Source organism: Mesocricetus auratus, unplaced genomic scaffold, assembly GCF_017639785.1.
Source record: "Mesocricetus auratus isolate SY011 unplaced genomic scaffold, BCM_Maur_2.0 Super-Scaffold_100013, whole genome shotgun sequence".
In the NCBI taxonomy this organism is placed as follows: Eukaryota; Metazoa; Chordata; class Mammalia; order Rodentia; family Cricetidae; genus Mesocricetus; species Mesocricetus auratus.
The window spans coordinates 74404777-74524157 of NW_024429196.1; the positions used below are offsets into that span (position 1 = coordinate 74404777).

General features: G+C 46.1%; 3 protein-coding genes, 1 long non-coding RNA gene and 1 other non-coding gene across 13 annotated transcripts; 1 reads left to right on the forward strand and 4 right to left on the reverse strand.

Moving 5' to 3' along the window:
- Positions 1–28872: 28872 nt before the first annotated feature.
- Thoc3 (THO complex 3) lies at positions 28873–36446 on the reverse strand. Its single transcript, XM_005078334.4, has 6 exons — positions 36113–36446; positions 35346–35502; positions 33834–34038; positions 32401–32562; positions 32211–32311; positions 28873–29983 (listed from the first exon to the last, which is right to left on the reverse strand). The coding sequence occupies exons 1-6, from the start codon at positions 36377–36379 to the stop codon at positions 29820–29822; spliced, it is 1056 nt and encodes a 351-aa protein (XP_005078391.1). The 5' UTR covers positions 36380–36446; the 3' UTR covers positions 28873–29819.
- A 2493-nt stretch (positions 36447–38939) lies between these two features.
- LOC121143665 lies at positions 38940–59264 on the reverse strand. 2 transcript variants are annotated; one of them, XR_005880967.1, is made up of 3 exons: positions 59176–59264; positions 55165–55244; positions 38940–39489 (listed from the first exon to the last, which is right to left on the reverse strand). It is a non-coding gene; the product is annotated as an uncharacterized LOC121143665 (long non-coding RNA). The 2 variants fall into 2 exon arrangements; XR_005880966.1 differs by lacking the exon at positions 38940–39489 and adding an exon at positions 45466–47565.
- Simc1 (SUMO interacting motifs containing 1) lies at positions 59184–87871 on the forward strand. Of its 3 annotated transcripts, XM_040755995.1 has the most exons (11): positions 59184–59414; positions 65809–66880; positions 67106–67731; positions 69583–69815; positions 70655–70724; positions 77234–77388; positions 80090–80242; positions 81908–82036; positions 84049–84205; positions 84309–84393; positions 86967–87871. In XM_040755995.1, the coding sequence occupies exons 1-11, from the start codon at positions 59286–59288 to the stop codon at positions 87215–87217; spliced, it is 3060 nt and encodes a 1019-aa protein (XP_040611929.1). In that variant the 5' UTR covers positions 59184–59285; the 3' UTR covers positions 87218–87871. The 3 variants fall into 3 exon arrangements, with proteins under 3 accessions (XP_040611929.1, XP_040611928.1, XP_040611930.1); XM_040755994.1 differs by having other exon boundaries at positions 65809–67731; XM_040755996.1 differs by lacking the exons at positions 84049–84205; positions 84309–84393; positions 86967–87871 and adding an exon at positions 82957–83232 and having other exon boundaries at positions 65809–67731.
- Kiaa1191 (KIAA1191 ortholog) lies at positions 87804–101825 on the reverse strand. 6 transcript variants are annotated; one of them, XM_013119302.3, is made up of 9 exons: positions 101647–101786; positions 101029–101135; positions 100716–100802; positions 97933–98111; positions 94887–95013; positions 92694–92818; positions 89448–89551; positions 89226–89365; positions 87804–89141 (listed from the first exon to the last, which is right to left on the reverse strand). In XM_013119302.3, the coding sequence occupies exons 3-9, from the start codon at positions 100741–100743 to the stop codon at positions 88936–88938; spliced, it is 909 nt and encodes a 302-aa protein (XP_012974756.1). In that variant the 5' UTR covers positions 100744–100802; positions 101029–101135; positions 101647–101786; the 3' UTR covers positions 87804–88935. The 6 variants fall into 6 exon arrangements, with proteins under 6 accessions (XP_012974756.1, XP_005078392.1, XP_012974758.1 ...); XM_005078335.4 differs by having other exon boundaries at positions 100978–101135; XM_013119304.3 differs by lacking the exon at positions 100716–100802.
- On the reverse strand, positions 92013–92119 carry LOC121143830. The gene has a single exon (XR_005881146.1). It is a non-coding gene; the product is annotated as a U6 spliceosomal RNA (small nuclear RNA).
- Positions 101826–119381: the final 17556 nt, after the last annotated feature.

Below are 119381 nucleotides of genomic sequence, written 5' to 3' on the forward strand. Positions count from 1 at the left end.
TTGGGGGGCGGGTGTTTTGAGACAGGGTTCCTCTGTATTGCTTTGGAGGCTGTCCTGGCACTCACTCTGTAGCCCAGGTTGGCCTCAAACTCCCAGAGATCCGCCTGCCTCTGCCTTCCGAGTGCTGGAATTAAAGGCGTGTGCCACCAAGGCCCAGCTGCATACCTGATTTTATAGATCAAAAATGACCAAATATTTATTGTATTACAAACTAATATGTAAAAACCGAGGATTTATACACATTTCACTTGCAAAAAAAAAAACCTAAATTTTGGTGTCTCTGTTTTTTACCATTTATTTATTATGTATATAGTGTTCTGCCTGCATGTCATAAGAGCACCAGATCTCATTATAGACGGTTGTGAGCCACCATGTGGTTTCTGGGAATTGAACTCAGGACCTCTCTGGAAGAATAGACAGTGCTCTTAACCTCTGAATCATTTCTCCAGCCCCTGGTGTCTCCTTAAAAAGAGATTCTTTGAAAGTAAAAGTAAAAAGGAAGAGAAACCTTTATTGTGGTCCACTGGCTACCACCACAGCCGGAAAGTCTCTGACGGACAATGAGTTCGTTCATCCTTTGGACCAAAGTAAAATCAAGAAGTAACCAGGGCCCTGCCTGCAGTGTGAGGCAGCAAGCTGGCCGTGCAGGGTCCATCCTGGTAAAGGATTTGTCCAGTTATAGTAATTTTGTGTACCATTTCCTGGCATGTAATTGTCAAAGTGTGGATGTGGGCGGTCCACACTGGCTGCTGTTCATTCCTGGAGGGTGAGTGTGAGTGCTATGTGTACAATTTCCAGATAGGCAATCCAACCACGCAGCTCAAGGGTGGTCCAGGCTCTTAGTGTTCAGACCTGAATGGAGGCGGGATGCCAGGGGCTTCAGCAGGGTGACAGGGCTGCCGTGGGTGTCAGGTTGCTGCACTCTATGATTCTGGGTTTGCCTGGAGGCAAGGGTTTTCTGCTTGGGATTGCCAGACCTAGCTTGTGAAAATCTCCCCATGGCGGCTTCTTCCATCCTCCTAGTCTATTAATAATGGCCTTCCCTCTGTGTTTGTGATTATAGGTTAGGGCAAAGACTTCTTAATCACAACTCTGAAAGAATGAATCATGAGAGAAAAAAATGATAAGCTATACTTGACCAAAACTCAGAATTCTGCTCTACGGAAAAACACTGGTAAAATGATTTTGAAAAGCCATAGGTTTAAGTAAAATTAATGTAGGAAAGTTCTCTAAGTTTCTGTAGTATGGAAATGAGCAGACGGTGTGTGCATTTCACTAGTTTAAAATAGAAATTTGTTGAATCATTACTTCTAAGGAAGGAGATGCTTTTATCGTTAAACCCTCTCTGGGTTTGGCCTAGGAAGGACCATATAACCAGATACTAACACAAGTCATTGCTTGTATGAAAATCTTAATATGAATTTAAAAAAACAATATTAACTTTGAAGAAACAATCACAGGATTGACAGAACACCCGTAAAACATGCACAGTGTCTGATTTTTAATATGGGTATAATATAGAATATTAACATATAAAGAACCTCCCAGACCCAGAAAGAGTACAGATTATATGATTCCATTTGTAGACAGGACGTAAAGAAAAAACTGCTGGAGAGTTGAAAGCTGATAACAGAAGAGGATGAGGTGACAGCAGCCAGACTGTGGGTTCTTTTCCTCCAACAATCAAAAGGCAGGAAGTGTGTGCAGAGCAAAGCAAAAGCTAAGCTTATTAGCAAGTGGTGCAGACTCCTAGAACATTGGGGGGGGGACACGACACTCTCAGAGTTGGGAGTCCAGTGGGGGGAACTTGACATGGAGGTTTTCACGTCTTTTGAGAGTCCCCTCCCCTTGGTCTTCCCCTCTGTTCTGATAGCATTGTAGGAGCTGTAGGAGTCAAAGACCCGGTCAATTTATTGGCTCCGCCCACTCCCATCCCCACCCCCCACACTATCCACAGTCACAAAAGTTAACCTCTGATTGGATCCTTCCTTCACTGATCCAGTCAAGCCAGAACTAACTGATATGATGTTCCTTCAAGGGAAAAAAAAAGCCATGAGGCCACACAGTCACAGTGTTAGGTGTCCATCGCTTTACATGGCTACCACCTTTCCTTGGTCTAGTGTGTCCAACGAGCTCTTGCTCTGCCTTCACTGACATACTCTTAATGTACCCGTGGGCCCTCACAGTTCCAGTTCGCGCCAACAAGCTTCTGGGGTGGCTCCCTCTCTGTTCTCAGGAATAAGCTATGTATCGTCTGCGCTGCATGGGACTACCTGACAGAGGGAACTTTCTCTGAGTCCACCCAGGGCTACAGTCATCCTTCTCTCTAAAGATGGAGTCAGTCTCCTAGGACAGCGGTATGCAGCCTGGAAGACTACTGTTTTACTCAGTGTGGAATCAATTAGAGGAGGGCCTAGCCTGATATTAACACTTCCTTTCTGTGGACCACGTATCTTCACTTACCTGTTACGTCACCTTTCCCGTTGGCTGCGCCTTCCTCCTGGATACCATGAGGCTGCCTCCCTCCATTGTGTCCCTGGTTAAAAGACCATCAGAGAAGCCTCTGTGACCACGTGGGATACCACGTCCCCCTTGCTCCTTCCTCCTGCCTGCCATTTGTCAATCCTTTGTACACTATCATCTCTTTATTGCCTTTGTGCCATCACAAAAATAAAAGTTAGTGACAGTGTGGATGTGGTTTAAGTCACTGCAGTGCCTTCAATGCCTGACTGGACCATATGCTAGGAATCCAGAGAATACTTGTCAAATAAATGAATCTCATGTCACAGATGAGGGAATGAGCTAGCTAGCAATAGAGCCATGATCCCTATGAAGACCTTATATGGGACTGGCTCTTCCTCTCATCCAGGAGCCTGTGTAGGGGACCCAACGACAGGGGCTTTGGAACCAGACAGGACTCTGCTTAGATCAGTAGTGCCTTGCCAAGTCGGAATCATTGACCCTTTGAGAATCTGCTGAGAGTTCACGGCACGCTTCAAAATGGAGTGGAGTGCAAGCCTGATGTGTTCATCTTCAAGGGCTTTAAAGTGCTAAGGACTCTCTGGGACCTTCCCTGGACTCCCAGGATGTTGCTTTGGATGAGTCTTTTTCCCAACCCTCTGCTTCTCTCTGAAGAAGGGTTGATCAGTCCAACCACAGTGTTGACGGCAGGATCCTCTAAGGCTAACGCAACCCTTGGTGTTCAAGTGTCCTCCAGACATATTTGCCCTCCCTACCTGAGCACTGTGTGGCCATATGGGAAACAGGTACTGGAGACCTGGGGCCCCAGCTTGCCCTTCCTCACCCTACTTGTGGGACTTCTCAGACTCTTACTGTCTGAGTCTTAAAGGGTCTTCGAGGACAATGGGATTGTCGCTCGTCAGAGGAACAAATCAAATGCTAGAGAAAGCCCTTCTCTTCTAAGAAGACATTCACCTCCAGGAGCCACAAAAGTACTTTACTGTTTGTTTCAGTTTGAGCATTTCAGCAAAAGGAAGGAAGGAAAGGATGTATGAAGGAAGGAAGGAAGGAAGGAAGGAAGGAAGGAAGGAAGGAAGGACCCGTTCTGCAGATGTAAACTAAGGAGGCTAAGGATCAGGAAGGTCCAGCCCCATGACGCCCAGTCCTCCTCCCTGTGTAAGGCTTCTCCTCCCCCTGCACTGCAGCTCCCAGGGAGAGCAAGGTTTGTCTCCTGCCAGCCTTGCCCCAAGGGAGCTCTGTTGCCCAAAACACCTTCACCTGCAGTGAAGAACTGCACGGTTTGGCCCACACAGTTTCTGTTTTAATTATATACCAACATTTAAAACAAAACAAACAAAAAGAGAGAATCCACACAATAAACTGAGATTGACTTATTTTAAAAAACTTGACCTATACCCAAGTTCAAGTTCCCACGTGTTGGAACAGCCCGAATTACAAATGAACACTGTTCCTTTCAATTTACCTGTGACCTCCAACACCACCTTCAGGCCCCACAATACCCACAGGTCCTGTTCTTATGCTGCTCCTCTACCCACCATATAGTCTGGAACCAATAGGCCTTGGAGAGAGCCCCCTATTCACATCACCAAATACTGCATGGAGCGCTTCTACAAGCATCACAATCCTCAGCCCATGAGGGACCTCTGTGACTTAGGTGTCACTATCACCATATTATAGACGTGAACAAGTAAGGCCCCAGGAGAAGGATGGGGAGGGCTGGGGGAGGGGAGGCCCTCATCCAAGACTACAAAGCTAATAAAAGGCAAATTTGAGACTCAGTCATAAATTTCTGTTAACTAGAGATAGGGTTAAATGTCTAACAAATGGTTTCCCCTTATTTAAAGTGACATTCACTGTAGCTATGTTCCGATGTAAACTCTGGGTCAATGGGTCTGTTTCTGAGCCTGCACTCTGCTGTGCACTGATAATTAAACTTCACCTCACCTGATTCTACATCTCTACAATGAAGCCTAAAATTCCTTCTTCAGTGGATTATTTACTAATCCGTTGTTAAATTATGTGGACAATGCTACTCTGACCCAGGAAGGTGGCCTGTCCACAGAGTGTTATTCCCAAAGATTGGACCCAAATCATCATGGCCAAACTAATTAAAGCAAGCTTTTTTATTTGTGTACATGGGCTGCCTCCCCCTAAGGTGGGGTTGAAGAGGTCAGCATTGGACATGGAGAAGATAAGGATTTTATAGCTCAGGGGTAAGGGTTTCCCAAATGGGAGATTTGGTGGGTAAAATAGGTGGGGTTATAGAAGCAGACAATAGAAAGGTGGTCGTAACAAGGTAGCCATAGCAACCTTTTGAAGCAAAAGAAGGGTTTCAGGATGGTCATGACAAAGACACAGCTGCCATTTCCTGGAACAGGCAGTACAGAATCATTTGTAGGTATGGTTACAAGTGGGGCAGAGTCCAATCCTTGAGAAACAGAGACTTAATCATAAACAGGAATGAGCATAGTTTGCCTCTACTATAAGATGCTTTCCAGCCTGAGATGGAAGCACTCTGGTTCATCAGTCCTTAGAAACAGGAAGCAACAGATGTTTTTGTTTGCTTATCTGCACATTAAAAACACCAAAGAAGCAATTAAATACATGAAACAACTGTTTCTAAGACGCTAAACACCAGGCTACAAAGGGCAGTAGTCTCTGAACGATGTGACTATCCCAACAATATTGAGAGAGATTCCAGGTCACAGCCCAGAAAGGGGAACTGACATAGTTCTCCACAGATGCCAGAAGTCAAGTAGCGAGGCCAAGACAGCTAGAATTCCCACGTTAGATAATAGACAACAGAGGCTTCCCAAAACAGCAAGCAGGCCAGATCAGCTGGACAAGAGCAACACTGGGGCTGGAGGCAAGACTCCTCTGAAAAAGCTGAAGGAATTGCTATCTGATGTTCACACTGGGCTAGAAACAGGACTTGGTACCACCAGCCCGTCCGTAGAGGTGAAAACTTCAAGGCTCACACATCAGGTGGAGTACCTCTGAGAGTCTTTCTTGAGTTAAACGGAGTCATTCCCCAGAGAAAAAACACTGTCCCCAAAACATCACAGAAGTAGGACCCAAGGAGATCAAACTGTTTTCAAATAACTTGATTTTATTCCAGAGCAGGGATTAACAGGAACACAGGCATATCCAACAGTAACAAGAAGCATACCATCTGCTATCCAATCAAAGACTATCAAGAAACACAAAGAGTAAGAATAAACCACAATGAGGAGACTAATCCACGAATTGGAACTGAGAACTGACACAGATGCCAGAATTAGTAAATGGGGACATTAAAACAGTGAAGATAACTATATTCCATAAATTCAAAACGTTAAGCAGATATCTGAGCTAAAAAAAAAAAACACGAAAAATAGCCAAAATGAACTTCTAAAGCTAAAAACTTAGGGAGACTTTTACAAAAAGCAGTATTTTCCACATGCACCGCTAATTTGTAGATGAGGGTCAGGCAGTCTGTCATGTACACAAGCCATGTCACAAAGTGATGAGGAGGAGAGAGATAATATTCAAAGAAACAATAAAAGTTTTTCTAAAGACGATAAAATGACCCAGCACAACCGATTTTATTCAAACTAGCACATATCTTTTTTTTTTTTTTTGGGATTTTACGAGACAGGGTTTCTCTGTATTGTTTTGGAGGCTGTCGGTCCAGCCCGGCCTCGAACTCACAGAGATCCGCCTGCCTCTGCCTCCCACGTGCTGGGATTAAAGGCGTGAGCCACCAACGCCTGGCCAAACTAGCACATATCTTAAAGGCAGCCAGAGAAAAAAGGCACATGACACAGCAAGCTAGAGAGATACCAACGGCGTAGACGCCATGTTAGAGTAGAGAAGACGGTGAGTCACCCCGGTCAAACTGCCAAAGTGGAAATGTTACATGGTGAGGCTACTGAAGTCAGAGTGAAGGCGGGCAAGAGCTGAAGAGAGTAATGACTGTCAAACCCACAAGGCGCATAAGAAATGTTAACAAGGGCTGGAGAGACCGCCCAGCGGTTAAGAGCACTGGCGGCTCTTGCAGAGGACCTGGGTTCGGTTCCCACCACCCACATGGCAGTTCACAATCGTCCATAGCTCCAGGATCAGGAGACCCAGCACCCTCTCTGGCCTCTATGAGCACCAGGCGCTCTTGTGGTGCACAGACATACATTCGGGCAAAACACCTGTGTACATAAAATAAGTAAAATATGTGAACATTACAGAAGCTCTTCAGGGCAGAGAAAATCACACATACATAGACATCTGGGACCATACGAGGCAGCAGAAAGCTCCAAGAAACGGAGCCATGTCAGTGGATACGTAAGATTTTCCTCGTTTACCCTCTGGAACTCTCTTTTAAAATGCCAGAGTATTTATATGACATGGTGCCAGCATGGTTGTGTGTACCTGTAATCTAGGCACTTGGCAGGCTGAGGGAGGAGGGGTGTGAGTAGTAGATCAGGTTGTGGGACCTAGTTACAGATACAGGGCAGCCCTGTCTGAAAAACAGGAGCGGGCACTTCCACAGCAAGCAGTGGCCCCGGAGAATCCCCGGCACCGGCTTCTGAGCTGTCTCTGCTTCAAGTGCGTCTGCATCTTTTCCTATCACCATTACAGGTCTTAGCCTTAAGTCTTCCATCCCTTTGCAGCTGCGTTCTTCTACATGTAGATGCTCAGTTCTCCTATACACCCTGCTGGAGAAGCTGTCTTCTCTCAAATGGCTGTTGTTGTCTTTTTCAAAATTCAGTTGGCTGTAACTGTGGGGCTTATGTCTAGGCCTTCCATTCCATTGATCTCTGTGTCTGGTTTTGTATCTATTCATTAATACAGTATAGGCTAGCTTGAAATCAGGTGTGACGATGCCCCCAGCATTATTCTTTTTGCTCAGTATTGCTTTTGCTATCTGGAATGTTTTGTGCTTCTGTGTGAATTTTAGGGTTGGTTTTTGTTTTGTTTTGTTTTTGTTTTTCTATGTCTGTAGGACACTGGGATTTTGATGACGACTGTACTGGATGTGTAGATCGCTTTTGGTAAGTTGGCGATTTTCACAATATTAATTCTCCCAGACTATGACCAGAGGCCTTTCTATCTTCTAGTGTCTTCTTTAGTACTCAAGTGTTTTAAAGGGTTCAGTGTAGAGGTCGTGTACTTCCTTCACAGATTTACTCCAAAGCAGTTTTAAGCAATTGTACATCTCTAGGGCACATCATCACTTGTAAAGGAGGTTTCCTTCCATGACCAGCTGACAGCAGTGACCTGGGGACATAAGGCATAAATTCTTAGGAGGCAGTTTGACAGGCACACTGTGTCCATCTAATAAAACAATAGTAGTTTACCCACTGGGGCCTATGACTTCCCCAGACATAGGTCCCCACACACACACTGACTTACAGTACTAGAAACGAGTTCACGGTCTATGGAGGGGACTTTAAATTCAATCAGAAAGCTGTTGGTTGTTTCCAAGACTGTCTAAGTCACTGCTGCCCACGTAGTCACATCTTGTTTGGCATTTTGGTAGTGCTCTATCCAGAGGCCACAGCCAAGTAGGAGTATTGGAGATTCTTCCCCAGAACCATATTAAGTACCTTCAGCATTAATGAGTCCAGCAGTTCAGTCCCACCCTGATTTCTGTCTTGTAACCGATGTGTACGTCTGAGGCCATAGGATTTTACTACCTAGTTCTAGCATGTAACCAACAGCACTGACAGCGGCCTTATTGTTATGGGGTCCCGGGGCCCTCCTAGACAACAACTCATAGGGAGGTAGCACATCTCCGACACTGGGATTTTACACTTGACAGCCTTAAGGCTTTGGAGAGTGTCCCCCTCCGCCGCCAACACGTGGGATAACCTTTTCTAAAATCGTACTGGGTTTTCAACTGTCTCTTTTTTTTAAAGATGTTTGTATAAATCTGTAAGGCACTCAAAGGTCACCATTATATAAGAAAGCACTTTTTTAACTGAGAGCGGGCCGACTCTCTGAAGGCCATGATCTTCCACTCCAAGTAAGTACCAGTTGTCTTCAACTAAGGGAATAGGGAAGAGCAAACACTAGAGAGGCCCAGCACAGTTTGAAACATTCTCACCACTTTCATCAATCCTTTCGCACAAGGGCCATGCTGGCGTTGGGGGCACATCGGGAGACTCCACTCCGGCTAACCCACAATCTACTGACATTTGCCTCCAGCCGCCCGGCCTCCTCATCCTGGGTGCGGCCGGTGCCACAGGGCTGCTGTGCGCCCCTTGGCCGCTAACCCGTATCAGCAGGGCCAGCCTGTGCTGTTTGATCTGGCTCAGGCCCAAGCGCAGCACTCTGGCCCTCCATGCCCACTGGTGGAGCTGGCTCCTTTGTTCTGGCAACCTTTCCATCGGCCACACCCGGCTGCCAAAAGGGCCACGGCCAGGGTGAACAGTCTCTACCCCCACATACTTTACACCACACACTCTGGGGGAACAATTGCCCATCCCTAGGACCGGCTTAATCTTTTCCTATATAAACCGTTGCTTGGGGGTTTAAAGGCCTCTGGGAAGTTACTAGCACAGCACTTGGCTTTCTGTTTAATTTTTTTTTCACTCGAGATAATCCAGCGCCATACAAACCTCCCACATTTGCCTTTGAAGGCTTGGACAGGCCGACCTCTCCATTTTGTTTTCCTTGAGTCCCTTCTTGATGTCTTTACACTTTATGAGACCTGTTTACACTCAGATCGAAGCCATTCAGCTCTATCAGAGTTTCTCCGAGCTCATAAGGACAATAGCATACCACAAGGGTCAGAAAAGTCACCAAAAGCCCTAGCCATTCCTGAGGTCCCTGCTGAATCAGACTGTTTCAAGTCTCCTGTAAGCCAGGCCCAGTGAACTGAGTAACAAGCTCTTCCTCACTCAGGCCCAAGGCTCTCAGAGCCAACTGTCCTTCCTCTGCTGTCTTCCAGCCCCTGATGTCCACAGGGACCTCAGCTGGGGATAGCCAAGGATCCCCGATGGCTCTCAGGAGCCAATCCATCAGAGCCTGGTTTTCTCCATATTTCTTTGGTGATGTAGTCCTCATCTCAAGGAGAGCTGGGTAGTTACATCACTGCTTCCGCAAGGCACAGTCCTCAGAGCGCTCTCATCCTCCCTTCTCCTTTCGCTTGCCTTCCCATCGGAGGCAAGCATATGGGGTGGTAGCAACTGCATATTCTTTTCCTGTAACAACATGTGTTTCACCCTTTTACTTTGTGTCCTTTTTGAGGGTCTCACCACCCAGCTCCCGAATAACTCACACACAGAGGCTTACTCTTAGTTATGAATGCCCGGCCTAAGGTTGGCTTGTTTCTAGCCAGCTTTTCTTACTTTAAATTAACCCATCTGCCTTTTGCCTCTGGGATTTTCCTGTACTCACTTCTGTAAATTTTACTCTTGCTCCATGGATTGCTGTGTAGATGGGCGGCTGGGTGGCTGGGCGGCTGGGTGGCTGACCCCTGACGTCCTCTCCTTGTTCTCTCGCTCCTCCCCTTGCCTTTCTCGCATTTCTCCTGTTTATCCTCTCTGCCTGCAGCCCTGCCTCGCTATTGGCCATTCAGTTCTTTATTAGACCTTCGGGTGTTTCAGACAGTCAAAGAATCACAGCTTCACAGAATTAAGCAAATGCAGCATAAACAAAAGTCACACACCTTAAAATGATATTCTACCACATTTCCCCACCGTGAGTCCTCCTCTAACCAATCAAGCTCTTTCTGGGAAGACAGCTGAGCCTCAGTTGCATCCCTGCCTGCCCAAAGCAGGGCATGGGCATCAGATACCCTAGCCTGCTTACAGCCTGACTCCTGTGTGCGTGTTTTGGAAACTGTAACACATTCTTTAATGTGTAGCCGATGTTGGCAGGGCATCCCTGTAATCAAGAGGCAGTCTCCACTCCTCAGAGCAGCATGCCACCACAGACCAAGTAGAGGGAGATGGGCACCCTGTGACTCTGCCATATTAGCGCTTCATTCTCAGACTTCTCAGATTTAGGGCATTCCCTATATCACCCATCCCAAGGATCTTGCAACTGCCACTGCAAGGAGGTGCCCCACCTCAGATTAACTTCATTTTCATGTCTCAGCCCCCATTGTAGGAGCCATGCAACCACTACTCCCCAGCCCATTTTTTATTCTGTTGGCCCCTTCCAGGTGCCATTTATGTTGTGTGACACTTTCACAGAATGAAATGAGCAAACATCTTCTCACCTCAGAGAGGAAACTAACAACAGATCAAGGTAACATCATCACTGAAGTCCACCCCAGCAAACCAGTGAGTTTATTGAGGTTGTTGACATGAACATAGGTAACTCAAAGGCTGAGGTGTCACTGAGAGCCCACCCCAGAATAGGCAACAGTCAAGAAAGCTGCAACTCTAGAACCCTCTGTATGATGTGCAGGAGGAGGCTTAAGAAGTCAGAATCTCCTCTCCTCAGCACTCCTGACTACTAATATAACCTTGGGAAAGGGTCTTGTGCGTCTAGTAAACTTCAGGGACTTCCTTCGACTTTTGAGTTGTTTACTTCCTGATCTCAACAAGTATCCCTTCAGGATGAATGTTTCAACTCTTAGGAAATTGATACATAATAGGTAGAACAAAAAAGAGCTTTAGTGGAAATGTTTCTAGGTTAAGAAAACCATTAATCTGTAGATATTTATCTATATTAATCCCATTAGTTGTGTTCCTTTAGAGAACTCTGAATAATACAAATACACTTCACCCAACTCCCTCTAATAGCTATGGTCCAATCATCAAAGCCCTCACTGTTTTACACCTCCTTCTACTCCTTCTCTAGACTGACCACTGCTGACCAGAAAACACTCCCCAGAAACTCCAGGCTCCAGCCTCCATGCCAGCTACCGTTCTGTGTGCAGTGGTACCCTCCGCTGCTCTCCACTCCATCCATCTCACCATCTTCATACACACTGTCCCCCATCGCACAGGAAGTTTCAGGTCTTACAACTGACTCCTAGCTCTCTCCTCTGTGTTTCCAAAGATGCCTAAAACCATGTATGTTAACTGTTCCCACCCATGAAAACCCTTTTCCTCCTGTGGTCTCTAAGCAAAGGGCATTGCCATCAGTCACGTTTCAAGGTCTGTTGACTCTCCCTCCACAGTCTCTGAAATCCCACCTTCAGGCCCCAGCTCTACTGGGAAGGTGTCACAACATCAATTCTCCCAGGGCTCATTAGAGCAGGCTTTAAATACTCTTATGTACTTCCAGTCTCTCCCCCATCCAACCACCAAGAGCAATCTTTCCAAATGCTCACTGACCTATGTCCCAGCCTGCTGAGAGCCCTGCGGTGGCTCCCAGATACCCACAGGGCAGCATTCTGCCTGTGAACTAGACAGGCCACTCCCTGAGTCACCAAATGACATTAATATTAACTAGACAGGCCACTCCCCGAAAGAGTCACCAAATGACATTAATTCCTCCCCTCCCCAGCCCACCAGGCACTACACCTTCTCCCACTGTTCCCTCAACCTAGAAGTTTCTTTCTGGTCATTGCCACTGGGAATTTCCACCCAAGAAGTGACTCTTTTTCTTTTTTCTACCTTCTGAATGAAGTCCTTCTCAGAAATAGGACAGTCCCCTTTCTTGCATAAAGAGCCCTATATACATCCTTAGATGCAGTTTTCTCTATGAATCCCCCCGCCCCCTGTGAAAGGTGAAAACCTAAAGAGGAAAGATTGCCATTTGATGCGCTCATTTCCCCAGCCCAGGGCTTGGAGCTTGGGATGCAGTGATAGCCGGATGGTTGGCTAACACGATAAACACGTGTATTAATGGGGAGGTGGGGAGAGAAGCAGACGGAGAGACCCATGGCAGATACTGCATAGTTAGATAAGCATGACGGAAAAGACACATGGGTCATTGCGTGAGATGAGCGGGTGGACAGAGAGAAGAAGGGAGGTTTTGAGGGAGAGAGGAAGGGACCCAGAAGGAGGGAGGGGGAGGAGCGGGGGAGGCATAAGGAGGGGGATAGTCTCTTCAGCTGTTCTCACAATGCCCCAAATGAAGCCTGAGCTTAGGTTAGGAGATGTTGGAGTGACTAAATGATCAAAACTCCAGGAGACATTAACATTTTACACTAAGAACCGGAAGACCTGATCCCTGTATTCAGGTTTCCTGCAAGGCCCTGGCAGTGCAGCCAAGCATGTTTAATTTTTCTCTGTATAAAATGAGTTAGATAACACACAGCTTCCCCCCCCCAGTCGCCCTGGTTGGCTGGTTTGAAGCTGTCCAACTCTAAGACAATGTGGCGAGAAGGACCACACTGAGTAATGTATGTTTACTTACAACTTGTCCTAATGCAGAGCTGATCCCAGATATCTGCCAGCAGCAGAGAAGAATTAGCACACTCCAGATGACTGGCTGGCTGAAAGCCTTGTGGTGGCTATGAAAGACAAGCTGATGACAGAGCCCGAGGGTACTGAAGAGTGACACATACTGCAAGGCTTTCCAGCCCATGGGAAAGGGAAGGAGCCAAGGAGCAAAGCCCCCGAGGCCCACAGCTGTTGGACGGACAAGTGAATCCTTTACCCAGAAGGGCTGGGTTGTTCCCAGAGCATGTTTCCGTCCTGATAGATTCACACCTGGACTTCTGACACCCTCTGGAGATGTACTAAAAACCCATCCATCACTAGTTACGGTCCAGGACATGAGCTATTAGGCATGCATGCGGATCCCGGGTAGACATCGCCTCATCGCTTACTCCTAACAGCATTGTGAGGCAGGAGTGGCGCTCTTCATTTCACTGAGGAAAACAATGGAACTACCAAGGGCAAGCTTGGGGTTTGCACCAAACACAGCTGGGTTCTGCCTATGACGTCTGGCTGCCATGTCTGCTGGTCCATACTGATCAGATAGTGATTCAGGGATGCCAAGGTTCATGCCACAACAATTGGCAATGATGCCTCCCAGACAATAAGCCCTTTGCAATGTGTTTTCACATTGGGCAATCATTCTTGCTTTGCAACTGGGACACTAAGACTAAGGATGATGGGTGAAAAGACCCAGCTGATAAATAATAAAACTGAGTCCCTATCCAGAGAGCACCACCCACAGTGCTCCTAAATCAATCATTAGTCAAGAAAATGCCCCCACAGACTTACCTATAGGCCAACCTGATGAAGGGATTTCCTCAACTCGCATTTGTTCCTCTTGTATATATATGTCTAGGCTTATGTCAAGTTGACCAAAACTAACCAGCAAAGCACCCAGGATTTCCATGGACACTGATCAGTGCCCATGTTTGGTTTCACATGTTATGGTTCTTCCCCAATAGAGTCATGTGTTGAAGGCTTGGTCCCCCAGTCGGTGCCATTGTGGGAAATAGTGGAAGCCTTAGGAGGCAGAGCCTGGTCAGGATTCAGTCACCAGGGCATGCTTTTGAATGTCATACCTAGTTGTGGGATCATTCCTAGTCACCAGAATGTGAACAGCTCGTCCCACGGCCTCTGCCAATGTGTTCCGTATCACCTCAGGCCCAGAAATAGACTCAACATGACCATGGTCAGAAACCTCTGAAGCCATAAGCCAAATAATCTTTTCGTTAATTAACTTACTTTTTACATTCCAATCCCAGTTCCCCCTCCCTCCTCTTCTCCCACTCCCCCACCCTCCCTCCTCCCATCTGCTCCTCAAAGAGGGTAAGGCCTCCCCCAGGAAGTCTACTATGTCTGTCCCATCATCTCATTGAGGCAGGACTTGCACTGCCCTACCCCACTCCCCTGTGTCTAGGCTGAGCAAGGTATCTCTCCATATAGAATGGGCTCCACTAAGTCAGTTTGTGCATTAGTGTTAGATCTTGGACTCACTGCCAGTGGCCTCATATATTGTCCCAGCCACACCACTGTCACCTATATTAAGGGAGTCTAGTTCAGTCTCATGCAGGTTCCCCATTTGTCAGACCTGAGTCAGTGATCTCTCATTAGCTCGGGTCAGCTGATTCTGTGCATTTCCCCATCATGGTCTTGACTCCTTCATTCATATTACAGAGCCTCCCTCACTTCAGTTGTACTCCAGGAGCCTGGTTCATTGGTTAGTTAATTCCATCTGTTTCTGGAAGAGGGTTCTAGTTTCTCTGGGGTTATGGACTGTAGGCTGGGTATCTTTTCCTTTATGTCTGGTATCTACTATATTTGTCTTTCTGGGTCTGGGTTACCTCACTCAGGATGAGCCAAATAATCTTCCTTCCTGAAAACTGTTCTCGTATTTGACAGATGTGAATGCCTAAGTAATGGACGGGACTCTAAGTCCTGAGGACGGAGTCCAAAGGGAGGTCTCTGTGTGCATCAAGCGTCTGGCTCCTCCCTCCAGAAGGAGCTACAGCTCAGAAGCAGAAGACACCCGCCCTCGTGGAGATGGCCACACAGTCACAGTGGTGGAGTACGAGGTAGCAGGTCATAGTATAGCCACAGACAAGAAGCAGAGTGCTGACACCTACGGGGCTCTCTCTTTCCCTTTTTAGTCAGTCTGTGACCCAGCCCACAGGATTTTGATTTGATTTGCATTGGTGTTTTGCCTGCATGAGGGTGTCAGGTCTCCTGGAACCGGAGTTACAGACAGTTGCGAACCACCATGTGAGTGCTTGGAATTGAACCCAGACCGTCCAAAAGAACAGTCAGTGCTTTAAACACTGAGTCATCTCTCCGGCCCCTTAAAGTTACCTCTTACCTTCTCAGTTAAACCTGTCTGGAAAACCCCTCACACACACAGCCAGAGAGTGTCTCCTTGGTGATTCTAAATGAAGTCAAGGTGACAGTCAAGACTGACAGAATGCTATACTCGGGGCTCAAAGACGTTCCTATCAGATATTCCAACTAGCATGCCTGACTCCAAAGTCCAGGCTCTTTCCCTTTTTAAAGCACTGGGACTAAACCATTCACTCTTATCCGGAGTCAGTATACAGACACTGAGCACTAGGAAGGAGTAAGCCAGGACTGTGACCACACTCACATCCCACAGTGTGGGTGTCAGTCAAAACAATGGATTCAGCATTGGACTGGCTGGATTTGAATCCTCGGTCGCCCACCAGAGACCCCCCCTCATTTTAAAGAGGTTTAATAGAAAGAGAAGACCCACCTTGAATTTGCATCCTCAAGCCACAAGCTAACAATAAACCCATTAAAACCTCTATGACGTGATTTTTCTTTCTTCTTTTTCTGAGCATTTGGTTTCAGCAGTGAGAAAGTTAACGAATGCAACCTCCCTTGAGTCCCTCTTTCTTTGGAATTAAAACACCTCGTGGGCAGCTGGAAGAGGTAATCTGTAAAACTCACAGGACGGTGTGTTGGGGCGCCTTGTGGAGGGGTGCACATCTCTGTGTGAGGCTGAACACTCAGTGTGCCCGTGAGATGGAATCTGGAGGTCAACCCCTGTGTGGTTCCTTGAAAGCCATCCACTTTGTTTTTCCAGACAAGGTCTCTCTCACTGGCCTCAAGTTTGCAAATTGGGCTGGGGGATCCGTGAACCCAGGGATCGACCTGTCTCTGCCTCCAGGGCACCTGGTACAACCACACTGGACTTCCTTACATGTACTCTGGGAAACAAACTGGAGTCTTCACTCTTGCATGGCAAGCACTTTACCCAAGGAGCTACCCACTGCACTTCTTACGGATGTTATGGGATAAGTCAAATTACCAGGCTTGGCGTGAGATATAGCTCCAAAACTTATGAAGTTGCTTCTGTTGTCTTCCTTCCCCTCCTCTTACTTCATGACCTTGGAAGGAAAATCTCTGAAATGTTCCAGCCAGCCAGCGCGTTTAGTGGGCCCCCAGAAACGCTGCTCCGCGCCAGCCTTCAAAACGGATTAAGGATCTGAGGCTCACTTTAATACTCTACACACAAGATCAAAGGGTGCCGGAAAGAGCTGGGAAGCAGGGAGGGTGCAAGATGGAGCAGACCCCAAGGAGCCTGCTGTGCTGCAGGGAGCAGGCCCACTTTCCGTCCAGGCTGCGTCTTCAGAAACTAAAACGCACACTCCACCTGCTACTGGCCCCGGGCGTAAGGCAAGGGGAAGGAACACTGAGTGTTTCCCAAAAGCAACAGCTCGTGTGCAAGGGAAGGAAGGACGGACAGTCCAAGGCAGGCACACAGCCCACACAAGGCTGCACCATGGGGAATGCGGGCTGAAAGCACAGGCAGCCAGCCCTCCGCGCCCTGGAGCGGGTTTCCGCCCTCAGCCTTGCCTCTGCTCCCCTCTAGCGGTCACACGGGGACCCAGCCGACAGGTCTTAACTGCTGCTCTGAGGATCACAGAGCTTAGAACCCGAAAAGCACATCCCCTACTCTCCCTCCTTGGCCCTTTCTCCTTGGACTCTGCTACAGCTTCCCGGGGTGGGGGGGTACCAATAAGATAACAAACAGCCTCCTACTGCTGAATGGTGCCAGCAGGAACTGTGCCGAGCAGTCGCGAGTCACCCAGAATTCTTACAAATTTTCTTTGGAATCAGGTTTACAGAGAAGGAAACTGAGGCTCACAAAGGTTAAGGAGACCAAGGCCGTATGGCTACGTGTGTGGACGATCTGTAGTTTGATCCGCTGGATCTGTGGACATGTGTCCTTGTACGGAAAGAATTCACCAGCAGCAGCCATGTCTTCCTGGACATTTCGGGGGATTTAAACGTGGAGACTTGGTGACTAGCTGATGGCGGGATTACACAGTGGTGAACACTACGAGCCTAATTGGAGCATATTTCACTCTCCGTCCCCCCCCCCTCCTCCCCCTCCCTTCCTCCCTCCCCCCTGAGCTGAAGTAAACATTTCCTTTTAAGTTCCACTATTATGTTACAACAACCAAGAGCTGAAACTCCGGGGCCAGACCTAACAGCAGGGTTCAAGCCTCTCGCACAGCTTTTCTGAGCAGCTCTGCCTTGCTGCAGCCTCCAACATTTCTTCCTTCTGATCTGTAAGTCTCCACGCTGCCCCAGGTGGGATTTCTAAAACAGAACTTCCAGCTGCTTAAAGACAGGCGAGGCACTCAAGCTGACCCCCTTAGCCCCCTCACAGCCAGCCAAAAGTGCCTCTCCGTCACCCCTCCTCCCTTTTCACCAGGGAGAAGCTGGGCTGGAGAGGAGTCTAACGGAAACCCTTCAGTGCTGCGTGGGAGCCCCTCGGTGCTGAGCACACTGGAGGACACTCACTCTTTACCTGCAGAAAAGGCGCTGCTTAGGGATGTTGGAGTTTGCAAAACAAAAGCCTGGGGTGGGGTGATGTTGCAGCCCAGGTGCTTCCAAGCCAAACAGGCCAAACTGATAGAAGCCAGGGGTGCAGTGCTGTGGACACTGAGAGCCAGCGGGCATAGGCTTGGCAGTAAAGGTTTCATCAGAGAACCCCAGTGCACAAATTCCATTCTGGATCTCCTTCCCTGTGACCCACAGAGGGAGACAGGGGCCTGGGAGAGCCGAGAGTCTAAAGATGAACTGATGATAGTCTAGGAACTGCATTTATTGCACTGGGCTTCTTATTGTTTGGACCAGAATTTTTTATATGACCACGGGTGTCTTATTTATGGTTTCTATTGCTATGAAGAGACACCATGACCACGGCAACTCTTATAAAGGAGACATTTAATTGGGACGGCTTGCTCACAGTTTCAGAGGTCCAGTCCATTGTCATCATGGCAGGGAGCATGGCGGTGTGCAGGCAGATGTGGTGCTGGAGTAGTAGCTGAGAGTCCTACATCCTGCAGTCAACAGGGAGGCAGCTGACACAATGTGTGCTATCCTGAGCTCAGGAAACCTCAAAGCCAGCCCTCACAGTGACACTTCCTCCAGTAAGGCCACACCCACCCCAACAAAGCCACACCTCCTAATAGTGCCACTCCCTGTGAGATTATGGGGGCCAATTACATTCAAGTTACCACAGTGGGCATATAAGTATATAAAATAGGAACATAAATAAAAGCACTAAAAATAAAACATAATTTATTTATTAGGAGATAGGCTTTTATTATGTAGCCCTGACTGGACTTGAACTCACAGAGATCTGCCTGACTCTGACTCCCAAACACTGGGATTAAAGGTGTGAATCATAACACCCAACTAAGAAATGTGTGTGTGTGTGTGTGTGTGTGTGTGTGTGTGTGTGTGTGTGTGTGTGTGTGTAGGGAGAGGGGAGGGTTCCCTGATGTCTGTCTATGCGGAGGCCAGAAGATGGCGTTGAATCCCCTGGTACTGTAGTGATAGATGATTGTTAGCCATCATGTAGGTGCTGGGAATTGAACCTGGCTACTCTAGAAGAACAGCCAAGTGCTCTTATCCACTAGGCCATCTCTTCAGGCCCAATAAATTTATCTTTAAACTGTTTGGTATACATATGTTATCTTTTATTAAAAACTAAAGCAAAGTCAGGTGGTGGTGCACACCTTTGATCCTAACACTTGGAGCCAGAGGCAGGTGGATCTCTGTGAGTTTGAGGCCAGCCTGTTCTACAGAGAGAGTTCCAGGATAGCCAGGGCTACACAGAGTAACCCTATCTCAGAAAAAAAAGGAGGAGGAAAGAGAGAGAGAGAGAGAGAGAGAGAGAGAGAGAGAGAGAGAGAGAGAGAGAGAAGGAAAAGAAACCAAACAGAAAAACCTAAAGCAAATTTTCATACCCTTGCACTATGTCTATTTTTGTGTGAAGAATAAAATATTAGCACTATGGCTACTCTTCCCCTGGGGCTACCCCAACTCAGTCTTACCTGTGTAAGTCCTGGCTACTACCATGATGATAACCAGAAACTCTGGAAGGTTGCAAGCCTGTGATTGGCGACATAGAGCAACTTGTTCCACATCTGGCTGTCTGCACTGGTTTCCAGTCTAGCAGTCCCTCCTGCTCGGCTCAGCCCTGAACTTCAGATGATCTGCTTCTGTGAGCCTGGCCTGTCTGTGCCCTGAGCCTTCTCCCTCGCTGGGTACAGCTTTCTTGTCCCCTCTGTGCCTCACAGATGGTCCTTCTAAAAACTCCTCTCTAGGGCTCCCAGTGCAGCGCGCCCCTCAGGTAACTCTGATCTGGAGGCGCCCGTGGAGCAGGTATGGATGGGGACTCCATGCCTTGTGGGTCTCTGAGCTACCGATGCTGGCTGGAAGTTGACCTGGTGCTGGGCGGAGGACTCTGCACTCAGTGGCTTGGAGGCACAATGGGACGTGCACAGGGAGCGTCTGGTCACTTCTCCAACGTGATCAGTTCTTGGTTCTTAGAAGTGATGCTGACCCTAGCCTCCACTCTAAACTTGTTTTTAACTAATTAAACTTTACTGCTTTTACTTTAAAAAAAGAATAAAATATTAGCTGAATATTAAAGTTGCAGGATATTTTCCATTTTTTTAAGAGTTGATATTTTGATTTAAAATGGTCAATACTGCCTGGTAGTGGTGGCGCACGCCTTTAATCCCAGCACTCAGGAGGCAGAGACAGGATGATCTCTGTGAGTTGGAGGCCAGCCTGGTCTACAGAGTGAGTTCTAGGACAGCCTCCAAAACAATAGAGAAACTCTGTTTCAAAACACCAGAAAACAAAACAAAACAAAGGTCAATACTGAGAATGCCATTTCACATACTCCATACAAAATGATCAAAGCCACTTCAGAAGTTGTTGGAAACGCTATTCTACCTCAAAGTCAAAATTCACTGAATGATGTTTTTAGTGAAACAAGTTGGCAAGTCAATAGCAATTTTTAAAATCAAATGTTCCAACATAATATAGTCCAAAGAAAGACTAAGTTGATACTTACATACTGAGAAATGTTGGAAACATTGAAACCTTTGTTCTCCATAATTAAACCACTTTAAGAGCGTAGAAACGCTGCAATTCCTAATGAGCAGAAGTCTCAAGTCTGGGCTGTGGTGTCTGGGGACCATTCGTCAGCATTATGTAACATAATCGTACACAGCACACGGTGCACAGAACTTTGTGTGTTCAGAGCCAGGGTTTCCAACGCTGGACAGATGAAGCCTGCCCCAAACCCCCCAGGTTAACTATCAATTTGATTTTGACTTACTTTTTGGTCCCTGAGCATTCTGAAACCTTCTATTAACAGTTCTTGAGAATCTCACACGTGCATCTGACGTACTTCATTCCTCCCCCTCCAGCCCCTCTCCCATCACCTCCATTACTATCACCTCCAACTTCATGTGCTTCCTGTGCTCATCCAGTCCACTCAGCATGGCCAGTGTGTGTCCGGGTGTAGGGCCATCAACTGGAGCATGAGGAGCCTCTTGGGGCCATCAATTGCCAATTAGCCCTCAGCTAGGCGTAGAACCTCATGACCACCCTACACCTCCCATGCTGGGGTTTTATCTGGCTTGATCTTGCACAAGTCTCATACATGCTGTCACACCAGCTGTGGACTCCTATGTGTGACCACCCTGCTATTTCCTGAAGACACTATTGCTCTGCCGTCATCCATCCCCTCTGGCTCTTACAGTCCTGCCCCCTCCTCTTCCACTAAAATCCCTGAGCCAGGAGAGGGTAGAGATGTCTCGTTTGGGGCTGAACACTTGGCAGCTTCTCATCCTCTGCCTGCCGATGAGCTGTGGGTCTGTTAGTCACCGCCTACTGCTGAGAAGCTTCTTTGGGAAGGCTGAGACATGCACTCATCTATCAGTTTTGCAGTAAGGGGTCAGTGTAACCCTACATCCAGTTAGCAAACTAACAGAGTGAGTTCTCCCCTACAGCCTATGACTTATCTAACCACAGAGTCTTGACAGTGACCAGCATGAATTCCACCTGTGCAGCAGGCCCTAACTCCAATCAGAAAGTGGGGACTGGTTTCTTCTATAACATTCATGCCACTATGACACCAGTGGCACGAATGTCCTCCCAGGCCAGTCATTCTTGCAGATGGCAGGATCCATAACCAGGTGGGGTTGGTAATCCAGGTAAGACTGGTAAACCAGATAAGCCAGTAGTGTACAGAGCACCTTCTAACACTACCAAATTAGATTTGGCCTAATCTGACGAAGTTCCAGGTAGGTTCCACCTTGATTTCTACATGTCCCATGACTCAAGAATGTGGTGTCTTCAGCAATAGGGTCTCACCAGCAAGTTCTGGAGAATGATCAAAAGCAATGGCAATGTAACCTGTGATGATTGGTGCTCTGTGGGACCCTGCTGACCAACAGCTCCAAAAGGAGTAACGCATTTCAGGCACTGAGCTTTTTATTTGGTAGTCTATGGTTTACAGGAAGTGACTTGTCCCCTCTCCATTTCAACACATTGTATAAATATGTTAGGAAATACTAGACTTTCTCAAAGGTCTTTGATGTTGGTTATCTCCCCCCACAATCCCTCCTGTACCTGCTTCCCTCTCCCCCATCCAACTCTTCCTGCTCCAAAATTCATGTAACCAAATTCTTATCGATAACCCTAGTTCAACTGTGCAACCACATGGAGGGTCTCGGGAGTTTAAGAGGCTGTGGGTTAGATCACGGCAGGTAAAATAGAAGTGTCCAGGAATTTGGGTTAGCACTCTCATCAGTACAGGGACTGTAAGAAAACACATGTCTCAAGGCTACCTGTCTCCACGATGAGCCTTTGTTGCTACTCCTGACCAGGCTGGCCTTGAACTCAGAGATCCACTTGCCTCTGCCCCCCAAATGCTGGGATTAAAAGCATGAACCACTATGCCCAACTGTCTTCCACTTTGTTTGAGGCACAGATGCTCCTGTTGTTTTTGCTGCTATTCTGTGCCCTGGTCTGGAAGCTTCAGGCCAGTTCTCCTGTCTCTGCCTCCTGTCTTCCACAGACACTTCACCACCACTTCTAGCTTTTTCATAGGTTCTGGGATCAAACAAGATCACCATCAGGCTTGCCCAACATTGAGACGTCGCCCCATTTCCTGACGTGTTCTTCTATGAACCCACCGTATTAGTCAAAGTTCTCTAAAAGAACAGAACTGATAAGTGGATAGCTCTATATTAAAAGGGGGTTGTTAAACTGGCTAACAGGCTGTGGCCCACATCGTCCAACAATGGCTGTCTCCTGATGACAAAGGCCAAGAATCCGGTAGTTGTTCATGCGAGTGGGTGTTTCCGCAGTCCCAATCTGGTGCTGGAGTCCTGAGGCATTCCTAAAGAGCTGCTGTCTTTGGTCCATTCTGGGAATCACAAAGGAGCAGGTGCTGACACCGCTGAACCACTGAAGGGATGCTCCAGCCACAGGACAGATGAACTTGACAATGAGAGTAAGAACAAGCGGCAGAAGCAAAAACTTCCACCCTCCGTGTGTGGCTGCAACCAGAATGTATAGACCATGCTTAGGGTGGGTCTTCCCAGCTCAGATAATCCGATCAAGAAAACCCCTCCCAGATGTGCCCAGCTGCTCAGGTTTTAGTGGATTCCAGATGTGGTCAGGCTGACAACCAAGATTAGCCATCACAACCACTACCACACTGAACTGTAAGCGTCTCTGCGCCAACCCAGGCGCTCCTGGGACAGAGACAGTTGATCCCCACATCTGAACCCTTAGTGCCAAGCTCAAGCTGGCACAGCGTAGGCACCGAGGCTGACTGGACTCTGCTGCTGTCACCTGTCTTTTGCCTCCCGCTCACCGAGCCGAACTTGATTTTCTCCAGATACGGTGAGCACGATGGCACCTTCCCCACTCAGAACCACGTGGAGCACAAAGTCAACAGAAAAGCCCCCACAGTTCCTGAGCTTTTATGTCTACGCCACTGTTAGGTCTCCTCCTCTTCTTGAAGCTGGATTTGTGGTCTGAGGCAGAGTCACAACACAGTGGAAGGAACATGGGCTTCAAAGCAATGCACTGACCTGGATCCTGGACACGATCCTAACCTTCCTGCCAATGGATACCGCGGACTGCTTCATCACGCTGTCCCTGGGCTAGTCCAGCAGAGGGACCACAGACATCTTCTAGTCGGCCCGACAAAGACAGTGAGAATGTTGAAATGCTGAGCAAAGGCCCCTCAGCTGGAGAAGGAGCACACCACAAACACTCAAGAAGGAGCTGTGGCAAACAGAATCCCAGGCCTCATCACCTGCAACAGGAGCTTCACAGCGGCCTCTCATTCCAGGAGAAACACTTCTCAAGGTGGCTTTAATCCCCACTCTGTGTGAAGTTGAGGACATGGTCTAGTTGCCTGTGCTCAGGGGCTCACAGGGTGATCTGACTCTTGTTCCAACTGCCTCACTCCCGGCCCAGTGTCCCTCCAGTAACACCAACAGCCGAGTGAGAGGAAGCCTGAGTTCACCATTTGTTCTCAGAAGCACTGTGGCAGCCCCTGAGTGGTGACCAAGCATACACAGGTGACTATGTTACGATGGCGTTGTCATGGGTGATTTTTTCACTCAGCCCTCTTCTCCTAACACAAAAGATGAAGATGTTGGATGTCTTTAAATCACAGCTTGGGGTCACCAGTGTAGTTCAGCTGCAGAGAGCTTCCCTAGCATGTGTGAGCTCCTGGATTGAGACCCAATGCCACAAAAAATACAAAAATCAAGCACTATGGGTCCATTTGGCAATAATTTCAAACAATAAAAACCAGAAGTAAATCTTAATTACTAACTAAACAGTTTTCAATTTACAATCCTTTTAAGAAGTCTGTGGAAAATTTAATGCAAATGTCCCCCATAGGCTCGGTCCCCAGTTGGCAGTGCTGTTTGGGGAGGCTAGGGAACCTTTAGAAGGTGCAGAGTTGATGGAGTGTTACTCGGGATGGGCTTTGAGTTTATAGCCTTGCCCCACATCCAGCCTGCTCTGGGTTCTGTGTTTGTTGTTTAAGACTGGATGGCTCAGCCGCCCGCTCTGGCTGCCTGTTGCCATCCCTCCCCCAGCCATTACGGACTCCCCCTGTGGAGCCATCAGCCAAAATAAACTCTTCCAAGAGTTGCTTTTGGTCACGGTATTTTATCACAGCAATAAAAAGTAACTAATATAGTGTTAAGGCTGTGTGAAGAGCTGAGAAACATTAAATGTTCATTTACAAATCCCTTCCACCCCGCTCTGTCCTTATTAAAGCCTACACTAGACTATTTTCCATCTCTCCTTTGTTCAGGAGATGAGCCCAGGCCCTCCCCCTCAGCCCCCTCCCTCTCCTGTGGCCTCTGCTGCACACATGACCCCATTGTACCCAGCAAGACTGGCACTGAGACCTCCTCCTCACACCCACCCCTCCTAAGTGCCCCAGCTACCTGGAGCCTTGCCCTCTCCATACTACCCACTGGCACACAGTTTTGAGTTACACTGTCCTTTTCACCACACACAAACCCATCATGCACCAAAACACTGCAAGCAAAAGTCACCTCTACCATGTCACTGTACCGACTGCTGCGCAGGGTGCGATGGCCGAAGCTTCTCCACAGCACCTGCCCAAGTGATTGACGTGGCCCATTCGGCTGTGGGGTGGAGAGTGGGAGGACCAACACGCTGGGGGACAGAGGGACAAGTGGCAGGTCTCTGCAGCCAGCCCCTGAGCTCTCACTGGGAGCTGCCCCATCTCCCTGCAGGGAAGCATTTGTCAAGCATGCCCTGTGCCAGGTGCTGTGCAAAACACTTTACCTCACTTCCCTGTCCTCACAGCCCGCGGGAAGGGGACGCGTTAGCCCACAGCTGCGTGATCAGAGTGGTTCCAGTCTATCACTACCCGCAGGCTCAGAGTAAGAGGTGTCGCTTGGACCACCGTGCCTGTGTCATGGGAGAACAGGCAAGACTCTCCTGCACACAGGTATGCCGAGTCTGCAGTGCACTCGTGTGGTATCCCGGCTCCCTGATCTTTGAGGCAGGGCAAACCTTTCTACTCTGTGAGGGATTTTTCCTTCCACAGAGGGTCTGCATCCCATGGTTCTTTCTTCCCAGGATTAATGGAATGGAATGGAATCTGCCCTTCAGAGAGTTAAAGGACTCAAGAACACACCTAACACTTGTTATATTCATATATTTACTGTATCTTTATATTTATGTATTTTATGAGTGTTGTATCTGCATGCATGTATGTGCCACAAGTGCAGTGTTTGTGGAAGCCAGAGATGGTGTGAGCCTGCAGGAACTGGAGTTACGGAGAGTTATGAGCTACCACATGGGTGCTTGGAACAGAACCTGAGTCCCCTGCATGGACAGCAAGTGCTCTTAGCTCTGAGCCGTCTCTCCTGCCCCTCCCTATCACTTTAAACCGAGCCCATCCACACATCACACTCTCCAGCCAGCTCCTCACACGCACAGGGCATGTGGGCACACACAGGCCTTTCAGGGCTGCTGCTTCCTTCTTCCCTTGTGACACACCACACTTGTCGTCTGTGGGCAGTGTGGCCTTCACTGGGCTGGGCCTGGTCCTTTGATCCATTTCTCCATCCCTGGGGATACCAGCGTGTGATCAGGACTCCCTGCCCTTCTCCTAATCCTCTGCCAGGACTGTGTCTACCAAGCCTTGTCCTTGTCTGGAGAGGCAGGACAAAGACTCCTCACACACCCACCTCATGCGATCTTACCTTGTGGCAGGGGGAACTCTCCCTGCATCCCAGTACCAGGGCTGCCACAGAAGTACTGGAGTCCCGGCTAGCCTGAAATGCTGTAGACTAGGCTGGCCTCTGCCTCCTGCGTGCTGGAATTGAAGGTGGGAGCCACCATGCCCAGATAAAGCTTCTTCTTACCTTTAGCTTGTTTTTTCCTTCAGACCGACACCGTGATAGGTCAGCGAATAGTAAACCCCAGCTTTACCTCGCCAACTAAAATCCAGTCCTTGGCCAATCTTCAGCCTCCCGCTAGCTCCTACTACAGAATGCACTCAAACGATGGGAAGCATCAGGTCTAAGACACACAATGTCATCCTACTGGATGCCCTTGACTTCCAAAACTTCCTAGGCCGAGACGGGCTCAAGCGCTGTGCACAGACTGCCACTAGGGGGAGCTCTTCCCCAGTGAACAAGGGTAGATGACAGCTAATCTCTAAGTGACAGGTAGCTGCACCACTTTTCCCAAACTGAGGGAGGAAAAACCCCACGCTGATGAGGAGAGAATCAATTGCACACACCCTTAACATCCTTTTCCACAGGATGTTACAGCAGTGACCACAGGAATTACAAAACTTGAATGTGTCCAGGTGTATTCCAGTGACAGGAACAGCCCTGAACTTAATGGTGGCAAGGAAGGTACGTGCCAAGCTCAGGCCACTGGGAAGCTGAAGAAACATTACCAAGCCCAAGACTGAGACCAGAAAATCACCTCACTCAGCTGGGACAGCAGTCAAGGTTTTAGACTCCCTCCTGTGAAACACCAAAAGCCATCTGCAGAAACAAAGTTAAGGTCTATATGGGCCTTCCAGTAAACCTGAATCTGAGCATGACTGGTGATGACTAGCGGTGAGCACCTATAATTCCCAAGATTGTGAAGCTGAAAATAACCCTAAGAAGGCAACAAGAACTGGCAACAGCCAAAATGCTTACCATAGAGACACAGGGGAGGCCATGACTAAAAATGTCTTCAGGACTTAAAGTCAGGCACGTATCTGCAATCCCAGCACTCAGGAGACTGAGGCAGGAGGACTGCTTTGAATTAGAGGCTACCCTGGTGAGTACTAGTTCAGACAGGTTACACTGCAAGACCTTGTCTCAAAACAGTAAGAAATTTAAAACTACAAGAACTTACTAAGTGCTAACAATAATACTGAACATGGTGTGTGGCAGTGCCTAATTTCTCCATGGGAATCGCAACAAGGAGGCCAGAGGACAACGTTCTAGAGCTGATGCGCTCCTTCCTCCACACAGGCCCTAAGGAGTGAACACAGTGTCCTTACTGAGCCATCTCCCCAGCCCTGACAGCATTTCTCTTAAGAAGCTAAGCGTGTGACCTGAGCTAGTGGTGCTATGGACTGACAGCTGGGGAGCCTGCATGGGACTGAACCAGGGCCTCTGAATGTGGGTGACAGTTATGTGCCTTGATCTGCTGGGGGGTTGGGGGCATGGCAGTGGCACCAGGACCTATCCCAGGGGCATGGACTGGCTTTTTGGAGCCCATTCCCTATGGTGGGATACCTTGCTCAGCCTTGATATGAGGGGAGGGGCTTGGTCCTGCCTCAACTTGGTATCCCAGACTTTGTTGACTCCCCAAGGGAGGCTTTACCCCCTCTGAGTGCATGAGGGGTGGAAAGGGAGGGAGGGGGAACTGGGGTTGGTATGTAAAATGAAAACTAAATTGTTTTTAATTAAAAGAAGAAGCTAGGCATGATGAAGTAGAAAAGAGAAATTATTGATGCTGATTTATTGACTTATTCAGTGATTATTAAAGCACTGCTTGTCCTGTTTGCCAAGCATGCCTTCCTTCGCTTACTACCTGGGACAGAATGACCCGGACTAAGACCTGAAACAATGGACCGTTGCCCTAACAACCTGACTGCCAGTATGCCTCTGGAAAGTCGGGAAATCGAGATTGCTTCTTCGCGCCACCTTGTGGCTTTAAAGTATAAATGAGATACAAACTGGACCCAGGCCTGAGGCATTTGGGGAGCTACAGCCCACCAGTGGCATCTCTCTTCCTCACATTGGTGCCAGAGTGCTTATTCTAGAAAGATCCCTACAACAACTGTGATAGCTGCCTGTAACAGCATTCAGGAGGATTGTGAGTTAAAGACAACTCGGCCTACATAGCCAGTCCCAGACTGGCCTGGGCGACATGATGAGAACTTGTGTCAAAAACAAAGGGTTAGCACAGACTTAGCTCCATCTTCTGTAGGCTGTAAGGAAGTTCAAAGTCATGTTAGTTGAGTCATCCGTGTAGGTCCTCACTCTTCACATATTCCGTTTTTTTTAATGACTCCTTTTTATTTATGTGCACTGGTGTTTTGCTTGCATGCGTGTCTATATGAGGGTGTTGGATACCCTGGTGCTGGAAATAGAGTTGTGGGAATTGAACCAGGGTCCTCTGGAAGAGCAGTCAGTGCTCTTAACCTCTGAGCCACCTCTCCACATTTCTATTACATTTTCTCCACCTTGACTTTCTAATTTACATTTGTTTCAATCTGATTTTGTATTTATTTGTTTTAAAATGTTTCTCTATGTTTGCCCTAATTTGTTATATACAAAACCAGGCAGAGCCGGGCGGTGGTGGCCCACGCCTTTAATCCCAGCACTCGGGAGGCAGAGGCAGGCGGATCTCTGTGAGTTCGAGGCTGGGCTGGACCGATAGCCTCCAAAACAAGACAGAGAAACCCTGCCTCGTAAAAACCAAAAAAAAAAAAAAAAAAAAAAAAAAAAAAAAAACAGGCAGAATGAGGCCAGACACACAGCCCATAATCAAATAGCTTTAAAATACTGCAGCAACCCAACACTGTAGTTCAGAGCTCTTGGTTAGGATGTTAAACAGGGTTATAAACTCTACCTCTCAGATTTAAAAACAAAACAAGATTTAAAAACCACAGAATCTTCCTGGGATAAAAAAACAGTAACATAACTTCAGAAGCTTCATAGTAAAAGCCACTTTTATTAAATGCTCAACTCTTAAAATTACTTTTAAAAACGTCATCCCTATGCTGTGCTCCCTCTGAATAAACATGGCCTGTGCAGCGCCAAGCACAACAAGCTCTGCCGCTTACAGAACGCAGAAGACAGGGCCCTCCCGGAGGACGTGCTGTGCCAGGCATGTGATGGCCACCCTTGGGTGTCAACTTAGCTGCATCTGGAAATCACTAAAACCCAGCCAGCTGGGCAAACCTGCCAGAGATTTTTCTTGATCATCTGAGGTGCCAAGACCCACCCTAAATCTGGGCCACACATCTGGTGGCAGCCTATAGAAAGACATGGGAAAAAGGAAGCTTTTGCTTTTTGCCTGCCTGTCCTCACTCTCATTGCCAAGTTCACCGGTCCTGCTGCTGAGACATTCCTTGTCTGGTATCAGAACCTACTTCTTCAGGGTTCCAGCGTAGCAGCTCTCCAGGGATTCCTCAGGACTCCAGTCAGATTAGCACTGCTGAGACATCCGTCCAGTCTTGGTCTTTCCATCAGGAGACATCCGTCATTGCACTACTCGGAAAACAAGCTGTAAGCCACTCTGATGAATCCTGTGTGGTGTGTATGTGTGTGTGTTCCATCAGTTCTGTTCCCTTAAAGAACCATAAAATGGATCATGACCCATACTTATGAACAAAGTCTTCATTAGGTAACTGGCAATAGGGGTAACGATGGAAAACAGCTAACACAAACACCAAAAACAAAAACCAGAAAGGGGAGTGGGGGGATGGAGCCCTATCACAGTAAGGTCACTTCAGGGAGGATTAGGGTTGCACAGTCTGACCAAAGTTTTTTGTAATTTATAACAATTTATAGCATTTAGAGTGCCCACAAAGTCCAAGAGAACAGATCACACTATATACGACTGAAAGTCTGTGCCTCTCCCGCTCAGGTCCTCCTCTCAAGAGTCATTTGGAAGCCCAAACAGCTTCACAGTCCCAGCTTCCCGACTGCTGTCATATTTGCCATCTTTGTCATCACAGGCAAATGCCAGGAGAGGCCTTTTGGGGTGCCACGCCACGGTGAAAGTCGGGGACTCACACTGCACCTCCCACAGCTTGTCTCCTACAGGAACCAACATAAAGAATGCTATTAAGTACTCACAGAGAACACAAAGGCACAGAGATGTCACACGCAAGGACCTCTACTCTATACTCTCTAAGAAATGCCAAAGACAGCCCTCTCCCTGTAAGGCAGTTTTTAAACTATTTTACCACTGAGGGGGGAGCAGTGTCTTAACAAAGTGACACCTAAAGAAACGGCACACACAGTAAATAAAGCAGTTTGTCTTCTAAAGGACCCAGGTTCAATTCCCAGTACCTACACAGCAGCTCACAGCCATCTGTTTAACACCAGTCTAAAGGGATCCAACCCCCTCTGCTGTCCACTGTGAGCAAAAGGCATATATGATATAGATATACATGCAGGAAAAATAGCCATACATGGCAAATAAATAGTTTTCTTCTGTTTTTACAAAAGACTTACACTGTAGTATACATCTAACGGGTCAATACATGACCAAAAAATTATATTGCATACTATAAAAATGTAAGCATATATAGTACATATTTTTATGTTTACATATATATGAAGTATTTAAAGTAATTCTATGTCAGGGACAGCTCTATAACTTGTCTGAATAATTTCTAAGCTATGTGGACACACCCAGTGGTTTGGGGCACTCACTACTCCATGACTCTTACTTTTCTTTAGGTGTTTAATTCTCTATCATTTGTTATGGGTTTGGTTAAGGTAAAAATTTCACACAACCCAAGAAAACCAAAGCAATCATGAAAAAGCCAGAGGGCTGGAGAGATGGCTTAGCAGTTAAGAACACTAGCTGTTCTTCCAGAGGACCTGGGTTCAATTCCCAACAACCACATGGTAGCTCACCACTGGCTATAACTCCAGTTCCAGGGGATCTAACGCCCTGACACAGACATACATACAGACCAAATACGAACATACATTTTTAAAAAAATAAATAAATAAAATCCTGAAATGTTTCCCAGTTAACCATGCAGCCTTACAAATGAGTACTGTAACTGGCTAGTTAATGTCAGCTTGACACAAGCTAGAGTCACTGGAGAGGAGGGAGCTTCAACTGAGAAAATGCCTGCATAAGCTCTGACTGCAGGCAGACCTAGAGGGTACTTTCTTAATTAGTGACTGATGGGGAAGGACCCCACGCACCTCGGGTGGTGCCATCCTGCTCTACACGCCTATATCCTCAAGGTCACATGAAAACTCTCAGGCAACTTTGTAGCTAACCCCTTTGGGCGACTGACTGGAGAAAGTTTAGGAAGCCTGCCCTAATGCTCACCCAGGATTAATAACCAGCTCTTTAACACACAGGTCCATATGGGGTCCTCTCAGAAGTAGCCTACATACTACAGATGTCCCATTAGGGCTATGCTGAACAGTCTGAATGTCAACAACCTTTTCTGTCTGTGAGAGGCTTTAACTGGGTTCCGTGAGGTGGAAAGACCCGCCCACTGGAACGAGAGTTTCAGGGGCTGGCCCTGGACTGAATGAAGGGGAAGGGAAGATGAGCACAGGCATGCATCCATAGCTCTCTGTCTTGCCATGACGGGCTGTAACCTAACTGTGAACCAGACCGTCCTTTCTCCAGCAAGCTGCTTTCCTAAGGGTGTTTTATCACAGCTACAGAAATTCAACAGAAAGATGAATACTCCCCAAGTTTTCTCTCATTTGGGGGCCCTAGATTTTAGAGATGCATAAAATCATGTATTTACAAATTACTTCAAAGTAGAAGTAAAACTGAGGAACACAGAAAAGTGATGGGAGGGGCCAGAAAGGGGGGCAGTAGGGTTTGGGATGGAACACGCACAAATGCCCACCCTCTGTCTCTTATTTAAAAACCTTTTAGCAAGACATGATGGTGTATCACTTTAATCTCAGCGCTCAGGAAGCAGAGACAGATAGATCTCTGTAAGTTCAAGGCCAGCCTCATCTACATCAGAGTTCCAGGCCAGTGAGAGCTACAAAGTGAGACCCTGTCTCAGAAAAAAAAAAAAAAAATACAGTTTTTACAATGAAGAGCTAATGCAAATGCAAAGTATCTCCTGACACCACTTCCTGTCAAACCTGACACGTTTTTCCTGTCCTTCCATCCCATCATTGCACGAGACTGACAGTCATCAACACGCGTGTCTCAACAAGACAAATCCATTTCTGATAGTGCTGGTGAAGCAGAGGTGTGCACAGCTAAAACGTGGCAGGAAAAGGCCTGAGGCCAGACAACAGACACAAAGGGTTCAAACGGAGTCACCTGTCTCTACTTCAGCTATGTCAATGAAATGATCCTCCGAGGCCGATGCCAGCATTTTCCCATCGTGGCTAAAGCTGAGGGTTCTCACAGGCCAGTCCAACCTATCAGAGGATGGACAGAAACGTCAGAAATACCCAGAGGAGGAAGGAACAATGGCTATGTCCCACAGGAAAGGCTGACAGTCACTCACCTGGAGAAGCAGCGCACGCACACTAGCTCATCAACATCCCAGAGGCTAACCAAAGCGTCTGCACTTCCTGTGGCAAAATACTTCCCCATGGGGTCGAACTTGATACAGATGCAATTAGAAGGATGGGCATTGATGGACTGCACAGGCTTTAGCTCGGGGTAGCTGAGAAACAGGACACACGGCCGTCAATATGCAGAAGAGGACTGTGGCACAAAACACCGAAAGAGAAAAACCACAACAAAAACCTTCCCTAAAGTTAAGGGGGGAAAAATTTTGCTCAAGCTACTAAAAGAGCACAGCACAGGCCTAAGTGTATGAACCTACACCATTTAACACCAAGACAAACTAGTGGCATCACAGAACATTACATCCTCTCTGGATTTTCTGAGAGCACCACCTTGCTGCAAAAACAAAAAAGAGTGACAATGGCACACCTAGGACACAGAAGCAAGAAAACAAATCCAGGACAGTTATACCTAGCAAAACTATCCAACACGGGAAATACAAAGAAGCACAGCAAAGTACCTACAAATTTTTAAACATATAACTCCTTCAGTGTCCACAGCCAATATGATGAATTTTGTTTTGTTTAACTCCAACATCTCCACACAGAGTCTATGCCCCCTCTGCCTTGCATTACTCACTGGCACTGCAATGAGCACAGGTTCTTATGGACCTGAGTTCAGTACCACATTTTCATTTACTTATAGAACAAATATTTACTGAGATTCCACTACTAAGACAGGCACTTGGTTACAATTCAGTGGAAAACAAGGCAAGCACAGTCCTTTCCACCATGACATTGGTAGTATAATGATAGAAATAAACAAATACACATTATAATACAGAATTAAGAAACGCTTCCTGGCCACGAAGTGGTGACACACGCCTTTAACCCCAGCCCTCAGGAGGCAGAGGCAGGCAGTTCTCTGTGAGTTTGAGGCCAGCCTGGTCTACAGAGTGAGTTCCAGGACAGTCAGGGCTGCACAGAGAAACCCTGTCTCAAAAACCAAAACAAAATGAAAGGAGCTTCTTACAGGAAATGTGTAAGATACACTAAAACCATCCTCTAATCGTGGAGAGAAAGCAGGATAGAAGGATGAAAGTTTACAGAGTGAGTTCCAGGACAGCCAGAGAAACCCTGTCTCGATGGCAGTGACTGGGCTAGAACATGATACTTAAGCTGGCATTTTTAAGGGCGTGAATTAGCCACGATGCAGGGTGCACTAAGTCCCTGGGCCAGCTATCTGATAATGAAGTGAACATTTACAACCAATATCAGTCAGAACTCAAATGTGCCTAAAGGAAACTAGTATTTTTAAATACTCTTTCTTTCAAGTCTTCTAGGTTAGGCTCACACCTAACTCATCTACATCCCTGACATAGCACCCCGTGCAGAGGTACAACAGTCCCCCAAGCCAGAACCCCCTCACCTGAGAATGTTGATACAACCGTTGCCATTGGTCAGGAAGAACATGTTATTGTCATTATTCCAGGAGATTTCATTGACCTCAAACTTGAACTGCTCTTCTGCTTTGGAACGGTGTGTCTTGGCATCGATAAAGGTCACAACATCATCCTTGTTGCCCACAGCAATGGTCTGCCCGTCAGGACTCCAGCAGATATTAATGTTCTCCCCTGGGAACCCAGATACAAGCCATCAGCAAGATCATCCTTGCCCATCCTCCTCCAGAAGCTTATTCTGCTACCCTAGAAAGAAGATCAGAGCTCTCCTCAGTGCTCAAATCACCAAGACAAAGGAAGGAAGCTGCCACTGGCAGCTAAACCCTTGTCAAAAAGCACCACACTATGTCACTCCCAGGTACCAGTCTTGTCATCAAAGTCCAGGAGACGTCCACACTGTGCACATTAAGTTAAAATGTTCAACCTCATTGAATCAAAAATGCCATTTTCCCACACTTTAGTACATATCGTACATTTTAAAGTCTATCAGAATTTGTTGTGGGAGCTGGGTGGTGGTGGCGCCACAAACCTTTAACTCCAGCACTCAGAAGGCAGAGGCAGAGAGAGGACAGCCAGGTCTACAGAGAGACTTCTAGAACACCCAGAGACACCCTGTCTCAAAAAACAAAACAAAAAGGCATTGTTTAAAAATAAATAAATAAAAAGAATTTTGTTGTGGGGCTAGAAAAATGGTTCAGCACTTAAGAGCACTTGTTGTTTTCCAGGAGACCCAAGTTCGATCCCCAGCACCCACAGTTCACAACCAGATGTAACTGCATCTATAAGGTATAAGGTGCTTTCTTCCGGCACCTGCACACATACTTGAAAATAAAAAAATCTAGGGCTAGGGAGATGGCTCAGTGGTTAAGAGCACTGACTGCTCTTCCAAAAGACTCAGGTTGAATTCCCAGCACCCACGTGGAAGCTAATAACTGTCTAACTCCAAGATCTGACACCCTCACACAGGCATATATGCTGGCAAAATACCAATGCAAATGAAATAAAAGTAAATAAATTATTAAAAAAGAAAACAAAAGATCTAAAAACAAAAAAACTGCTTCTGAAAAAATTGTAAATGACCTCTTAAGAGTCAATTAAGCTAGACACAAGATTTACAGGGTACTATATAACATGAACACAGCGTTTGAATGCAATGCACAACTGTCCAGCCATTTCTTTGAAACCAAGACCATCCAAGTTTCAGCCATTCTAACCTGCCAGAATCTCCCAAATTCTCCACGCCTTCACACATACTATTTATTCCTCTTTGTATTGTTTTCACTGCTCACCCACTCACTCCGACCAGTAACTACTGCAGATGATCAAAAAAGTGCTCACGTTCTACTCTTCCTTGTCTCCTCCAGACGGACATGTAAATCCCATCCTGATAACCCACTTAGCAGCTCTAGCTGCAAAGAACACAGTAAATAGCTTCTGGAAACTACATTAGCTTTTCTGCTCCGTCCTCTCTCTGAGGTTACCTTTAGTGTTCACAGTGGCTATGCACTTTGTAGTCCTCACGTCCCAGATGCGAATTGTTTTATCTCCAGATGCGGTGACAAACAGGTCAGGGTTGCTTGGATGCCAGCAAAGTTGATCCACACTGTCTCCGTGCCCCCTGTAGTTGTTTTCTTTGACCTTAAGAGAACAGAACCCAGATGCCACTTCACACAGATGCTCCTGCTTCCATGTAACTTGACTTTCATCCAACGGTGGCACACTGGAACCAGCAAAGATCTGGACACTTCAAAAGAATCCAGTCCCTTCCAAAACGTCGGCCCCTGTGAAGGGCTCTGAGCTTCGACGCTGGCTCTTCCGCTTGCCCTTCCTGCCCTCCCTTCCTTCTTTTCTCCTCTACCACCACCATCATCCCAATCCACCTGTCCATTTCCAAAGGGTGTGCTGTCATTGTCAAATAAAACCTCGACACCGTGGGGACGCTCCATCAGTCCCTAGCCACTCCCCGCCAGGGACTCCTTCCCAGGGCGCCTCACCATTCCAGGCCGCCGGATTCAACCTCTCCTGTCCCGCAGCCCCTTCGCCACACCTCTTTGCCGCCACTGGATTCGCACTCCGCTCTCCTGCAGGCGGCCTTACCCCACTCTATCTGTCACCCCAACTCTTCCAGCCTCACCACCACCACCACCAAGGACGGCTCCCGCTCCGGCCCGCCCCTCCTCCCGCTCCGGCTCCCTCTTCCTCCAAGTCCTTCCCTCTTCCCGGCCCGGGCTAAGCCCTACAAGCTCACCAGCCGGTCCTTCTCCAGCAGGAACACGCTGGCCGTCTTGTCGAAGGACCCCGAGGCCAAGCGACGGCCGTCGCAGCTCCAGGCCACCGAGTGCACCTTGGCACTGTGCGCCGGGAACTCGCGCGTCTTGCTGTGGCCTCGGAACAGCTCCTGCATCCCGAGCACGTAGCGAGACGGGCCACTGCTCATGGAGCACCAGGGCGCCATCGAGCCGGGGCCGCTCTGGCTGACCGGCGGGGGCCCCAGGATCGACGTGGGCACCGCCATGCCTCTCTCTCTCTCTCAGCAAGGACCGCGTACCGGCAGCTGGAGACAACTGGCCCTGGCGCCGCTGCGGCGCGCATGCGCCCGGAACGGCGCCGCGTCATTTTGCGCAGGCGCGCGCGCGCGCGTGTGTCCCACCTGCCCCAAGGGACTGCAAATCCCGACATGCAACGCGTGTCTACCTTTAGCTTTTGGAGTAGCGTTTTGGAAGAGTTCCAACATTTTTAATGGTCTTCTTACCCCGTTTCTCGCTTATTCGAAGAAGAGAACCAAAATAAAGACTCCCGTTTACTTACCAGTGAATTTTTTTCTTTTTCCTTTTTTTTCTCCTCGAGACAGGATTTCTCTGTGCAGCCCTGGCCGCCCTAGAACTCACTCTGTAGACAAGCTGGCTCGAACTCGAATTCTCCTGCTCCTGCTTACCCAGTGGCGGGATTAAAGGCATGCACCAGCACTGCCAGGCTAAAAATACCCTTTTTGTAGAGATTTTTTTTTCACTACAAGGCCCTCATCCCTCCCTTAAAGCAGAAGGCCACAGCAAGGTCTTGCTTCAGGAGAAAGGTTAGCTGTTTATGGAAATAAGGAGTTGGTTAATGAGAGGTGTGGATTTGTTGGTTTGGGTTGAGCAAGGTTGCTTGGTTGATTTGGCGTTTGCTTTGGGGCTTTTGTCTTTTGATCTTGGTTTTTAGAATATATTGCATATGCAGGATTGTAAATTTTTAAGAAAAAGTGAAAAGTAAAATGGTCATTTGTGTATGCCACACTCACATCTCAGTGCTTCCCACTCCTTACGTCTGTCTTAGAACAAAAGATATCCAGCTGGAAAAGAATCAACGGTGAGCTTCCAGGATGAGCTAAGGCACTGCAGTAGAGCTATGAGCCACCGAAGGAATATGCTCAACATATAATGTATACTTGTGTGAAAATGTCTGTATGAAGTCAGCTGTGGTGTTGCAGGCTTGTAACCCCAGCACTGGGGACGCAGGGGAAAGCAGGCGTTTTTGGAAACTGGGAAGATTTTATACTAAAAGTGTCAATGAAATCACTGAAGTCTTTTGGATAAAAAGCTATTTGCTATCCCATTTTCCCTCCTTACATTTCTTTTCCAAATACTTCAATTGATTACATATTTTTACCACGCACTGAGAACTTATACCTCCTGTGTTAGAGGCAAAGTGGCCTACCCCAAGTCACAAGACTAATGTGACAGAGCAAAGTATTTTTTGTTTGTTTGTTTGTTTGTTTGTTTTGAGAAAGGGTTTTTCTGTTTAGCCCCAGCTGTCTTGGAACTCGCTCTGTAGACCAGGCTGGCCTCAAACTCAGATCTTCATACTTCTGCCTCCCAAATGCTGGGATTAAAGGTGTGAGCCACCACCGGCCTAGCAGGACTTTCTGTAAACAACAGTGGGTACTGTGGGACTTAGAGCAGGAATATAATTATAGGTGTATTGTTCACAAGTGAAAAAAACATCGTTCAGGCAAAGGAATATGGCCATCCCATAGAGGATAGCCTCAGTATGGGAACAATTTATTTGTCCCTTGGGGAAGTACTGCGGGGGCTGTGGTTTTGTATTTTAGCACATGTCATTTGGGTGTACTATAACACAGGGAGTGTGGAGTTCTATTGCATCTCCTGCTTTGTCTTTAAAAGTCCTGCCCCAACTGTAAGAATCTTTATAACTGATAGGCTTAAGGATACCTGTTGAAGGGCTACCCTTTTAGGTTAGCAATGTCCTGGACAGGTTTACAACCAGGAACAAGGCAAGCACCAAACACACTTTCATCATTTAACTCCTCTTTTAACAGAAGTCCGTAGTACTTACAATATGAACTGATTTTACCCGGGTGTTAGAATGTAAACCGTATTCTATTGTAGGAGATTTATTATTTCCGTCCTAGAATTGGGTAGTTATCTTAGTTAGGGTTCCTATTGCTGCAATGAAACACCATGACCAATAAGCAAGTTGAGGAGAAAGGAGTTTATTTGGCTTACACTTCCACATCACTGTTCATCGAAGGAAGTCAGGACAGGAATTCAGACAGCAGGGATCTGGAGGAAGGAGCTGATGCAGAAGCCTTGGAGGGAGTTGTTTACACTGCCTGCTCCCCATGGCTTGTTCCGTCTGCTTTCTTATAGAACCAAGACCACGAGCCCAGGGATGGAAACTCCCACATGGAGCGGGCCCTCCCCAATCAATCACTAATTAAGAAAATAAAATGCCCTACAGGCTTGCCTACAGCCTGATTTCTTTGTTTGTTTTGTTTTTTTGTCAAGAGGTTTTCTACATAGCCATGGCCATCCTGAAACTAGACCAGGCTGGCCTTGAACTCAGAGATCTACCTGCCTCTGCCTCCCAAGTGCTGGGATCAAAGGCATGTACCACCACTGCCATTGTAACCTGATCTTTTTTTAAAGATTTATTCATTATTTATTATGTTTACAACATTCTGCCTCCATGTATGCCTGTATGGCAGAAGAGGGCACCATATCTCATTAGAGATGATTGTGAGCCACCATGTGGTTGCTGGGAATAGACTCAGGTTCTCTGGAAGAGTAGTCAGTGTTCTTAACTTCTGAGCCATCTCTCCAGCCCCATATCCTGATCTTATGGAGGTATTTTCTTAATTGAGGCTCCTTCCTCTCAGATGACTTTAGCTTGTATCAAGTTGACATAAAGCAGTCCAATACAGAATTCCATACAGAGAAGACACATAGAAAGAGAAAACGGCTTTGATAGTACTTGGGAATTTTTATGTTTTATCTGGAAATTGTGGACCCGGATCCACCTCTGGAAACAATGCGGAGTGAATTTAAGCTTTAAAGGATCCTCTGAACAAGTGATGGTCCATAGGTCAAGAGTGTCTGTCGCCCATTTGAGCTGGGTGTGATGAATCCAGGAGGGATCCCAGCGCCTCAACAGTTGTGGGTGTGGTGAGGACCACAAGATACGGTCCAATGAGGCACAAGTGTCTTTGGATGATGTCTCTTAACCCAGATGGAGAAAACATCATTGGCCTGGTAAGGGTAGTTAGTAAGTTCAGAGTCTTTTGGCTGGGTCTCTCTCACAGTTTGGGGGACATGCTGAACAACCCATTTCCAGGGCCTGGAGGGACTGGAGAAAGGAATGGTTAGGAATTTCACCTGAGTGTGCATCTTGTAGTGTAGGTAAGAGAGGAGGATGTCAGCCAGAAAGAATTTCAAATGGGAAAAAAACCTCCAGAAGAAGTCCATGGAGCCTGTAAGAGGTCTGTAGGCAGAGTGTAATTTCCATGTTATCCCTAAGACCTTAGTAATTGAGAGATTCCAGCTATGAAAGCCAGGCCATTGTCTGACTCCATTAACAATGGGGTGCCATCACAGTAACCTGTGCCATTCCAATCTCGTGGGAAAAACCTCTGCTGAACCTGAGATGGTATCTGCAAATACAAGGAGGTACTTATACTCATTTTGACCTGGTTTTATCTCAGGGAAGCCCACCTCCCAATGCTCTCCAGGCATCTCACCTTGGGTCCTAACTCCTGTGGGTACTGTGGATGGTGGCCCAGTGGTTGTCTGAGCACAACCTGTGCACCATCTGATGACGGTGTGTAGGCCTGTGGTTATTAGTGCTGGGTTTATGGATTGGGGGAGGGAAGTATTCCAAGGTGACTGGCAAGGACTCAAATGTTAGCCTCCCTGAGTCTCTGGATGTGAATTGCAAATCCGTTTTTGCTTCTGTCCCCATAGGATATTGTCTCTTTCATTGAGGTTGGGTAGTAGTCAGCTGAACTGCTGCTGGGGCTTGATGCTTTGCTGACCCCGGTGGATTCAATTCTGCCCACACCCCTGGGATCTTTGCTTGTAATTCAGCCAGATATGAGATGGATCTCTGCTGGGCCACAGATGGCCCAGACAGTAACAGGTATTCGTCTACTAGGGTTTTTAGTGGGGAGTTTATAATCTAATTCTGTCTTGTCTTCCTTAAAGGTGATAGTGGCCTGTCATTTGTGTGGCAGGTCTTGGTCCAGTAGGGGGTAGAGGCGTCCTGGCATAACCAGGAACATATGGGTGACACTGCTCCTTCCTAAGTCCACAACCTTATCAGTTGTCCAGGAGTAACCACACGATTACTCCATTATACCTAAGTCCACAACCTGATCAGCTGTCCAGGAGTAATCACATGATTACCCCGTTATACCTTGGACTTTTATTTCATTTCTTTTTGCTGGGGGCCCATCAGGTTCTTTAGGACTGGCAAAGTCACCCCGGTGTCCACCAGGAAGCTGACTAGATTGATTGCCCCTCACTCCCAAGGTAACCCTGGGTCATGGGGGTTACTGGAATCAAGGCCTGGCTGTCAGGCGGTTGCAGTTTCTAACTGGAGCACTTTTGCCTTGGGCGCTCCAACCGTCTGGTCTGGACATCATTTTCCAGTGCCCTCCTCTTTTACAATACGCACACTGATTCTGAACTGGTGGTGGTCTTGGTATATTCCCTGGTCACCTCTGTAGGCTTCATTCATTCTGGCAGATGGTTCCTCCCAGTTTCTCGGCAGTAACGGGGTTGCTTTTGCTAAGCCTTCAGCCTGCCTATCTTCTGTCAAGTCTCTGTTAATAAAGACTTTCTGAGCTGCTCCTGCCAACTCTGACAACACCTCTCCTTCAAATCGCCTGTTGTTCTCGGGGCTTCCAGATCAGTGGGTGTATAGGTCAGAGAGGGATCCAGCAACCTTTACAGAAACTTGGCAGGGGTTTCAGCCTTGCGAAACTTCACTAACTTAGAAAATCTGTGGGTGCCAGGTGGTGGTAGTGCACACCTTTAATCCCAGCACTGGGGAGGCAGAGGCAGGCAGATCTCTGTGAGTTTAAGGCCAGCCTGGTCTTCAAAGAGAGTTCCAGAACAGTCTCCAAATCTACAGAGAAACCCTGTCTCAAAAAAACAAAACATGAATAAATAAATAAAGCCTAATTTAAAGTTCTGTAACCTACATTAAAAGGGGGAAGTTAAAAGCATCAATGAGGTTCAGTTTCCTATGTCTGTCTATAAGATTAATGGGAGCACAGAGACACAGACAAAGGCAGAAACAATGAAAACCAACAAGTCAGGTGGTGGTGCCTGTGCTATGATGCCATACCTGCCCATGCTGTACCTGCATGCCTACAAGAGCTTTTTACCCAACACCAGTAATGTGCCAGGCATTTTAACACACCAGCAGCCCCCACCCCAGCTACTCTGCTATTATTCACACTTTAAAGACCACCATGGGGCTCAGTGGAGGAGCACTCGCTCAGTGCATGGGGGCTCTGGGTTTGATCTCCAGCACTACAAAACAAAATTCAAAAAATGTGCCAGGCGTTGGTGGTGCACGCCTTTAATCCCAGCACTCGGGAGGCAGAGGCAGGCGGATCTCTGTGAGTTCGAGGCCGGGCTGGACCAACAGCTTCCAAAACAATACAGAGAAACCCTGTCTCATAAAAACAAACAAAAAAAAGTTCAAAAGAAAGAAAAATCATGTAGCGCCCTCCTCGTGTGGCCTCTGCTGCACACATGACCCCACTGTACCCAGCAAGACTGGCACTGAGACCTCCTCCTCACACCCACCCCTCCTAAGTGCCCCAGCTACCTGGAGCTTTGCCCTCCCCATACTACCCACTGGCACACAGTTTTGAGTTACACTGTCCTTTTCACCACACACAAACCCATCATGCACCAAAACACTGCAAGCAAAAGTCACCTCTACCATGTCACTGTACCGCCTGCTGTGCCGGGTGTGATGGCCAAGGCTTCTCCACAGCACCTGCCCGAGTGACTGACGTGGCCCATTCGGCTGTGGGGTGGGGAGTGGGAGGACCAACACGCTGGGGGACAGAGGGACAAGTGGCAGGTCTCTGCAGCCAGCCCCTGAGCTCTCACTGGGAGCTGCCCCATCTCCCTGCAGGGAAGCATTTGTCAAGCATGCCCTGTGCCAGGTGCTGTGCAAAACACTTTACCTCACTTCCCTGTCCTCACAGCCCGCGGGAAGGGGACGCGTTAGCCCACAGCTGCGTGATCAGAGTGGTTCCAGTCTATCACTACCCGCAGGCTCAGAGTAAGAGGTGTCGCTTGGACCACCGTGCCTGTGTCATGGGAGAACAGGCAAGACTCTCCTGCACACAGGTATGCCGAGTCTGCAGTGCACTCGTGTGGTATCCCGGCTCCCTGATCTTTGAGGCAGGGCAAACCTTTCTACTCTGTGAGGGATTTTTCCTTCCACAGAGGGTCAGCATTCCTTTACTAGAAGAATATGCCTTTGTAAATAGAAGTTACCTTTCAGGCTGTTAGGCAACTCCAGGACAAACCTACCACTTAGTTTTATTACTATTATTATTTTTTACCAAAAAAAATTGAGGTAGGGTTTCTATGTATATCCCTGCATACTCATTCCTGCTCCTTAGCACGGCGTCCTCAAGTGGGGTCCAGGCTTCACCACTTTATCAGCTCAAAGGTTGGAGAGTGAACGGTCACCACAAGGCACACACACCCACCTCACACAAGCTTACCATTTGATGTGATAAATGGGTTCCCCTACCCCATCTCACATACTCCAAAAGATTAAAGTAATAACAAAAGGAGCCAGTTTATAGCAGAGGCTTGTTCTTTGGAATATATTATAACCTTAGCTGTTATTCAGAATGGTTTGTACTTAATTTAGATATTATTCTCCAATCTATGTGTTGAAAACCAGAGAGAGAGAGAGACTTAATGCCCATGTGGCAATGTTAAGAGATGATGGGTATGTTGACACAGGTCTACAATTCCAGGCAGGAAAGTCAGGAATTCAATATATACAGTATGTTTAAGGCCAACCTGTATGTCTCAATCCTTTTCCCCCAAAAAAGGTAAATAGTGACCCTTTCAAATGTGGGGCTCAAGCTTCCTAGAGTGACCAGTATTGGTAATCCCAGGACTCTGATGCCAAAACAGGAAGACTGTGAGTTGGGGACCTACCCAAGGCTGTGTAGTAAGACCCTGACACAAACACAAAACGAAGTGTGCAGCATGGTAGAAGGTCCGGGGGCAGCAAAATTTTGCTGGAGTCCAGAAGTAAAGAGGCATACCTGAAATCCTAGAGTTAAAAGACTTACTATAATTTTTTTAAAGATTTATTTATTCATTATATATACAGTGTTCTGTCTGCATGTATGCCTGTAGTCCAGAAGAGAGCACCAGATCTCATTACAGACGGTTGTGAGCCTCCATGTGGTTGCTGAGAATTGAACTCAGGAAACCCTGTCTTAAAAAAAATTTAAAAAGCCAGGTCCTCCCACTTAAAAATTACTTAAGAAAAATCTCTCACAGGTGTGACCAGTCATTTGGGTTTTAGTTAATTTCAGATGTAGTCAAGTTGACAACCAAGAACAACCATCACAGTTTCCTATGAAACACTGATAAGAAGGTAAGTGACTCAAGGTAACTTCAGGAAGTCCCTGAAACTGACCAGACTTACCAGGCCCCTCCCTGCTAGAGTAAGCGGAAAATCTGAGTGTCTCTCGAGGGCAGAGCTGAGCTGCATGGAAGACGCTGAGAGCAGACCAGTGGTCTGGAGGAAGTAGAAACCACGTGGAAAGGGCACTCTCCCACTGTTGATGTGCCTGCAGACTGTGAAGTGTGCTCCACATCCCCAGCTTTTGGGAGCTGTCACCATGCTGGAATGGGCCTTGGTGATGCAGCTGTCGTTTCTGCTCCTGTAAATAACCCCTCACCCATACTTGTGTAAGTAACCCCAATAATACTCATTGACTCAAAAAACTGAACTTTGGTGGTACTCCTACTATGGTATGTCACGGGGTCCCCATTTGGGGTGAGTAAATGTGTGTGTTGAGTCTCCCCAGGAAAGTTTTTGTCACATAGCACAAGCTCCTATTTGCATGGTTCTACATCTGCAACAGACTTGATGTAACCCTGGTTTAAGAGCAGTGCCTCGTGGTACAGCAGCCGGGGTGACAACAGGCTCAGATAACACAAAGCACAGGAAAACTGGCATTACCCTTATTGGGGAGCACGCTGGTCTTGATAAATACTGACCAAACATGACTTAGAACAAGTAAGTGGTACACGGGACAAATAAATAGTAGCTCTCAGCAAAGTGGAATTGCTCTGGTAAGACTTGGAAGTGCTCTCTCTGTCTCTGTCTCTCTCTCTCTTTCGTGTGTGTGTGTGTGTGTGTGTGTGTGTGTGTGTGTGACAATTATATAGTTGTATTGAGACAGGGTCTCTCTACTATCCTGGAACTCACTCTACAGACCAGGCTGACCTCAAACTCACAGAGATCTGCCTCCCTCTGCCTCCTGTGTGCTAGGATTAAAAGTGTGCACCACACCTGGCCATACAATTATATACATTTAGCTATTAAAAACTCTACCGTGGGAGCTGGTAAGATGGCTCAGGGATTAAGAGCACTAGTTGCTCTTCCAGAGGTCCTGAGTTCAATTCCCAGCAACCACATGGTAGCTTAAAACCATCTATAATGGGATCTGATGCCCTCTTTGGCATAAAGTCATACATTCAGATAGAGTACTCAGACATAAAAGAAATAAGTCTTTTTTATTTTTTTTATTATTTGGTTTTTCAAGACAGGGTTTCTCTGTGGCTTTGGAGGCTGTCCTGGAACTTGCTTGGTAGTCCAGGCTGGTCTCGAACTCACAGAGATCCACCTGCCTCTGCCTCCCGAATGCTGGGATTAAAGGCGTGCGCCACCAACGCCCGGCCATATTTTAAAAAATCAAATTTTTAAAAAAACTCACCAGGTGGTGGTGGTACATGCCTTTAATCCCAGCACTCAGGAGGCAGAGGCAGGTGAATCTCTGTGAGTTCAAGGGCAGCCTGATCTACAAGAAAGTTCCAAGACAGGCTCCAAAGCTACACAAAACAAAATAAAATAAAACAAATCCTCCACCATCTTGGGTCTGGAGAGATGCCTCAAAGGTTAAGAGCACTGGCTGCTCTTACAGAGGACACAGGCTATAGAGTCCCCAGCACAAGATTGATCCAGTCCTAAAGAGAAACAGCCCACACAAAGATGATCTCAGCACCTGGGATCACTTGCCTCTAATCCTAGCACTAGAGGGTTATAAACGATGAGGCATTCATTCTCCGGCCACACTGAGGATAGAAACACACTGAAGTCTCAGGATTCTCCAGCCATGATGAGGAGAGGGAGGCAGCAGTCTAAGGTTGGGTGGAACCAAGATGGCCTTTCAGTCTGAGGTAGAGATAAAAGCTAGTGACTGGCTGCTTTGCTCTTCTGCTCTTCAGCTTGAAGTTTGAACCCCAATATCTGACCCTGGGTCCTTCATTTTTCATGCAACAACACCCTCTTCTGGCTTCCGGGCTCTAATGCCCTCTTTAGCTTCTGAGAGCACTGCACCGAGGTTGTGCACAAACACGTAGGCAAAGCATGCATGCCATCTCTACCCTTTTTAACTGCTCCACTGCATTTTCATAGTGTATCAGTAGGACCAACAAAGCTTGTCAAAAAGCCCGGAGGAAAAGGCTGTGACTGACATTACCCACACCATGGTATCTATGCTGCCAGGGACTCTTTAGTTGTGATATGAACTCTCTGAGAAGCAGATGGAACCCAGGAGCTTTATATAGATCATAAATTCCTGTGGGAAGAGATTAGAGGAACCAACAAAACCCATCTCACAGAGCCCTGGGGCAGAACCTCAAAGGCCCTCAAGCATCCAGAGAAACAACTGCTAAAGCTGTAATAGATTTACGATGCCATTCCCAAGGGGAGCTGGGGGAACACAGATGAACGGAACTTCCTCAGCCCTGGGGGAATGGAAGAATGATTTCCTACTGTTGGAAATCATGGTCAAACAGTCAGTTTACAAGTCTCCAAGAGGCTTACCAACTGCCAGAAAATAGGCCTCAGTGATCATAAGAAACCGGGCTTCTGCCAGGGCCTCCTCTCCCTGCATTAGGTCAGCCTCCCAACACCTTCACATCACCATCATCAGCTTACGGCCAACTTGGCCAGCAGAAGCCTTCAGATGTGACAACTCATGTTAAGGTCAGGGACTCAACATACATCTCTCCAGGCTGTCTTCACAGAAACCAGTACTGTCATTCATAGCATGATGACACTGCTTTCAGTGGTGGAAGCCTTACACAACTGTGACTACCCCCACAACATGGGGAGGACACTATCACATGTGGGCTCTGTGGTATTTACATGACAGTTTCATTCCAATGGTATGTTTCTCTATCATTATACTGTATAAAAGAATCAATAAATGGTGTTACTAGTAAGAGAAACTATTCATTAACTTTTTGTTGCTCTAATTTTTTTCCTACAGGATCCCATGGAGTCATCGTCATCCCATTTCAATGGGAAGAAAACCTAAGAATACAACACCCCCTTCCCCTACTGTTGGCATTAAGGGATGGTATTCACCTGCTTAGGTGGTTTTTAGTTGTTTAGGGTTGGGTATGGAAGGTGATGCCCAGACTCGGGTATCTCTCTTAGGTAAGTTTAAGGGTGTGGATGGGAAAGGTATGGTTAGGATGGAATATAGGTAGATTAACATTTTCTAGTGAACTAACTTTAGCAACTGTTAGCTATAGATAACTTAAATTGTTAGATTCTTGTATGTTGACTGTTTAGGGTCTTCTTTCTGTTTACAATGTTTTGCACACAAATATAAAACTATCTTGATGTATATACATTTTGTATATTGATATAACTTAGGATATTTTTTCATATTGCACTTTACAGTTATATCTCTAGCCAAGACATTTCAGTTTTATCTCTGTTTTTGAGAATTATATATATGTATATAGTTACAAATTTGAGGTCATTGTCCTTGCTGCATATAGGTTTTAGGATTGTTTAAATTATTTTGGGAAGCTTCAGCCATTGTACAACTATGTTTCTGAGAATTACAGATTATTATCACCCATGTTTCTTATCTATGAGATTAGTCAGACATAGATATTTGAGCTTCAAACACTTCATAGACCAACAGAATATGACATTTAAATGTTTTATTATTAGTACTCCATTGACTTGAGAAACAATTGCTCCTGACAGCACCAAGCTATTTCCGAGTATATGTTGAGTACTGATGACATTCCTTCTGGAGTTCATTCTCTCCTCGGTTAATGACCTCTTGGGCAAAGAACTGCTCCTACCTCGATCGCTGACTTTGGACATGCTGTCCTACTGTGCTTGCAGGAGATAAATTAGAAGACTGTTGAACCTTGCCAAGTCAGGGTTAGACAGCCTTTCTACCTCCCTGCTTCTGTGTTGGTCAATCTGATACTCCAGGCCTTAGCCAATGCTGGTTGCCCCTATGCTGCTGTGAGACTCTGGGTGACTGTCCAGACAGCCTGCTGTCTCTGTCTTCTCTGCACCTTTTAGAAGTTGCTCACCTGTACTTTTTGCCAATCTTAGTGTTGTTATCCTCCTTCTCAGAGTTTTGATGAGGTTGAAGATTAGACTGTCACAATTATTGTTCTATCTCCCTAGATAGAAATATTAGGTACAAGACTTAAACTTTCCAGCATAGGACATTCTATAGTTATCTCTGCTATGCCTTCACCCTAGGACTAGATGTGTAGTTCTTGCCTTTTGCTCTAGTTGCTTCACTGTCGATAGGTCTTAGGTGTGTTTGTTCTTACTTTTCCTTCTCCTAGAGCACACTTGATACTTGCTATCTTTGTGTATAGTTTTGTATCAAACCTAAATGTTTTTCTTTAGACTAAAAGTAGAATTATAATGAGATATCCACCCTGCCCATTTGTTCAGACATGACTAAGAGTGGTTTTAGGTCTGGAGTGGGGGCACAGGTGGCTCTCTCTCTTGCTTCCGGTCAGGTCGCAGAGAGCAGCTTGTGTGGATCCTTGAACAGGAACTTGCAGCGGTCATCTGTTTCCTGTGTAAGTGCCTTCTCCCCAAATAAAATTATAATAACCTACATTGAGCCTAGTCCAGTGAATCTTGATCCATGAGTCTATACTTGCCTAACTTAATCTGCTTAATAACCATAAGGACAAGACAACCATCATTCCGCTTGACAGACAACATTGAAGTGCAGAGCATCACAGGCCAGCATTTGCCCAGCCAGCAGGCCTAAATAATGATCCCTGGAGCCCACACAGTCAGGGGCCAGAACTGACTCCCTTGAGTTGTTCCGTGGTTTCCATATGTGTGAGTACATGTCCCCACACACAAAATAATAACCAAATGTAAAAACTAGAAATAGAGACCCTACAGAACTTAAAGGTGGCTGAAGATAGAGTATCACCATCCCATGACTGATTACCTTTCTCTCTCCTCTCTCTCTCTCTCTCTCTCTCTCTCTCTCTCTCTCTCTCTCTCTCTCTCTCTCTCTCTCTCTCTCTCTCTCTGTCTCTCTCTCTCTGTATATACACTGTTGAGTATTCAACCCAGGACAGATGGCCAACTGAGGTGCCTGTTTGACATATCAGAGCAGACGCTGACCTGCAGGTTCTGTTGCAGAGTCATCCTGCTGCATACCTGGACCTCTCCAGCCCCCGAGCTTCACTTCCCTTGCCCCAGCTTCTCTGATTCCTGTATAACCTCAACCATTTTGGCTACGTGGTCTCTTGGTGCTCTTGGCCTCTAGGTTTCCAGGTGCTCTCTTGACTCCCTCTCTCTTCTCTTCCTTCCTCACAGCCCCCCATCCATGGCCCAGTTCAGTCTGGCTGTGCTTTTCCTCATATCTACAATAAACCTCCTCAACCCATTCCAAAGAGCATCTTGTCCCCATTTTACTTCATTCATATACGCATGGCCTAGCCCAGCCATTCCATTGCTAGGTGTGTACCCAAGAAAAATGGAGTGACAGATCATATGACTTATGAGAAGATGGTTACAGTAACATTATTCATAACTGCTAAAAAGTACACAAGACCAAATACCCATCAGTTTGTAGACAGATAAGATGTACTCTGTCCATAAAATGGGATACCATTAAGCAATAAAAGGAGCCAAGCACTGGTAAATGCTGCAATATGAATGAAACTCAAGAAAGAGGCCTGGGCTGGATGAACACATTTGGGCATCAGCTGCTTATTCCCCAAGAGGATGAGTGAGAATTCTTCAGGAAAGAGAGTAGATTACAAAAGAAAAGAGCCTCTGACTGGACCTGGAGGGATTGGAGCAGGGACCTACAGAGGAATCTAGGAAGGAAGGGTTGGTAAAGAAACGTTGATGCCATACCCAAAAGGCAGAGTGTTTCCAAGAACAAGATGCTGACCAGGCTATTCTCTATATAAAGTGACTGAAGGTTGTATTCATTGTCAGTCATGAGAAACAAATGCTTCTGGGCATGCTCAGTTCAGTGTTATTATGGTTAAGTTTACTCTAACTCATCTAAAAGAATTAGTGGTTTGGTGACTTTGGCTGGTTCTTCATAAGTTTCTTCAGAGAGATTTAGCTGAAGTAACAACAAGAAAAAGACAATTTTGAAGGCATGGTAATGGAGTTTCATCTGGAAGATGCCCAGTAGTTAATACTTTGTCAAATATTAATCTTTTGATAACTTAGAAAAGTTATTGTGTCATGTAATTTTTAAAGTAAGGAATCCAGGAGTTGGGTGGTTTTGGCTCAGAGTCTCCCACAAGAGCCAGTCAAGACTTCAGTCTTCAGAATGGCTGGAGGGGCTGAAGACGCCAACCAAGGCAGTGGTCATCAGGATGGTTGACGGGACTGAAGGTCCCTTCATCATGATGACCCACTCACAGCTGCTTTCTCCCACAGTGAGCAATCCAAGACAGAGGCTGAAGCCATGATGTCTTCCATTATCCAGACTTGGAAGCTGGATGTCATCAGGTTGAAGAAAAATGATTACCCAGAATATTCAGAGGAAAGAGCAAAAATGAAGGGTGAAAGTAATCTTGGGGTTCTCCCAGCTCAGAGCTGTGGACACAGGGACATAAGAGAGCCCAGAAGCAGTGAACAGAGGTGTCACCCCAGCCTTCATCCACAGTACAGCAGCAGAAGTTTCTGCCTCCAGATAAACCTAGAGAGGTAGTCATCGAAGCACCCTGGTAAGGATGAGGCTCATGGTCCCAGCAGACAATACTAGTATACCTCATCCAGCAGTGAATACTGTATGTGACAAACAAATCCAGCACTCACAAATACAGTAACAAAGAGAATTTCAGGGATATCATCGCTAGTGCCAGTCATGATAAACCCAAGCCCCCAAAAGTAAGGAAGCAGCATCTAAGGATAAGGAGCCCCGAGGGCAAACAATGTGGCCGACTCTTCTGTGGCCTGAGCCAAGGAGGAACCTCAGCCTCAGAGCTTGGCTCCATTGTGCTTGGGTTCTGCCACAGCAACCTCAAGGCACAGAATGACTCAGAACTTAATTCTGAATGGAGAAACACCTATACATTGATAAAGACACGCAGGCTTCAGAGTCAGAATTGTTTTCCCAGCACAGCAAACAAAGGATCATTTTACCTGCATTACAATATTAATGTAGCCAACACAATTCAAGATGAAGAGTACTAAAAGTGATAATTTCCTATCAGTAAAATGATGGACAAAGAGTTATTGAAATTTTTTATATTTTACATCAGAGTTGAAATACCAAACTTAGAAAGTACATTAAAGGAATTTCCTCCCTTAGGGTCTAATGGAATGAGCAATAGATGATAAACACACACACACATTCTCAACATCAACAAACTAGATTGGTGGCCAGGAAAGCAGCAGAAAGTTATAAAGCAAATGGGTCCAGCTTAGCTCAGAAACCATGCACCCCACCAGGAGCCTTGGCAGTGTTGGCAAGTTAACAAGTCCCTCTTGCTAATGCCCTCAAAGCTTGTGTGATCCAATGAATGGGAATTCTCAGTCTTGTATCCCTGGCCAGGAAGTGATACATTGGTTTATAAGGACAATGGGGGAGTCAGGTAGTTGTGGTGCACAACTTTAATTTAATCCCAGCACTCAGGAGGTAGAGGCAGGTAGATCTCTGTGAGTTCAAAGACCAATCTGGTCTATATAGTGAGTTGCAGGACAGCCAAGGCAAATAGTGAGATCATGTATCAAAACAATTACAACAACAAACAAAACATAAAACCACCATGTATGTTAAGTGAAATGAACATGAACAGATCAAACATCTAGCCATACTGTTATTGCAAATCTGTAAGACTAATGCACACACAGTGAAGTAGATTTTTGTTTTGGAAGGGAGAAAAAAATCCATTGACACTTATGATGTATCTACATCAAACCAGCTGACAGACAAGTGTTTGTCCACTTCAATTCTTCCAGCAGTACTGTGGATGCAGGACATATCCATTTGGGTAATTATGTTTGCAAGATGACGTTAGCAACGTCAATTCTCAACCTCATGCTGCTCAAAACTTCCCTGGTATTCTTGAAATGTCTAGCTGAATACAGAGTCATCCTAAACAAATCATGTCAAACAAAAAGGTTGGCTTTGTGGTTGTTAGTGCAATTGGCCCTGAGTTGGAATCCTGATTCAATTAGTATTCAGATCAGAAATGCAAAACTATTTCACTCTGTATTCTGTAGTACACTTCTATACAAAGAAATCACTCTGTATTCCGTACTATACTTACATACACAGAAATATGTGTGTAGTCTAACCTTCTCCAAATCAGCCCTGCATTCTTTTAGTTTAATGTGTTGTTCTGTGTACAGGTTCTTTAGAGCTCTGCTGGTGACTTAAGACCAACAGTCCCTGAGTGACTCCGTGCTGGAATTACATGGCCACCAAATGCTCCCCAATTTGGACCATTTCTCTATCATATAGTGCTATTTTAAACATTTTCATAAATAATTCAACTTCAAATTAGCACTTATTTCTATCTCTAAAAATCCAATTTGAAGGATGGCAGGAGAGACCAATATACTTAAATGATTCAGAATGGGTTTATCATTATTTTAATACCATCATCCTCTTGAAATCACCTGCATTGGTCTACAATGTAGACCCTACATAGGGAGTTCCAGGCCAGTCTGGTCTACACAATGAGTTCTGGGACAGTCGGGCCTACATAGTGAGTTCCTATCCAGGACTACATAGTGAAGACCTGTGTCTGTCAGATCTAAAGAAACTCCTTTTCCCAGATTCTGGCAATTAGGCAAAAACCAGCTTTTGCTCAGGGACTTGGAAAGCTAGTATCCACTTGCCAAAAGGAGTCATTCTCCTCATCACTAGCAAAGGGGACATACGGCTCCTGCATTAATTCGTGCCTGCAGTGCCTATTAGCATGTCTAGGTCCAAGCCAGCCTCAGATCTTACTCACAAGTACCTGCTATACACTTTAAAACCCCAATCCCCAACTCACAGGCTCCCTTCCTCCCAAGTACCCATTCCCTTATAATCCTGAGGATTCCCCGCCCACCCCACCCCCACCCCCATCACTACCCTCTGCTCCTCCCTCCCCTCCAAGAGTCAGCCTTGGTTGTTTGGGATGAACTTTCCCCTTTCATCCACAGAATGGCATTTCTGTTTCTTGTCAGACAAATATTTACAGCTTTCAACTGCCAGCCTTTGATAACTTTGTGAAGCAAGACTTCTCTGGTCTCACAGACATTTTTCTTTTAACTTTAAAGACTTCTGCATGACTTTTCTGGGAGAACACACATCACTTCACACCAGGTAGTGACAAACAGACAGAAGAAACAATTCTACAAAGTCCAACTTCGGGTGAGCAATTAGTGTCACTGGAGTCACTTACAGAATATGGGCAACTTAAGAGCAGCTACACCACTGAAGAGTCTCCACACCAGCAATAGTTAAGGGCTTAAGTGTTCTGAGGAGAGACTGGGCTTGTTAGCCCAGGTAGGCCACACCTGCCCATCTTCTGTGTGGGAATGTTAGTGGGCTAGTCTTGTAAGGACTCTGAAGTAAAAAATCAGCAGCCATGCCAGTCATGTCAAAACCAGACAACAGAGTTCTACAACACTGTTCAGTTTCAGATATGGAAGATGGGAGACATGCTCACTGGCGTTTTTTGTGTGACTTATTTCGCTTGCCACCGTGACTTCAAAGTTTATCCATGCTGTTGCACACATCAGAACTTTATTCCTTTTATGGCTGAATTATCTGTTACATGCACATCTGCAATACCACCATTCCTAGGATTGAGACAGGTTGATTGGCTGGAGGTCATTCTGGGCTACATAGCAAGTTCAAGGTCAGCTTGGTCTATGAAGGAGCAATACCTCTCCAAAAAAAAAATCTTAGCTGGGTGGTAATGGCACACAACTTTGATCCCAGCACTGGGGAAGCAGAGGCAGACAGATCTCTGAGTTGGAGGCCAGCCTGGCCTACAGACTGAATTCCAGAATAGCCAGAGCTGTTACACAGGGAAGCCCTGTCTCAAAAAAACAAAATAAACAAAAAACAACAATCTTAAAGGGTATGAAATAGTAAGTAATTGTGGCTTCAGTTTGAATTTTATAGTTTTTCCAAGTGTAATTTTAACTTAGTTAGGATTTATTGTTATTTTTTAAAGTACAGGATTGTGTCGGATCCTCTGGCAGGTAGTCAGGGGAAGGGCTGTCCAGCCCCTCCCCGAATTAGTTAAGGAGAGGGCGGGGGTCTGTCCAAGCAGGATCTCAATTTATTCCAACAGGCACAAACTTACATAGGGCTGAGGTAGGGGATAGGAATCTGAGGATGGGGTAAGGTGACTTGAGAAGTGAGGGCCAATAGTATTCCACCAAGCTGCCTCCTGATGCTACTACTTTCATAAGTTTGTTTTGTTTTGTTTGCTTGCTTGTTTGTTGAGACAGGGTGTCACCGTGTAGCACTGACTGGCTTGGCACCTGCCTTGTAGGCCAGGATGGCTTCAGATTTATAGTGATCTTCCTACCCCAGCCACCTGAGTGCTGGGGTATAATGTGGACATTTCTCTGGCCCAGCTAGGTCCTGTGGCCCTTGAGCCCCAAATGAACACACAGAATGCTATATTCATTATGAAACTGTTGGCTGTTGGCTATGGTTTCTTATTGGCTAGCTCTGTCTTAATCATTAACCCATAACTACTATTGTATTTCCACGTGGTCTTCTCTTACTGGAGCAAAGGTCCGGGCCCCTTACTCCATTGGGGTCTACATAGCATCTCATGCTCAGCGTCTCCACAGAGAAGAGACGAGAAGAGAGCGATTTCCTATTTGTCCCTGCCTATATTCTGACTCTGCCCCACTATGTCACTTCCTGCCTGGTCAATCAGCCAATCAGTGTCTTACTCATTAACCAGTAAGAGAAACATATACATAGAAGGACTTCCCCATCACTGGGGTTACAGTTTACATCACTACACCCAAATTGCTCATTGCCTTGGCCCTGGATTCTTTCATGGTACCTGGCACACAACAGGCACTCAATAAAGAATAAATAAATACAGGCAGGTGGTGGTGGCGCACACTTTAAATCCCAGCATCAGGAGGCAGAGGCAAGTAGATGACCTGAGCTCAAGGCCAGCCTGGTCTACAGAGTGAGTTCAAAGACAGCCAGGGCTACACAAAGAAACACTGTCTTGAAAAACAAAACAGAAAACAATTGACAACAGAAAGAATAAATATTCTTACTAAGTACAATAGAGTACCCTGGCCTCTCAGTTGATACGAGATTATTTTACTATTTAAAGGGAGTAAACCTATATTGAAGTGACACCTTACAAAATACACAGTTCTGAAGAAGACATCATTTTTGAAGTCTTAGTTAAACAAGTTGTTTTGGGACATACCCAGAATGACCAAGAAACCATTAGTGATGCTAAGGAAAGTAGCCGGTATTCATCTCACCTGGGTGGCAAAGTGGCCTTCAGAAATTCTCAGCCAGTGTACTCAGGGACTCTGTGCTTCCCAAGTTTGAGGCAGGATTGCTGAAGAGAAAGATATAGGCAATCAGAACATTGCTGTACCACTACAGTTATATGACCAATTTCATGCTTGCAAGTCATTTATTAATATTAATCATTTTATCATAAACTCTTTAGCAAAACAGTGAGCATTTGAAAATTTCCAGTTAGTTAATATAACTATGGGTTACTGATTCATACCAGATGACAACAAGTCATTGTTTCCTCCCAGCTGAAGGAAACAGGGGCTGTTCTGCCTTTTCCATTCACTTCACAGAGTAAGGTTAAACAAGGCACTCCTCACTTCTTTCCCCAAGCTGAGAACCTGTCTGAACTCACTGACTCATTGGCTTGAATAAGTCTCTGATGCTCACAGGAGGAAAGGGCTGGAAGGAAAGAGGGCACTAAGATGGGAACTTCCTGCATTCCCCTCCTCCTTGAATCATATTAAATTCCCCATGTTTATGAGAAGGTGGCTGGCATTTCTCAAGAAGCTCCTCTGGATCCCTCAACAATGAAAGAGTGTCAGATGCCCTGGAAGACATTGGCGAGCGAGAGAACCCAGGAGAAAGAGGCTGAGCCTACAGTGTCTTAACTGGGAGCCTCGGGAAGCAACCACATGCACAGAGTGCAGTGGAGAGAGCCAGCACTGACACAATGGGGGAACTGTCACTCAAGAAGGCAGAGTGACAACTGCTACTCTGTCAAGGACAGTCTCGCAAAGAACATCCTTTCTTTGTTTTTCTTTTTCTTTTTAGAAAACCGCTCTTTTAAAAAAAAGATTTATTATTAATTATATGGTGTTCTGCCTACACGCCAGAAGAGCACCTTGTGAGCCACCGTGTGGTTGCTGGGAATTGAACTCAGGACCTCTGGAAGAACCTCTGAGTCATCTCTCCAGCCCCCTCTTTGTTTTTCTTAAGAAGAGAAAGGAGAAAGCAAGAGAGGAGACATCATCAGCCCTACCATTGAGAGCAATTGTAATTCAACTGCACTAAATCAGGGAAAGCTGTAAGAGATGAAACATTTAAGGGGCCAGGCTGAAATTTTAATGCCTGGAAGGAGACCACATGAGTGACTCTTTTGAAAGTGGCTACAGCAGACTGTCCTCAGGAAAGTCGATACCCAGAAAACAAAAGGATTTCTAGAGACAGTGGTAGTGGTTATTGGGGGTAAAATAAAACTGATTTATATTTATGATTCTCAGGTTGACATCTCTCACCCTGATGGTAGACTTACCAGGATTTCCTAATCTGTTCCCCTTAAAATATAAGCACTGTGAGGCCAGGACCAAGGTAATCACCTCCATTGGCATAGCCCTTGACTGAGTAAATACATTTGCTCTATATCTAGATTTAGAAGCAACTAAACATTTATATGTTCTAAAAACATCTAGTTAGCTATGTTTGTCTTCATATTTAGTTCACAATGTGTTTGGGGACTGAATGTTTGCATTTTCCCCAAACGCATGTGTTTAACCATTAACCTTTGATGTGATGGTCTTTGAAGATGGAGCACTTGGGAAGTGACCTAGCTTGCTTTCTGCTGCTTTGATAAATACCATAACCCAAAGCAACTTGGGGGAGGAGAGGATTTATTTCATCTCATAACTTCCAGATAACAGTCCATCACGGAGGGAATCCAGGGCAGGGATTCAAGGAAGTTAGAGACTGAAAGCAGAGGCCAGGGAGGGAGGGATGCTGCTTACTGGCTTGCTCTCCACGACTTGCTCAAGCTGCTTTCTTATGCCGCCCAGAACCACCCACCCAGAGTTAGCACTGTCCATTTTAAGGTAGGCCCACCTACAGCAATCACTTAACAAGAAAATGTCCCCACGGATGCGCCTATAGGTAGAGACAATTCCTCTGCAGAGGTTCCCCCTTCCTCAGTGACTCTAGTTTGTGCCAGGCTGCCAAAACTGAGCGGCACAGGAGGTCCAGGGTAACTAACTGATTTAGTGGGACTGGTGGCTTTGCAAGAGAAAGAGGGGGAGCGATAAGTTCACCACATGCATGCAACAAGAGAGAAAATCCTCACCAGGAACCGAAGGGACCAGCACCCCAGCCTCCTTCTAAGACTTGGAGAAATAAATGTTCAAGCAACACAGTCTGAGGTGTTTTATTATGGCAGATAGAATTAAGACAAAATTGACAGGAAGTGGTTGAAGGAAACCTGATGCAATCATACTTTGTTTAAGACAGAGTCTTGCTGTGGAGCCCAAACTGGCTGCAAGCTCTTAATTTTGCTGCCTCCATTTCTCTAGTGCTGGGACTTCAGGCATGTGGCACCAGCTATGACTACACACTCTCTGTGAGTGAGCAAAAAAGGAGTGGAAGACGCGTACTTTGGAGAGGATTGGGCCAGAGATGACAGTAACTTGGCTATTAGCAGAAGCCAAAAAAAGAGAGTGAATACAAAACATGGTTAGGAGGTAAAATGGGACTTGAAGTAGGAATCAGGAAGGTTGTTCATGTGAGCAATTGCTGACTGATAATACCACCATTAACTAATACCAAATGCTAATATTTAGAAAGTACTAAAATACCAGCAAATAGCCAGGCGGTGGTGGTGCACCCCTTTAATCCCAGCACTCGGGAGGCAGAGGCAGGTGGATCTCTGTGAGTTCGAGGCCAGGCTGGTCTACAAAATGAGTTCCAGGACAGCCTCCAAAACAATACAGAGAAACCCTGTCTCGAAAAAAAAAAAAACAACAACAGCAGAGAATACTAAAAGAAAGCAAGTAGGTTTGTTTTTGTTTGTTTGTTTTTTGTTTTTTTTTAAGAGAAAACTGTCTGTGGGGAGAACAGAGGTGAGTTCAGATGCCTAGAAATGTCAATTCCATTTAGAGATTTGCACTGCAGTAGACAATGCTTAGATAGCACCCAACAGCTATTCCTGTAGAAAAAACAAAACAAACAAACAAAACCTCTTTTTGCTAAAGCCACTGTAATTTGAATCCATTACTCTATTATTCAAAGTTATTTGAGCCCAAGCGACAGAATTTTGTCAATATCCCACATTTTTAAAAATAATTATGGGTCTTATTTTTATTTTAATGCCCCTGCCCCACGACAAACCGAAGAATTCACTACTTACCAACATTTCCCCCTGTTGGGGACACAGTCTCATCCTTATAACGTCTGCTGGTTCACAGCATCAGCGTGTACAGGCGCTCTGGGACCTCATAGCTCTATCTGTGTGTCTTTTCGGCATTTCAGTCAACTAGCAACTCAGTACCTCTTACATCTGACAGTTTAAACCCCTGAGACACATGTTGTTGGTGAAACTGCAAATTGGTACAACTTAGGGTAATTTGGCACCGTTTGCCAAAATGACAATGAAAGCATAGATTTGATCCAATAATTCCACTTACGGGAATTTATCCTACGGATGGATCTACCTGCACAATCAAAGCAGTGGGGTCTCTCCCCTACCTCAGTCAGAAGTCCAGTCACCTCGTAACCAACTGACTCTGCCCCAGTCAGTAAGACACCAAGTTCAGGTCACCCTTCTCGGCCACTCGCGGCCTCCTTAGCCTGTCTGTCACCCATTGTCTGTCAGTTGGAGGCCCCACTACCCGGTCAGTGGCCAGGTCAGCCTGCCTAAGGTGGCCCCTCTCCGTGTGAATGAAGCTGGCTAACACACCTCCTCACACCTGCAGCCGGAGGCTAGCCACCAGCCCCGCACACGGCGGTCAGTTGAGAGCTGCGACGGACACCCCCTCGGCATCAACGTTTCTTCCCGCCCGGAACCACACGGCCCAGCCTCTGACTTCTCTCCCTTCCTCCCCTGCCCCCTTCCTCTTCTCCCTCTCTTTCTTTCTCTGAGGAGAAGGGAGAGCCTCCTGGGCTCGGCCCTCACCCCAGCGCCGCTGCCCCACGGTGGGCGGGACTCAGGGCGGGGCGGGGCACCGGGGGGCGGGGTAATGAGGGGGCGGGGCAGGCGGGGTACTAACCCGGGTGTCGGCGACGCGGTCGCTGCAGTCGCTTCAGCAGCTGGACCCCGAGTCGTGGTCGCCAGGGCTGCTGCTGGCCGCTGGCGCGTGGCTCAGCCGGGCCCGTAGCCATGGAGGACTTCATCGTGATCTCCGACGACAGCGGTTCCGAGAGCTCGGCCGGGACCCGCTCGGGCAGAGCGCGGAGGCTGCGCCGGGCCCTGTCCCGGACCCCCGGCGCGCTGCCCCGCCGAACCGTGGTGAGTGAGCCCGCTGCCGCTCGCCACGCCCCACGGGACCCGAGCGTCGCCTCCTCGGGGCCTCGGCGTTGCGACCCAGGTTCCCCGCGGCCGTGTCTTCCCGCCTTTGGCGGCCCGGGGCCTCGAGGAGCGCTGCGGCGCCGCCGGGACGACAGGCCTCGGGGCTGACTAGCGCAGAGCCCTACAGGGCTGCGCCGGCGAGCGGGCCGAGCACATGGGCGACGCACCGAGCACCGGTGCGGGCTGCCATGCAATGGCCGGCGGGGGCCTCCGGCCCGGGGTGGCCCCAGGGCTTTGGCAGCGGGAGGAGTTGGGGGAGGGGTCCTGGCCAGGCCGCAGCCGCCACCGGACCTCGAGGCGGGCGCGCGGGAGCGAGCAATTGTTTGGCTTGTAATGGGCACAGATGTGTGCAGGGAGGTAACAGGAGCCCCGGCTGCGAGCGAGGGAAGCGCCGCCCTTGGCACGGTGGCGACTGCGCTCCAGGGCCTAGTTCCTGAGCCGGGGGCCCGATTTTTGAGTTGTGGAGAAGGACGGCTTATTTTGCTTTGCAAATGCGAATCACGTACACAGCCCGAGGGCGGGGCACTTGCACCTTTGTTTTTTTCCTCCAGATCCTTTAGCTTTATCCCTGCTCCTGAAGTAGTGAATAAAAATAATTGTGGTCTCTGCCTTTCTAGAACCCTCCACAGAAATCTAGTGAAGCCCTACCATGCTCCAGATGCTGTGGCTTCTTCCTAATACATGTCCTAAATCAAGGTCGGCTACTACATGAGCCTGTGCATCACTTTTTTAGGTTGCCTTTGGGAAGTTGGAGGGAGGGTCTTCCTACACCCAAAAGTAGGTCTGAGTTAGGGATACCATTGCTGTGATGAAACACCATGACCAAAGGCAGCGTGGGGAGGAGAGGGCTTGTTTGGCTTCTACTTTCATCATCGAAAGAAGTCAGGACAGGAACTCAAACGGCGCAGGAACCTGGAGGCAGGTGCTGATGCAGGGGCCATGGAGGGACGCCGCTTACTGCCTTGCTCCCTCTGGCTCGCTCAGCCTGCTTTCTTAACAGAACCCAGGTCCTCCAGCCCAGGGATGGCCCCGCCCACAGTGGACTGGGCGTTCCCCCATCAATCACGAATTAAGAAAACACAGTCTTGCCTACAGTCCATCTTATGGAGGTATTTTCTCAATTGATATTCCTTTCTCTCAGATCACTCTAGCTTATGACAAGTTGACATAAAACTAGCCTGCACAGTAGGTGTTCTCTCTCTTAAGAAAGGAATTTAATTTTATATTTTTGTATTGTCCAGCTTGTAAATACATCTTTATTGTAGTACATCTTCTCAGTGCCTTTATTATGAGTTTTATTATTTATTATATTCCATATATTATTTATTATATTCCATATAATAAAGCTCATCCATACAATACCTTGGCTTGTACAGCCATCGTTCCTGATAAAAGCATTTACTTTACCATAAGGAAACCTTGTTGCTGTTCTTAAGGTCCACATGTTTGGGAAAGTGACTTGCCTATTTCCACTGTCTGGAGAGCTACAGTTTATTGTGTGTATAACTATAGAAAAATTTCCCTATACGTATGCACAAATGTTTGTATCTAATTCTTTTATAATGGGGTTGCACTAACTTTTTTTTATCTTTTGAGACTGGGTCTCTCTCATGTAGCTCAGGTTAGCCTCAGATTTGCTGGGTAGCTGAGGATGACTTGACTTCTGATTTCCCCTTCTTCCACCTACTGAATATTGAGATTGCAGGCGTGTACAACCATCCTTGGTTTATGGGGTGCTGGGGATCAAGTGGAGGGCCTCGTGTCTCTTAGGCAGGCATGATACAAACTGGAATATATCCCCAGCTCTGAGATTGTAGTGACTTTGTAAACTCTCATAATAACTTTAGGCATTTAAATTGAACATCTCTACCTCATTCAGATTATAGGCTATTTTGCTGATATTGTTATTCCTTGTACATAGTATGGATCCTGGTACACAGTAATTTATCAACTTCATGTTATTCTAACATAAAAATGATTCAGCTGGGTCTCTTTTGCTTTTGCTATTGACAACTATGATGGGATGTTTGTGGGACAAGTTCTTTTACAATGTAATATATGCTACCAGATGTTTTGATTGGATTGTTTTCTTGATATCTAGTCTCTTGAGGTTTTTTTTTTTAATGTATTGTGGATATCAGCCCTCTGTGGGATGTGTAGTTGGTAAGAATCTTTTCCCATTCTATAGGCGGCCACTTTAGTCTGAACGCTGGTGTCCTTTTCAGTCTCATTTGGTACCATTTGTTAATGTCGATCTTAGTGCCTAAGCTCATGGTGTTCTGGTCAAAGTCCTTCCCTGTGCCAATGAGTTCAAGACTATTCCCGGCTTACTCTTCTGTCAGGTTCAATGTGTCTGACTTTGTATTGGTATCTTTAATCCATTGGAGTTGAGTTTTGTACAGGGTGCTAAGTGTGTGTCGATCTATTTGCATTCTTCTACATTGCAATCATCCAGTGTGACCAGCACCATATGCTGAAGAGGCTTTTTCCAGTGTGTATTTCTGCTTTCTTTATCAAAAATCAGATGTCCATAGGTATGTGATTTATGTCTGGGTCCTCAGTTCAGTTACAGTGACCAATGTCTGTTTTTGTGTCAGTGTCATGTGGTTTTTATTTTTATAGCTCTGTAGCACAGTTTGAAATCAGGGATGGTGATACCTCCAACAGTTCTTTTATTGTTCAGGATTGTTTTAGCTACCCTGGGTTTTTGTTTTTCCATTGTCCTTTCAAGATCTGTAAAGAACTGTGTTAGAATTTTCATGGAAATTACAATGAATCTGTGGATTACTTTTGTATGAATCCTATTGATGGGAGATCTTTCCATCTGCTGATATCTTCTGATCCCTGGCTGCTTCTCAGGTTCCCAGGGATTGCCTGCTGGAGTTAGGGGCTAGGATAAAGCAATGAGTGGTGGGAGGGAAGTTAGGAGGGGAAGGTCTGTGTGAGCCACTGGGGATGGGGGTGTGGTGGGTGGGAAGCTGAAGTAAGTTGTCCGCTGTAAAACTGGGGTGGGGGTTGATCTGGAGGAGGGGAGGGGAGGGAGAGATGAAGATCTGCCATAACAGAATGTTTTTTAGAATATACTAGGTGAGCTCATCAGGAAAGACAGTTAAATGTGGAAGTTCAGGGCAAAGGAATAGAAATCACCAAGTTCAAAAACAGAATGGGCCAGGCAGTGGTGGTGCACGCCTTTAATCCCAGCACTTGGGAGGCAGAGGCAGGCAGATCTCTGTGAGTTCGAGGCCGGGCTGGACCGACAGCCTCCAAAACAATACAGAGAAACCCTGTCTTGTAAAAAAACAAAACAAAACAAAAAAACAGAATGAGCAGGGAGATTAAATAAACTCAATAAGCACATAGTTATGTAGGGTATTATGTGTGCGATGGAGTCTTAAAGAGCAGGGACAGCCAGGTGGTGACACTTGCCTTTAATTCTGGCACTCAGGAGGCAGAGGCAGGCAAGATCTTAGGGAGTTAGGGGCCAGCATGGTCTACAGAGCAAGTTCCAGGACAGCCAAAGTCTGCTACACAAAGAAACCCTGTCTGGAAAAACCAAAATCATCATCATCATCATCATCATCATCATCATCATCATCATCATCATAAAGCTGTAACAGGGCAGGAATGGATGAGAGAAATGTTTTTGAAAAAACAATTGATGAAATTTATCAGATTTGATTGTGGGAGAATTAACATACAGACCCCAAAAATAAGACACATGGAAGAATAAACAAAGAAAACTTCTTTTTTATCTACACAGAGAAAACATGTTACACATAGAAAACAGCTATACAATTAACAGCTAACATCTTATAATTATGGAGGCCAAAAGACTCAGGCTGACATGTTCAAATAATGAAAGGAAGAAACTTTTCAGTTAAGAATTCTGTGTTGACTGACAGCTGGGGAACCTGCATAAGACCAAACCAGGACCCCTGAACGTTGGTGTCAGTTGGAGGACTTGGGCAGTCTATGGGACCACTGGCAGTGGAACCAGTAGTTATTCCTAGTGCTCAAATGGGCTTTGGGAACCCATTCCCAATGGAGGGATACTCTCTCAGCCTAGATACATGGGGGAGGGCCTAGGTCCTGCCCCAAATGGTGTGACAGACTTTGATGATCCTCAGCCTCCCTGGGGAGTGGATGGAGGGTGGGATGGGGAGATGGTGGGGGAAATGGGAGGACAGGAGGGAGAGGGAACTGGAATTGGTATATAAAATAAGATTGTTTTTAATTTAAATAAAAATTAATTTAAAAATGAATTCTGCATCTACGGAATTACCTTCAAGAATAAGAGCAAACTACGCTGGGCGGTGGTGGCGCACGCCTTTAATCCCAGCACTCGGGAGGCAGAGGCAGGCGGATCTCTGTGAGTTCGAGGCCGGGCTGGACCGATAGCCTCCAAAACAATACAGAGAAACCCTGTCTCGTAAAAACCAAAAAAAAAAAACCAAAAAAAAAAAAAAAAGAATAAGAGCAAACTAAAAATAAACGGAACTTTTCACTAGAACTCCTGCATTGCAAGATATTTAAGCTGAAAACAAATGACATCAAGTGGAAATACATATTTTCACAAAGAAATGAAGAGCATCAGCTATTCTAAATATAGGCTTAAAAACTAACACTTTAAGAAATAGGAGCTGGAGAGATGGCTCTGTGGTTAAGAGCACTGCCTACATTTCCAGAGGTCCTGGGTTAAATTCCCAGTATCCTCCTGGCAGCTCACAACCATCTGAACCCCAATCCTGGGGATCTGAGGGCAGCAGGACACACATGCATGAATACTTTTAAAAAAAGAAAAAGAAAAGAGATAGTTTCTTTAACAATAACTTTCTTGAAAACTATAGTAATAAATATCTGTGTTTCTTACAGGAAGGTTGAGACAGAATTGCCACAAATTTGAGGCTAGCTTTGGCTTTAGAACCTGTCTCAAAAAGACAGGGTCAGAAACCAACAGAAGTAGAGTAATGTGGTGATCTCTGCGACCTTCTCAGGCAGCAGAGTGACAAGCTGTGGGAATTTTTCTGGAAACTGGGAGGACACTGATAATCAGAGGAGAGGATTGACTAAAACTCACACTCACATATGCATAGGGTTAGTGGGAGACTTTTCTATAGCCCTTAAAGACTCAATTATCCCGCTAAGTTGCCTACTTTTCTCTCCCTTTTAGGAGTGTACTTTCAATTCTCTGCGTCCCTCTCCCCCTCCCTACCCCCCCTCCGGCCATAAGTCCATTTCTGTTTATATGTCCATCCTTGACAGATTCCTGGTGAGACTAGGAATCTTTGGGACTCCTGGATCCTGTGACACTCAGTGTGTTCTTAGTACCTAGGTCCTCATATTAACTTACCACCTTGTTTAGTTTCTATTGCAAATTATCCTGGAGATTTGCTTTTCAAGCAAATGCTGCTTTTTGTTTGTGAAGAATAAAATATTCTCTACTAGTTACCTGTCTTTCTTGGATCAGGAAAAAAATCACATTCTCACATATATCTTGCATTTGGATAATTTATGAATGTACAGAAGAAGTTGACAGCTTTGATATTAGTGTACTAGGCTTTCATTTTGGGTCACTAACCAGCTCCTAAATCATGACAGAGATTTCTTATTAGTTATGAATGCTCAGCCTTACCTTAGCTCTTATTTTAATTCATTTCTCTTTATCTACCTTTTGCCTCGGGGCTTTCTGTATATCTTATCTTATTTCCCTGATGTCTCCATGTCTGCCTGTCTGCTGCCTGGCTTCTGACCCTGGGTGTGTCCTTCTCTTTCCCCCTTGTTCTCTTCCCCTTCTCTTTGGAGCCTCGATTTCTCCTCCTAGTCATTCTCTCTGCCCGCCAGCTCTGCCTATCCCTCTCCTGCCTAGCTATTGGCTGTTCAGCTTTTTATCAGACCAATCAGGTGCCTTAGGCAGGCAAGGTAAAACAAATGAAACACATCTTTACCGAATTAAGCATTCAGTACAAATGTAACACATCCTTACATCATTAAACAAATGCAGCATAAACTTAAAGTAACATTCTGCAACATAAACAAATGTTAACACATCTTTACTTAGTTAAAATAGTATCCCACAACACATTAGCAAAATATTACATAAAGAACATAAAACTAATACTTATAGAAGATATATAGGAAGATTGAGAATTAGCTCAGAGGTAGAATATTTACCGAGCACACACAAGGCCCTGAGTTCAGTGACTAGCACTGCAGGTATAAAAATATCAATGAAATGAGAAAGTAAAGTGATATTCACTGTTGAAAGCTAAAGCCTCAGTCTTCTCAAATAAAGTTAATGTGCTCTTCTCTCACTCTTCCCACAATCTTTTAACAGGACTTCATTGACCTAACTAGAGAGACCAGAACAAGGGCAAAGGATCGTAATGGACTCTGTGTGATTGATCTGACGAGAAATGAGGAAGAAAATAGACCTATTGCCACTCTTGATTTGACTTTAGAACCTGTAGCTTCCTCTCAGAAGGAGCTACCCAGTCTTCAGACATGTACCAGTCTGTCAGGCAAAGAGGCGATGGAAGCCCCTGGGGACAGAGGCTCTCAGCCTGCAGCACCAAGAATCGTCAACAATGATCCTGTAGATTTGGATTTGTTGGAGGAAAATATGTTTGAAGGTTCTCGACCTCCTACATCTATCAACCAGGACTCTGTTTATCCACCAGAGCCAAACTGTAGCTCAATCGCGTACAAAGGTGACCTCAGCTTCTTGACAAGCCTGCAGCTCTCTTCAGATGTTAGCTCCTTCTCCTCAACAAGCAATAACAGTAGCAGCAGCAATCAGAGGGCCTCTTTGCCATGCCCACAGCAAGATATGCCTTGCCAACCACAAGGCTTGCTATGCCCACTACAAGCCTTATCATGCCCACTAAGAGCTTCACCATGTCCACCACGAGCTTCCTCATGTCCCCCACAAGCCTTGTCATGCCCATCACAAGCTGTGTCATGCCCGTCACAAGCCTTGCCATGCCCGTCACAAACTGTGCAGTGTCAGCTCCAAGCTTTGCCTCATCCACCTCAAGATGTGCCATGCCCTCAGCAGAACATGCCAGGCACATGTCAAAACTTACCATGGCGTCCTCAACACCCACTATACCCACCCCAAGATACTCTGGGCCTACCTCAAGACGTTCCAGGCCGACCTCAAAACCTGTCATATCCACAAGACTTGCCATGGTCACTGCAAGACATGCCACTGTCACTACAAGATGTGCTGCAGTCACTGCAAGATGTGCCACCACTGCTGGGAGATGTGCCACAGTCACCAGAAGTGATGCAGGTACCAGGAGGTGTGACTCAGTCAGCAGGAGGTGTGATACAGTCAGCAGGAGCTGTGCCACAGTCAGCAGGAGGTGTGCCACAGTCAGCAGGAGGTGTGACTCAGCCAGCAGGAGGTGTGACTCAGCCAGCAGGAGGTGTGACTCAGCCAGCAGGAGGTGTGATAAAGCTATCAGGTGTGACACAGTCATCAGGAAGTGTGACACAATCACTAGGAGGTGTGACTCAGTCAGCAGGAGCTGTGACTCAGCCAGCAGGAGCTGTGATGAAGCTATCAGATATGACACAATCACTAGGAGGTGTGACTCAGCCAGCAGGAGCTGTGACTCAGCCAGCAGGAGCTGTGACTCAGCCAGCAGGAGGTGTGACTCAGCCAGCAGGAGCTGTGACTCAGCCAGCAGGAGGTGTGATGAAGCTATCAGGTATGACACAGTCATCAAAAGATATGATGCAGTCACCAGGAAGTGTGTCACAATCATCAGGAGATGTGATGCAGTCACCAGGAGGTATGTCACAGTCATCAGGAGATGTGATACCACCACCAGGAGGTGTACCACAGTCAGTTGGAGATACACCACACTTACCAGGAGATATGTCTCACTTACCACAAAAGTTATTGAACTTAGCAAGAGACAAGCCAAAGTCTTCTCCGGAAGAAGTGCAGAATCGTGACACTCCTATGGATATCTCTGCTCTGTCCTCTCCGAATTGCTCTGCCAGCCCACTATCTCCACAGTCTGAATTTTCTTTAGAAAAAGTTCCTTGGCTCTCTGTCACAGACAGTTTAGCCAAAAAAGAGAGATCATTGCCACAGCTTGCCAACCCTGGGTCTGCCCAGATACAAGGACAAATACCACAAGTTGGGGTATACAATAGACCTTGCCTGCATAGACTGAAATACTTCTTACGACCTCCAGTACATCATCTCTTCTTCCAGACATTAATACCAGATAAAGACACACGGGAGGTAAGCTAGCATACTCCCTCCCCCTGGGGATTATGTCTTCTTCCCATAGGCCCTGGATAAAAATACTATGATAAGAATCCCTGCATTAGAGAATGGGCCTAGTGGAAATGAATTTTTCTCTTTCTTCCACTTGAAGATGAAGTGAGGTCTGTGTTCAGATCTCAGCCCACACATGCGCTACACATGTCACTTTCATTTGTGGGTCTTAGCCTCCCTGTCTGTCAAGCAGAGATTAAAACACACCCCAGAGGGCCGCCAAATAGACGATGTGTGTGAAATGTTAGTTTCCATCAAATTCTTGTCTTCCGTCTCTTTATCCTTCTCTTCTTGACACCCATACAGTTCCCATATCACAGAGAGAAAGGAGACCCTTGTCACTCCAATGCCTCAAATCATTCCTTAGAATCTGGATGTAGAAATTAAATTTAAACACTTTAATGTGAATACCATTTCCCATTAATCTTCATTGACCTATGAGAATTAAATTAAATACATATGGACAAAAATGTTGTGACAGTCTCATAGCATGAAGCATTATTACTTGGTGGTGGTGCACACCTTTAATTCCAGCACTCAGGAGGCAGAGGCAGGCAGAGTCCAGGGGCAGAACCTCCTGGACTTCCAGCACCATCCTCACATGCACAGGTCCACACATGCGAACATGAAGTAAAAATAAAAACAAATCTTTGTAAATAGTGCTTTCTAAAATTTTGTTTTTTTCGAGGCAGAGTTTCTCTGTGGCTTTGGAGGCTTTCCTGAAACTAGCTCTTGTAGACCAGACTGGTCTCGAACTCACAGAGATCCACCTGCCTCTGCCTCCCCAGTGCTGGGACTAAAGGCATGCGCCACCAACACCCAGCTCTAAAAGTTATTTTAATGTATTTAAAGTCACCTATAGTACTATCAGACAACATTTATTATAAATAATTCTATGTAGTCCCTTTTCAATTGCCTTTTATATATAACCATTTAATTTTTTTAGTGATTGGTATTTTTAACATGTATTTGTTATTGTTTTTGTTGTTTATAGACTGTAACACTTAAAAACCATGCATAGTGTGGTTGGGAGCTGGAGGCAGAAGGATCAGGAGTTCAAGGCCAGTGTCTGCTGCAAACATAGTAAATTCCCTATCAACCTGGGCTATGTGATACCCTCTCAAAAAGAAAAGAGAAAGATTGGGAGAGAAGGAGGGGGAAGAAATATGGTATTAATTCTTCTAGCAACACAAAGTGCTAGCCTTTTTTTTTTTCAATGTATGCGAGTGCTTTATCTGCATGTACAACTTTATGCCAGAAGAGGGCATCAGAACCCACTATTGATGGTTGTGAGCCACCGTGTAGTTGTTGGGAACTGAACTCAGGACCTCTGGAAGAGCAGCCACTGCTCTTAACAGCTGAGCTATCTCTGCAGCCCAACTCAAATCTTCTTATCTCTAAAAATGTCTACTATACCGTTTTCACTGCCCCATAATCCTAGCACTTAGAAGGTGGAGGCAGGAAGGTCAGGAACGCCTCTCTCTGACTGTTCTTGGCTCTTTGATATTTGCCTTTCTGTTACTTTTCTGTTGTTGCTGTTTATTTTTCAAGACAGTTTCTCTGTGTAGCCTTGACTGACCAGGAACTCATTCTGTAGACCACACTGGCCTCGAACTCACAGAGATCCACCTGCCTCTGCTTCCCGAGTGCTGGGACTAAAGGTGACACCACCACTAGAGTAGAGCTATCTTTTCTCTCTTTAATAAAATATTTCAAGTGCATAGAAATTTTGCTGTTTTCAACCTATTGCTGAACTTCTTGCTTTTAGGAAGTGTAGAACCCTTCCTGATATCTATCTACTCTTTGTCTCTACAGAGCAAGGGTCAGAAATTAGAACCCATCCCTCATCGAAGACTAAGAATGGTGACAAACACTATTGAAGAAAACTTTCCTTTGGGGACTGTGCAGTTTTTGATGGACTTTGTTTCACCCCAACATTACCCACCCAGAGAAATTGTGGCTCACATCATCCAGAAAATCCTGCTCAGTGACTCTGAGACTGTGGATGTCCTCAAGGAGGCCTACATGCTTCTCATGAAAATTCAACAGTAGGAGTCATTACTGCTGCTTGACCAAGTCTTGTAGGGAATGTAGACACAGGGCATAGCTTTCCTTGTCTAAGCTTTATTAAGCTGACCTGGGGGGTTTCTTAATAATGTCCGTTGCAAGTGACAGGAAACCCAATCAAAACTGGCTTCAATTGCTGGTAAAAGAATGTAATGACTCTTGGAGATCCCCCAAAGGAGGACCTCACCCTCCCTGGGGAAGGATGTGGGGATTGGGCGGGGGGTTGGGGGGGCTGGTGGAGGGAGAAGGGAGGAGCTGGGATTGACATTTGAAGCATGCATGTTTCTAATTTAAATAAAAAACCATACTTAATAAAAAAAAACACACCTCAAAAAAAAAAAAAGAATGTAATGACTTATTTTCACTAGAAACCTGAGAATAAGATGTTATTTGATGCTGTTTTCATAAGTGGCTACTGGGACCCAGCTTTCAACTCTGCCTTGGTCTGGTTTTGGGGCTCTACACTATAGTCCTCAGCTTCAGATTTTAATGATACTTGGTTAGAAAATCAACTTCCATAATTACACAACAATTTTGAAACTGAGTTGAATTATAATTGGCTTATCATGAATGAGTCCATTTTTGAGATAATCACAGTGAACTGAATGATAGGATATTATTAAATCAACAAATCACATGTCTCATGCAGTTCTGGTAGGTAAAACTCAGTAGCTATGGTGGCCAGAGATTGACATGGTGTGGCACTGGGGGAGGCCAGGTGCTCAGGGTAAGAAGATGTTTGTCTCCTGTCATCTTACAGACCCTATCCCTTCTGCCACTAAGTTCTCCAGAATTCTGATTGATGTATCTTGACTTTCAGGCTGCATCCAGCCAATGCCAAGACAGTGGAATGGGACTGGAAACTGCTTACCTACGTCATGGAGGAAGAGGTAACATAATGATGAAGACAGATCTTTTGCAGAGGAATTTTTAACTTATATTTATTTGTGCGTGGGTGTGAGTATGGTTGCATATTTGAGAACACATGGAGTGTGAGAAGGTCAGAGAACAACTTGCAGGCGTTGGTCTCCCTTCCATCCTGTGGGTCTTGGGGATTGAACTCATGCTATCAGGCTTGTCACCAAGCTCCTTTACCCACCAAGCCATTGTTTCCTGCTGAGAGTCTTACCTTACCAAAATATAACTTTAAAAAGCCGGCGGTGGTGGTGCACACCTTTAATCCCAGCACTCGGGAGGCAAGGCAGGCGGATCTCTGTGAGTTCGAGGCCAGCCTGGTTTACAAAGTGAGTTCCAGGACAGCCTCCAAAGCTACAAAGAAACCCTGTCTCGAAAAACTAAAAAAAAAAAAAAAAAAAAAAAAAGACTTTGAAAAAAGATGCTGTCTCCCAACCCAAATATTAGTATATTCATGTCTTCTCTCCTTGAGATCAAACTAAAAATATTAGTAAAAGGGTTAGTGATACAGTTCAATGGTGGGATGCATGAGATCCTGAATTCAAACCCTAGTACTGCAAGTAAATAAATATTAAAATGCAGTTATGCTCCCTAGCTATGAAAGTAAAGGGAAGGACGATGCGTGTGACTCAAGATGCCAGAGTCCAAGGAAAGCATGGGAGTGATGAGTAGTGAGGCTGGGCAGAGACAGCTGTGAGCTGGAGCACACGGGGAAGGAAATCTTCACTTAGAGCATCACACAGGTTCTCCACCGAGAAGGCAGTGCATATGCTGACAGGGATGGATGAGTCCAGCGCGGGTGATGAGTGACAGCTGAAAATCGTTTTGTGGAGCTGTTAACTCCTACATTCTGGAACACAGTAGGCAAAAAGTCTAAAGAGATGGCATGAACCATCTGTAATAAACAAAAGCCGATGCTATAAACTTAGTAATCCAGAAAAATATTTTCCACATTCTGTCTTTAGTGACCTCCAACTTTAACTGTTGGAGTTAATCTAGCTGCTTACCCTAAAGTAATCAAACAAGTGACTTTTTACTTAAAGTTCTAAACGGACAAACTCTGAGTTAGGAATGAGGATGAAATAAAGGTGTGGACTGGAAAGATGGCTCAGTGGTTAAGAGCACTGGCTGGTCTTGTGGAAGACCCAGGTTCAGTTCTCAGCCCCCACATGGTAGCTCATATTCATCTGTAACTCCAATACCAAGGGATCTGGCTCCCTCTTCTGCCCTCTGTGGGCAACAGGAACATATGAGGTACACATGCAGGCAAAAATTCATACACATTAAATAAATTTCCAGAAATGCAAACCCTGAAAGTATATCTCCTACTATGTTTCTCAGGAGATTGAGTGGCAACAAGAAAAGGAAGTGTGGGGTCCCAGGAACACAAGATGGAATCCAAAAGAATAATAGAGATTCTAAGGTGACAGTGATTAGAAAACCAAGGGAACAGTAATTCCAGATGGGAGTGGAATAACAAGGCATTGTGACAGTAATAGAGACATCAGTAAGATGGCAAACTAAGATGCTCCAGACCCTTGCTGTTCAATAGACACTGTGTCAGCAGCACGTCTTAGTCACTGTTCTATTGCTGTGATAAAACACCATGGCCAAGGACAACTTAGAAGAAAGAGTTTAGGGCATGGTGGCACACGCCTTTTGGGAGGCAGAGGCCAGCCTGGTTGACAAAGTAAGTTCCAGGACAGCCATAGCTGTTATACAGAGAAACCTTGTCTTGAAAAACCAATAATAAAATAAAAGAAGGAAGGGTTTATTTATGGCATACGGTTCCAGAGGATAAGAGCCCATCACTGTCATGACAAGGAGCATGGTACTGGAGCAATGGCTGAGATCTTTCATCTAGATCCACAAACAGGAAGGATGGAAGGGGGCTTTTGAAATCATAAGACCACCGCCAGTGACATTCCTTCTTCAACAAGGCCACACCTCACCTCGTAATTCTTCCCAAACAGTCCTGCCAGCTGGGACCGAGTAGTCAAATGTATGAGCCTTTGGGGGCCAGTCTCATTTAAACGACCACACTACACACCGGCCCCGTAATCTCATGGCCATATCACAATGCAAAATACACTTGGTCTGCCGGGCGGGGGTGGCGCACGCCTTTAATCCCAGCACTCGGGAGGCAGAGGCAGGCAGATCTCTGTGAGTTCGAGGCCGGGCTGGACCGATAGCCTCCAAAACAATACAGAGAAACCCTGTCTCATAAAAACCAAAAAAAAAAAAAAAAAAAAAACATTCGGTCCAGCTTCCAGAGCTGTGAAGGTGCCCTCCATTTACTCTAATGTGGTCAGGCCTTCTTACTCTCCTGTCTTTCAGCACAAGCTAGTTCCAACATTCCAGTTTCCTGGATGCTCCTCTTTCAAACTGAACGTTTTATATTTCTTCCTGCTGCCCCACTTGCCTTTCATTATTGTAGGTAGACTTGAGTAAGAGTGATTGCTAATAACCGCGACACGGGGCGCATTGGACCATTTGAGAATGTCTTCCAAGAAAACTCATCTAATACTTCAAAATGTAGCCTCTGGCAGAGTGTTAGGACAAGCAGCCATGTTCTTTGCCAAAATATCACAAGAACAGTCTCTAGCCCAGTTGCAAATATTGTTCCCTTTTGAAATCTCTGAATGGGCCTCCAAAGTCCACATGGCTCTCTGCACTGCCTTCCAGGCTCCTACCTGGTTGGCCCATTAAACTCTTACAGCATTTAATCACTTTTTTAGTTCAAAGTCCTAAAGTCATCCACATTCATCCAAAAACACCAATGGTCATAGTCTGTGGGAAGAGGGGGAGGGTCTCTGCATGCACCAAGGCCAACAGGATGAGGGAGGGTGGTCTCTGGGTGCACCAAGGCCAGCAGATACTCAGTCCCAAGTGCAAAACGCTTAGGACATGACCATATCAGAACTCTTACAAAAAAACAGTGACTTAATGGTTCCAGAGAGCTGAGTCTCTGCTGACCAAGCAAAGTTGTGACAGCAGGAACACTTGATAGCTCACATCTTGATCCAAAAGCAGGAGGCAGAGAATGGGACTGGTGGGGGCCTTTTGGAACCCCAGAGTCCACCCCCAGTGGCACCTCCTCCAAGAAGGCCACACCTCTCAATCCTTCCCAAACAACCACTAACCAGGGACCAAGTATTCAAATGCCTGAGACTTAGGTGGGGCATCTTATCCAAACCACCAGACAACATATGGACCACAAGACTTGTGAGAGCTCCAGAGACCAGAGTAGCTGCAGAACACAGTCTTACAGATGACCATGAATGTGTTCCATCAACAGAGATAGCAATTCTGTGTTTACCATGCTCAGGTACTTCCCCTTACTCAGTGTAACAAGCTACATCCAGAAAGAAAGCATTCATTCCCCAGCTCCTCCTTGGGAACAGATTTACCATAGCCCAAGTGTGCCAGTTTGTCTGAGAGCTGCTCAAGAGATTACTTTCTGTCCTACCGTTGTTTGAAAACAGGCCATAATGTCTTTCATGTTAAACTACTAATGGTGCTTGCAGACACCTGGGGAGCAAGAGAGCTCTGAGAGAAACAAGACCCTGGGGAAATTAAGACAGTTAAGAGTTGCTGGACCTACAACACTACTTTCTGCCTTCACAGTGAAGTCTGCCATCAGAAGACTAAAGGATTCGAAAGACCATAGAAGTGTTACTGTTTGAGACCCGCCTAGCCTCTAATAAATGGATTAACTTACATAAAAAGTACAGTACATGGAGGTTAGCAAGATAGTTCATTAGGTAAAATTGTGACATGCTGAGTTTGACCCTAGAATGTATGTTAAAAAAAACTCATGTTTACAAATCTGTAATCCCAGCACTCCTATAGTGAGCATAGTGAGTTGAGAAGTTGAGACAGCATCCCCCAAGAGATTGTAGGTTAGGTATGCTGGAATAAACAATAAAAGACAACAAGAGAGAACCTGTTTCAAGCTAGGCATGGTGGTGCACATTTTTAATCCAAGCACTCAGGAGACAGAGGCAGGCAGGTTTCTAGTTCAAGGTCAGCCTGGTCCACAGAGTAAGTTCCAGGACAGCCAGTGGTACACAGAGAAACCTTGTCTCAACCAAACCAAACCAGAACTTTATGTGAGTATATATGCATGTGTGTATTCACACATGTGTGGAAGCCACAGGACAAAAAAGTCAGTTCTGTCCTTTTGCCCTATGGGTCTGGGGATTAAACTCAGCCTTCACTTGGTGAGCCATCCTGCGGTCACCATATACCATACTTTTAATGTGGCTTGCAACTATCTATATGTAGTTAAAGGTCAGAAGATCATTTAAGAGCCCCTTTTCTCCTTCCATTTTGTTGAAACAGGTTTTCTCTGTCTTTTCAGTTTTTTGAGACAGAGTTTCTCTGTGCAGCCCTGGCCATCCTGGAACTCTTTGTAGGCCCGGCAGGCCTTGAACTCACAGAAATTGCCCTGCCTTTGCCTCCTGGGTGCTGAGATTAAAGGCGTGTGCCACCTCTGCCAGCCAAAAAGTTTTCTTAAGTGTAGTGTGTGAGGCTGGGAAGATGGCTCTGCATGTAAGACTACTTACTGTGCGAACATGAGCACCTGAGTTCAAGCCCCCTGCATCTGCGTAAAAAGATAGGTGTGGTATATATACTTGTATCCCTGGCACTGACTGTGGGGCACAGACAAGAGGATTGCTGGGCTTGCATGCCATCAGCCTGCCATTTGAGTTAAGTGAGAGACCTTGTCTCAGAGGGATAAGACAAAGTGACAGACAGAGCAGGGCACCTGATGTCCTCCTCTGCCCTCTCTGCAAGGGCATGGATGCATATGTTATGTGCACGTGCACACACACAAAACAACAGAATGACGGTATATGTACATACCTAAAGTAGGTATTACTAGAAACGAACAGGTCCAGAATTTTAAGCCATGCTGATTGCTAAATGTCTTACCCTAAATAAATCCAATCTATACATACTAGAAAAGGTATTTTCTTCAAATACCTAATTCTCAGAAAAAGGTCACAACCCAAGTTCATTCTCCAAAAAATAAAAATAAATAAAGCTGTTAGGTAGACTTAAGAAGAAGGACAATATTTAAATAAGCGATGAAAAAGAAGATCATTAGAAAAGCTGGGAGTGGTGGCGCACACTTTCAATCCCAGCACTTGGGAGGCAGAAACAGGCGGATCTCTGTGAGTTTGAAGCCATCCTGGTCTAAAGGGATTTCTAGGACAGCCAGGACTGTTACACAAAGAAACCCTGTCTCAAAAACCGAGAGAGAGAGAGAGAGAGAGAGAGAGAGAGAGAGAGAGAGATCACTAGAGATGAAACAAATGTATGCCAAAGAAATATAATATAGAAGAATTAATGAATAAATTTCTAGGCATGTATATCTTGCCATTAGTAAATTATATAATTACTATTTCCTGTGGTCCTATAAATGCTCATGTACTAAAGCTTTGTCCCCCAGCTTGCACATTTAGCAGTTAAAAGGGAGGCTGACAGATCTCTGAGTTCAAGGCCAGACTGGGTCACACAGATGCCTGTCTCAAAAAGGCAAGGTGGGGACAAGGACACTGAACGAGGGTGGGCAGTCCGCTGGTAGGGTCATGGTTGATGGCATCAGAGAGGTTGTACTGGTTGGAGGCTACTAGAAGCACTCTGGGATGTAATGTTCTCCCTGGATCTCTGTTCTGACTACCATGAGGTGTTCTTTTGGCCATGGTGCCTCTTCCTTGCCGAGGAGCAAAAGCCAAGGAAGAAAAGAGGAAAGCAAGCAGCAATTGCCAGAGGGTGGAGGAGTGGGGTACGGCAGCTGTAACTAAGTTTGGCAGGATGGCTGATTTTGTGCCCTTGTGCATGACTATGAATAAGCTGAACACTTATACCAGAATTGTCCTCACAGTGACAGACACGTGAAAGGATTTGAAAGGACAGCTTTATTTGGGCTCTTGGTTTCAGAGATCCCAGTCCATGGCTGGCTCTGTTCCAAACTAAGGAGTCAGACATCCCAGTAGAAGGGTGCGGTGGTGAAGAAAAGTCCCTCATTCAAAAAGCAGGAAGAAGGGGACTGGATCAAGATATGTCCTTTAAAGGCATACGCCACCTAAGCCGGTCTCTTAAGGTGCCAAAGCTCCTAAAACAACACCAGCTAAGGTGTTCTCCAGAATACCAGCCAGTAGAGGACACACATTCAAACTGTAACACTGTTTTTTAAAAGGCTAAGATAGAAATACAGTATCTATTTTACCACACGTTTTTAGACAAGAGTGTAAAGAATAAGCAAGGCTGCCATTGTTGATGAGAATGCAAATGGTCCAGCCACTTTGGAAACCAGTCGGTAGTTTCTGTGACCATGACTCAGTCAAAGTCCCTGCAAATTCCCACAAATCCCCCTGGTACATACAAACTTGCACTTTTGCTTATGACAGCCCACGGTTTCCTGTCATCCAAGAGATTGAGAAGCCAGCCTGACTGCTTATTCATTCTTCCACAGGGACAAACTCTGCCTGGACGAGTCCTCTTTCTACGTTATGTAGTGCAGACCCTGGAAGATGACTTCCAGCAGATCTTGAGGAGACAGCGGCAGCACCTACAGCAGTCCATTGCAAACACCGTTCTGTCGTGTGACAAACAGCCCCACAATGTCAGGTAATCAGGTACTAGACTCTGGTATGACAAGAATAGGGTCTGTAGTGTATAACAAGTAAAGGCAGCGTGTTAGTCAGCTCATCACTAACAACTGTGTGAGAAAGACAGCTCAAGGAAAGAGGACTGATTCAAAGGTTGTCAATCTGTCATGGCAGGAGCAGAGCTGTTCAGCTTGTGACAGCCAGGAAGCGAAGGAACTCAGTAAAGGAAGAGGCCAAAGCAGAATGCAACCCCAAGGCCGTATCCCCAGTGACCCACTTTTCCAGCTAGGCCCCCCCCCCCCCCAGCTTCACCATCTCCCAACTGTCTACTCAGATTTTGAGTTCATCAGTAGATTGGCCGTTCCTTAGAGAGGAGCCCCCCTGAGTGTGAAGTCCAGGTATTTTAGGAAGTTCTCTACAGACACACTAATGTGCTGGGTGTCCCCAGTCACTGCAAACCCAACACTACGAGGGGATGGGATAAATACCAAACGCTGGAAAGTCAGAAGAACGGATCTGATCATGTAGGGTTAATTATTTTAGTTTAGTTTAGATATTTAAAAATAAATTTTGTGCAGAACTTTGAAGAAATTTGTCTTCTAGCTGTCAAAAGTGCTGTTAAGAAATCAGAAGCAGGGCTGGAGAGATGGCTCAGAGGTTAAGAGCACTGGCTGCTCTTCCAGAGGTCCTGAGTTCTATTCCCAGCAACCACATGGTGGCTCACAACCATCTATAATGAGATCTGCTGCCCTCTTCTGTTATGCAGGCAGACATGCACATCAAGCACTCATACACATAAATAAATAAATCTTTGGAAATCAGAAGCAGGCTGGAGAGATGGCTCAGTAGTTAAGAGCATGGATTCAATTCCCAGCACTCACATGGTGGCTCACAATCGTCTGTAACTCCAGTTCTAGAAGATAGCCTTCTAGTCTCTGGGCACCAGGCATATACATATGTGGTGCATAGACATACATATAGTTAAAATAAGCATACACATAAGATTAAAAATAGAGCCGTCTAAATTCCATCAATAATAATGTATAGAGAAAAACAAAGAAAGGGGCTGCAGCCCACACATCCCTTATCTTTGATAACTGTTCTCTGTTTTGTACATGATAACTGTTATCCCCAGGTTGGTTGCCTTTGGCAGGGGAGTGGGGTTGTTTTGGTTATTTAGGTCTCTGGTTCCTTTTTTATTTTTGGTTTTTTAAGACACAGAGGTCTCTCTATACAGCTGGCCTGGAGCTTACAGTGTAGACCAGGCTGATTTCAAACTCATAAGATCTGCCTGCCTCTGCCTCCGAGTGCTGGAATTAAAGGTGTGGACCCAGCTCAATACTTTACAATTCTGTTTTCTCTAGAGTTACTGTAGTTTTAGGAGGAAAACAATTGTGTGTATTCAACTATTTTATCTTCATTACTTAAGTCATCAGTAATCTTCAAAATAAATTTTAGGGCTGGTTGCACATACCTTTGAGCACTTGGGAGACAGAGGCAAGCAATAGTGAATCTCAGTGAGTTCTAGGTCAGCCTGATCTACAAAGCAAGTTCCAGGTCAGCCAGTGCTGTTACACAGAGAAAACCAACAAAGTACATGTTAGCAATGTGAGCTGTTTCTGCCTCGCTGACAGAGCCTAAGCCCTGTGTAGAGTGTCCGCACTACGTGCCCTCCAACCTACTTCTCACCTTCGTACGTGACGCATGATGGTGGAGCTGGTGAGGACCCCCCTGGTCATCACGCCCCGCTCTCCACCTCGCTAGACAGTCTTTACCCGAGAGGGGCTTCTCTGTGCTTACAGTTTGCGCTGCCACTTTTGACTGTCCAGTTGAGGGCATGTGGGAAGCACACCTCAGTGGTTTGTGAGGGTGTTCCTGAGGTAGTTAGATCTTGGGCTCTGCCCAATTGGATGTTAATAATTTGATGAATTCACAATACACTGGTATTAGTTAGAGGTGCTGACCTCATTGTGGGAAGTAGGTCATGGGATGGGGTTGTCCTGGACATTACAGCTCACACTGGCCACTTGCTCCAATCCCCTTCTTCCGTGTTTTTTCCACCAAGTGAAGAGCAGCCTCTGCCACAGGCCCCTCCCAGGATGTTCTTCTGCTTGACTGCACATGTCCAAGCACCCATTGACCAACCCTCTAAAACTGGGAGCTGAGTAAATCCCTCCTCCCTTACGGTATCTCTCAGGGATTTGGCACACAATGGTAAAGGTAACTAATACATGACTTCTGGAAAGTCTCCAGGGCTGGAGACAGCCCAGGGGTAGAGTGCTTGACTAATGTGCATGCACAAGGCCTAGGCTCAGCCTCCAGGACACAGAAGAAGACAAACAGAAGGAGGGTTATGTTTCAGTTTGATTTATAACCAGGCTGCAGTTAAATGTGTGATTTTCATTAGACTTATTTAAACACTAAAAATAGCTGGGCAGTGGTGGTGTGCTCCTTTAATCCCAGCACTAGGGAGGCAGAGGCAGACAGATCTCTGTGAGTTCCAGGACACCTAGGCTACACAGAAACCCTGCCTCAAAAAAAACATATATATATGTGTGTGTGTGTGTGTGTGTGTATGTGTGTATATATATAAACCTAAAAGTCCTTGGCTGCCTCTGAGGAGTCTCCTAGGACTCTTCTGGGAGCCCAGTGTAAGTATGCAAGTCGGAACATAAAACAGCAGCGCATACCTTTTCTTTCTTACCTCTTCTGTATTCCAGAGATGTTATCAAGTGGCTGGTCAAAGCAGTGACTGAAAATGAACTAACGCAGCCCCCAGATGGTACTCAGACTTCTTCAGGAACAGGAGTCTTGCAAGCTGGCAGTGACCACCTGTCTCCCCAGCCTAACCTGTCCAGGAACACCAATCAGCTGTAAGGAGCGAGCAAGGGGTTGTCTCCCAGGGCTCTAAAGACTTGGTATTTAAAGAATAGGACTGGTCCCACACAACAGCTTGGCCCAGATTACCGACTCTTGTAACAGACTGATTCTCTTCATCTAGACTAGGAGTATAATTATGGTGGAATCCTTGTGAGGTGTGCATTAGGACCTGGATTCCACCAGCAGAAGGGGAGGGCTGCTGCTCACAGGCCCTTGCTGCTAAGCCCCATGCCTGCGCCTTCCAGTTCTCATTCAGAGTGTCGCTTCCCCTCTTTCCAGCTCCCTTTTGTGGCTACTAACCAAGACTGCTTTGCCGACCCTCTGGACAGCAGCTCCCTCTTCAGACACCCCCATCCTCTGTAGCTACTCAAAGACTTCCCTTGATGAGCCTTCCTGCCCCTCGACTTCTAACTCTGATCCATCTCCTACCTCCCAACTGGCCGGCTGCCAAGACCTCACTTGCCTGTCCTGTTTTTTCTCAAACTCTAATAAAATTGTCCTTATGTCTAAAAAAAAGATTAGATTTGGACAGAGACAATATGGTAACTTATAAATGAGTCATTGTAGAGCCAGAATCTGGCCTACCCTTGTCCATTATTTTGTCACTGCCTGCCATTTGCTTTTTTTGTTTTGTTTTGGTTTGGTTTGGTTTGGTTTGGTTGTTGTTGTTTCTGAAACACTGTCCTTCCATCATATGTGTTTAGTGACTGATGTCAAACCAGACTCACCCTTCTGAAGTGTTGCTCAGTTTCCCAGCTGGGTCTCGGCCTCTCTCCCTATCTTTCCGTCTGGTGAGAGAGAAGAAGGTCCAGTAGGGGATATTCTAAACCAGTTATTAGAACTGCTAGAACATTTATCTGGCAGGGCTACAGAAATGTCTCTAGATTGCCGGCAACTGGAGTTACAGGTGGTTATGAACCACCATTCGGGTGCTGGGAATTGAACCTGGGTCCTCTGGAAGAGCAGCCAGTGCTCTTAACTGCTGAGCTAGGCATACACATGGTGCATAGACATATTTGCCCAAAAAATATTCATGCATAAAAGGACTTAAGTAAATTTAATTTCATAAAAATTAAATGGCAGATGCATGCCATCTTCTAGAACAAAGAGATTAAAATGAAGTTAGTCACTTTGGACCTGTTTCTTCATTTATGAAATGGGAAAGTTACCATGTCTTTAAAGTTCTCTAGACCCTACGGATTGTATGGTTCTGCTTTTAATTTGAGAGCATCTTATTTATATAGTGTACCGTCATTCTAAAAGGTTCACATATGACCTGGCAAAAGAAATCAGGTGGATGAATTGCTCAGTGAAAACAAGCTAATAACTGGGTTACTCTTCTTGGCCTGATGTGTGCTTTGTAAACCCTCTAATAATCTGTTCTTTTGTTGTGTTGTTGCTGTTTGCTTGGGGTTTTTTTTTTTGTTTTGTTTTGTTTTGTTTCTAACAGTCTCATATGAAATTCACTATGTAGACGAGCCTGGCTTTGAACTCACAAAGGCCTACCTGCCTCTGCTTTCTGAGTGATGGAATAGAAGGTGTGCACCTCCATACCCAGCAGTGTGTTCTTGGTACACATTGGTGGGTGGGGACCTCCAGCTTCAGGAAACCTCTCACCAGGTCTTTCCACTCACTGGTCCCCTGTGTTCTGGCTCCAGGATTGTGTGTCAACTTCAGAGGATGTTGTCCATTGCTGTAGAGGTGGACAGGACTCCTACCTGCAGCTCCAATAAAATAGCTGAGATGATGTTTGGGTTTGTGCTGGACATTCCTGAGAGGAGTCAGAGGTAAGTCTAGTTTGATCAGTTTGTTTTGGTTTTGGTTAATTTTTCCATTAAAGGAGAACTAACAAATCATTTTCTTTCTTTTTTTTTTTTTTTTTTTCAAGACAGGGTTTCTCTGTATTGTTTCAGGATTTGTCCTGGAACTCGCTCTGTAGATCAGGCTGGCCTCGAACTCACAGAGATCCACCTGCCTCTGCCTCCCAAGTGCTGGGATTAAGGGTGTGCGCCACCAATGCCTGGCAGCAAGTCATTTTCTTATTAATTTTTTTTTAATCTTTGCCTTCCAGAAACAGAATTGAAGCTAATTGAAAAAGGAAGAAAGGAGTAAGGGACTATTTAGGTCTTTGGGATGAAAGGAGGAGGTTCCCAAATAATGGATGGATTTGTAGTCACGGCTTAGTTCCTTGGGAAGAAGCAGGATCCTGGCAGGGGACCCTGAATCTCCCTACCATATTGATTTGATTAACAAATCATCCTTCAAGCTTAGACTTGGAATAAACAAAAATAATTAAAAGCTAACACTAATATTTTCTCAGGAGGGGTAGATTAGCCACCCACCCAAATTATACTAGAAGATATATGAAGTACCCTTTACTTTATTCATTATTAATTCGGGTGTAATTTATAGGGTTTTTGTTTGTTTGTTTGTTTGTTTTTTGTTTCTGTTTTTTTAGTTTTTTGAGACAGGGTTTCTCTGTGGCTTTGGAGGCTGTCCTGGAACTCGCTTGGTAGTCCAGGCTGGTCTCGAACTCACAGAGATAGATCCACCTGCCTCTGCCTCCCGAGTGCTGGGATTAAAGGCGTGCGCCACCACTGCCCGGCAATTTGTAGTTTTGTGGGGGGTTTTTTTTCTGTTAAACTATAAAGTTTTACATAGGTAGTATTCATGAGTCCTGATAAATGCCTGCCTTGTCATTTTCCAGTGGCTTGTTGATACTATATAAAATCTTGCAGCCTTGGCAGGATGGCTCACTAGGTAAAGGTTCCCACTGCTGAGCTTGTCAGTGTGAGTTCAGTTACTGGACCCTGCACAGTGAAGAAAAGAACTTAGTCCAACATGGTGTCCTGTGACTTCTACCCGCATGCCATGACATGAAGACCCACAGACAAAATTAATAAAATGTGTTAAAAAAAATGAAGGTGAAAGATGGTTTCCTTACTGTTTAAAGCAATAAAATCTTGCAAACTTGACAAATTCACCTATTAGGATTTTTTTTTTTGTCTTTTTGTAGTTTTCTTAGCCCTTTTTACATATACTTATGTTGTCTGCAAATTGAGTTTGACATCCTCCTTTACAATCTGTATGACTTTTGACTGTTTCTCTCGTCTTACTCCAAGACTTTCAAGTAGTGTACGAGAGAAATGGTGAGAGCAGACATCTTGCCTCATTCCTCACCTTAGGGGAACCATTCAGTCTTGAGTATCACATGTAAGATTTTGAGTATCACATGTAAGATGAGCTACAGATGTCTGTAGGTGCCTTTTGTCAGGCTGAGGAAGAGTTCTATTTCTACTTCACTGGTAGTTTCTAAAGAATAAATAAATGCTGAGTTCAGCATCTATTCAGATAATCATAATTATTCCTCTTCTCTTCATATGGGGAATTATGCCTGCCTTGATACATTGTCTTAGTTATCTTGATTTTGTTTTTATTTCACTATTTATGTATTTTAAAGTTGTTCCGTTTTCCTCGAGTATATTATCTTTGATGAAAGCATTAGGACTTTTAGGTCAAGGGGCCATCTCAGTGGCAGACAGCATGCTGAAGCACAGGCCCGCCTGGGTTCGGTCCCTGACTGGCCAGCCTCAAACTCATGATCCTCCTGCCTCCTCTCTGGATGTGCACCAGTATACCTGGCTTTGTCTTTTCCAAGTGTCAGGCTGTCTCTTGTCCTGTAAGTCACTTCTGTCACGGCATGTGATTGTGTAGACCTCCATTATGTCAGAACACTATGGGGAAACAAACCATATGCTCTCGGAACAAACTCCTGCCTAACTCCCTCTTCTCCACACAGGGAGATGTTCTTTACTACTATGGAAAGCCACCTTCTGCGCTGCAAAGTGTTAGAGATCATCTTCCTCCACAGTTGTGAGACACCCACCCGTCTCCCCTTGTCTCTGGCCCAGGCCCTGTATTTCCTGAACAACTCCACATCTCTGCTCAAGTGTCAGGTACAACCTCCTTTCTCCTTGGTTCCTCGCCCAGAGCACCCCCACCCCTGCTGTCTGAGCACATGGCAAGCATCCGTCACCACTGCATTTACTGTCTCTGCAGTCAGATAAGAGCCAGTGGCAGACATGGGATGAGCTGGTGGAGCATCTGCAGTTCCTGCTGTCCAGTTATCAGCATGTGCTGAGAGGTAAGGTGAGAAGTCTCACGGTGGACATTACCACAGGGCAGTTTCTCAGCGAATTCTCACTTGTTACCTAAGTAAAGCCACACCACATTCTATACCCCAGCACCCAGGAACTAAGGCAGAAGGAAAAAGAGATGAAGGCTATATAGTAACAGTATGTCTCAGAAATAATAATAATACAAGCCGGAAAGATGGCTTAATGATTAAGAGCACTTGCTGCCCCTATACAGGAGCCAGGTTCGATTCCCAGCCCCCACATGGTAACTCACAAATGTAACTCCAGTTCCGGGGCATAGCACAGAGATGGAAGCAAAACACCCACACATGCCGGGCGTTGGTGGCGCACGCCTTTAATCCCAGCACTCGGGAGGCAGAGGCAGGCGGATCTCTGTGAGTTCGAGACCAGCCTGGACTACCAAGCGAGTTCCAGGACAGCCTCCAAAGCCACAGAGAAACCCTGTCTCGAAAAACCAAAAAAAAAAAAAAAAAAAAAAAAAAACCCACACATAAAAGTAAGTTTTGTTGTTTTTTTAAGTTTTAAAAATAGAAGCCGGGTGGGGGTGACACACACCTTTAATCTCAAACTCAGGAGGCAGAGGCAGGTGAATCTCTGTGAATTAGAGGCTAGCCTGGTCTATAGAGCAAGTTCTAGGGCAGCCAGGGCTACACAGTGAAACCCTGTCTCAAAAACCAATAATAACAATAACAAAATAAAAATTTTAGATCATTGTTCCTTGATGACAGCTACTGGGAGCATAGCTGGAATCACTGGTGATGTGAAAACCTTCGCATTTTGTTACACTGGCCAGAATACAGTGGTCCCCCAGTTAGGAGGTTGTACAGATAAGCAAAAGTCATCCCGTCGTGAACCGACTTCTCATAACAGCTGCCACTGCAGTACAAACACAGAGCACATCTGAGGCCAGACGGACACACGCCCTGTACAGGACACGAAGGGCCCTGAGATGGATGGGGCTGCAGCTCACGGTTAGAGCATTTGCCTTGAATGTCTGGGTTCCTGGCTTCAATCCCCAGGGCTGTGGCAAGGGAAACCTTAAAGTCTTAAAGTCTCCCAGAGTTGCTGGGAAAGTTAGACTGGGTAGTATCAGGCCACGCGTGTTGGCTAGGATCATAGTCAAATGACTTCATCAAGTGAGAATGACTTTATTATCATTGAGGACCTCGGTAAAGCTGAAGAATGGGCATGTCAATAGATAACTAGAAAGGCTGGGCTACAGCTCAGTTGGTTGGGTGATTTCCAAGCATTCATGAAGCCCGGGTTCAGTCCCAGCACAGCACAAGCCAGCACTCAGGTGGAGGCAGCAAAGCACTTCCTAACACATGCAAGGACACGGGTTCAGTCCCAGTACTACAACAATGAAGAACACAGCTGGGGAATCTGCAGTGTATATTATTGTTAATATTGCTTATTTTTATTAATTACACTAAGTTACAATAGTAAATGTCCTTGATCTTAGGAAATCCATGTTGCATTATCTATCATGGTGTCTGTAGATTATCCTCACATAGTATTGAGGAAATTTTACTTGCCCATGCTTATTGAAGTTGATTTTAACTCAGTGATGTTACATAGAAAGTAAAGAGACCTCATAGACAGACCTACACAGCTCTGCATCAAAGAATGCTGTGTAGGACATTTTTTAAATACTAGCGCTAAAATATCTCTCTCTCTTCCCCACCCAGGCTGGCCCTGAACTCATGGCTATCCTCCTGCCTTGGCCTCCTAAGTTCTAGTTTATAGGGTGAGCTACACATAGCTTCTAGGTTCGTATCTCTACAGTGCTGATGATACGTAACTTAAGAATTGATTACTCTTGTATGAGAAAAATAAGTAAATCTTCCATCACCGATATCTTAATTTCAGCCTGCCTGTCTGCCTGGCTGGGGAGCAGACAGGGCCTTTCCTGTTTCATACTCTTTTAAAACTAAAACTTCAGGGGTCTGGGGTTGTGATGTTAAGAGAGTGAACCCAAGCCTCCTGCATGCTGGAAAAGCACTTCCCACTTACCTGCACCCCAGTCCTTACAACTAGATGTCAAAGGGTACATTGTCAGGCCACAGTAGTTATAGACTGCATTTTTTAGAGCCCTCAATGAAAGACATACCCAAACACACACAAATAATTTAAAAAATGAACTTTTCCCTAAGTGGTTATTATAGTTTAATTTAGTAGAGTTACTGTTTACATCAAGTGAAAGAAACTATTTTCCTATGTAAAGTTTCTTGAAGAGACTGCTCAGCAGGTAAGACCCATTTCCTGCTCTTCCAGAGTACTGCAGTTCAGTCCCCACACTCACATCAGGCAATTCAAAACTGCCTCATAACTCGTTTAATCTGATGTCCTCTTCTGGCCTCTGTGGGCACCTGCACACACATGGCATACACACACAATAACTATGTTTTACAAGTTTTGTTCTTTAATTTTTTGAGTAGCTCACTTGAGCTTCTGACTTGTTGCCCAGTAGCCAGGCCCAGGCCTTACTTAATAAAATTCAACTTTTAACTTTTAAATCCCAAGAACAAAGAGCAGACATTTGATTCCTTCCCTCTTGCAGAGCACCTGCGGAGTTCAGTGATTGATCGAAAAGACTTGATCATCAAAAGAGTTAAGCCCAAGCCTCAGCAAGGGGATGACATCACCGTGGTGGATGTGGAGAAGCAGATTGAGGCCTTCCGCAGCCGCCTGACTCACATACTGGGAGAACCTCTAGTCCCCCAGCTCCAGGACAAAGTGCACTTGTTGAAGCTGCTGCTCTTCTATGCTGCGGACTTGAACCCTGACACAGAGCCTGCCTCACAGCACTGAGGCAGCCAGACTTGTAAGCACTGAGTACCAAGAATACCTCCTGACTGTTGCCAGCTACTTGGAAGCTCTGAAGAGGAATGTCGTAGGACCAAACATATATTTATCTGTAGGTTGTAATAACTTTATAACTCTTCAGTATATCTTTTTTTATAATCCTTATCCTAGCCTACTCAAATGTGGTTTAAATATACAAGGTGTATATATTTTTTATTAAATTATTTATCTATGCTTTTGAAACAGGCAATACAATATTGCACTATATGTTCAACATTTCCATTCAAGATGTGAAAGACCCCTTCTGCTAAACCATCTTCATCAGTGTTACATCTGTCAAGGTACTGACAGCCCTGTTTCTGGAAAGACAGTTTTTCCTGAATAGAGCACACTCTATATTAGACTTTTCATACTGCCTATGAATGACTCTGTGGCCAGTTAATTAAAGCTAATAAAATGAAGCAGGCAAAGAAACTAAGAATAGAGCCTGTTAATGAAGCATCTGACGTCAAAAAGATACCACAAAAGGTACTAAGTTTACAATGCTCCAGCTCCACTATGGGGCAGGCAGAATGGACAAGAGAGACCCAGGTTTGAGAAAGTAGTAAAGATTTTTATTGTCAATACAAGATAACACAAATAAATTAATTTTTACAACAATCTTAGACTCCAGAGCTTCTCTGTGAGAAGGTTAGCTCATTATGTAAACAGACTAAAATGATCTAGCAAGCGTATGATGTGTTTTTGAACATATGAGGCTAACTTGGAAAATGGCCTCAAAGTTATCAGAATAAGGTGACACCAACTTCAGGTGAACATGAAGACTATAATCCAATTGTATCTATTACCTTCTTTAACAAGCTTAAGCTGGGTGTGGTGGTGTATGCCTTTTAATCCCAGTACTGGGAGGCAGGGGCAGGTAGATCTTCTCTGTGAGTCTACTGAGTGAATTCCAGCCTAGTCAAGGCTACATAGTGAGACCCTGTCTCAAAAAACAAAACACACACAACTAAAACAAGATCCAGGAAGCAGGGATGAAACTCAGTGGTGGAGCACTTGCCTAGCATGAGCGTTTTAAAGCTGGCTTCATCCCCAGTAAGGGAGGGGAGGAAAGGGAACCATTATCAGTATGTGACCAGTAGACTTGATTAGGAGTTCAATTAAGTTCATGTTAAAGTGCAAAAGAGGCTGTGGAGACTAGACTAGAGTTTGTTCTGTGACACAGCAGACAAACAGCCCTCCAACTGCAGGGGCCAGGACAAAGTGCGCTGGACTAATGAAGAAAAGAATCTGGGGTCCAGCTTAGAAAGCCAGGGTCTGCCAACTGTGGCCAAAGAGCTGACCCAGCTCACAGACAAGTCCAGGCCCACTCACGAGGCTAAAGCATATCAGGAAGCCATGGCTGTCCAGACGAGTTGGTGGGCACTCCATCATGATTTGTAACTGCTCATGTTGATCAAAGGAAAAGAACCAAGAGGCCTAGTTTTGGAAGCACACCAGCACTATTTACCTAGGAGAGCAAGGGTCAAAGTCCTTCTCTAGGATAAATGATTAAAAAAGAGGTCCCACTCAGCACCACTGACATTTTCCACCAACCTGAAAGCAATGCAAAATGGTTTCTCTCACACAAGGACAATCTGCACAATGTCACTCAGGCCTCCAGTTAACTACATCACTCCTATGTCAGAGTCCAGGGAAAGTGAAGTCCCTGGACAGACAGCATTCTAGAAGCCAGTGGGTGTGAGCACATTCAGGTCACGGGCTTTGAGATTATGGGCTCGAGGTGGTGGTTTCTTCCCTTCTACTACTGGCACATCCATCTTAGGTGGCTTGAAGGTTGCTGGGTCTTCACCTCCTCTTGTGGTCTGGGTGCGTATTAGCTCCATAGGAGAGGGTTTCGGGGCACCTTTGTAAGCCTGGACAGCAAAACCTACCAAGGAAAAGCAAATGATTACAGGTCCCCACCCAAGCAGCAGCCAGGGCCTTGCTACGCTTTCTGAAGAAGCTGCCTTACCAGAGTCAGATCTCTGCAGGGGCCGGGCTCCAAAGAGGCCCCACTTGTCTGCTGAATTCTTGTCATTTCCACTCCCAGGATCCATTGTGTGAGGATTAGGGCCAGGTAAGGCTGTGGAGGAGCCAGAGGAGAACCAGCCTCTGGAAGGGAGAAGTACATAGATATTTCTGAATGTCCTCTCCTGTCCACTTCAGCACCCTCTTCCCTGAAGGAAGGACTCACCTGGACTTCTGCTTGGGGGAGGAATGAGGGGTGCTGCTCGGGGTGGGCTGGGTCAATGCGGGCTTCTCTTCTCTGGTTGTCTCTCCACTCTGCAGCTTTAGTTTCTGCTCACACGGTGACAAGAGACTTTGAGAGACAGCACACACAGCAGCAGTCTGGGTGCAAGCACTCTGACACACACTAACCAGGTGGGAGCAGGCTTGTTTCTTCCACACGGATGGATCCATGTTTCTAGAGCTGTGCTCTACAGCACCTCACGTGTAAGCTGTGCACTACAACTCATGTCCGAAAAAGTCCTTTAGGGGAAGTGGCACCAAGCTGCAAACCCCTTAGCTCTGGCCTACAGCTCTGCTCCTGACTTTCAGTACAGCCCCTGCCCTGCTCAGGCTTTCAAACGGGCTTGCTGTCTGCCCTCCTTAGGGAAATGCTTCCTCTGAGAAACCTGCCCCATTCCCCCTCCTCTCCCATAACCAATCACCTGCACAGCATTGTTAAAATACTGCCAACACACTGGCAGTCTAGCAGGGAGAATTAGAGCTCTAGATCTAAGCTGAAGCTCTGTAGTAGTGTGTCTGTCCTCCACAAGGGACATGCCTCTGCTGGACCTAAGCTGACTGTCTCTCAACACAGCAATTTGGGTAAGTTGACAATCAGTTACAAGATGAAGGGCACCCCCCCCCAAGAAGTCTCTGTCTTGTCTAAGCTCAGATGAACGACAGCAGCAGCAACTTTTAAACTTAGGCTGCAGATCATCTTGAATCCTCATCCATAATGTCCTGTATCTCCCTACCCCCACATATACACACTGTGCACCATCTCCTGGTGCTGGTTATCTTCTCCCTATGCCCAAAGGAACTTGTCATGGCTACTTGGGTTTTTTCTTGTTGTTTTTTGTTTTTTCGAGACAGGGCTTCTCTGTGTAGATCCATCTGCCTCTGCCTCCCGAGTTTCTGTGATTAAAGGTGTGTGCCACCATTGCCCTGCTTGGTTTGCACACAGGGTAGAAGTGCATATGGAGATCAACTTTGTGTCACTAAAAAAGCCACCCGCCTTGTTGGATTGGGGTTTTTGAGACAGGATCTCACTATGTAAGTTCTGGCTGTCCTGGAACTCAACTATATAAATCAAGCTAGCCTTGAACTCTCCAAGTGCTAGGAGTAAAGACGTGCATCACTATGTCTGGCACCGGAATCTGGAGCTGATTAGATTAGGCTGGCTAGCCAGCCAGCTCCACAAAAACACCTATCTTTACCTCACCAGTACAGAGGCTGCCAGCATGGGCCACCATATGTGACTTTATACATGGCCTCTAGGGAGTGATCCTCATGCTCCTTAGCAAGCACCTTACTGACTGATTTATCTGTCCAGCATCTTCTTTACTTACAAAACAGAAATTAGTATCTACCTCCAAGGATCAATGTCAAGATTATGTGAACACATAAGTCACAGAACACCATCCAATGTGCAGTGGCCTTTCTAAAAGAAAGGCGAACACCAGTGAGATGGCTTAGTGGGTAGAGGCACTCACCGCCAGGCCGGCAGCAAGGCTTGACCCCTAGAGACCTACGGGTGGAAAGGAAGAACCAACTTCTACACGCTTTTTCTCTGACCTCCAGTGCTCCATGGCATGAATTAACCACGCACGCACTCTCTCTCTCTCTCTCCTCTCTCAACAAATAAATTAATAAATGTAGAAAAAAATTTTAAGGGAAGTCCTTGAAATACTTCATCATAGCCAGGCATAGTGACAGTCCCAGGAATCCCAGCACTTGAGAGGCTGAGGCAGGAAAACCATGACTCTGAGCCCAGCCTCAACTACACAGATGCAACTTTTTTGATGCATCTCAAAAAAGGTAGAGGATGGGGCTAGAGAGATGGCTCAGCATTTCAGAGCAGCGGCTGCTCTTCCAGAGGACCGCAGTTTGGTTCCCAGCACCCACATGGTGGGCGGCTCACAACCATCTGTAACTCCAGTTCCAGGTCAGATGCCCTCGTTTAGCCTCTGCAGGTACCAGGTTTGACAGTGGCATACAGTCATACATGTAGACAGAATGCCCATACATAGAAACATCCATAAAACAAAAGGACAGGGAGTGAGGGGCTGGAGATGTAGCTCAATGGTAGAACATTTCACAGTATGCAAGAAGCTCTGGGTTTAATAACTGGTAGCACAAAGAAAAAATACTTTGTTGGTTTGTTTGGCTTTGGTTTTCCAGACAGGATTTTTCTGTGTAATAGCCTTGGCTGTCCTGGAATTCACTTTGCAGACCAGACTGACCTCAAATTCACAGTCATCCACCTGCCTCTGCCTCCTGAGTGCTGGGACTAAATGTGTGTGCCACCATGTGTGCCCACAAAGAAAAAAAAATTAACCATCATTAAATAAACCCTCACCAAAATAATCTCTGAACCCCCAAGACAGGGTCGATCAATGCACTCCTGGTTGGCCTGGAATTCACTGTGCAGACCAGGCTGGCCTCAAACACACAGACATCTGCCTGCCTCTGCCTCCCAAATGTTGGAATTAAAGGTGTGCACACCCAGGTCCTGAATTTAACTTTTTTTTAAAATATGGAACGCTTCACAAATTTGCATGTCACCCTTGCGCAGGGGCCATGCTAATCTTCTCTGTATGGTTCCAGATGTAGCATATGTACTGCCAAAGGAGGCACCCGAATTTAATTTTTAAAAAGTTAAGTATAAGCTGAGCATAGTGGTACACACCTATAACACCAACAACTTGGGAGCCAGAAGCAGGAAGATCACAAGTTCAAGGCTAGCCTGAGTTTTCTGTTTGAAATAGGGTCTCACTATGTGGCCCTGGTTAACCTGGAAACCCCCATGCTCACATACACTCTGATTAAAAAATGTGCTAGCCTGGGTTTATATACAGAGACCCCACCTCTACATAAACAGAATGATGCTATCCAACTGAACTGTAACTCTTGGAACTGTGGGATTCTCTTTATTCCTTCATAGTCAACCATTCTGGCATGTAAGAGTTCACAGTTCAGAGTTCTCATATATATCACATGTAAACAAAATATGCCCTCACTTTATATACAAGCAAGCAAAACATCTGCAGCTAAGACCTCCAGGCCTTCAGCCACGAATGCCACCTTAGCAGGAGAGTCTGGCCCCTTTGCCCATTCTCTTCTTGTCACTCTTCACAGCTGCCAGACAGCTAAGCTGTAAACTTCTAACCCACAGCCATATATGAAGCCACGAACGAGTCTGGTTGCTTACATGGAGTGCTTCTGCCACGCGGAGGTACTTGGTCTCCTCAGTGGTGAGGCCCTTGTGCGGTGTGTAGCCAGCATCTCTCAGTCCTGCCTGTTGCTCAAAATGCTGGATGCTCTCCTGGGTCTGTTCTGAAAAGAGAGAACAGCCATGCTCAGTTCCCAACCAGTCAGAAACCAGCCAGGACAATGAAATACCTGCTGTTCTTCCCTGAAGCGAGAGGTCATACTGACCCGTGGAGAGTAAGAATGCCCCAGATGAGCGCGGGCACAGCGACTCTGACACTCGGGCCCCCTCACCAGCATTCCCTTGCCGCACACTAAAAGGCGAGCTGCCCGCAGGGACCCTGGGCGCCTCATCTCCTCTCACTTGCAAACAGCCAGCGGAAGGCACCTGGCACCCACACACAGGAAATCCCCAAGTCACTAGCTCCCCAAGAGACTTCCCACTAGCACACAATCTATGCCAAAGGGAAGCGGGTCACATTCCTGCCTGCTGGCACCAAGTACCAGTCAGATTCACAGCACAGCCACCTCCTCGAACTAGCCCAGGCCTGTAGACACCGTTTCTTAGGTATGGCCTGCCTGTTGCTGTTCCTGGCCTAGCTAACGATGTTCTCTCAGCTTAGTTTATTATTGTGTAAGTCACTCATATGGAATGAACAAGAGATGATTTTTTTCTTGAGCTACAAACTTTGCAAACTATACACGAGCATGATAGCTGTGAACAGTCCACACCCCAGGTGGACTTTCGGATCTAGAGTCCACTTCCTTTCTTATGTTACGGGTGTGTAGCCTTCATGCATACCGTGACCACACGCATGCCCATGCCCTCGGAAGCACACAGCTGTGCTCTCTAACGACAGAATTGTGGAGCTCCACAATATAAGCAGTAGTCAGAGAAAAGGTGGGTCTGGACTCAGTCAGCTTTCCAGAAGTGACCATGACAAACTGATGCCCCCTGGAGGAGAAAAAGAGCAGACCAAGGACAGCCTCTGGCACCTCGGCCCTGCAGTGGGTGGTATTACTGCTGACATACAGTGTGTACTGAATAATTAACTTTCCTCACCAACTAGGATGGCCTTGAGAAGGAAGAAGCTAGGGACCTTGTGGTAGAAGTTTAAAAAGAGGTGCTGGAGAGATGGATCAGTAGTTAAAAGCACTTCCTCCTCTTCCAGAGGACCAAGTTCAAATCTCAGTATCCACACTGGATAGCTCACAACTGTCTGTAACTCTAGCTCCAAGGGATCTGAAGCCACCTTCTGGCCTCCTCACCACCTCCAAACACTCACAAGCACACATACTGTATACGTAATTTAAAAATTTTAAAAAAGCTCTCACATCAAGCCTCATTAGGACCACCAATGACATAATTTAAAAACTAAAGAACTGAGGCAAGCCGGGCGTTGGTGGCGCACGCCTTTAATCCCAGCACTCGGGAGGCAGAGGCAGGCGGATCTCTGTGAGTTCGAGGCCAGCCTGGTCTACAGAGCGAGTTCCAGGACAGCCTCCAAAGCCACAGAGAAACTCTGTCTCGAAAAACCAAAAAAAAATAAAAAATAAAAAAATAAAGAACTGAGGCTCCAAACCTGGTGGTCATCTTGGTGGATCAACATGTACAAGGCCTTGGGCAGCACTACCAAAAATTTTTGTGAAAATATATATAAATTATTTATAAATGCATATGTAAATTTTTTAAAGTAGCTGGGGGCGGTAGTGCATGAGCAATACCGAGCCTCATGAACACTAAGGCAGGAGGACTGCTCTGAGTTTGAAGCTAATGAGCACAGAGCAAGACCCTGTCTCAAAACAAACCACACGCGTGTGTAACAGTGCAAGGCCACAGGGCTGCCCTCCAGTGCGCCACCTTCTCTAGCAAGCACCCAGGCCAGTGTAACAGTGGATTCAAAGCTTCTGCTGGTGGACTAGTCAACCGTAACATAACCTGCCAGCTGGAGCCCCTACTTCAGAAAACGAGGTGCCATATCTAGTGTTAAGTAACTTGCCCAATGGGTAATACAGGAAAATGAGATACTGTATCTAAGCCAATGAGATCCTTCAAGTCTGGAAATCGACCTCCTTGAGGAGACTCAGCAGCCAGCTGAGCGTGGGGCCCCAAGAAAGCAGGTCTGACATCAAGCAGCTGAGGGCCACGTTCTCCCTGGCTGGCTTTACTCTGCGGAGACTGAAGGGCGCTTACTTGTCATCAGGGAATTCATGATCACATGGGCAGCTTTAGCCTTCACCACAGGGGCCTTGTCTGAACTGTCAGTGGCTGTTGTTGGAGTCACAGCAAGGGAAGAGACACTGGCCGCTCCTTCCTCTGTCTGTCCAAGAGAAGCAAGGACGCACATGAGCAGGGCAGGAGCCACACACCTAAACAAGAATCTGTGACTGGTAAGTGAAGAAATACTCAAAAGGGACAGTGGCAACCTCTACTAGCCCACAGTGACAACAGGAAAGGACCTTATGGGGAGAGCCTGCAATCACCAAAGGAAAGGCAGAGTTTGGAGCCCTGAGGCCTAACTTTCCAGCCTGTCTGCCTGTAAGACTACAGATGCAACACTGAGCTTGGTGACACACACATGTAATCCCGGTGCTAGAGAGGCTGGGGGGGGGATATGGGTTCAAATCTAGTCTGGGCTACACAGTGAATTCAAGGCAAGGATGGAATACCTACCAAAATCCTGTCTCCAAAACTCAGAAAAAAACTAATGAGGGACAAAGGAAAGAAAGGACCAACAGGGAGAACAGACATAAAACGGAAGAGATGCCTCTTACGAAGCACTGACCACATGCCAAGCGCTGAGCCCTACTCTGCCTCAGCACAGCATTCCCTCAGGCTTGGCCACACTTCCACCAGTCATCTGAGCACTGCCAAACACACTTCAGGCTGCTTGGCAGGTCTAGGCTATCAGAGGTGGGACACAAGGGTTCCACCTCCAGGACCACATAAACAGAGTATGGTAACGCCTATCTGTAGGTCCCAGCACTCTGGAAGCTAAAGACTGCCATGAGTTCAAGGCCAACCTGGGCTACACAGTGAGACCCTATGTCAAAAGAAAACAGAATGTTTCTAGCTCAGTATGCGTGAAGCCCTGGGTTCTATCCCCAGCACCACAGAAAATATTTTTTAAATAAAAATTATGTTTCTAACCAAGTCTTCAGTGTGTTTAGTGTTAACCGGCAGTGTTAACTTAACAAAATCTAAAATCACCTAGAAGAGAGGACTTTGAGCACACCTCTGAAGAATCATCTAGATGAATGTTAGCCCTGAGTGTCTGTGAGAGATTATCTTGATTCTGTTAACTGATGTGGGAAGACCAATCTTTATGACAGGAGGTAGCTCCCTGGGCAGGGGATCCTGGGCTGTATGAGATGGAGAAAGGGACAGAGCAGCAGTGTGTATCCACCTGTCTCCTGACTGTGAGTGACACATGACCCACTCTTCCGTTCCTCTGACTCTGCTTACCCACCTGGCTGCACTGAACCTAACTGTGAGCTTTGTGAGTCCTTTCCCTGAGGCTGCTGTCAGAGTATCTGATCACAAGTAATGCTGCTGGACCACTGCACAAGGCTCACAGCGGTCTGTCTCCCCACGCCCACCCCCAGGCTAAGCACTAAAGCCAGGGTCTTGTACATGCTCAGCAAGCACTCTCCGAGTATATCTCCTGCCCTCTTTTCACATCTATTCTGAGACAAGACCTCATTAAATTGCCCGGACTTGTGTTGAATTCACTCTGTAGCCCAAGCAGGCAATCCTCCTGCACCAGCCTTGGAAACAGTTTGTTTTTGTGTCTGTTTGTATTGTAGTTGTTTAGGAGTCTTGTTCTTTGGGTGGGGGCCTCTGGATGGAGCTCATGCTGGCCTCAGACTCAAGACCCTCCGTATACATGCTGCCACAGTTCTTGCAATAAGTATTCCCATTGTGGTTTTTTTTTTTTTTTGAAACAAAGTTTTTTTGTATAGCCCTGGGTGTCCTGGAACTCACTCTGTAGACCAAGCTGGCTCAAAGAGATCTGCCTGCCTCTGCCTCCCGAGTGCTGGGATTAAAGGTGTGCACCCCCACCGCCTGGCTTCCCAGTCTCTAGAACTTTCTGTCTTCAACAATAGCCTGGGTCTGATTACAGCAGACAACTAAGAGCAGTAGGGAATGGCTCTTAGGAAGAAATCCCCGTTCTGCAAGTGTAACAAGGGATACAGAAAGGAGAGCTCAGACAGCTCCCAGCTCAGGCCAGCCACACGCTGACCAAGGTTTTAAGACTCCTGTTACTCCCTCACCACCTCTAAGATAAAGAATTCCCCTCTCTGACACAGGTACTGCACTCGGGTAAAACTGTGTCCACATCAAACCATTTGGGATCCATTCCAGGTCTACTTTAAGCAACCCCTCATTGCATGCTTCCTCCCAGGCCTCCAGCCGAAGCTGCGGGGAAAATGGCTTTCTGCATGAGTTTCTAGGCCTGGTTGTCCCAGACAGGAGGATGACGGTTACTGTACCCGGGTGTTAGAATCCAAGGAGAGAGCACAGGCTTCAGCACAGTGACCTGTGGACCTGCCCTGAGAACAGACGGAGCTACGCAGGGGCCCGAGGGCAGGCGCCATCTGCCCACCAGCAAAGGGAAACGGCACAGAAGCACAAATGAAAACACAGCAGGCCTGCGCTTAGGCCATCACAAATGAACTTTTAAAGGTCTGTCTGACTCTCTGCCTGTCTGACTTCAGCTTAATTCTGCAATAGAATACAGGGTGAACATCGCTATCCTAACCCTAAACTCCCAGATCTGAAGTCTTTCGCACGCTGCCATGACACAAGAGGAGGTGAAACATCCCAGTGTAAAACTCCATTTTGTAATAATAGGCTCTATGAACAGAAGGTAAGCACACAACGTAGATTGATTTCACATTTAGATTTAGGTCCTATTCCCCCACAAGCTCATTGTATTTATGCAAATATTCCAGTAATTCTCTGACTAGATAACAGAGAAGCTACAATGAGGTGAGCAGAATCATCAGGACTCAGGTATTGAGGGCTTCTGGAGTCTGGCTGTCTAGTTGGGGAAGTAGAGTCCAGAAGACTCTCAGGCAGATGACACTGTTCAAGTTTTGAATTTAAAAAAGATACGAAAGATATACCAAGAGAACAATTGCTGCCCAATGTCACGGGACAGAGAGTCTCTGAGCCTCTGGAGCAGGAGGAGAACAAAGGGGAGGATTTGCCAGGAGCTGTCAGCAGGGGAAGGTACCTTGTCAAGATGCTGGTACTTGCGCTCTGGAATCACTGGCTTCCAGGGGATGCTGCCCATGTCCGATGGAGGAGGAGTCATGGGCGCAGGGTCCTCCAGGGCATCATCATAGCTGAATGCCCGGCGGCACATCCCGATGGGCAGGGACATCTTGCCTAGAGGCCCACTGGGCGCAAGAGCTAAGAACAGAGACACCTGTCAATATGGGATAGTAACTGAACATACTGGTGGCTTTAAGTAAAGCTGTAGGCAAGAAAGCTGTACAACTTACTTAGGGACACAGTTTCTCTGTGACCAGTAATCCATGCAAGGGAAGGCAGTAACAGTGTAATCACCTTCTTTATCCACTACACCCACTAAGCCGCACTATCCTGTTTTCATCCCTCCCTTTCAGACAGGGTCTTGCTATGTAGTCCTGCCTAGCTGGTGTTCACTATGTAGCTTGCACAGCTAGACTCAAATTCTGTCAGTCCTCCTGCCTCAGCTCTCCCCAGGTGCTGGGACTACAGGCATACACCACCATACCAGGCCCTAATACACTTTTATAGACTAAAGAACCTTAAGCACAACTGAAATTTACCTAAGCAAAGTCTCAACTTCAAAACACAATTTCCAGTCAAAACTCAAACCTATCTCATTTTAAAACTCGAACACTAAAGCACTGGGTCATACAAGACTCAGGTGGATTTAAAGTGACTGAGGGTATGTTCCCTCTTTTTCCCTTCACTCTAGCCTGTCACTGTCTCATATGATGAGGAAACTAAACCCTAGTGCTGAACAAATGTGTCTCAGTTCACAGAAAATGGCTGGTTGAGTTCTGACCAAGCCTATGACAAGCCCTATCTATGCCTTCATGTCTCCCTCACAGAGAACTACAAGCAGCAGTTCCCTGTGTGTGGTCTGGCACCACCTCTAATTCCTAATGTTCTGACGATTTAACACTTCCATCAAAGTCGATACTGACAGTCACGCCCATCAACACTACCAGCTGGACCCTGCCATTCCTGTCCACCTACTGACTGCTAGGACGTTCAGCTGTGACGCAGGCGCAGGCTTCAAGGCACTCACTCTGCTCAGCTGTGCCAGAGCAGAGAGCAAGGTTCATTTGTTTGGTTTACTGATCCAGAACCTGCCTTCAAGGTGGCATTTCCCTGTTACGTAATCACATTCTTCAAGATATCAACCTGCCTGGCAGCAAGTCCCAAGCCCCGGGAAGTTTCACTTAACAGCAAGGGGACCCAGAGCTACCATGTGATTATTACCAATATTAACAACTACTGACAAACCCAGGGGGCAGGGGCCAGGGAGAGAGGGCAATGAGGTGTAACTCCTAATAGGAACAAAGTCTTTCTGAGAGAATGAAAATGCTCTGTAAGGAGATTAATCTGATGGATGCACAACCTTATGTCCACACCCACCATTAAACTACCCACGTTAAGTGGTGAGCTTACAGCATGTGCACTGTATCTCCACTAAAATAGACAAATAAAACCACCAGGTACCTACATCCCTTCTTGTATCTAATCCTCACCAAACAAATTCTCTTCCCATTTCCCAGATCAGGACCTGGTTCAAAACACATAAGCAATGTCACACAGCAGCAAATGTGCAGCAGACACTGGAACTAGGCTCCCACCTTGTGCCCTCTATGTCTTGTTTCCATGCCACAAAGCATTAACCCAATGAGTCACCACCACGGTTCTACAAGGTTACACGAGTGTATGGCGATGCTGTATGAATGGCAGACACAGGTAATATCTAACGGGAGACTAGTAACACAGATGGAGGACTCTTCCAGTAACTTACCTAACTGGGGAGCAATTTCAAAAACAGGTTTAAGATTTCTCCCAATCGCTTTATAAAAACAGTGACACTAAAGTCAGCTAACCTCTACTAGGAAACATGTTCCTACAAAGAGATCACAAACTTTTCAAGCCAGGAGTAGTGTACATGCTTTTAATTCCATCACTAAGGAGAAAGAGGCAGGAGGATCTCTGTGAGTTCCAGGACAGCCAGGTCTACAAAGTGAGGCTGTTTCAAAACAAAAAACACTTTTTTGAGCAGTAAATGCAGATTTAGCAGCAACTTTTAACTCCATTTGTAAAACTTGTTTTATTTAAGATGGTATAGTGGCTCATGCCTTTAATCTCAGCACTTGGGAGACAGAGGCAGGAGGATCTCTTCGAGTTCAAGGTCAGTCTGGTCTACATACAGAGTTCCAAGACAGCCAAAACTACAAACTACATAGAGTGACCTGTCTTAGAAAAAACAAACAAAAACATTTAATCTTCACATTAGATGAACAGGCAACACCATCTACACTTCTAAGAATCAGAGATGGGGTGATTCAGACTGACTTAAAAATCACCTTCCTTTCTGTTCAAAAACATTCCAAGGAGGAATCTACGACTTCAGCAACCCAGACACTATGGTGCAACACAAACCAAAAACACACTAAATGTTGATGCAAACATTTTTCCAACTAAGTTAGATTTAACAGTGACTGTACCTTCTGCCCAGACCTCCATCCTACACTAACCACCCTTAGAAGTGTAATTTAATAACATGTACACATTCTTTGGTATAAATAATGTATCTGCCATACCCTTAAGAGCAGAGGCTCTAAGTTAAGACCTGGGTTTACACCATGGCTGGAGGGTAATAAAATGATGACAATCTGTTTCTCTAGTGGCAAAAAGGAACCACTAATTTATGATTTGGAGAAAATTCAGTTTCCATCCGTAAGAGCAAAACAGACTTAACCAAAAAGAACTCAAGTTTACCAGGCACTTCTGGTTGTCTCGAAGCCATTGCAAGACGGGGATCCAGGTGCTTTTCCTACACAGAATGCGGACCTCAGTCCCTGCCACCTAATAAAAACAACAAAGGGCATTTCCTTACGCTCAACAGCAGAGGAGGGCTCCAGTGCTGTTCTTTTGACAGGCACAGCGACTTATGGCTTGTTAACAGGGTTGAAACGCACATACACTAGAACCAATGTGTGACAAACACATCCCAAAAGGATGAAGTTCCACGGTGTCTCACCTTAGCACCTGAGACGGCAGAGACAAGACACAGAGGAGACAGACGCCTTACCACAGGGAAACGACGCGGGACTACGCTGACGGACAGATGGTAGTGAGGAGCATTGCCCAGCTGCTGCAAACGAGCAAAGCTTCCGAGGAAGAATCCATGCAGAGGCTCTAGTAACAACAAACGCCCAGGGTTGGCCCAGCGCTCCCAAGTCCACCAAACGATGTCCCTGTACACTCGCTCATCCCCCCGGTCAGCCTCACACAAAGTATTACGTAGCATTTCCCCTTGACAGAAAGGGGCAGCGCAACGGAGACCAACTCACTGTTCCTAACGTCGACTAACGGTAACCGCCTTACACAAACCTTGTCTAAAGCCCTCGCGCCGCGCAGCACCGCACAGCGGGCATTACCGACCCCGTTTTTGTTCAAGTTCGCGGGGGCCACTCACCGCAGCCCAGAGCATCCGCCAGCCAGACGCACGCCCTTGCCCGCTCCCTCAGCGACCCCAAGCCCTCGTCTCTCCTTCAGGAGGTACAAAACAAAGCCTCTGGGATGTGGCAAGCCTGGCCAGACCCCTCCACGGCCCCACCCCTCAAGGCTCGAGGCCCCCCGCCGGCCCCCAGGCCGCGGCGCCCCGGGGCTCAGGCCGTCCCAGCAGCGCCAGGCCGCGGTCCTTCACCTGCTCGCCCGCCGCCTGCGGCCCGAACTCCGACACTAAAGAGGCTCCGAGGCTCCAGACGGCCCAAGAGGCTGCGGAGGTGAGCAGGGGCGAGCCATCGTGAGAGTGCGACACACACTCCCCGACGGAGAACTGCCGGCTGCCGAACCACTGCCCAGCCCCGAGACCGCAGTACAGCACGTCTCGCGAGACTTGACGCGGACATTCGCGGGGCGTGCTGGGAGTTGTAGTCCACGATCTGACATCATTTCCCCCATCACCGCCTTCACCTGCCCTGTGGATTGGACTCACAGGAAATCTCACCGGCTTCCGGGAGGGAGGGTCAGCTGTTACCAGCGCTTCCCTTGCTCCTGTAATCCCAGCGCTTGGAGGCGGCTTAGACGGGAGCGTGGTGGGAGGTGGGGTGAGAGGAGGGAGGGGAAGAGAAAGAAGACGGACGGAGATGGATCAGGGTTAGGCAAGTCCTGCCCTTGGAGAGGACCTCAGTTTGTTCCTAGCACCCACTTTCGGTATCTCACTACCGCCTGGAACTGCAGCTCCAGAGATCTGCCGCCCTCTTCTGGCTTCCGAGGGCATCACATGCTCGCGCACATTCCATACACGTAATACATTTTAAAGAAGATGGAGGGGGTTAGAGAGATGGCTCAGAGGTTAAGAGCACTGACTGTGCTTCCAGAGGACCTGAGTTCAATTCCCAGCAACCAAACGGTGACTCACAATCATCTGTAATGAGATCTGCTGCCTTCTTCTGACATGCAGACAGAATACTGTATACATAATAAATAAATAAATCTTTAAAGAAGATGGAGATGGCATAGTAAATACACCTTGAAATCAAAACCAGAAAGCTCACTGAGTTTGTGGCCCTGTAACCATTTCCTGTCTGTTCCCCGCCACACACACACACAGAGTGGAGTGGGCAAACTGTCTTTCCAGGTGCTCAAGGCAGGCAGGCAGACTCCCTCCACACAGGAGCATACCACGACCTTGCCTCCCCAGAGCAGGGGCATAGTGACTGAAGAAAGTAGAGCGGGAAAGGTAGTCACACAGATGTCTCAAAACACCTTCTCCCTCTTGAGAAAAAGCTGAAGTGTTTTCAGCCGCAATTCTCCAAGTCCAAGGCTTGCAGGCACCTCAGGGGAGGGTGGTGGTTGTTGAAAGGCGGGGAATCTTGCATTCAGAATTCAGCATTGGACATTGCGGGCCTTCTCTTAAGACCATGTGTGCAGCAGGGATTAAGGTCTTCTGTGAATTCTGTGCTTGGTTTGTGAATAGTACAATTGAGTTGCTGTGTGACTTTTGGGAAAATGTGCCCAATTTTTTAACTCTTGTAAGTTTTATTTTTTATTTTATTTTATTTGTTTATTTATTTATTTGGCTTTCCGAAACAGGGTTTCTCTTTGTAACAGAGTCTCTTTGTAACAGGGTTTCTCTTTGTAACAGTCCTGACTGTCCTGGAACTCTGTAGACCAGGATGGCCTTGAACTCACAGAGATCCTCCTGTCTCTGCCTCCCAAGTGTTGGGATTAAAGGCTTGAACCACCACTACCCTGTAAAATTTTTAACGCTTGCCTGAGTCTACTGCTAGGGAGGAACACACATCACTATTAAGTTTCAAGCCAGAAACAAAAGGTGGAGGTGCCTATTTAACACAGCAAATTGGACCTAGCCTCCAGGTTCTCCCAGCATCCCTCAGTCCCTACCTGTTACAGGGTATGGGTGGCCTCTACCCTGAACTCTTCAGCCCAGGGGCTGGTCTGCCCTGTCTCCAGAGGCTCTTCCCTGTTTAGGATTATATAATCCAGACATTCTCCAGAGGCTCCTCCCTGTTTAGGATTATATAATCCAGACATTCCCCAGAGGCTCTCCCATACTTGGGATTATATAATCCAGACATTCTCCAGAGGCTCTTCCCTGTTTAGGATTATATAATCCAGACATTCTCCAGAGGCTCTTCATTATTTAGATTATATAATCCAGACATTCCCCAGAGGCTCTTCCCTGTTTAGAATTATATAATCCAGACATTCTCCAGAGGCTCTTCCCTGTTTATATAATTCAGACATTCCCCAGAGGCTCTCCCTATTTGGGATTATATAATGCAGACATTCTTCAGAGGCTCTCCCCTATATAATCCATACATTTTGGTTACCCACCCCTTTTGTACCTTTGGCCTCCTGACTGCTGCACCTGGTTCCCCTCTCTCCTTTCCTCCTTCCACTCCCCCTCTCCACATAGCCCAGCTCAGCCTGGCCAAGCCCACTCTGGACTCTCCCAGATGTCTCTGCCTCTGGTATGCTCTCCCTTTTATCTGCAGTAAACTTTCTCCTCCAGCACACCTAGGAGCGGCCCTTCCCTTCCTTTCCCTTCCTTTCTCTTCCTTCCCTTCCCTTCCCTTCCTTTCCTTCCCTTCCCTTCCCTTCACTTCCCTTCCTTTCCTTTCCTTTCCTTCCCTTCCTTTCCTTTCCTTTCCTTCCCTTCCTTCCCTTCCTTTCCTTCCCTTCCCTTCCCTCCCTTCCCTTCCCTTCCCTTCCTTCCCTTCCCTTCCCTTCCTTTCCTTCCCTTCCCTTCCCTTTCATTTCCTTCCCTTCCCTTCCTTCCCTTCCCTTCCTTCCCTTCCTTCCCTTCCCTTCCCTTTCATTTCCTTTCCTTTCCTTTCCTTCCCTTCCTTCCCTTCCCTTCCCTTCCTTCCCTTCCCTTCCTTTCCTTCCCTTCCCTTCCCTTTCCTTTCCTTCCCTTCCTTCCCTTCCTTCCTTCCCTTTCATTTCCTTTCCTTCCTTCCCTTCCTTCCTTCCTTCCTTCCTTCCTTCCTTCCCTTCCCTTCCTTCCTTCCCTTCCTTCCTTCCCTTCCTTCCCTTCCCTTCCTTCCTTCCTTCCCTTCCTTTCCTTCCCTTCCCTTTCCTTTCCTTCCCTTCCTTCCCTTCCCTTCCCTTTCCTTTCCTTTCCTTCCTTCCCTTCCTTCCTTCCTTCCCTTCCCTTCCTTCCCTTCCTTCCTTCCCTTCCCTTCCTTCCTTCCCTTCCTTCCCTTCCCTTCCTTCCCTTCCTTCCCTTCCTTCCCTTCCTTCCTTCCCTTCCCTTCCCTTCCTTCCTTCCCTTCCTTTCCTTTCCTTCCTTCCCTTCCTTCCTTCCCTTCCTTCCCTTCCTTCCCTTCCTTCCCTTCCTTCCTTCCCTTCCTTTCCTTTCCTTCCCTTCCCTTCCTTCCCTTCCCTTCCTTTCCTTTCCTTCCCTTCCCTTTCCTTCCCTTCCCTTCCTTCCCTTCCCTTTCCTTTCCTTCCCTTCCCTTCCTTCCCTTCCCTTCCCTTCCTTCCCTTCACTTCCCTTCCTTCCCTTCCCTTCCTTCCTTTCCTTCCTTCCTTCCCTTCCTTCCTTCCTTCCTTCCTTTCCTTCCCTTCCTTTCATTTCCTTCCCTTCCCTTCCTCTCCTTCCCTTCCTTTCATTCTCCTTTCCTTCCCTTCCTTCCTTCCTTTCCTTTCCTTCCTTCCTTCCTTCCCTTCCCTTTCCTTTCCTTCCTTCCCTTCCTTCCTTCCCTTCCCTTCCTTCCCTTCCTTCCTTCCTTCCTTTCCTTTCCCTTCCTTCCTTCCTTTCCTTCCCTTCCTTCCTTTCCTTCCTTCCTTTCCTTCCCTTCCTTCCTTTCCTTCCCTTTCCTTCCTTCCCTTCCTTTCCTTCCTTCCTTTCCTTCCTTCCTTCCTTTCCTTCCCTTCCTTCCCTTCCTTCCCTTCCTTCCCTTCCTTCCTTCCTTCCCTTCCTTCCTTCCCTTCCCTTCCTTCCCTTCCTTCCTTCCCTTCCTTCCTTCCTTCCTTCCCTTCCTTCCCTTCCTTCCCTTCACTTCCCTTCCTTTCCTTTCCTTCCCTTCCTTCCTTCCCTTCCCTTCCTTCCTTCCCTTCCCTTCCCTTCCTTCCTTCCCTTCCCTTGCTTTCCTTCCCTTCCCTTCCCTTCCCTTTCATTTCCTTCCCTTCCCTTCCTTCCCTTCCCTTCCTTTCCTTTCCTTCCTTCCCTTCCCTTCCCTTCCTTCCCTTCACTTCCCTTCCTTCCCTTCCCTTCCCTTCCCTTTCCTTTCCTTCCTTCCCTTCCCTTCCCTTCTCTTCCTTTCCTTCCCTTCCCTTTCATTTCCTTCCCTTCCCTTCCTCCCCTTCCCTTCCCTTTCATTTCCTTTCCTTCCCTTCCTTCCCTTCCCTTTCCTTTCCTTCCCCTTCCTTCCCTTCCCTTCCCTTTCCTTTCCTTCCCTTCCCTTCCTTCCCTTCCCTTCCCTTTCATTTCCTTCCCTTTACTTCCCTTCCTTCCTTTCCCTTCCCTTCCCTTCCCTTTCCTTCCCTTCCTTCCCTTCCCTTCCCTTCCCTTCCCTTCCCTTTCCCTTCCTTCCCTTCCTTTCCATTGTGTTCATTCAGTCACAAAGCCCACACAGGTTAAATGCTGACTGGGGAGAAAGAAGGCTCTGGACTTAAGATCACTGGAGATTAAGAGTCTCTTCAAGAGGACCCAGGTTCAATTCCCAGCACCCACGTAGCAGTTTACAACTGTCTGTAACTCCAGCTCAAGGGGATCCAACTCCATCTTATGTCCTCAGCATTGCAAATGCCTAGACATACTTTCAGGCAAAATACCCACACACATTTAAAAAAGAACAAATCTTTTTAAATCTTAAAATGTTCTAAACTATACCTTAGCTCTAATAGTCATATCTTGGGCTATGCAGATTTTAATGCACAGTATTACTTAATGTTGTGAATAAAATAATCAAATCAAGAGAAACAACTTAAAAACTAAATGAAAGGCTACAAAATCCTTTGGTCCAACTTCATGTAGCCTGCAGGTGCTATGCATGGTCTGCCTGCCGAGTCCTGTAGATGGTACCAAACCGGCTTATAAGTCAGTGCTCACACCCACTGAGAGTGTTAAGTGAGTCCTGATTCTTTTCAATTCACACTGGAATAGGAATTTCAAGTAAAGTCCTGGCTTTCACAACCCCAATAACCTTTGCTCAGCCACCCATCTGAACACAGTGTTTAAAGAGACAGTAGGGAAACTAGGGAAACCTGCTCAGGGCAGTAGCCACATTAAGGGGAACAAACTTAGTAAGCAAAAGTCTGGGTGCCAGGGTCATCTGTGGGGGCTCTGACATAAACTTTCAATTCTAATGCAAAATTCGAAGACAGCCTGGAGACTCAGCAGCACCTCGGGGTGTCCTGCCCTTGCAGAGGACCACGTCTGCTTCCCAGCACCAACGTCAGGCTGTGAAGTGTGGCTCCAGGGGATCTGATGTCCTCTTCTGGGCTTTGCAAGCACCTGCATTCGTGTGCACATATCCATATAATACATCCATACAATTCACATACGCACAATTTCCTGAAATTTTATAAACATTTTTCTAAGACAGTGTCTTGTTATGTAGCCCTGGCTGGCCTGGAACTCTCTGTGTCTACTTAGCTGGCCTCCAACTCAGAGATCTCTCTGTCTTTGTTTCCCAAATGCCAGTGTTAAAGATGTGCACTACCACACCCAGCTTTATTATTTTATGTGTATTGTGAGTTTCTGCATGTATTATGTGCAGCACATGAGTTTCCAGTGTCCTAAGAGGCCATAGAGGGCATTGAATCCCTTGGAACTGGAGTATAAGAAGTTGTGAGATGCCTGTGGGTGGTGGGAATTGAACCTGGGTCCTCAGGAACAGCATCCAGTGCTGGGGTCCAGCCTTGACTCAGGTTCAGGTCCTGAGACAGGGAAGGACTGTCTGCACAAGGAAAACTGCTAACCACCAGGAGGATTGCACTCAAGTGGCCCAAACAGCTTGAGTCATCTTTATACTTTTTTAAGTATGTCTGTATGAGGGCATTGGGTCCTCCGGAACAGGAGTTACAGACAGTTGTGAGCTACCATGTGAGCGCTGGGAATTGAACCCAGGTCCTCTGGAAGAGCAGCCACTGCTCTTAACCACTGAGTCATCTCCCTAGCCTCCTCTTTTTTATACTTTTTTCTCTTTTTGATTTTTCGAGACAGGGTTTCTCTGTATTGTTTTTGGAGTCTGTCCTGGAACTCGTTCTGTAGACCAGGCTGGCCATGAACTCACAAAGATCTGCCTGCCTCTGCCTCCCAAGTGCTGGGATTAAAGGTGTGCGCCACCAATGCCCGGCTCTCTTTTTTTATACTTTAACAGACTTTTTTCTACCATGCTTACATAAACAGTTTTATTATTGGCTCCTATTTTTTACTTTTAAGAAATACATCGTAGTCCGGTGGTGATGGCGCATGCCTTTAATCTCAGCACTCAAGAAGCACAGGCAGCCAGGCATTGGTGGCGCACGCCTTTAATCCCAGCACTAGGGAGGCAGAGGCAGGCGGATCTCTGTGAGTTCGAGGCCAGCCTGGTCTACAGAGCCAGTTCCAGAACAGCCTCCAAAGCCACAGAGAAACCCTGTCTCGAAAAACCAAAAAAAAAAAAAAAAAAAGAAGCACAGGCAGGGCTGGAGAGATGGCTCAGAGGTTAAGAGCACTGACTGCTCTTCCAGAGGTCATGAGTTCAATTCCCAGCAACCACATGGTGGCTCACAACCATCTGTAATGAGATCTGGTGCCCTCTTCTGATGTGTACATTGAGGCAGGGTGTTGTATTCGTAATAAATGAATAAATTTCTAAAAAAAAAAAAAAGAAGCACAGGCAGACAGATCTTAAGTTCGAGGCCAGCCTGGTCTACAGGGATAGTTCCAGGACAGCTATGGTTGTTACACAGACAAATCCTGTCTTGAAAAACCAAAAGAGAAAGAAATAAAGAAGGGAGGGATGGAGGGAGGGAGGGAAGAAAGGGAAAAGAAGAAAAGAAAAAAGAAAGAACTACATCACACTCATTATGAAAGCCCTCCTTCCTCTTTATGCTTTCCCAGATACACTTCCCACCCCCTCCATAACCTTGTTCTAGACAGAGAGGTCAGCATCTCTGCTGCTTAACTGAGCATCGAGCAGACACATCCTGCTCTGACAGCGCTGATGTCAGCTGGCAGCTACTGGCAGTTACAGAGTTAAAAAGTAATGGACATGGGTTCAGTGCTTAGAGGACAACAGTGCTCAGACCCAAACATTTCTCCCATGTCTGCAAGACATGCTTTTATACCATTCCCATTTCTGTTTGAGGGTCCTGTGCCACAATCTCTCTGTAAAGGGCAGATTTAGACGACACTCTTAATCTCTCTGTAAAGGGCAGATTTAGACAGTACTCTTAATCTCTCTGTGAAGGGCAGATTTAGACAGTACTCTTAATGTCTCTGTAAAGGGCAGATTTAGACGGTACTCTTAGTCTCTCTGTAAAGGGCAGATTTAGACAGTACTCTTAATGTCTCCGTAAAGGGCAGATTTAGACGGCACTCTTAGTCTCTCTGTAAAGGGCAGATTTAGACAGTACTCTTAATCTCTCTGTAAAGGGCAGATTTAGACGGTACTCTTAATCTCTCTGTAAAGGGCAGATTTAGACGGTACTCTTAATCTCTCTGTAAAGGGCAGATTTGGACCATACTCTTAATCTCTCTGTAAAGGGCAGATTTAGACGGTACTCTTTTCCCGTCCCACTGTTCCACACTTCTTCCACCAATACAAGCTCCTGTGTATGGCAAAGATGGTCTATCCATCCATTATTTTACATTGCATTATTTCCTCACTGGACCATACTAGATCCTGTCATCGATTCTATATGCTTGGTGCCCAGGGAACTTACTCTCAACAGTTGGCACTATGTGTATTCCTGAGGCTTTCCCCTATTCTGTGTATGCATGCCTTACTCTCCTTCCCAGAACTGCGAGACATGGCTAAGGCTCCAAGTGTTGTTTTCTCCTATGTGCCTAAATGTCTCTATTGAGTTAGAAAAGTTCCCAGCATTTGAAGTTGTAGTTAGTAATCCCAGATAAGAGATTTGAGAAGCATTAGCCCCCTGCTGAAACCTAGGGGAAAATATTCAATTTCCAGGGAAAGTTACAGCTGTTGCATGTATGATTGGTAAAATAAAACTAAAAACCACCAAAAGAATCAACAATATAATGATAAAGAGCCTGCAAGCTGCACGAGTTTTGCAAATCCCTACACTGTCCTTCAGTCTACTGGTCCTTGTAGATTTGGAGTTCTATTCTTCTGCCTGGTCCTGCAGCCATTCAGTCCCAAATAAACACACAGAGACTTCTATTAATTATAAACTGTTTGGCTGATAGCTTAGGCATCTCTCCAAACCCCCAATAAATACTTTAATTTTTTTTCAAGATAGGGTTTCTCAGGGTAGCCTTGACTATCCTGGAACTCACTCTGTAGACCAGGCTGGCCTAGAACTCACAGAGATCTGACTGCTTCTTCCTCCCAAGTGCTGGGATTAAAGGCATGCACTACCACCACCAAGCATGCTATTTTACAATTTCATTTGTTTTATTTTATATGTATTAATGCTTGGCCCACGTGTATGTCTTTGTACTATGTGTGTGTATGGTACCCATGGAGGTCAGAGGAGGATATTGCAATCCCTGAAACTGGAGTGACAGACAGCTGTAAGCCACTTCTAGGTTCAGGGAACCAAACTGGGTCAACGGAAGAGCATCAAATGCTCCTAATGGCGAGCCATCTCTCCAGCCCTGTAAAGCAAATCTTTAAAAAATAATGAAAATAGAGAGCAAGAAGCATTCATAACTGAGTGTGGGAACACCAGACCTTGAACAGAGACCCACTTCCCCTTCTGCCTGGGAGTAGGCAGCTGTAAGACAATGTTTAGTAAAAACATGTTTACTAAAAACGATACAATAAGTTCCTGGGAAAGGCCTTCCCACAGAAACCGCCCTGACCTCGACCTTGTCCAAAGACTAATCGCACCTTAAAAACCCACACACATCCACCTCTGGGGTAGAGCAGAACCAGCCAGGGTAGAGGAGAGAGCAGAAGCTTCTCTGGTGGGAGCCTTTCTTAGGAAGTTTTTCTTGAACCTTTTTGGGGCCTGCTTAAAGTTTTCTTTACATTGTTAAACAAGTCTCTGTGTTGTCAATCCCCGACACCCTCCGCAGGTTCTTGGACACAGGCCGCGCAGCAGACGTGACAATTGGAGGTTCCACCGAGATGTGAAAGCGAGGTAAGTGGACGGGGTCGTCCCTTTTGCCAGCCAGGGACAGATGGGGGAAAATAGGAAAAAATGATGGGAAATAGTCCCTGGAAGTTTAAATTACAGTATCACATAAAAAAGTTACTTGGAGAACAGGGGACTATAACCATGGAAGGCTTTCTAAAATGGATTGAACGTGCAAGTCCATGGTTCATTATTGGGGGAGGCTTAAATGTCCCAGACTGGGAGGATGTTCGCCATGATTTTCAGAGAGCTGGTTGTGGTGGCACACGCCGGTAGGATTTGCTGAAGGAGGCAGAGGCAGGAGGATCACGAGTTAAGAAAAGAAAAGAAAAAAAAAAAGGGTAAAATAAGAAATAAAATAAAAAATCTCCAGTCTTTCGCCTGATCCACTGGGGTCAGGAAAGTAAAGGGGAACTGAGAGATCTAAAAGGCTGGCCAGTAAGGCTATGTGGATGTGTTACAAAGGGGTCCCAAGCTAGGGGTACCGGATTAAATCTCCAGGCCTTCGCCTGACACCAAGGTCAGGAAAGTAAGGGGACCCTGAGAGATCGCCCTCAGTTGAGGGGGTGGATTGGATTAAATCTCCAGGCCTTCGCCTGACACCAAGGTCAGGAAAGAAAGGGGAACCTGAGAGATCACCCTCAGTTGGAGGATGGATTAAAAGTGGGTGAATTGAAAATTGGTAACGGTTAATAAAGGAGGTACTGGTATTAAGTAAAAAAAAAAAGACAAAGGTATATGGAATGGAAATTTTTGTTTACATTTAAGTTCTATTTTGTGAGTCATCTCTAAAAACTTTTGGCCAAAAGCCTGGCCTCTCCACCTTACATCTACAGAGTTACAAGGAGTAGGTACGGCTGTACCCCATGACTGTAGCTCAAATGGAGGAATGATAAAGAACATACAGGACTTTTTAACCCTTTTAGTTCAAGGATTGGCTGGAGTTGTTCTTTCACATAGATTTCAATTAAGGGAGCTTCATTGCAACAGACTAATCATGACCTAGGGAAAAAGGTTGACTAAAAGATGCATGTATGTTCTAAATGTATGGTGTGGCCACACCGGTATGTATGAAATGTGATTGTGAATGCGTGAGTGTGAACTGCTTATATGATTAAAAGGATACTTAAATCCCTTCAAAAATAGTTAAGAAGCTACCTAGATTGCTTTAAATATAGCCAAAAGGAACATCCAGCCAGTCTGTTAATGTTTTAACAAAAAAAATTTAAGATGCAAATGAGGCCTTGTCAGCTAGTGAGAGCTCTACAGGTTAGATTGGGAAAGACTGCTCACAGACTTCAAATAATTTTCAAAAGTTATTTGGACACAGTATAGTTTATAATCTTTGAGTGATTTTCAGAAGTTTTTGGGAAATATTCAAAGGATATGTCCTTTTTAATGGACATCTACAAATAATCTAAGTAGTAAGCCCAATTTACCTAGATAGTTAACCAAGGAGGGTAGACAAATCCTTCTACTGTTATGGCCCAGCTTCAACAGTTCAAAAAAAATTTTTTTAGAAAATAAAAAAGGGGGAATAATGCCCCCAGTCCCCACATGACTCATCAAATAATACACTCCTCATTTTAAAATTTTATAATGTGAATGCCAGTGAGCTTCAGACAGATTCTGGCATGATGGAACTTGAGCAACCATTGATCAGGTCAAATGGAGACATCCATGCACTAGACAGTGGAGAAGACCCTAATTTGGGGTCAAGGGCATGTTTGTGTTTTCTTGCAGGAAAAGAATAAAGCTTCGGCAGCTGTCAGACCATTTAGTGAAATACATGGAGCAGAGAAAAACTGGACCTGAGACCATGGGAGCCTACCTAAGCCAGTTTGAGTGAGATCTCCTAAATCAGTGTTCCTGACCCTTGATGTCATCGAATCTAGAGCCCAAGAAAGAAAGAAAACAGTTGGTTTGAGATTTCCAGTTTCTCAACAGACCTGCTGCATCAACCTTCCGGACCCATGGGTTTTCATCGTGAAGCCAACAGAGAAAAAAGGACCCATTTAAAGCATTTGGACATTGGTATGGACTATGATGAGTGGCAAAAGCCTCTTTTCAGTATTTGAACAGGACATGGTCACTTGAAATATCAGACTTAATGGTTCCTGTTTCTGGAATCACGACTAGGCCAGTGTATTTTTCTGGAGAAATGCAACTTGTCCTAATGCGACAACTATTGTTCATATTTTTCATAATGCTACATGTGTAACATTAATGATTGTACCTAATGTATCTGTACAAGTGCACTTTTTAAATGCTTTCCTGAGCAGATCTTGAAACGATTGGAAACTTTATCAAATTGTAAATGTAAATCACATGCGGGTTACCCTTGTAACAGAATGTAAATCACGTGCAGGTTACCCTTGTAACAGACGAAGGCTGGTAGAATGTTATGGCCCAGATCTGGTGATGGATATGGTGATGGAGAGGCGCTATGTCAATGGGGGTCCTGGAAATGGTGGCAGTGGCGTTAGGCATTCTGGCTTTATGCCGAGCTCAAACGTGCCTTGTTCCAGAGACAAGAGATCCCTAACCAAGTATTGCTTAGCTTAGCCCATGGCAATCCTGATAGCCATGAAGGTTGGTTACAGATGATTTAAGGTTGGGGTATCTCCGATGACGGACAACCTGTGGGGAAGACCCCTCCACCTAAAACAGGGGTTCAAGGTCCCCCAAAGATGGGAAAGGGAGGGTGACCCTACTTGACCTAAGCCAGGAGTGCCTCATTTGAAAATAAAAAGGGGTGAATTGTGGGAACACCAGACCTTGAACAGAGACCCACTTCCCCTTCTGCCTGGGAGTAGGCAGCTGTAAGACAATGTTTAGTAAAAACATGTTTACTAAAAACGATACAATAAGTTCCTGGGAAAGGCCTTCCCACGGAAACCGCCCTGACCTCGAACTTGTCCAAAGACTAACCGCACCTTCAAAAACCCATACACATCCACCTCTGGTGTCAGAGCAGAACCAGCCAGGGTAGAGGAGAGAGCAGAAGCTTCTCTGGTGGGAGCTTTTCTTAGGAGGTTTTCTTGAACCTTTTTGGAGCCTGTTTAAAGTTCTCTTTATATCGTTGAACGAATCTCTGTGTTGTCAATCCCCGACACCCTCCGCAGGTTCTTGGACACAGGCCACGCAGCAGACGTGACAACTGAGTAATCTTGGTCCAGGTGTTAGTTGATCATTACCTTAGGCTTAGCTCTACAAGATGGACCAAAAGTCCGTGTTTCCGGGCAAAGGGGCTACTTCTCAGGACAGGGCTGCTGAAGCTACAGGGTGCAACCTTGTTGCCATGGGCAGTTTCTCTCATGGGAACTGTCTGTTCCTGGACTCTAGGCTGAATGCAGATTCAAGAAAATGACTTATCTCTGTAGTGGCATCTTGCCTTGCCAGTGAATTTGTAATGGTGACCACGCCCTTTAGGCGTGGTTTCAGGTGCAGATGTGACCCGTTATAAGGTAGAGGAGAAGCTGGCAAGCACTCTCTTGAGTAGCAGAGAGCACTGGACGGGCAGAGACTGCATCTTCTGGAGCAGGAAGACCTTGGTGATTATTTACTCCCTAATAAAAATCTATTCATCATTTATCTTGGGACTGGTGAAGACATTTAAACTCCACCTCTGTGTCTCTATGTGTAGTTTTCCTTGAACGGTTAACATGCTTACCTACAGAAACAGCAGATGGGGGGGGGGTTGGAGAGATGGCTCAACAGTTACAAGCACTGGCTGCTCTTCCAGAGGACCTGAGTTTGATACCCCTAGAAGAGCACCGGAGTTTGATCCCCAGGACCCACATCCTAGAAAAGGAGAATCCTCTGTATGCTGTCCTCTGACCACATGTGCACCCACACAAATAGAAAAATAACTAAATAAATGTAGTTTTTTTGTTTTTTATTTTTGTCTTGAGGCAGGGTCTCACTATATAGACCAGGTTGGCCTCCAACTTACTGCAGTTTACCAAGTATGGGTTAAAGGTGTACTCTACCACACCCAGCTAAACTATAACTTTTTTTCCTGCCAGACAAGTTCGTTAAAGGTTGCACACACTTTTAATCCCAGCAGAGGAAGGAGGATCTTTGTGATTTGAAGCTAGTGTGATCTACATACTAAGTTCCAGGTCAGGCTGCATAGACAAACTTGTCCCCCAAGATAACTGAGTGTGTGTGTGTGTGTGTGTGTGTGTGTGTGTGTGTGTGTGTAATTTTTTAAGGTAGTTCAGGAGAGATAGCTCAGGGGAGCATCTGCTGCTTTGGCAGAGCACCCAGGTTTGGTTCCTAGCTCCCACATAGCAGCTTACAAGCCTCCGTAACTCCAGTTCTAGAGGATGCAGGGCCCTTTTTAGGCAATGATGCTTGTTGCTGAATATTAGTTGAAGATGTGTTACATTCTTTTTTTTTTTTTTTTTTTTTTTTTGGTTTTTCGAGACAGGGTTTCTCTGTAGCTTTGGAGGCTGTCCTGGAACTCACTTTGTAGACCAGGCTGGCCTCGAACTCACAGAGATCCGCCTGCCTCTGCCTCCCGAGTGCTGGGATTAAAGGCGTGCGCCACCAACGCCCGGCTGTGTTACATTCTTTATGCTGTGGAATAATTGTTTAATGATGCGAAGATGTGTTGCATTCTTTATGTTGCATTTGTTTAACTTTGTGACGCTGTGTAACTTTGCCTGTCTAAAACACCTGATTGATCTAATAAAGAACTGAATCGCTAATAGCTACGTGGGAGAGAGAAACAGGTGAGGCTGGCATGCAGAGAAGATAAGGAAAAGGAGAAGCGTATGCGATGCCAGGAGTCAGCCACACAGCCAGCAACGGAGTAAGAAGTAAAGAGAGACATATAGAATAGAGAGAGGTAACAATAGCAAAAGAGAAATGAGATAATTTGAGAAAAGCTGGCTAGAAACAAGCCAAGCTAAGGCCAGGCACTCATAAATAAGAATAAGTCTCTGGGCCAGGTGTTGGTGGTGTATGCCTTTAATCCCAGCACTCAGGAGGCAAAAGCAGGCGGATCTCTGTGAGTTCAAGACCAGCCTGGTCTACCGAGCGAGTTCCAGGACAGAGTCCAAAACAATACAGAGAAACCCTGTCTCGAAAAACCAAAAAAAAAAAAACAAAAAAAACAAAAAAAAGAATAAGTCTATGTGTTTATTTGGAAGCTGGGTGGTGGGTCTACAAAAGACAAAACAAAACAAAACTACAGATGCTGACCTTTTTCTCTTTGAGGCCATAATTATGCCTGTCTCGTCAGTGAGGCTGTTGTGGAGTTTGTGACCACAGATTCAATACGATTATAATTAGAAGATTTATTGATTATCTGCCAGCGGAGCAAACAATTTCTGAAAGAAATTTGAGGTTTCTGTGTAGGAGGACTCTGGGGAAGGACCTTAAAAGGGGAATATCACATAAAGACCTTCAGTATCTTTGTAGGCAAGTAAAATCTGTGCTGTTCTGCCAAGTTAAGTGGTTAAGGCAACTCAAAACAATCCTTGGGGATCTATGTAAGCAAGTTACAGAAAGCAAAACAAGCAATCATATCGTAACAAGTAGATAGTCATGACTTTACATTGGGGGGGGTCACTGAGCCAGGGTTACTGGGAACTTATCTTCCAGGGACTGGAGTTAGTGACAAACAGCTGGTGGGATTTGCTTTTGTTTCGTTTTGTTTTTGGAGACAGGGTTTCTCTGTATTGTTTTGGAGCCTGTCCTGGAACTCGCTCTGTCCTAGTTTGTAGACTAGGCTGTCCACAAACACACAGAGATCCGCCTGCCTCTGCCTCCCTCGTGCTGGCATTAAAGGTGTGCACCACCAACACCCGCGGTTGGTTTGGTTTTTGAGACAGGATTTCTCTGTGTAGCTTTGGAACCTGCCCTAGAATTTGCTTTATAGACCATGCTGGCCTTTAACTCACCTCTGTGATAATTTTTAAAAGTTATTTTTATTTCATATGCTTTCATGTTTTGCCACATGTGTAATCTGTATGAAGGTGTTGAATCCCTGAAACTGGAGTTGCAGGCAGTTATGATCTGCCATGTGTGTTGTTATTTTAAGTTAGAAGGCACGAGATGGAACACAAACTAAGAGATACGTTAACCACAGAGTTTATTAAAGGGTGGTTTAATAAACCAACGCAAAGTTACACAGCGTCACAGAGTTTATTAAAGGGAGAGGGAGAAGAGAGAGAGATAAAGGGAGAGAGGTAAGAGAAGAGTAAAAGGAGCGTGAGAGAGTGAGAGAGAAAAGAGAGAAGCGTGTAAGAAGAGTGAGACAAGAGAGCATAAGTGGGCAGGGGTCCTTTGCACCTGCATGTAGACTGGTTCTCATGGAACTCTGGGCTGGCCAGAGTGCTGCCCGAGTGCATTCTGCCAGGTAACAGGGGCAGGCCAGTATGATGCCTGAACCCTTCAATGTGGTGTTGGGAATTGAACCCAGGTCCTCTGGCGGAGCAGACCACTGAGCCATCTCTCCTGCCCTGACATTTTTTTTTCTTAAAGAGAAACTTTCATCAAAGTTGGAGGGGTTCCATGAGAGGGCATGTTTAAAGTGGAAAGGGTTAGGTGTTTAGAAATGATTACAGAATAAAGCAAGCAATAGTGGGCAGGAGGTGAGGAGATAACTTGTCTGTTTCTGGTGTACAAAATAATTCCCCCGCCCCAGCACCTCTCCTGAGGTACTATGATTATCTAAAGGTCATCAAGCAAAGGACATTGATCCATGGGATATTTTCGATCCAAGTCAGGAGAATCTGAACAGAATATGGCAGTCAGCTCTTACTGGGACTAACCTAACTGCCTAACTTCTCTGTCTCCTGCTTCAATTCCTGGAGAAGGGGAAGTTCCATTTCTTGGGGTGTATTGTGCCAATAGTCTAACAGCCAAAGTGAAGAATGTATCCAAATGCCTTCTTCCTTGGGGGCTGGAGAGGCAGCTCAGCATTTTAGGGCCCTGGTCACTCTTGTAGAGGACTCAGATTCGTTTCCCAGCACCCAACATGTCAGCTCACAATTACCCATTAACTCCAGTTCTAAAACATCCTCTTCTGACCTCAGGAAGCATCGGGCACTCGGGCAGTATACATACATGTAGGCAAACACTCTCACACACAAATCTAAAACAACAGTAAGCATCTTCTTTCCTGCCAGGCAAGCAGCAAAGCGGCGGTTTGCAATATGTGGGTCTCGACAGGACCATGTATCAGATATTACATTACAGTTCATAACAGTATCAAAATCATAGTTATGAAGTAGCAACACAAATAATTTTACGGTTGGGGGCCACTACACCTAAAGGGTCACAGAGAGGTTGCAGATCATGTCAAGTAAAACCTTTCATACTCTATCTCCTCCAGATGGAGGCAGAGTTTTCTGTCCCGTAAGTCAGTTCCCAAGTAACCATACGGAGACCTATTATTAATTATAAACGCTTGGCTGATAGCTTAGACTTGTTACTAAGTAGCTCATACAACTTAAATTACTCATGTTTTTATCTGCAGTTTATCATGGTTGGCTCCTTTTCCAGCAGGGTTTGTCCATCTCCTCCTGCTTCCTCTGCACCTTGCTGACAACCCCGTCTTTCTTTTCCTGGTGTCCTTTCAGTCTGGGTCTCCTGTTTCACCTCTTCCTGCCTCGCTATTGGACAGTTGGTTTTTTATTAAACCAATGAGAGTAATACATATCCATAGTGTACCAAAGGGTTATTACACAGTATCCAGATATCAATCTCAAACAAGCTACATGAACTGCTCCCCCACAAAAGTGTTGATATAGAGATGGGTTGAGGTTTTTGTTTGTTTCGTTTTGTGAAGGTGTTATAGAGATGGGTTGGATTTTTTGTTTTGTGTAGGTGTTAACAGAGACAGATAAGGGTGTTGTTCCCTTAGAACTGGAGTTACACAGTTGTGAGCAACCATGTGAGTGCTGGGAACTGAACTCATGTCCTCTGGAACGGCAGTCAGTACTTTATATATATATATATATATATATATATATATATATATATATATATAAATTTATTCATTACGTATAGTGTTCTGCATGCATGCATGCCTGCAGGCCGGAAGAGGGCGCCAGATCTCATTACCGATGACTGTGAGCCAATATATGGTTGCTGGAAATTGAACTCAGGACTTCAAGAGGAGCAGCAGCCTCTTAACCTCTGAGCCATCCCTCCAGCCCCAGTCAGTACTCTTAAGCGGTAAGTCATCTCTCCAACCCCTATAGAAATGAGAGATAAGAAATTAAGATAGAAGGGGAGTGGGGCTGGGGATATGGTTCAATGATTAAGAGCTCTAGACACTCTTCCAGAGGACCCAGGTTCAATTCCCAGCACCCACATGGCAGCTTATAGCTGTCTGTAACGCTGGTTCCCCGGGAACTGACACAGGAAATGGCATTATAAGGAGTGTGTAGCGTGGGCCACTCTAAGAGGAAGGTAGGCACAGCTGGACTCTGGGAGTCACTGGCTCTTTCCCATGATCCAACAGCCACGACGAAGGGCCAAGGGACAGCTTGGTCCTGCTCCCTCTCTAATGCGGAACCTGGGAATCTTGCAGTCTCTAGAAGCGGCTGACCAGTGACGGCCCTCAACTTTCTGGCTCTACGTACATCATCACCGTGCACAGCACTAAGGAAGGGTCAGAAGCCGCTTCGAGTCTGC

Excerpts from the sequence above, each read along its gene's own strand:
- Simc1 (XM_040755994.1), top strand. The coding sequence starts at position 59,286 with ATGGAGGACTTCATCGTGATCTCCGACGACAGCGGTTCCGAGAGCTCG. Across the intron at positions 59,415-65,808 it reads CGCTGCCCCGCCGAACCGTG|GACTTCATTGACCTAACTAG; the intron begins GTGAGTGAGCCC and ends ATCTTTTAACAG. Across the intron at positions 67,732-69,582 it reads CAGATAAAGACACACGGGAG|AGCAAGGGTCAGAAATTAGA; the intron begins GTAAGCTAGCAT and ends TTGTCTCTACAG.
- Thoc3 (XM_005078334.4), bottom strand. The coding sequence starts at position 36,379 with ATGGCGGTGCCCACGTCGATCCTGGGGCCCCCGCCGGTCAGCCAGAGC. Across the intron at positions 35,503-36,112 it reads TGCTGGAGAAGGACCGGCTG|GTCAAAGAAAACAACTACAG; the intron begins GTGAGCTTGTAG and ends TGTTCTCTTAAG. Across the intron at positions 32,312-32,400 it reads TGCGTGCGCTGCTTCTCCAG|GTTGGACTGGCCTGTGAGAA; the intron begins GTGAGTGACTGT and ends ATCCTCTGATAG.
- Kiaa1191 (XM_013119302.3), bottom strand. The coding sequence starts at position 100,743 with ATGGCTTCGAGACAACCAGAAGTGCCTG. Across the intron at positions 98,112-100,715 it reads GAGACAACCAGAAGTGCCTG|CTCTTGCGCCCAGTGGGCCT; the intron begins GTAAACTTGAGT and ends CTCTGTTCTTAG. Across the intron at positions 89,142-89,225 it reads CCTGCAGAGATCTGACTCTG|GTTTTGCTGTCCAGGCTTAC; the intron begins GTAAGGCAGCTT and ends TTTCCTTGGTAG.